The 114,483-nt window shown below is 49.3% G+C and overlaps 9 protein-coding genes, 3 long non-coding RNA genes and 2 pseudogenes across 46 annotated transcripts in view; 8 read left to right on the forward strand and 6 right to left on the reverse strand.

The window, feature by feature from the left end:
* Window positions 1–11,986, forward strand: part of LOC146404366 (zinc finger with KRAB and SCAN domains 1) — a 21,925-nt gene extending 9,939 nt beyond the window's left edge. The window contains exons 4-8 of one of the 4 annotated variants that reach the window (XM_085016614.1): window positions 1,651–1,742; window positions 2,017–2,143; window positions 4,682–4,795; window positions 9,210–9,329; window positions 9,912–11,986. In XM_085016614.1, coding sequence (XP_084872740.1) covers window positions 1,651–1,742; window positions 2,017–2,143; window positions 4,682–4,795; window positions 9,210–9,325 — 449 coding nt within the window. In that variant the 3' untranslated portion in view covers window positions 9,326–9,329; window positions 9,912–11,986. Of the gene's footprint in view, window positions 1–1,650; window positions 1,743–2,016; window positions 2,144–4,681 lie in introns of all 4 variants that reach the window. The other 3 variants (XM_085016615.1, XM_005661886.4, XM_013995409.3) reach the window with 3 other exon arrangements.
* A 5,332-nt stretch (window positions 11,987–17,318) lies between these two features.
* ZKSCAN1 (zinc finger with KRAB and SCAN domains 1) lies at window positions 17,319–28,597 on the forward strand. 8 transcript variants are annotated; one of them, XM_021086188.2, is made up of 5 exons: window positions 17,319–17,397; window positions 18,873–19,005; window positions 24,769–25,249; window positions 25,536–25,725; window positions 27,372–28,597. In XM_021086188.2, the coding sequence occupies exons 3-5, from the start codon at window positions 24,866–24,868 to the stop codon at window positions 28,205–28,207; spliced, it is 1,410 nt and encodes a 469-aa protein (XP_020941847.2). In that variant the 5' UTR covers window positions 17,319–17,397; window positions 18,873–19,005; window positions 24,769–24,865; the 3' UTR covers window positions 28,208–28,597. The 8 variants fall into 8 exon arrangements, with proteins under 8 accessions (XP_020941847.2, XP_020941849.2, XP_084872752.1 ...); XM_021086190.2 differs by having other exon boundaries at window positions 17,319–17,378; XM_085016624.1 differs by lacking the exon at window positions 17,319–17,397 and adding an exon at window positions 17,885–18,012.
* Window positions 28,598–35,913: 7,316 nt separating this feature from the next.
* LOC146404367 (uncharacterized) lies at window positions 35,914–44,445 on the forward strand. The gene is made up of 3 exons (XR_014840143.1): window positions 35,914–36,082; window positions 37,022–37,174; window positions 40,714–44,445. It is a non-coding gene; the product is annotated as an uncharacterized LOC146404367 (long non-coding RNA).
* On the reverse strand, window positions 41,133–51,470 carry ZNF3 (zinc finger protein 3). Of its 2 annotated transcripts, XM_085016623.1 has the most exons (7): window positions 51,367–51,470; window positions 50,022–50,149; window positions 47,375–47,490; window positions 46,428–46,674; window positions 46,195–46,286; window positions 45,794–45,920; window positions 41,133–43,349 (listed from the first exon to the last, which is right to left on the reverse strand). In XM_085016623.1, exons 4-7 carry the CDS (start codon window positions 46,582–46,584, stop codon window positions 42,280–42,282), a joined length of 1,446 nt encoding a protein of 481 aa, XP_084872749.1. In that variant the 5' UTR covers window positions 46,585–46,674; window positions 47,375–47,490; window positions 50,022–50,149; window positions 51,367–51,470; the 3' UTR covers window positions 41,133–42,279. The 2 variants fall into 2 exon arrangements, with proteins under 2 accessions (XP_084872749.1, XP_020941851.1); XM_021086192.2 differs by lacking the exon at window positions 46,428–46,674.
* A 5,785-nt stretch (window positions 51,471–57,255) lies between these two features.
* LOC110259870 (uncharacterized) lies at window positions 57,256–68,367 on the forward strand. 2 transcript variants are annotated; one of them, XR_014840140.1, is made up of 5 exons: window positions 57,256–57,406; window positions 57,540–57,723; window positions 66,487–67,082; window positions 68,037–68,123; window positions 68,219–68,367. It is a non-coding gene; the product is annotated as an uncharacterized LOC110259870 (long non-coding RNA). The 2 variants fall into 2 exon arrangements; XR_014840142.1 differs by lacking the exons at window positions 57,256–57,406; window positions 66,487–67,082 and having other exon boundaries at window positions 57,557–57,723; window positions 68,031–68,123.
* On the reverse strand, window positions 58,921–62,636 carry LOC146404368 (uncharacterized). The gene is made up of 2 exons (XR_014840144.1): window positions 62,158–62,636; window positions 58,921–61,653 (listed from the first exon to the last, which is right to left on the reverse strand). It is a non-coding gene; the product is annotated as an uncharacterized LOC146404368 (long non-coding RNA).
* A 2,915-nt stretch (window positions 68,368–71,282) lies between the features above and the next one.
* COPS6 (COP9 signalosome subunit 6) lies at window positions 71,283–74,130 on the forward strand (the record flags this gene model as incomplete). Its single annotated transcript, NM_001105299.1, is given in 10 exon segments — window positions 71,283–71,385; window positions 71,598–71,723; window positions 71,933–72,064; window positions 72,686–72,774; window positions 72,872–72,934; window positions 73,244–73,291; window positions 73,368–73,482; window positions 73,571–73,663; window positions 73,761–73,861; window positions 73,969–74,130. Coding segments are annotated over 10 exon segments (972 nt in total). The 3' UTR covers window positions 74,110–74,130.
* A 349-nt stretch (window positions 74,131–74,479) lies between these two features.
* MCM7 (minichromosome maintenance complex component 7) lies at window positions 74,480–82,070 on the reverse strand. Of its 3 annotated transcripts, none has more exons than XM_021086193.2 (15): window positions 81,943–82,070; window positions 80,698–80,777; window positions 80,233–80,397; window positions 79,821–79,945; window positions 79,566–79,746; window positions 79,134–79,271; window positions 78,692–78,841; window positions 78,377–78,491; window positions 78,157–78,288; window positions 77,898–77,981; window positions 77,240–77,633; window positions 76,868–76,951; window positions 75,907–76,075; window positions 75,040–75,149; window positions 74,480–74,849 (listed from the first exon to the last, which is right to left on the reverse strand). In XM_021086193.2, the coding sequence occupies exons 1-15, from the start codon at window positions 81,971–81,973 to the stop codon at window positions 74,648–74,650; spliced, it is 2,160 nt and encodes a 719-aa protein (XP_020941852.1). In that variant the 5' UTR covers window positions 81,974–82,070; the 3' UTR covers window positions 74,480–74,647. The 3 variants fall into 3 exon arrangements, with proteins under 3 accessions (XP_020941852.1, XP_020941853.1, XP_020941854.1); XM_021086194.2 differs by lacking the exon at window positions 81,943–82,070 and adding an exon at window positions 81,072–81,217; XM_021086195.2 differs by lacking the exon at window positions 81,943–82,070 and adding an exon at window positions 81,060–81,217.
* Window positions 82,071–82,317: 247 nt separating this feature from the next.
* On the forward strand, window positions 82,318–94,497 carry AP4M1 (adaptor related protein complex 4 subunit mu 1). Of its 15 annotated transcripts, none has more exons than XR_014840128.1 (19): window positions 82,318–82,448; window positions 82,548–82,636; window positions 83,043–83,149; window positions 83,229–83,330; window positions 83,458–83,568; window positions 83,657–83,737; window positions 83,945–84,007; window positions 84,105–84,171; window positions 84,276–84,329; window positions 84,456–84,562; window positions 84,664–84,758; window positions 85,062–85,106; window positions 85,327–85,377; window positions 85,533–85,644; window positions 85,815–86,070; window positions 88,588–88,734; window positions 88,861–89,794; window positions 90,517–90,654; window positions 90,949–94,497. XR_014840128.1 is itself a non-coding variant. In XM_085016622.1 (15 exons), the coding sequence occupies exons 5-15, from the start codon at window positions 83,485–83,487 to the stop codon at window positions 86,034–86,036; spliced, it is 981 nt and encodes a 326-aa protein (XP_084872748.1). In that variant the 5' UTR covers window positions 82,318–82,448; window positions 82,548–82,636; window positions 83,043–83,149; window positions 83,229–83,330; window positions 83,458–83,484; the 3' UTR covers window positions 86,037–86,252. The 15 variants fall into 15 exon arrangements, 3 of the variants coding, with proteins under 3 accessions (XP_084872748.1, XP_020941861.1, XP_084872747.1); XR_014840130.1 differs by having other exon boundaries at window positions 85,815–85,934; XR_014840124.1 differs by having other exon boundaries at window positions 83,229–83,325.
* Window positions 86,226–95,551, reverse strand: TAF6 (TATA-box binding protein associated factor 6). 6 transcript variants are annotated; one of them, XM_021086200.2, is made up of 15 exons: window positions 95,441–95,551; window positions 90,904–91,123; window positions 90,715–90,801; window positions 90,437–90,590; window positions 90,212–90,268; window positions 90,007–90,126; window positions 89,636–89,781; window positions 89,458–89,535; window positions 89,234–89,335; window positions 88,945–89,127; window positions 88,608–88,682; window positions 88,356–88,481; window positions 87,558–87,731; window positions 86,898–87,095; window positions 86,226–86,764 (listed from the first exon to the last, which is right to left on the reverse strand). In XM_021086200.2, the coding sequence occupies exons 2-15, from the start codon at window positions 91,057–91,059 to the stop codon at window positions 86,384–86,386; spliced, it is 2,037 nt and encodes a 678-aa protein (XP_020941859.1). In that variant the 5' UTR covers window positions 91,060–91,123; window positions 95,441–95,551; the 3' UTR covers window positions 86,226–86,383. The 6 variants fall into 6 exon arrangements, with proteins under 6 accessions (XP_020941859.1, XP_084872736.1, XP_020941858.1 ...); XM_085016610.1 differs by having other exon boundaries at window positions 90,904–91,119; window positions 95,409–95,551; XM_021086199.2 differs by having other exon boundaries at window positions 95,409–95,551.
* On the forward strand, window positions 95,546–102,041 carry CNPY4 (canopy FGF signaling regulator 4). 2 transcript variants are annotated; one of them, XR_014840136.1, is made up of 7 exons: window positions 95,546–95,794; window positions 97,764–97,890; window positions 97,989–98,085; window positions 98,326–98,448; window positions 98,923–99,040; window positions 99,133–100,585; window positions 100,906–102,041. XR_014840136.1 is itself a non-coding variant. In XM_021086210.2 (6 exons), the coding sequence occupies exons 1-6, from the start codon at window positions 95,680–95,682 to the stop codon at window positions 99,276–99,278; spliced, it is 726 nt and encodes a 241-aa protein (XP_020941869.1). In that variant the 5' UTR covers window positions 95,546–95,679; the 3' UTR covers window positions 99,279–102,041. The 2 variants fall into 2 exon arrangements, 1 of the variants encoding a protein (XP_020941869.1); XM_021086210.2 differs by having other exon boundaries at window positions 99,133–102,041.
* On the forward strand, window positions 100,491–102,041 carry MBLAC1 (metallo-beta-lactamase domain containing 1). Its single transcript, XM_021086207.2, has 2 exons — window positions 100,491–100,585; window positions 100,906–102,041. Exon 2 carries the CDS (start codon window positions 100,923–100,925, stop codon window positions 101,736–101,738), a length of 816 nt encoding a protein of 271 aa, XP_020941866.1. The 5' UTR covers window positions 100,491–100,585; window positions 100,906–100,922; the 3' UTR covers window positions 101,739–102,041.
* A 1,065-nt stretch (window positions 102,042–103,106) lies between these two features.
* On the reverse strand, window positions 103,107–103,687 carry LOC146404369 (NXPE family member 3-like; annotated as a pseudogene).
* Window positions 103,688–104,243: 556 nt separating this feature from the next.
* LOC146404370 (uncharacterized) lies at window positions 104,244–110,230 on the reverse strand (annotated as a pseudogene).
* Window positions 110,231–114,483: the final 4,253 nt, after the last annotated feature.

Raw genomic sequence — 114,483 nt, forward strand, 5'->3', positions numbered from 1 at the left:
ATAAAGGCACATTCCTTAACCATTGCGTTTATTTGTGATGACACTTAGGGTAGGAACATTAGAGCTTAAGGCAGCGTTCTGGAGGGTAGGCAGCATCCGCATGCTGGAGAAACCTCTGTAAACCAGCTCGCCATAATGTTGAATCCACCACTGCTGGAGTTCCCGCTGTGGCTCCGTGGTAAACGAATCCGACTAAGAACCATGAGGTTGCGGGTTCGATCCCTGGCCTTGCTCAGTGGGTTAAGGATTGGGCATTGCAGAGAGCTGTGGTGTAGGTCGCAGACACGACTTGGATCCCCCATTGTTGTGGCTGTGGCCTAGGTGTAGGCCGGCGGCTACAGCTCCGAGTTGATTCGACCCCTAGCCTGGGAATCTCCATATGCCACAGGAGCGGCCCTAGAAAAGGCAAAAAGACACAAAAAAATGAATCCACCACTGCCCACCAGCCCCAGTTGTCCTCCGAGGGCTTGTGAGCCCCCGCCACACTCCCCGGGGTGAAATCAGGAGATTGAAGAGGATGTTCCTGGTTTTAAGTGCCAGGTTAGGGCCTCAGGTTGTCAGAGTAACAGCCTTCGAGACCCTGGTGTGTAGTGGGGTCGTCACCCAGTAAACAGCTCTTCACGGAATCGGGGCACTCGCCCTCCTCTCAGTTTCTTCTCGGTGCTCTTCAGCTTCCAGGGTGTTTCCTGACTCTCAGGCGGTTCGCGTGCTCGGTGCTTGATCTGTGCACCTTTTGCTTTAGCTTACCTTTTTCCTGTAGGGTCTGGAATCGTTGCAAGATGTAGTCATTTCGTTTCAAATTCGTTTTTCTAGTATCTTTGCAGCATAGTAATGTCATCTGTTTACCAGTAACGCTTCCAAATGTAACATGACTTGGGAAGGGAAGGTTTTAATTTTGCAGCTCAAAATTTTTCCAGTTTTTCTTATACATTGCAGTTAGTGAGATCCTATCCTGTAGATGTCTTTTATTAGAGGAGTGTCAGCTCCTGCCTTTATACACTTGTGTCTCATTATCCTTCGAACCATGTACATATTTTATCAAAACACCTTTGCTACGTGAGGGAGAAACATAGAGGGACAAAACATGGCCAGAACTTACCCAGAAGCAAGAAGAGCCCCTTCTTGCCCTGTTTTTCAAGATATTACTACTAAAGATTTTTAAGACTGTTTCATTTTTCACAACTAAATAGGATTCTGATGTCCTGGTACACTGTTCCTTGGACTGGAGAAAATTAAATTATGACCCAGACTCAAATCATGGCCTGAATCTTACCCTAACCCTAACCCTAACCCTAAGCCCTCGTGTCTGTGGCTGAGAATAGGAAGCTGTAGTTCTGGCTCTGCCGTTCTTAACAATGTGACAGTAGGCAAGTCATTTACCCTCTTGGGGCCTCAGTTTCCCCTTCTTTTAAACCAGCTGTTTTTAAGAACCCTTTTATGACTCCTGGTTACTCCTGCTTAAGAACAGAAGTCTTGAGAAGATGCAGTTCGTGCTTTGTCTTTGCTGTAGTGTCTGTAGTTATCAGTTCTGTAGCTGAACATCAAACATCAGACATGCTGGTTCAGGAAAGAGGGTGCCCCTGGGCCCTTCTTTGAGGAGAGGCCCAGAGCAGAGCTGGCTTTACTCACAGCTCCTTTCTCCTCCCCCAGCTCTCCCTGCCACCCATGTTCCTGCCCCTCCTCAGGAGGGGAGTCCCAGAGACCAGGCGATGGCGTCTTCACTGCTCACGGCAGATTCCCAGGTGAGCTGTGGGCCCCTCCGCCCTCCTGAGGCCCTCGTGTCAGCCTCTCTTCCCGGAGCTTTTCCAGCAGCCGTGGCCCCGGACACTGGCTTTTCATGCCCCTGCCCACAGAGCAGCCCACTCCCCGCCCGCCCCCCAGAGCCTGGCATGGTCCCCTCTTCTTTACCAGCCTTCTGGAGGTTCGCAGTCACCTCCATCCCCGACTCCCCATTCGGGCAGTGGGACTGTCCCTGAGCCTGGGGGAACTGAGTGTGGGGCTCTCCTGTTATTTCAGGCAATGGTGAAGATCGAGGACATGGCCGTGTCCCTCATCCTGGAGGAGTGGGGATGTCAGAACCTGGCTCGGAGGAATCTCAGTAGGGACAGCAGGCAGGAGAACTATGGGAACGTGATTTCCCAGGGTAAGACTGATGCAGGATGATTGTCTGATGAGATTGTGTTGCCTCTTTTTCGGTTAGTTGAGGGATCTCTGCCCTCAGAGCCCACTGAGCCCCTTTCTCCAGACAGAGAATGAGAACAGTTGTGCTTATTTAACCCCGAAAGTCTGGCCCTGGGACTTCCTCATTCAGGGTGGATTTTTTACCTCTGGGTGGTTTTTGCTGTTTGAAAGCAGAAATACTCTTGGATTCTGAATCCCCACCTCTTTAACCACTCCATCGCCGGGACGCCTTCTGCTTCATTCCCTGTGGATTTAGGTGCTTCTGTTGTGGGGGCGGGTGTCTCTATGTCCCGGCGTAGAGGGCCAGGCGAGAGCCGATCATCGATGTGCTCCTAGCCTGGGACCCCATTCCCGAACCTACCAGGCATCTTTCCCTAGGCTTTCAGTCTTGCCTCCTGTGAGTGCTGCTTGGCACCAGCTTTGTCTGATGCCAGGAGCCTGCGCCGGTACCTCCCTTAGGGTCACGATTCCCAGGTTCCAAACCTCATGATCTTCCAGGAAGAGCTCTGGCTCCTGGGTGTGTAGTCAGAACAAAGACATTCTGAGAGGCACCAGCCAGATAAGGTGACACAGTTGACAGTCCCATCTGTCTCTCTTAGACCCCACCCCCTGGGAGACGTTAGTGCAGGAGGCTCTCCAGTCAGTCCTGACAAGGGAAGGCCGCTTCCTGAGACCTCTGCTGGGGGAGGGCGCAGGAGGGGGAACTGCAGAGAGGCTGTTACTCCAGAAACCTCGGGTTTGTTTGGACCCATAGGCAGAACTGGAGTTTGTGGTTTCTTACTAGTTACTCTTTGGATGAGGTGAAAATTAAGCCAAAATTCTGACCTGTGTTTGCGAGCCAGGTAGTACCCACCCCGCACTAGGTTAAAACAGAGCAGAACATTGGAAACAGCCAGGGAGCTTTGCAGATCGTCCAGGACCTCGGCTTGGAATCCAAAAGAAAGGGACTGATTCCCTCTTCCTTACCAAGGGGTCAGTATTTATGTGATTTCATCACTAAAGTCGGGGGGGTTAGCTGTTCCCCTCACTCAGTGGTTGCATATTTGGGATAGTGCAGACCTACTTGGGAAGGTTTCTGAAGGCCAAGTAAATGAAGACTAGATTGGGGATGATGTTTCTTCCATAGATATGTAAACATATATAAAATAGGGTATGTTACTAAACAGTCCTCAGTCTCTGCTTAAAAACTGACACACAAGGAGTTCCCGTCATGGCGCAGTGGTTAACGAATCCGACTAGGAACCATGAGGTTGCAGGTTCAATCCCTGGCCTTGCTCAGTGGGTTAAGGATCCAGCGTTGCCGTGAGCTGTGGTATAGGTTGCAGATGCGGCTCAGATCCTGAGTTGCTGTGGCTCTGGCGTAGGCTTGGCAGCTACAGCTCCGATTGGACCCCTAGCCTGGGAACCTCCATATGCCACGGGAGGGACCCAAGAAATGGCAAAAAGACAAAACCAAAAAAAAACTGGCACACAGAATATTGCAGTCCACAATAAAAAGAATATCCCAGTGTTTTTGTGTGCAGATTACCAAAGTGAGAGGATCAGCTCACATTTGTACAATTTTATTTTCTTCTGTTACCTCCTTCGTGTGCTGTCTCTGGAATTGTTAACATCTTCTTCTCTGTTCCCAGTAATACTCAGTCTTCTGTCAGTGAAGGATTTACGTACATGTACTAATGCCCCAACCAGCTTCTTCATCTCATCCCCGTGACCTGAGCACTGTCAGCTCTGTGCAGCTCTCGCTGGTGGAGAGAAGCTCTTCGCGGTGTCCGAAGGGCTGCCTGACCTTCCAGGTTCAGCACTCACTTTGCCCGTGAACTCTCGCCTTGTCAATAGATCTCACAGAACTGGCAGAGTGACTGCTTTCCCTTTATTAAGTCTTCCTTTCTTTCTGCTAATGCCACTTACCATTTTCTAGGAAAGACTTGTCCACTCTCTGTTGTTAACTATAAATACTTAGATTAGAACTGCAACGTAATTTTTTAGTTTTTTTTTCCAGCCACACTCGAGGCATTAGGGACGTTCCCAGGCTAGGATCAAACCTGAGCTGCAGCTGGGACCTACACCACAGCTGCAGCAACGCCAGACCCTTAACCCACTGCACGGCAGCGGGAACTCCTAGAACATGATTTTTTTTTTTTAATGTGTACTTATTTGCTTCAAATTAATTACCAAGTGATCAGATTATAGAACCATGGGTTGGGGCCTCTTGTGTTCCTTAGCAACTCATCCCTTCCCGTCCTGCCCGGCTCTGTCCCCTCGGCTCCCTCTCCTCCTCCCTGCACACTCCCTCTGTTCTCCTTTCCACTGTCACCTGCCCTCTCATTTCCCAGCTGTGCTCCCTGTTGTCCCTGTGCTTTTCCCCTTGTTTTTCTGCTGTCTTGTAGCCAGTTCACACTGTGAGGTCCTTCTGCATGCATGTAGGGAAACACCATCGCTTGGCGAGCTGAGATATTCGAAAGGGAAGGGTGCTATTTGTGTTTTCTATTTATCGTGTCAGGTGGTGAAAACAGGACTGAGAAGGAAGAGTCCACCTCAAAGGCCGAAAGTGCAGAAGACGCAGCATCCCATGGGGAGACGGCAGGAAAATTCCAGAAGGATTTCGGAGAAAAACGTGAGCAGCAGGGCAGGGTAGCTGAAAGGCAGCAGAGAAACGCTGAGGAGAAAACTGGCAAAGAAAAGAGAGATCTGGGGCCAGCTGCAGCCAAGGAGAAAAAGCCCAGCCCAGGCGAGAGAGGCCCGCGGGAGAAGGGTAAAGGGCTGGGAAGGAGCTTCAGCCTGAGCTCAAACTTTACCACCCCCGAAGAAGCCCCCACGGGCGCCAAGTCCCACAGATGCGATGAATGTGGTAAATGCTTCACACGGAGTTCAAGCCTTATTCGCCATAAAATAATCCACACTGGAGAGAAGCCCTATGAATGTAGCGAGTGCGGGAAAGCCTTCAGTCTCAACTCGAACCTTGTCCTGCATCAGCGAATCCACACGGGAGAGAAGCCTCATGAATGTAACGAGTGCGGCAAAGCCTTCAGTCACAGCTCCAATCTCATCCTGCATCAGCGAATCCACTCGGGGGAGAAGCCCTATGAATGTAACGAGTGCGGGAAGGCCTTCAGCCAGAGCTCAGACCTCACCAAGCATCAGAGAATCCACACCGGGGAGAAACCCTATGAATGTAGCGAATGTGGAAAAGCTTTCAACCGAAACTCCTACCTTATTTTGCATCGGAGGATCCACACCCGAGAAAAGCCGTACAAGTGCACCAAGTGCGGCAAGGCCTTCACCCGGAGCTCCACGCTCACTCTGCATCACAGAATCCACACGCGCGAGAGAGCCTCCGAGTACAGCCCGGCCTCCCTCGATGCTTTTGGAGCCTTCCTGAAGAGCTGTGTGTAAAGGAGCCCTTGTCCACAAGCCGTTTCCCCCTTTTGTTGCTAAAACTATTTCAGAGATGGGTGCCCACGGAGGAGGGAAAAAAAAAAAAAAACCAGCCTCAACAGGTTACAAAAACAAGAAAAATCACACTTAAGGATCCTTCCAGTTAGGTCAGCAGTGTTCTGCCTTTGCCTCGTCTGTGGGCAGGTGATTCTTCCTTCCCCTCAGCCCCTGCAGGGAGAAGCTGGTCATGTAAATAGCCCACGTGCTGTGTCCACGCAGGACAGACGCGCACCCGTGGGAAAACATCAGGCTTTCCAGGAACGAGGCTCCCTTGAGGGCGCTCTTGGCCAACCACGAAACACAATTGAGAGATTAAGATGGGCTCTGTCAAAATGAAACCCGCTCGCCTCACACAAGCCCTGCTTGGCCAGCCGTACCTTGCTGAACCTTACTTCTCAAAAAAGGCACAGTTCAAACAGAAACGACATTGGGACATGCTGCTCAAACTAGTTATATATATATATATGGTTATATATATATATATATATATGGTAAGTTATATACGGTCACTGGTAGCCTACCAAAGCTATAGAAATCTCGGACTCTGCTCATCAGTATCAAACCAAAGATTTCTATCTCTTCTCGAAAGAGAGGGTACGTGCACCAGTCTGCAGTTCCAAAGGAAGGCCACACATGTGGATGGTTCTGTCCTCACCCCTGAGAGAAATTCTACTGAAAGTGGCAACAGCAATTCAAAAACACGTCTCTCCCTTCCCTTGGTGAAACCCCGCAAGCACCATGGCACTCCTAGATGCATTTCTCCACAAGGTAGCACTTGATTGTGTACTGTCTCTTAATCCGTCACTGTTTCGTGTGTGAAAGTTGGCATCACTCCCCCAGAGATGCTTCTGTCGTCTGTCGTCACAGGATGTGTTTGGATCCCAACAGCGCTATAGCCAGTGCTGAACACATAGGAAGTGCTCCTTATGTCTCATGTCCAGCAGGACTTTGACCTTTATGACAAAGCCTGTGGGTCCCGGGTACCGAGATACGGGGACCTCGGCCCGCTTGGGGAGAGGACTTCCAGAGCCCAGGGCGTGCTCACGCTCCAGGGTCGGATGCTATTTCGGTCCTAAATATCAAAGAAAAAAGAAAAGGCGCTGGTAAGCCGCCTGCATGGACTCTCTCTAAACACAAACCAGAGAGTAAATACCATGGAATGTCAGAAACTGTGTCCGCATCCTCTTAAGAAAAACGGGGCGTTCTCGTGTGGTTCAGCGGCTTAAGGATCCAGCGCCGTCCCTGCGGCGGCCGGGGCGGGTTTGATCCCTAGCCCCGGAACGTCCGCATGCGGCGGGTGTGACCAAAAATAATAATAAAAAAAAATACGAACACTTAACCAAGGCCAGTGCTTGACGTCTTTCTGTGGCGAAGATCTTACAGAATTTCTTCAGTCAGCTTCTGAACAGTGATGCTTGGGCACTTTCTGAATCCACTTGTAACTGTAAATAAGAAAGTTCAGAAGGTGTGATTTTTGTTGTTTTTCCGAAGAAGGAACGTAGGAGGGAGCATTTTTTCCCCCCACACCTTCCAGAAACTTCGAAAACACATTTGACATCATTAGCTGGCAATTACTAAACGTGTCTGTTTCGCTGGAAATTCACCCACCTGCGGGGATGTGGTTGTATCACAGGCGCACACACCGCACAGTCTTCTCTGTTTCTCCTCGCTGAGGACTGAGGGGAGCTTATGAAACTCTGATCTTTCCCGTCACCTGTGCAGGAGGATGCGTCAGCTTCTGCATGGAAGCTCATGACACCATTTTCAGATACACATACAAGAGACCCAGGTATCGAGGCGGCATACGAAGCCGTCAGGGCCTCAGCTAGAGATGACTGCTCGTGAGAGCATGTGATTGCTTGCAACAGCCTTGCGGGAGCTTAGAAACAGGCCAACCAACCACACCCCTGAAGACTGTCCCCATAACTGGAGACACCCCCCCTCTTCCTCCCCCGCAAGGAGTTTGAGAGTTTTCTGTCAATAAAACTGGTCATTCGTCACTTCATGGGGAGCCGAGGAGGTGAGGGCCACTGTGGCCTCTTGCTCCCGTCCAGGCTGACATTCTGCACAGAACTAATTCTCCGGCCTCTCTCTATACCTGGGACCAACTTCAGCTTCCCTGTGGCTTCTAAGCCCTTGTATCAAGCACCGCCTGCGGGAACTTCGGGAAGTCAGCTGATGACAAGAGTATTTCTATCCAATTTAAGAAAAACAGGAGAGGTACTCCAGAAGAGCAAACCTAAGTAACTTTTATAGCAAAGTAAAAGTAGAGTAAATGCTTTGAGGGATTTTCTTCAAAGTAAGACACAGTGATGGTTGCGCAGAAAGCTGCTGGTGCTTTTGAGCGAAGACTTTTGCTTCCAGGAAACCACTAGAAGCAGTGAGGTGCTTAATTCCAGATGCTGATCAAAGCATCGACTGTTCGGAAGAGGGAAAACATTGGTTAGTTCCACATTGGCCTTTTTGAGCAGCAACTACATGCCAATATAATTCAGCCATCATTTTTGTTTTGGGGGTTTTTTTTTAATGGAAATGACGTAGAACCTGTGCCCCACATTTAATTCCCATTTTACTGCAACATCGTCCTGAGGCTGTGGCACGGCTCCTGGGGTTGCTTCAGATCCTCAGCAGAAGCAGCTTTTTGAAGGCATGTCTTCTGAAGAAAACAGGCTACCGCTGTTGTATTAAAACCATTTGCACCGCGTTCACGTCTTTTATCAGCTGCTCCGTGCACCGCGTGACTGGGTCATGGTCCAAAAGGTTTATAGCATCTAATTCATGTTCAGGAGAGTCATTCAGAAGTTCTTGACTGGCTGAAGTCTGTTTACAGTTTAAGTACTCTATAGTTAACTGTTGGCATGCTAATTGACCCCATAGACGTTTTTGAGAGGTTTTAAAAAATATACTTTAACCTTGCCAGGAAGAGAAGAAAAATTCTTCAAGCTGGTAGGGTATTTGTTCCTACTTCTTCCCATTAGGCAAAGCTAAATAAAGCCTAAGGCTATAGATGGATGAGGCATCTTGATTATGTAGGGCACTTAGCGTTTTCTTAAAGGCGTAAGAGTGAAACTGCTACATATGCACAGAGAGGTTGACACCTCTGATATGTGAGACAGCTCACATCTTACATACAGCAGAGAATTCATTCCAGGAAGGAGCCTCTTGAATGTGATACATACGGCAAAGCCTTTCATCCCATCTCAGCCCTGAGCAGCAGAAAGCTGACACTGTACATAAACGTTATGAATATTCTGTGTGAGGAGAACTTTTCTTGTATAGCACTCACTGCTTTGGGCAGAAAGTGAATTCCGTCAGTATGTTCCGATCATGTAATGAATTTCAGAAACACTGCAGAAGCTCAATCTTAACTCCAGAGGATCCATGGAAGACAAAAAAAAAAAAAAAAAAAAAAGTGGGGAAATGCTAAAGAAATAGCAAAATGTACAACTTCTTACAAAGATTGTCAACATTGGGTACTTCTATATATTTTGTACGACTGTACCGTCGGTGTCTGTGTTTTGTACCTCTAGCCCCTGTTATTCTGTATATTCCCTGTAAACAGATAATGTATTTTATTTTAATCTATTTGACAGAAGACATCACTCCAAGAGAGCAAAGATCTGGAGTGAGTCATGAAGTTGATGTGGTTATGGACGAAACGCCAGTTCACAGAACTGAGAAGGGAGAAGAGGAGAAGAAATCTTCATAGTTTGGTGCTTATCATGTCCAGAGAGGAGATGAGTAGATTCGTTAGGAGAGACAGGTTAATCGGGCACTAAAATGGAACAGTTCCTATAAACATTAGCGGCTTCCTGAGAGCTTTCTCCGCAAAGCCAGGAAGTTGACCTCCTAGCTGCCGGATCACCACGTCAGGCAATGAGAATGGGTTCTCTGAGCTCGTTGCGGGGGGAGTAAGGTCTGCTCCATGACCTGGGAGAAGGGAGTGTCCTGGGAAGGCCAGTGGGACCACTTAACCTTGACCGGATGCTCTAAACCGTAGTCCCGCTTCCCCCACTAACTCGTAAATCTTTGTGCTTCGAAAAATGGGGGTAGAAGAGCACCACGATGGGCTCTTTCCTGGAAAATAGGCACAGATGCATCCCATTCGTGGCATTGCAGGAAGGCTTAAGAAGCATTTTGAGATTCTCCTCTTGGCCGGCTCCTGTGTACCTCCCCTGCCCCCGCTTCCTTCCCCAGGCTTGTGATTAGGAGGAGAGAGGGCTTGTGAAGAGTCTTGGCTGTGAAAGAACTTTTTTCCTAATTTCTGTCCTCGAGTTAATCACCTTTTCTTGCAGGGTCTGGTCACCCTGATGTACTCATCTAAAGCGAGCCAGCCGGGTTCATCCTGCCATCTTCCCGGAAGAGTCCTTGTGCGAACTGGAGTCACAGTATTAAAACGTAGTCAAACAGCGACAGCAATACTGGCCAGAGGAGGCATCTTTTTGCGTGTTCTGCTCTGTGCAACTTCTCAGAAATATTTACACGGGGGCTGTGGTTCCCCAGCTGGGAAACCAGAGGAAGGTCTGCAGATCGCAAAGCGAAATAGAGAATCAGAGAAAAGGCAATTAAGTGGTATAAATAGATGTTTTCGTAGAAGTTAGAGTAGATTTTTATTTCAGCTACTACTGGAGAATATAATAAAGTTATTTGAAAAGGTTCCCTAACATTTAGGTTTCGTTTTTAGAGTGGACATACTACTGTACATTTAAAAGTAGTTACTTATTTTGCTATTCAAATTAATTTTTTATTATATCTCAAAGTGAAATTATCCGTTTCACTTTTCCAAGCTTTGTAGAACAAACTTGAAGTTACAGGGAGGTAAGCCATCTCCAATTCTGCAGGTCAAACAAACGTTTGGGAAATATTTTAAACATCTCATAATGCGGAGTGTCTTAACATGAGTTTCACGTTGTCTGGTTCTGTTTAATAGTAGATGCCATAAACCTCATGTCTCTCTCTTAAAAACAGTGGAAGGTAACAAGTGGAATTCGGTTGACTTCTAAACAGTGATCTGCTGTCATTTTAACAGGTTTCTTTTCATCTTTGAGATTCTCACCTCCTTTTACAAAAGAATCATGAGTCACTTCAGATTACACCATAATGAGGAATGTTCATCGGTCTTAAAATCGCATTTGCTCCCTTCAGCAAGGGCTCACTAGGCGGTCAGGCTGAGTGTTTTGAGATACGGAAAATAAGGTCTGTGAGTGATGGGAAGATGGTATGGAAACTGGGGATTTCGTTCTAGTTTCTGATTTGGGTTTCAAGTGTCTTTAGTCCAGGGTAAGGGACTGGGCAGCTGCCATGGCCCCAGGTCGCTATCAGTTAGTCTCCAGACAAGGTCAGGGAGGAGAGTGGGGAGGAGGGGTTTCAGGGCCGGCCTCCCAGCTCAGGAAGAGTCTGAGGCCTGGGGGGCGGGGAGCGTTGTCGGGAGCCACGGCCTGCCCACCCCCCACCCACACCCCAACCCTTTGCACCATTTACCAGTTGCAGGAAGGTTTCCGTCTGCCCAGGCAAGGACAAAGCATATTTGACTTGGAGGTGCTTCTGCTGGTTGCAGGGGTTCTTACTGTGAAAAGCCGTGTGAGGGGGGCTGGGTGGGAGGAGGCGGATGGTGATTGTGCGGGAAGATCTTGTACTAAAAATACATGAGCTTAGGGGCACAGGGTGGGATGTGCAAGCAAAATCTGCGGTTATTTTAAAATGAACATGTATTTTTATTAACTTTGAGTTAAATATAGATTATTACAACCAGGTCAACATGATAAGCCTAAATCTATATAGAGAGCTAACTCAGGCATTGTCTTGTTCATCTGTACACAGAATGAAACAGACCTTTTCCTGTTTTGTCAGGTCCTAGTTTCTTTTAGTTTAGAATAAATTAGACCAAAAGGAGAAACTTGTTTGTCTTTGTATACCTGCAGAAGTAAGTTATTGCTGTTAAAACCTGGCCTTTTCGTTTCTCTGGGTCTTTGAAGAGTCCAGCTGCTTGTCTCTGTTCAGTAAGTGATTTGTAAATTGCATCTGTTCATTTAAAAATCCTCATTAACATTTCTAGAAAGGCTTCTTTTAATAAATAATGGAGTCTTAGAGGAAAAGAGATATTCTTATTTTTTAAAGCTAGGAACCTCCTCCATTGAAAATAATAACTTGAACATTGATCGAAAGTTTCAATCACAAGCAATGGCAGCAAAGTAAAATTTATATGCATTTATAGTCGTCCATTTTAGGAGGCCGGTGGTGTCAGACAAAAAAAAAAAAAAAATGTTAGGGTAGTGAGGTCGGGGAAGGAAATTGGGATTTGTAATATTCTCTTTATGTTGTTTCTCTGCTGGGTCATGGTAAAACAATAAATTATCATCTCTAGGTGGCAGTAGTTGTGATGTTTGTTTTTTGTTGTCCTTTGTTGTGTAAAATTCATATTTTGGGTAAAAGTACAATTTCAAAGTCAAAACCTAGAACTGGGAGTTCCCACTGTGACTCAGCGGTAAGAACCCAACTAGTATCCATGAGGATTCGGGTTCAATCGCTGGCCTTGCTCAGTGGGTTAAGGATTAAGGATCGAGCATTGCCATAAACTGTGGTGTAGGTCGCAGGTGGGGTTCGAATCCCAAGTGGCTGCGGCTGTGGCATAGGCTGGTAGCTGCGACTCCAATTTGACCCCTAGCCTGGGAATTAGCATATGCCACGGATGTGGCCTTAACAAGCCAAAAAAAAAAAAAAAAGAAAGAAAAGAAAACAGGAGTTCCCCTCGTGGCGCAGTGGTTAACAAATCCGACTAGGAACCATGAGGTTGCGGGTTCAGTCCCTGCCCTTGCTCAGTGGGTTAATGATCCGGCGTTGCCGTGAGCTGTGGTGTAGGTTGCAGACGAGGCTCGGATCCCGCGTTGCTGTGGCTCTGGCATAGGCTGGTGGCTACAGCTCCCATTCGACCCCTAACCTGGGAACCTCCATGTGCCGCGGGAGGGAGTGGCCCAAGAAATAGCAAAAAGACAAAAAAGAAAACAAAACTAGAACTGTGATCCACAAACAGTCTTCACCCAGTGGCATGTTTTGCATAGTCTCACAAGAGCTTAGAGCTCTAGGCAGCTTCTTAGAGGACTACAGAATGAAAACACATGGAGTAAAGTTTCTTGTTAACGATTCCCCAGAATGTAATTTTCTCATAAGATGGAACCATTAAAATAACTTTGACCACTATGAAACTTAGGAAACTGAACATCCTAATGGTAGAAGCAGCAGGTAAAGCTGATGGTTGAGACCAAACCATGAGCTCTAACCCAATAATGTAATTGTGTAACCTACTGAAACAAATACATATGGAAAAAAATGTTTTTCTTTGTCTCATTTAAATAATTGGTTTTGGGGGGGGGAGTTCCCGTTGTGGCTCAGTGGAAACGCATCTGACTAGTATCCATGAGATCACAGGTTCAATCCCTGGCCCCTCTCAGTGGGTTAAGGATCCGGTGTTGGCGGTAAGCTGTGGTGTAGACCAGCAGCTACAGCTCTGATTGGACCCCTAGTGTGGAAACCTCCATGTGCCGTGGGTCCGGCCCTAAAAAGACAAAAAAGAACTGATTTTTTTCTCCCCCACCCTATTTAGAAACCAGAGGGAGGTGCCGAGTGTTCTGTTTTCCTCTGGCTTCAGTGGAATCTCCTTAAGGAGTACTCACCCCTGCCCTCCTGCTTTCCAGGGCTATGATGAGATAGACAAAAAAATTTTTAAAGTTCTTCCTGAGCTCAGTTATTCTGTATTCATCACCTGCATGACCCCACAACTGTTTATGAGCAGCCCAGCACGGCGGTTACACATGCAGGCATTGGAGCCAGTCTGCCCAAGATCAAGTCCTTCATCTACCACTTGCTGTACCTTAGTTTCCTCATTGGCAAAAATGGGCAGAGAGTAATTATAAGCATTAGGTGAGCCATGACTATGTGGAGGAGCTACAACATACATGTTCCAGAAATACTAGCTATGGAGTTCCCGTCGTGGCTCAGTGGTTAACGAATCCGACTAGGAACCATGAGGTTTTGAGTTCGATCCCTGGCCTCGCTCAGTGAGTTAAGGATCCGGCGTTGCCGTGAGCTGTGGTGTGGGTTGCAGACGCGGCTCAGATCTGGCGTGGCTGTGGCTCTGGTGTAGGTCGGCGGCTACAGCTCCGATTTGACCCCCAGCCTGAGAACCTCCATATGCCGCGGGAGCGGCCCTAGAAAAGGCAGAAAGACAAAACAGAAGAAAAAAACAAACAGAAAAACTAGCTATTCTTTCCTCCACTGGCCTCTCTTTCCTGAATATTCATTTACCCCTCACAAAATCTCCCTTTTTCAAATGGAACGTGCTGGCTGTGTTCTCCCTTCCCTGAGTCTCTAAAAGATGTAACCTTGAAATCAGGTCTTTGTGAAAATTGGGGCCCTGTGACAGTCCAAGGATTTCACATGGCTTCTGTGATTCTCTCCAACTGCCCCAGTCCCTAGTCAGTTCTTTCTCCTGCCCTAATCCTTTGGTTCTTGCAATTCAAAATCCTCTGAGGAACGGTATTTTCTCTGGAATGATGAAAATTGCTGCACAGGTTCAAGAGGACTTTATTTTATTTTATTTATTTATTTTCATTTTAGGACCACACCTGTGGCATACGGAAGTTCCCAGGCCAGAGGTCAAATTGGAGCTCCAACTGCAGGCCTGTGCCACAGCCACAGCAATACTGGATCCAAGCTGTATCTGCAACCCACACTGCAGCTTGCAGCAATGCCAGATCTTTAACCCACTGAGTAAGGCCAGGGATCAAACCCACATCTTCATGGATGCTCTCCCACTGAGCCACCACAGGAATTCCAACAGGCCTTTCTCGTCCCAAAATATGCATGTCCCTTTGCCAGTAGTCCCCACCGTGGCCTTCCAGTCCCATGTCTTCGGCACCACCTCCACTCCAGATGCCTGAACACAGGGAATGCTAGTCTGACTACCCTACCAGGGTTATCTGTCACCATGTGCCCTGCATTTAGTACTGGACTCCAAATTTTAAAGGAGAGACAGACCACTGGCAGAGTGGTAAAAGCAAAACCACCCTGTGCAATAAAGGGTTTCACTTGGTGAGGAAAAAACTCAGAAGAATTTGGCCTCTGCCCTTAAGTATCTAAGGCCTGTCATGGAGTTCCCTAGTCGCCTAGAAGTTAAGGATCTGGCCTCGTCACTGCTGTGGTGCAGGTTCGATCCCTGGCCTGGGAACTTCCACGTGCCGTGGGTGTGGGGGGAAAAAGAGGTACTGCAATGGATAAGGCAGATGAATAAAGCCAGCTCTGCTCAGCTGATACGCCAGACGTGTGACCGCCCTCTGCTGGCACGTTGTGGTAACTACACAACACATAAGAACCGGTCCCCGGTGCTTTGCGGAGCCCAACCAGGGGGAGTGGCCCTAGTGAGAGCCGCGGGGAGAGGAAAACTCGTTGCAGAGGGACAGGTCAGGTATGACACCCAGGGGCCCTGGGCAGGAAGGGATTGTGCCAGATGCCCTTCGTGATCTCCTTCTACTCAGACTATGCAATTTTTTTCTGGGTTCAGAATTTTTTCAGTATTTTTTTCTGAGTTCCACCAACAAGAAGGAGCAACCTGGCAACCACCTGCTCTTGTAAAAGTCTTGCCAGGAAAATTTACCTTCTCATGTTAAGAAGGCAAGTGGCCCTTTCCAGAGAGGGCAGGACGATAACAAAAAAAGGATCTGCGATAGGCAGAACTACATCTATTCCCTCGTGCTTGGAGGGAGTGAGTAGGGGAGGCTGGGGGCATTGCTGAGGTGAAAACCTAGGAGATCAGAAATAATATTGCAGACAAGAGTTTTGAAGATTAAAACGTCCTTACTTACTATTGGTATAGCTAATTACAAAGCTGGCTCACTCTCCTGTGATCCAAATCCTTTAATGTAGTCAGAGCAGGTTATCATTATGCTTACTTTCCAGATAATTAAGTTGCATATCTAAATCCCTCAAGGCTCATTAGCAACAGAACCCCAGCTCTAAGCGATGGGACTTATGTCATCACATTCATTCTCATTTTCTTCAGCTGAATGACTGTCTCTGCAGCTTTCCAGGAGGCTGCACATGTGGACTCCCTCTGGGAAGAAAAAAGGGATTTTTTTTTCAGAGCTGTAATGGGAGAGGAGCTTGCCATGTTCTAAGAGAAACCACGGTTTGGTCATCCTCTACTGGCCAAGCTTGGTGAGGGCAGCAAAAATAAGTGATGGGAGCCTGAGCAGGAAGATGCAGAAAGCAGCCATTTTAGAGAGAACAATGACCACCTTGCTGGAAGAGGAAGGAGACAGGACCTACAGTAACTGGCAGTTGATTTCCTCCTTGCTGATCTCTGCTACAAGGCCCAGGGGAGCCGGGGGGATCCCTTGTCCTTTTCAAACCAAATAATCAAGGCAGAAGAACTGAGCGGTGTAGAGAAAGTAAAGTGGGAGCGTACGGAGGTCCTTTAGATGAGGAACCATGAACCCTCAGAGGGTCATTTTATGTTTTACATTCCAAGATTCAGAAGTAACTTTCAGACAAGATCGTGGAACTGTTGCAGTTGATCTTCAAGACAATCGTATGGGGTAGTCTCCAAATATTTTGAAGCGCTGACAAGAACAACTACATGCATTTTCTGAGAGAAAAGAATCAATCAAGACTAGGATCAGGAGTTCCTGTCCTGGCTCAGTGGTCAATGAATCCAACTAATACCCGGGCGGACACAGGTTCAATCCCTGGCCTTGCTCAGTGGGTTAAGGATCTGGCCTTGCCATGAGCGGTGGTGTAGGTCGCAGATGCGGCTCAGATCCTGCATTGCCGTGGCTGTCCTGTAGGCCAGCAGTCGTGGCTGTGATTCAACCCCTAGCCTGGGAAGCTACATTTTCCACGGGTGTGGCCCTAAAAAGCCAAAATAAATACATAAATAAAATTAAAATTAAAAAGAACTTTCAGCAATCAGACCTCTCCCAAAGGAGAGAATTGTCCTCTAAACTAGGAGTTCCCTGCCACCAAAGCAGTTATAAGCAGAGGACTGTCCCAGAAAGGATGTTTGCAATGTTAGGAGACATCAGACTGTACACCGCCAAGATGACACATTCACCCGGTCACATTTATTGGTCTCGTCTGTATTACTGACTACGTCCATAATCGTTTGTTCACGTTATCTGCCAAGAACTCCGTGTATTTTTCATTTTCTCTTTGTGCCTTAACACAATGTGTGACACACTGTTGAACTGAAAGAATATGAGGTTCTTATAAGTCAAAACCATTCTGAAGAGGAAAGACAGGTGACACATCACAGTGGACCACCAGTCACACTAGCTTCGTGAGTTACGCGGAGGAGTCCATATCCATAAACGCGGACCAGGCTCTCATGCGGTGACCAGCCTGAGGGTCACAGGCAGACCAGCCTCTGCACCGAGCCCACACCTCTCCCTGGCCCAGAGCGTCGGCTGCGGGGTGCGAGAACGGCCCAAGCCGTCATCTGGTCGGCCCTTCCTTGGTTTAAAAAAAAAAAAAAGAGCAGGACAAGGTCCCCGCCTGTTCACGTTGCAGGGCGGGGCGCCTCCACTAGTCGGTGAAGAGCCTCAATCTCCCGCGTACCGGAGACACCGAGACGCGGAGTCGACTTCCCAAAAGTCTAGAGAGGACGCCGGGGCCTGCACAGCTTCCTGTGGGCGGGGTTATGACGCACTTCCGGTTGCGCCAGCCCCTGTGAGTAGCCAGGCGTCCCAGCCCGCGAGCGGTTCTGACTCACCGTGAGTGTCCTGGCCCAAGGTTCGCGTGGCGGGCGGAAGGGGGAGTTTCCGCGGAAAGGGTGCGGGCGGGAGGAGTAGCTTAGGCAGCTGTGGCCTCTGGAGACTCCACAGACCGGTCCTGGGAGGCCGGCGGGAGGAGCACCCCCGCCCTGCCCAGCTCCAGACGGCGGAGGCATTCCCTCCCTTGAAAGCATTTTCCTCCTCCGCAGGGTTTTAGCAAGTGAAAGTCGGTCTCTTTCGCTTTCCAGAGCCAAGCCGTCCGCCTGTCTGAACGGGGCTACCCTCTTTTTTCCTGGCTCTCTATAGGCGGTCTGAATTCAATGCTGATTGATAAGAATTCGCCTGAGGGGGTTGGGAACCTCTCGAGAGAAACAGCCTCAGAAGTCCTGGGTAGTGTCTGGTCCCAAGGAGGGAATAGTCCGTTGGGCTTTGTTCAGATCAGAAAGCACATAACAGGGATCTGCTCAAGTTTGGACACGCATTTTTAGAGAACTGTTTACTTATAGTTTGTCGAGACAAAGATGTTCTGGTGAGTGAGGTACTTCGGAATCTTGTTACTTAAGGCACCGTTGTGAAGAAAAAGTTAAGAAGCAAGACAGTTGTTTTCAGGTATTGGGAGGCTACTATGGAAAAAGTAAGTTTTGGTCTAGGATCGAACTAGAATCAGTGAAGAAGATAAAAAGTCATGCAGAATTTGGTGCGGTTTAAACAAAACCTTGTAGGGAGTTCCCGTCGTGGCCCAGCGGAAACAAATCTGATGAGCATCCCTGAGGACGAAGGTTCCATCCCTGGGCTGTCTCAGTAGGTTAAGGATCCGGTGTTGCAGTGAGCTTTGGTGTAGGTTACAGACACGGCTCGGATCTCACGGTGCACGTTGCTGTGGTTGTGGTCTAGGCCAACGGCTACAGCTCCAGTTCGACCAATTCGACCCCTAGCCTGGAACCTCCATATGCCAAGGGTGCGGTCCTAAAAAAAAAAGAAAGAAAGAAAGAAAATCTTGTAACAATTAGAATTTGTATCTCAAGAATGATTAAATTTGCCTGCGTAGGAGTTTTCCAGTACAGAATGAGTGTGATAAAAGCATACAAGCATTGGAGTTCCTGTTGTGGTGCAGCAAAAACAAATCTGACTAGTATCAATGAATGTGGGTTCAATCCCTGGCCTCACTCAGTGGTCAGGGATCTGGCGTTGCCACCTCAAGCTGTGGTGTAGGTCACAGATACGGCTCAGATCTGGCGTGGCTGAGGTGTAGACCAGCAGCTGAAGCTCCATTTCGACGTACTGGCTTTGGAACGTCCATATGCCATGGGTGTGACCCTAAAAAGCAAAAAAGTAAAAGAAAAATTGGGAAGCCAAGACCTGGAGGGCATCCCTAAAAGAGCCTTTAGACAAACTGAACATGAACAGATGTGGTCATGACCAGACACTGGCTTTGCTTGGGTGGGGAGGGGGAATAGAACATTATCAGATTCTTTTTTGTTTAATCTTTGCCAGTTTGATATGTGGAAGAGAGACAGACAGACGAGACAAGGAGATCCAAGAGGCAACAGGGGCCGAAATCTTTGAGGCCTGTTGGCCTTGTGATGATTTTGGCTTTTATTCTGTATGAGACAGGAAGCATTGGAAGGTGTGAGTAGAGGAATTATGTGATCTGACTTGTATTTAACAGGCAGCTCGATCAGCAGTGTTGGAGGCAGTGAGACATGGTTGAACTCTGTCTGTCTTCGATATAGAGCTAGTGAGATTTGCTCCTGAATTGTGTGTAGAATGAGAAGGAGTTAGGGTGACCAGGGTTTTATTTATCTGGAAAACCGAATGATGGGTTTGCCATTAATTGAGATGAGCAGCTTTGGGGGAAAGATGGGAAGTGCAGGCATGTTAAGCTTGAGAGGCCACTGGTCATGGTGGCAGCGTCAAGTGGGCAGTTGCTCATATGAGTCTGGAGTTCAGAAGAGAGGTTCAGGCTGGAGATAAGTTGGCGGTTTTGAGTATATAAATGGTAATTAAAGCCATGTGACTGGGTGAACGCTCCAAGGAGGGTGATGCCAGGAGGAAGAAAGGTCCAAGGGCCCAGCCCTCCATTTGTTTGTGGGCTTGCTGAGGCAGGAATTTGAATTGTGCTGGAGTGAATCACTGAGCTAGGAGCCAGCCCAGCCAGTTGCCCAGCAGCACCATCTAGAGAAACTTTCTTCTCTAATTGTGACTATATGTGTTTTGCAGAGACAATGGTGTGATGTAGTGGCCTCTGTGAGTGTGGACTCACCAGGTTCTGAGAAGGGATCCCATATGAATGTGATTTAGGACACTCCCTGTTTAATGCTGCCAGTGCTGCATTATGATTCCTAGTGTCTTGATGAGTTTCCCAGGTTGGGTCCCAGAAGTTGATCAGCCCAAACAAGTCTTTCCTGTTCTTGGGGTGCCCTCCTCTGGATAGAGTGGGAAATTCTGTAACCAGTTATATAAAAGTTACCCCAACACTTAGGAGGTCCACTTGTAAGGTTTTTGATTTTGGTTTTGGTTTTTTCACCACCTGGCAGCATATGGAGTTCCTGGGCCACGGATCAGATCCCATCCACCTACACTGCAGTTTCGGCAATGCCAGATCCTTTAACCCACTGTGCCAGGCCAGGAATCAAACCTGCATTCTGAAGCACTGCCATTGTGTCACAGCGGGATCTCCTGTAAGCATTTTTAAGGAATGCTGTCAGCACTGCTCCATCTGTATTTAGGTTATTTTAGCCTTTGGTACTAGTGCCTTTATTTTGAGAGACTAGATGGCAGTGTTTCTCCTTTGGCTCAATTTCAAGTAACCCTAAACATGAGAGCTTCAGCAGTGTGTTTGGTGCAGAAGGCAGCATAAAGGAGTGTTTGGTGCTGATTCTGTTTGGTACCTCATAGGATACTTCAGAATTGGTACTGCGGAGGGGAGTCCCAACTAGCATTCCTAGAGTTCTTGAAATAATCAGTAGCTGATAATTAGTGACTTTCTCATAAAAGCAAGGTTATGTATCGTGGTTTTATTCCTGGAACACCATTTCATATTTTTTTTTTTTTTTTGATTACCAGAATTGGTCTCAAAAATAAACAGTAACGGTCATGTAAATGTCCTCTGGTGGTTCAGTGGGTTAAGGATCCAACATTGTCACGGCTGTAGCTTGGGTCACTGCTGTAGTGTGGGTTTAATCCCTAGCCCAGGAACTTTCAAAAGCCTTTGGCAAGCCCCCCCCCCCGCCCCGCAAATACATGTTTAATATATATTTACTAAATATGTGAAACTAAACACCTGCTATTGAAGCTGTAATGTAATTGTACCTTTGTTGGAATGTTCTGCATGGGCTGAAATTGCTGCTTTTTTGGTTTCCTGGGGATTTTCGTGGGGAGGAGGGGAAATGCCTGGAGTTTGGGCATTAGAAGTAAAATCTATTTTGTTTGTTAAAAACTACTTAAGAGAGTTCCCGTTGTGGCTCAGTGGTAATGAAGCCAACCAGCATCTATGAGGATGTGTGTTCCATCTCTGGCCTAGCTCAGTGGGTTAAGGATTCAGCATTTCTGTGAGCTGTGGTGTAGGTTGCAGGTACGGCTAGGATCCTTTGTTGCTGTGGCTGTGGCATAAGCCAGCAGCTGCAGCTCTGATTCGACCCCTAGCCTGGGGACTTCCATATGCCGCAGGTGTGGCCTTAAAAAGCAAAAAAAAACCAACAAAGCAAAAACACAACTGCTTATGATCCCTTTAAAGATTTTATGATTTCCTGGTTATTAGAGTAATAATGCCCATTATAGGAGTTCCCTTTGTGGCGCTGCGGAAACAAATCCGACTAGGAACCATGAGGTTGTGGGTTTGATCCCTGGCCTCGTTCAGTGGGTGAAGGATCTGGCACTGCCGTGAGCTGTGGTATAGATTGCAGACGGGGCTCAGATCCTGCTTTGCTGTAGCTCTGATTTGACCCCTAGCCTGGGAATCTCCAGATGCAGCGGATGCGGCCCTAAAAAGCAAAATGATAATGATAATAATAATAATGCCTATTATAGAAAATCTAGGAATTCAAAATAAGAATTTAAGAAATTGAATTCATCCATGATTCTCTAGCCCAGAAATATCACTGTTAGTGTTTTCCCTTTTTCCTTACTTGTGATTGTGTGTTTATTAAGAGTGTGTGTGAGGGAGTTCCCATCGTGGCTCAGCGGTAATGAACCAGACTAGTATGCACGACGATACAGGTTCAATTCCTGGCCTCACTTAGCAGATCCAGGATTCAGCATTGCCATGAGCTGTGGTCTAAGTCGAAGAGGAGCCTTGGATCCCACATTGCTGCGACTGAGGCATAGGCCTGCAGCTTATAGCTCCAATTAGGCCTCTAGCCTGGGAACTTCCATATGCCGTGGGTGAGGCTCTAAAAAAAAAAAAGTGTGTGTGTGTGAGACTTGGTATTTCAGGTGCTGTGAAGACAGGTCCGTAGAGATGGTCATACATGTTAGAAATTAGCATACTCAGCTTTTTGAATGCCTTAGATTTAGATTATCTGCAACTCCTGTTCCCTCATCTCCAGCTTTCATAAGCCATTTATACATCCTTTTTATGGTCACTACCATTGTTAGCAGTATAATTTCATGTTATAAACACCCACGTAGATTTTTTTTGTTTTTTAGGGCCGCAGCTGCGGCTTATGGAAGTTCCCAGGCTAGGGGTCAAATTGGAGCAATAGCTGCGGGCCTGCACAACAGCCACAGCAATTCAGGATTCGAGCCACGTCAGCGACCTACACCACAGTTCACAGCAACGCCGGATCCTTAATCCACTAAATGAGGCCAGGGATGGAACCCGCATCCTCATGGATACTAGTCAGATTCGTTTCCACCGCACCACAACAGGAACTCGCCACGTAGATTTTTATATCTTTGGCTCTTTATTGAGACTGCTGGGTTTTCCTGCCCTAGACCGCTCAAATCCAGTACGGGGACACCTGAATGACAGGAAGGATGCTGCCTAGGGTTTGATAACATGCTCATCAGGAAGGCCAGTTACAATTAACAGTTAATTATGTTGTTTCCTTTCAGGATACATTTAATGAATGCCGGTAATGATAGGCTAATTCTCTTTGTTTACTCACTTCTTTTCCATCTCCCCACCAACCTGAAAGCTCTGTGAGGTGGGCGTGTGTCTGTCTTATGCCTCCCCACAGTCCTGGCATCCAGCCCATGGCAGGTGGTCAGCAAATGTTGAATGAATGGATTTTACTGTTTTGGCAGAAAAAAAAAAATGCCAAAGAAAGTAGCATGAAGAAAATGGAAGTAATTGTATTTGCTACAGATGTAACCAGTCTTCTAATGTATCAACTGACTGAAACATCTAGAATATTTAAAGTTTAAAAGAAAAAAACAGGAGTTCCCATCATGGCGCAGCAGAAACGAATCCGACTAGGAACCATGAGGTTTGGGGTTCCCCCTGGCCTCGCTCAGTGGGTTAAGGATCTGATGTTGCTGTGGCTGTGGTGTAGGCCAGCAGCTACAACTCTGATTGGACCCCTAGCCTGGGAACATCCCCATGCCACGGCTATACAAAAAAAAAAAATAAAAAGAAGAAAAAATAGTTTTAAACATTATTTGTATTGTCTACTGTGATTTAGCTTGTCCCTTCACTTTCTTTTCAGCAGTGTATATCTCATCAAAAGAAAGACCTGAGGGAGTTCCTTTTGTCTCTCAGTGGTTAACAAATCTGACTAGAAACCATGAGGTTTCGGGTTTGATCCCTGGCCTTGCTCAGTGGGTTAAGGACCCGGCGTTGCCGTGAGCTGTGGTGTAGGCTGCAGACGCAGCTCGGATCTGACGTTGCTGTGGCTATGGTGTAGGCCGGTGGCTATAGCTCCGATTCGACACCTAGCCTGGCAACCTCCATGTGCTGCCAGAGCAGCCCTAGAAAAGGCAAAAAGACAAAACAAAACAAAACAAAAAAGGAAAGAAAGACCTGAAAGAACGTAGGTTACTTTTAATCTAACCTCTGTCATTCCGCTTGCTTTTCTGTGAAAGCTAAACATAGAGGGCATTTTAAAACATGAGTATGCATGGGTCAAGTGAAGCTCAAATTACATCATTAATTATGTTTAACCATTAGTTTGTTTTTGTTTGTTTGTTTGTTTTTTGCTTTTTAGGACCCCACCTGCAGCATATGGAGGTTCTCAGGCTAGGGATCTAATCAGAGCTCTAGCTGCGGACCTACACCACAGCCGCAGCAACTCTGGATCCCGAACCGCGTCTGTGACCTATACCACAGCTCACAGCAGCATGCATCCTTAACCCATTGAGCGAGGCCAGGCATCAAACCCTGGACTTCACGGTTCCTGGTCGGATTCGCTTCAGCTGTGCCACAAAGGGAACTCCTGACTATTGAATTTTTAATGCTGAAGCTAAAAGTTATAGGTTTAGACAGACTCCATTTGGCCAGTAGGTGGCCTGTTGAAATCTCAGGAGTTGTAAGATTCTGAAACAGTTTTTTTGGAGCAAAGTTAATTTAAATTTTGTTTATTTATTTATTTTTAGCCAGGACCACAGACAGCATGTGGACGTTCCCAGGCCAAGGATCAAACCTGCGCCACAGCTGCAGCAATGCTGGATCCTCAACCTACTGTGCCATAAGAGAGAGAACTTCCTAAATTTAATTTTAAACTTATGCTGTAGTACATTTTTTTTAATCGCGGTATATTTAATTTACAATGTTATGTAAGATACAGGTGTACAACATGGTGATTTCCAATTTTTAAAGATTATACTCCATTTATAGTTATTACAAAATATTTTTTAGATTTCACATATAAGCGATAACATATACTATTTGTCTTTGACTTATTTCACTACACACAATACCCTCCAAGTCCATTTGCGTTGTTGCAGGTGGCAAAATTTTGTTCATTTTTATGGCTGAGTGGTGTGTGTGTGTGTCTGTGTATGCACGTGTGTACCACATCTTCCTTATCCATTCATTTGTTGACAGACACTTAAGTTGCTTCCACGTCTTAATTTATTTGCTTTTTAGGGCTGCCCCCACAGCATATGGAGGTTCCCAGGCTAGGGATCGAATTGGAGCTGTGCTGGTGGCCTACATCACAGCCACAGACGAGATCCAGATCCGAGCCTCATCTGCGACCTACACCACAGCTCATAGCAACGCCATATCCTTAACCCACTGAGTGAGGCTCGGGATCGAACCTGCATCCTTGTGGATACTAATCAGGTTTGTAACCTGCTGAGGCACAACAAGAACTCCCCAGAAAGATTTTGACAGTCATTGTTTTGTGGTTGCCATAAATTTCCATTCTTTTATGCTAAAGGTGTGGCTGTGAAGACCAGAAAGCATACTTTCTCTTCTAGTAATTTTATGGCAACTGTATTTTCATAGGTTTAACCTGAGGCCCTAGAGAACCAGAAACCCAGAGGAACCGATACTCCTGGCACACAGAGCCCCATATTTAGTGACACTGTTTTGGAGTACCTGAATGATGACCAAGGTCCTGGGCATGGCCACGGTCCTGGGCCCGAGGCCGCCACAGGAACAGGGGCCCGTGATTGTGAAAGTCGAGGAGGAAGAGAAAGGGAAGCGCTTGGAGATGTTCCGCCAGCGCTTCAGGCAGTTCGGGTACCATGACACACCTGGGCCCCGGGAGGCCCTCAGCCAGCTCCGGGTGCTCTGCTGTGAGTGGCTGAGGCCCGAGATCCACACCAAGGAGCAGATCCTGGAGCTGCTGGTGCTGGAGCAGTTCCTGACCATCCTGCCCCAGGAGCTCCAGGCCTGGGTGCAGGAGCACTGCCCAGAGAGTGCTGAAGAGGCCGTCACTCTCCTGGAAGATCTGGAGCGAGAACTGGATGAACCAGCACAGCAGGTAGGCGGGGGGGACCTCTATCCCGGGAGCTTGGGAGCGAAGTGTTCCAGGCAGGAGTGGGTGTGCCCGCACAGTCAGAACATCGAGCGGGCCTTCTGCTGAGTTAGACCAGCTTTCCTCCTCTTCTCCTGCTGGCCTTGATGGAACGGGGGAGTTACCCTTGGCAGTTGAGTGCAGTGATGTTTTTCTTTTCCTAGAGGTTCTCCGCCTTCCTCCTGAGATGTTCTTTCATTCTGGCTCTTAAAGTGAGCTGTGCACAGACCCAGCAATTCCTAATTGTCTCTAGGCCTCACCGCCTCCGCGTGAACAGAGCCAGTCGTGGGAGACGATGTCCTCAGGAACGACCAAGGAGTCCCTGAGCAGCCCGCAGCCCCAGGCTCTGGAGACCGGGCACCAGTACGAGTCTTGGGGGCCCCTCTACATCCAAGAGACTGGCGAGGAGCAGGGTTTCACGCCAGAGCTAAGAAAGATTCAAGGTAGGGACCATCTGTCAGGCCTCGCTCCGTGCCGCAGGTCTTCGTGGTTGAAGAAACACTCGTTCTGGTTCCTGACGGGTCTGGCTGATGAGGCAGAATGAGTTCCTTTGCTCCATCAGGTGTGCCTCTGTCCCACCGTGGGAACAGAGGACGCACTCAGGAAGGGAGAATTGAAGTAAATTTCATAAGGGGCCGCCACGGAGGTGAGGACAGGTTGAATGAACCAGTAAGAGGTGGTGCTGGTTCATTTGCTAGTGCTGTGGTGAACCTGTTGGAATCACTTTGGGGTTATGCAGACACCGTCCCTGATACATTTTCTCAGCCTTCTGCCTCATTAGGCTATTGCATATGCTTAACCTCTACTAAGTTACTTCCCATGCGTAGTTCACAGCAACCTGAAGGGAAGTCTGTATGTGTCGCCCAGTGATTGATTGCTCATCATGGAGATGGCAGGGGACTTTAGCTGCTATTCCCGTCACCGGCGGTCAGTGAGGAGGGGGTGAGCCTGGAAGCAGCTGATGGCACAGGAAGGAAGTGGGTGGTCTGGGTGGAGAGAGAATGAGTGACAAGGAGAAAGCAGCTCAGAGGACAGTACCTGGTTGATGGAGACATCTGGACTCGGAGGGATGACACGTCACAGAGGCAGCCCGTCTTTCAGTGTGAATTTCTCGTAACTCCCCTTTTTCTGTGTATGGAAGATTAGGTGGACTTTTAAGAAGTGTAACTGCCTAGTGAGATGCTCTAAAAAGGAGAAACTGCTTCAATCTGATTCAGCAGCTGCTTTGTAACTAAGAGAATGACTGGATGTAGCCAATGTAGGTTAAATGGTGAGAGTTAAACCCTCCTGAGAATTCAGTACTGTCGTTCAAATTAATAGGGGCCTGGGACTAGAATGATAATAAATAGACCAAATGTTCTCTTTTATTACTTCTATATTTTAACTTCTCTGCAAATATGGATTTTGTGAGTTTGCCTCTAGCCTCTTCTCCCTTAATTGTTCATTTTATTTTCTTTAATCAACTCTGACGCTTCCACGGTCTTTCTTTCTTTCTCTTTCTGCCTGAGCATAACCCATCCCCTTTGCTGCTGTCCCAGTGTGCGTGGTCTTGCATAATTGCCTCCTATATGTGACGTTCCCCAACAGAGAAAGCCATGTACTCCTCGTACCGTAATAGCTTCTGGTAGGGGCCTTGTGGGAAAGTTTGGCCTTGTAAATTAGATTTGATAATGACTTATCTGAACCGGTGTGATAGTGTGACTTCTTAGAGTGGTATTCGGTTATCCCTTAGAATTTATCAATGCCACCTGGTGATTCTGTGGTTTTTTGTTTGTTTTTTAGGGCCACACCCGAGGCATGTGGAGGTTCCCAGGCTAGGGGTCTAATCAGAGCTACATCTGCCAGCCTACACCACAGCTACAGCAATGCCAGATCTGAGCCACATCTGTGACCTACATCACAGCTTACGGCAACGCTGGATCCTTAACCCACTGAGCGAGGCCATGGATCAAACCCGTGACCTCATGGTTCCTAGTCAGATTCTTTTCCACTGGGCCACGATGTGAACTCCTGAGTCTGTTTTTTGTTTAACACTTTCTACTCAGAACAGGAAATAACTGACCTGTCTTTATTCTACTTATGGTTTCAGATCATAAATCGAACACCCAGCATGAGGAAACAACAGATAAGCAGGAAGGTTCTAAAGAATCTCATGCAGAAGAATTCAGAAGGGATACTGTTCCCATGATTATTGCCAGTAAATGTGAGGCCAGGTTAGAAAGGCAGAGAGTAAACCTTGAAAAGGAAAGAGGAACAAAAACCCCTCTCCAAGGCAAAGGTTCCCCCAAACGTAGGGAGTTAATTACTAAACCTGCCCCAGGAGAGAGACGTTACATATGTGCTGAGTGTGGGAAAGCCTTTAGTAATAGCTCCAATCTCACCAAACACCGGAGAACACACACTGGGGAGAAACCGTACGTGTGCACCAAGTGTGGGAAAGCTTTCAGCCACAGCTCAAACCTGACCCTTCACTACCGAACACACTTGGTGGACCGGCCCTACGACTGCAAGTGCGGAAAAGCCTTCGGTCAGAGCTCAGACCTCCTGAAACATCAGCGCATGCACACCGAAGAGGCCCCTTATCAGTGTAAAGATTGCGGAAAAGCCTTCAGCGGCAAAGGCAGCCTCATTCGACACTATCGAATACACACTGGAGAGAAGCCGTATCAGTGTAACGAGTGTGGGAAGAGCTTTAGTCAGCATGCAGGTCTGAGCTCCCACCAGAGACTCCACACGGGAGAGAAGCCATATAAATGTACGGAGTGTGGGAAAGCCTTCAACCACAGCTCAAATTTTAATAAACACCACAGAATCCACACTGGGGAAAAGCCCTACTGGTGTAGTAATTGTGGGAAGACCTTCTGTAGTAAGTCCAACCTCTCCAAACATCAGAGGGTCCACACGGCAGAGAGAGAAGGGCCTTAGCTGTCGAGTTGGCTTGCTTGGTGATTTGGGGTTTTTTACCTTTAAAACATGAATGCGAGGGAGAAAACTTAGTAATTGGAATGGAAACTCTGGAGTAGATTTTGTTTCACTCAACATCACAGGGTGCCAAGGAGTGAGCTCAGGCGGGCACATGGTGGGCTCCTCGCCCGCCAGCCCTCGAGGGCAGGATCCCCTCACCACACTTCATGTCCCGTAAACCCAGCCGGCATTGCCTCTTGTGTCATTCACCTGCTGTGTATCCAGTGTCATTAAGGAGGAAACATTAAAACCGTTTAGCTGTTTAACATGTATTCAAGAATTACGATTTGTAAAGAATTGAACTACATTGAACACAGTTTAATCTGATTTGAAATAAATCTATAACATCTCGTCATGCCTCAGGACTGTTATTATAAAAAATTGTGTCTTCTTTATCCAACACTAGTCTAGAACGAGAAAACTACTACTGGTTTTGCTTTTGGAATTTGGGGGGTAAATAGAACTTCGAGCCCTTGTGAAGGTGCGCCTCAAGAAACTGTGCAAGAGTGTGGAGAGTAGCTGCATCTTGGTCTCCGCCGTGCTTTTTTAGCTATATATATACCAAACACAGTTTTGTCATCATTGGAAACATTCTGTCAGCCTCATGTGCTTTTTGGTCGTGTGTACTCTGTCTCCCCCCAAGTCTGTGAAAATCGGACTCTCCTGAGAAGCTTTCTTCTAAATTCTGGAAGCCGTTACACACAATACAGTTACCTTCAATCCATCCTGTCTTTTCCCTCTCACTGCACACTCTGATTTAAGACACTTCTGTCTTACAGTGGTGTGTGGCCAGTTGGTCCTGTGTTACCTGGAAATGAAAAAACTTGGTTGTTTTCTCCCATCATCTGCTTACCTCTTTTTTTTTTTTTTTTTTTTTTTGTCTTTTTGCAATTTCTTGGGCCGCTCCCGCAGCACATGGCGGTTCCCAGGCTAGGGGTCAAATCGGAGCTGTAGCTGCCAGCCTACCCCAGAGCCACAGCAATGTGGAATCTGAGCCGCATGTGCGAACTACACCACAGCTTACAGTAATGCCAGGTCCCTAACCCTCTGAGCAAGGCCAGGGATCGAACCCGCAACCTCATGGTTCCTAGTCGAATTCATTAACCACTGAGCCATGACAGGAACTCCGCTTATCTCTTATTGTGAGTTTTCTGCCTCTTACTAGTTGTCACCAAAATATCACAAAAATATTTGTCTACTGCTGCAGTGGTGGTGATCAGGCAAACTGTGTTGATGTGCCAGGATTGGGGACAGCAAGGAAATGTCATGTCTAGTGCCAGTTCTGATTGCTAGAAACTGCCTTGTATGCTGTCTTGTGATCATATTAAACTACAGATAATGAGTCTGCACCGGCCAAATAGACTTGGTCAGGGGAGGTGGGGGTGGTCATTACTGAAAAGCAATCAACAGTGCTTAGAACCCAAAATGTTCTTTTTTTTTTTTTTTTTTTTTTTTTTTTTTGTCTTTTTTTGAGCCGCTCCCGCGGCACATGGAGGTTCCCAGGCTAGGGGTCTAATCGGAGCTGTAGCCACCAGCCTACGCCAGAGCCTCAGCAACGTGGGATCCAAGCCAAGTCTTCGACTCGCACCACAGCTCACGGCAACACCAGATCCTTAACCCACTGAGCAAGGCCAGGGATCAAAACCGCAACCTCATGGTTCCTCGTCGGATTCGTTAACCCCTGGCCACGACGGGAACTGCAGAACCCAAAACATTCTTTCTGTTCAGGTAGCTGCTGACAACCTGGCGGTCTTCTCCGGCACCTGAGACTGCATTTCATGTGAGCTGTCATCTTTGTATATTAACCGTTAGGATTTAGTGATCAGGCCACAGCTGGTCGTCTGTCGGACCTGCTGGAGCTGCGCCTAATGAGGGTAGGAGCCTGCTAAGCCCTTGGGCCTGCCTCGTCCCCCTCCTCTGGTGAGAAGGGAGTGGGGCCCGGGTCTGCACTTCCCCTAACACGTGGAGCTGCTTCTGATGGGCGGTGGGCGTTTCCCTGAAACACAGATTCACGTGCTTCATTTCAGCTCCCAGCAGACCATCCTGAGCTCAAGTCCCTCACATCTTCCTGTCTCCAGACTTTCAGCCTTATTTGTGCAGAGCCCTTGTCTGGACAAGTTTTTGCCACAGCCCCGGAGGCCACTTCTCCCACAGGCATGAACAGAGGAAGAGGCATCGGTTCAGCAAAGGTAGGAGACAAGGGGGTCTGAGCCTCCTGTTTACACACCCTGTGACCTCTGGATGGCTCCGGTTGCTCGAATGACCAAATTTGTATTTGATACAAATCACAGTGGTGCAGTGTATGTATCGGGGAAGGTGGGGACAGATTTTGAGAATGAGCGTTATTTTGAGAGGCACCTGCGTCGGGTGAGATCTCGGCATGGTCTCCAGGCAAAAAGAGGCTCCTGCATCAACCGGGAGGGAGATGCTTTTGTGAGGCCAGAGGGCTCTGGAGAATTGAGGGTTCCAGGCACACCCACACAAATGTCACATATCAGGATCTCAGTCATTCCCAATCAGGGCCCCAAATTTTGGCCTAAACAACAAGGCTTTTCATTCAGCCACGTGTACGGTCCCGCCACCTTTACGATGAAATCCTGCTCCTGATCCTCAGGCCAGTCACCTCGCACAGAAGGTGAGGTTCTGTTGAGACGCTGCCCTGGAGGACTTCCGGCTTTCAGAGCGTGCCCTGAATTGATAGCTGACTTGGGCCTATCATTTTCTTTCTTCTGACCTTGAGAGAGAGAAACTCTGCAGCCCTTAGAATTGCCACCATCCCAGCAGCGCTCAGGTTATAAACCTGCTGCATAAGCTACTGCTTCCCCTATGCCTGCACGTCACGTCTTGCCATGGGATGGATGCCGAGGCTCATCACCACCCTGCCCTTATCACCAGGCACGTGGGTTTTTGGTTGTTGTTTGTTTGTTTTTAACCGCCTGTTCCAGAATCCCAACCTGAGGGCTTGATTTCTAGAGCCACTTCCAGTACCAACTGTCATTGTGTATATTTTCCCTGAAGCAGAGCCTGGGACAAGGTTGTGGAGGCAGATCGTTTATTTAGGGGGGGTGATTAAAGGGAGCAGGGGTAAGGAAGCAGGGAGAGGAGAGAAGAGGAAAAGCCGTAACAGATGCATTATTGAGCAGGTTCCTTAGGCAACTAGTGCTCAGTTCTGCTGGGAACCCTCAGACATCAGGGACAACTAGGGAAGCTGGTACACCTGAGCTCTGCTCTGCCCACCTTATGTGGTTAGGAGGCCAGTGCCTCCAAGAGAGTGGTTGAGGTCCCCTGATGACTGGGAAGGACACTGTCTCCAAAGGGCTTTGAGGCTGGCTTGATCTGAAGACACTTGCGTCGCCTTATATATAACACACACACTTATACACACATACTACATACACATGTACACTGGACCCCTGGCTAGGGCTGCCAGATTTAGCAAATAAAAGCACATTTGGGGAGTTCCCATTGTGGGGCAGGGGAAATGAATCCGACTACTACCCATGAGGACGCAGGTTCGACCCCTGGCCTCACTCAGTGGGTCGTGGATCCAGTGTTGCTGTGAGCTGTGGTGTAGGTCACAGATGCAGCTTGGATCCCACGTTGCTGTGGCTGTGGTATAGGCTGGCAGCTACAGCTCCAATTTGAACCCTAGCCTGGGAACTTACATATGCCTCAGGTCCAGCCCTAAAAAGCAAAATAAATAAATAAATAAACAAACAAATAAATAAATAAATAAAATTTGAAAAGCACATTTGGATTCCAGGTAAACTATATATTTGGAACACATTTCTTATACTTAAAAAATTACTCAATGTTTATCTGAAGTTCAGCTGTAACTGGGCGTCTTATCTGGCAATCCTACCCCCAGTGTGTGTGAGGGAGCCGTGCCTCCACCTCTCTGTCTAACCGAATACAGGTGCCAAAAGTATAAAGAACTAAAGGAAAACTAGATAAATGACATCATCAGAGTGCTGCAAAGGACGCCATCAAGAAAGTGAAAAGACAACCCACAGAATGGTAGAAAATTTTTGCAAATCATGTATATAGGAAACGGCAATTTTATACTGAATATATTTTACAACTGAGTAATAAAAAGAAAACCAATTAAAAGATAGCCAAAGGATCTGAATAGACATTTCTCCAAAAAAAGATATAGAAATGGGAGTTCCCTTCATGGCGCAGCAGAAAAGGATCCGACTAGGAACCATGAGGTTTCGGGTTTGACCCCTGGCCTTGCACAGTGGGTTAAGGATCTGGTGTTGCCGTGAGCTGTGGTGTAGGTCGCAAGCTCAGCTTGGATCCTGAGTTGCTGTGGCTCTGGTGCAGGCTGGCAACTACAGCTCCCATTTGAACCTCCATATGCCGAGGGTGCGGTCCTAAAAAGACAAAAGACAAAAAAGAGAAAGAGACTAGTATTCAGCCATAAAAGAGGGGGGATATAGTACAGATTTATATTACAACATACATAGATGAAACGCGACATCATTGCACTAAGTGGAAGAAGGCAGACACAAGAGGCCACATATTGTATGATTATGGTTCCAGTTATGTGAAATGTCTGGAATAGGCAGACTTGTAGTTGTCTAGGGCTGGGGCGTGGGTGCAGCACGGGCGGGATGGGGAGTGACTGCCCAAGCCTATGGGGGTACTTTTTAAGGTGATGAAATGTTCTCTAGTTGTGATGGTTGTTTACACAACTGTGGATGCTGAAATCCACTGGATCACCCCCTAAATAAGTGAATCGCATGGTGTATGAATTAAATCTTAGTAAAGTTGTTTTTTAAAAAACACACCCACACTGAAGCAAACAAATACTTGGGGAGCACAAGGCGCTCAGAGCCTCTGCCAAGGAGGGGGTTCATGCTGAGGACACCCCATGGGTGCCCACAGGCCACTCCTTAGTAGGAGAAGCGGCACCGGGAGTCCGATGTGGCCCAATGTAAGAACATTCATACTAGCGGTGACCCTTGCATGTAGCAAGTGTAGGGAAACTTCCCATCAGAGTTTCAACAGGATTGACAGTGGAGGATTCTGGGTGAGAAAAGCCCTCCCATCTGATGCACTGACTGCGAAAGAAAGCAGCCCTCCCTAGACGGCGGTGCCTCATTCTTCCCAGAATGTGGCAAACACAGCCCTCTCCAGAGCCCTGTGCAGCTGCTCTTCCTTCTGCTTGGAATGCTCTTTCCCTGATGGGGACAGACTAGGGTTTTAGCAACCAGAGGAAGGAGGGGAGGGCACTGCAAACAGAGGGAACAGCATGAGCATAGGCAGGGCGTTGAGAGTAAGTGGCAGCTCATGAGAGATGCTGGTGGGTGCTCGGAAGGCTGGAGAGCCGAGGGGCTTTTAATGACAGGTCGTGGAGGAGGGGATGGACATCTGTGACAGGGCCGTGTGACAGTTCCTGAACAGTGTGTGACATGGAAAAAATGGGGCAGGGGCTACCTGGGGTGGGGAACCATGTGCAGCTGCTGGGATGTGGGGTTTCTATGATGTAACCAGAGCAGATAAATTTTACTAAGAAATTATATGTTTAATTCAGCATACAAGACAGGTAATGCAAACAGCTTTAAAAGCAAATGTTTTGTCATTTGTTACTCTTTATGATTCTAATGGTGCATCAGCTCCTTCCTACAGAAGAGACGATGTAAACTTTCTTTTCGTGGGAACTTCTCATCTGGTGTCTGCGGTGTGCTGAAGCAGACAGGGAGGGAGGGGCGATAGTCTTAGTGTTTCATGTCACAGGACAGCTTTGTCTTGACGAGGCCTGCCTGCCCCCTCCTCAAGTATCATACCACACAGAATGACACGAAGCCCCCAAGATCCTGTGTGGGGGTGGAGGTGGCACTGGCTGTAATGTCGAGATCATCTGGGGCAGGATCAAGGGAATATGTTGGAGTCTTGAGGGGAAGAGAAGTCACACACAGGTGATTAAAAGGAATGGCTGGGAGTTCCCTGGTGGTGCAGTGGGTTAAGGGTCCAGCATTGTCACTACTGTGGCTCAGGGTTCGATCCCTGGCCCGGGAACTTCCACAAGCTGTGGGCGAGGCCAAAGAATAAATAAAGAGGAATGGTTGATTGTATTTTACGATCTGTGTTCTCAATTCAGCTTTAATGCCATTTCCTCACTGAAGCCTTTTGTGACCACCACGTGCCTCATCCCTGCCCAGGCAGAACACAAGCTAGCTTTTTTTTTTTTCTTGGCAAGAAAACTTTTATTTTTTTAAATGATTTTTATTTTTTCCATTATACGTGTTTTACAGTGTTCTGTTGATTTTCTGCTGTACAGCATGGTGACCCAGTCACACATACGTGTACACATTCTTTTTCTCACCTTCTCATGGTCCATCATAAGTGACTAGGTATAGTTCCCAGTGCTGGATCTACAAGCCAGCTTTCTGTGACTTCTCCTATTTCATTTGTAGAGAGATGGTGCAGGGGTGTGATGAAGAGCCCAAGCTCTCGAGCCAGACCACTTGGGTTCGAGCCACTGCTCTAACTCTGTGTCACGGTTTTCTCGTCTCTACGGATGTGAATAGGCCTAAGAGCACACATGACTGTGTGAAGACAAGCTAATCTGTGTTGTGAAGGTAACACTGACTGTACAGAAGCCTCGCCCTGCTGATGTGAGCAGTCAGTAAAGACCAGCCATGGGGAGTTCCCTGGTGGTCTAGTGGTTAGGACTCAGTGCTTTCACGGCTGCAGCCCCGGTTCAGTCCCTGGGCTGGGAAATGAGACCCCGCATCAAGCCGCTGCATGCTGCAGCCAAAAAATTAAAAGTAATAAAGGCCAGCTAGCCTTATGGTTATGTGCATGCCCCACAGCACCCACTGAGCTGCTGGCCAAGAGCTTAAGAGGATCAGGGAGAGGAAGGGGCTGGACGAGGGGCTGGGGTCCCCCTGGTGTGTGGGGAGAGCGTGATGTGGGAGGTCACCCCAGCCCCGGCTCTGGGCTCCGCTGCCTGAGTCTCACGGCACCACTTATGGCGCCTGGAGATTTCCCCTCCTTCCTCCCTTTCCTCACTTCTTTCTGAAGAAAAGGGAAGAAAAGTGGGGACGATGATAGTACCTACCTCCCAGAATGGTTCTAAGGATTACACGAGTTAACACATAAAGCGATTGTGACAGTGCCTGACACATAGGAAGTGCTCAAGGGGTTTTATTTCTACTACGCTTCTCTTTGTCTTGATATATTTTTTCTGGTTATGAATGCAAGACTTATTTGTGGTTGAAAATGCAGGAAAATGCCCCACCACCGTGAGGGAGTCAGAGGTATGAATAAATAAAAGATGGAGGTGGGAGGAGATAAGCACAGGAAAGGAAGTGTGTTCAAGATCAGAAGCGGTTCAAGGAAATGAACGTGCTGGGGTGGAAGGTGGCATCCACCCCACCCTGGGAAGGCTCCACAGAAAAGGAGAGGCTTGTGTGCAAAGAGATTTTCAAGGATGAACAGGAGTTTGTTAGGTGGATGCAGAGCGGAGGCAATGAGCAGCATTTGCGCTGCTGGGACCGTGGTTCTGCGTCGGCCGGTGTGATGGACGTGGGAGGGGAGGAGGGGAGGCGTTGGGGTGAGAGGGGTGCTAGGAGGTGGGACAGAGCGGGCGGGGCAGGAAGTAAAAAGCCCTGTGTCATGAGGAAGAATCTGGACTCTGACCTAGGGGATAAGAGGCCACTGGGAGCCTTGCAGGTGCTCCCACCTAGTTAGCATTTAGGAGCGAGCGCTCAGGTGTCAGCGTGATGAAAGGAGCGGAGGAGACTCGGAGCGAAGAGGACTTCTGGAAGGCTGGTGCTGGAGCTGGGGAGCGAGTAGGCCAGTGCAGGAGTCCCAGGAATGGGCCAGGTAGGATGGGCTAGGAGACGGAGCGGAACAGTGCAGCCAGAACAACGCTCAGGTTTCAGGCTTGGCTGCCTGGGAAGCTGATGATGTCAGCAACCAAACTGGGAGATACACAAGGGACACCCTGCCTGCAGGGGAGGTTAGCAAGGATCCTGGGTCGTTCTCAGAGGAACCACTTTGGAGACCATATTTATCTGTGTATGTGGATAATAGTCCATGGGAATTTTGATTCATTTAAAAAAATCTTCAGTTCTTCATTGTTGGTTTATTTATTTATTTATTGTCTTTTTGTCTTTTCTAGGGCCGCTCCTGCGGCATATGGAGGTTCCCAGGCTAGGGGTCCAATCGGAGCTGTAGCCGCCGGCCTACGCCAGAGCCACAGCAACGCAGGATCCGAGCCACATCTGTGACCTACACCACAGCTCACGGCAAGGCCAGATCCTTAACCCACTGAGCAGGGCCAGGGATCAAACCCTGGACCTCATGGTTCCTGGTCAGATTCGTTAACCACTGAGCCACAACGGGAGCTCCCATTGTTGTTATGTTTAAAATAATGCGCTTGACTAGGCTTTATTTTTTGAAGTGGAAAAAACCTTCCACTCTACAACTTATGAAAAAGAAAAAAGAAACTATCTTTGGGAGCTTTTAAAAACAATCTTTTAATTAAAAAGAAACTAAGATGCTCTTCTCCACGGAGGGGGCTCACATTTCTGTCAGCTGAAATGTTCCGGTAAAACCAGGCTTTTCCTTTACTTGGAAACATATCCCATGGTATGTGACTCAGGTGAGTTGGAGCTCAAAGAACAGGCATGGCTTGATGAGCAGGAGGCATCAGGGATTAAGCTGCTTTTGCTAGAACTGAGGGCGTCCTTGGAAACGGTTGTACCGGTGAGAAGGCAGAAGCTCACAAGGAGGCCGAATTCAGCTCAACCTCATTTCCAGCAATCAGGATGCTCAGCACTGGAATCACCTGCTTTTGCCCGGGGCAACACGGCCCCTGGTGCCTGAAGATACCGCCACGGGAACTGCTGAGGTGCTTGCGCTGAGCAGGAGGTTGAAGATGGACCTTCTAGGACTGATTTTCCTTGGCTGGAGGTAAGGCGCTGGAGCAGGACGTGGGAACACTGTGCGAACACTGGCCGGCAAGAGGCAGGGTATCTGGGGCCTCGTTATCATCTTGCTATTTGATGTCACAAAGATTCTTCTCTCAAGCAAACCTTATGCAGGCTCCCAAACCTTTTCTTAGGCCCATCTCTGCGCTTCTTTGTAAAACCTAGTTTTATTTATTTTTTTGGCCAGACCTGTGGCATGCTGAAGTTCGAGGGCCAGGGACTGAACCACAGCCGTGACCCGAGCCACAGCTGTGACAATGCCAGATCCTTAACTCACTTTGCCACCAGGGAACGCCTGTAAAGTCTAGTTTCAGAAAGAGTCCCCCATCCTTCCTATCCAGTCCCCCTCAATATCTCATCAGAAACTTCATCCTGAAGCTCCCATTGTGGTGCAACGGGATCATCAGCATCTTCGAGTGCTGGCACACGGGTTCGATCCCCAGCCCGGCACAGTGGGTTAAGGATCCGGGGTTGCCACTGTGACTCAGATCCGATCCCTGGAGCTCCATATGCCAAAGGGCAGCCACAAAAAAAAAAAAAAAAAAAAAAAAAAAAAAAAAAAAAGCTCATCCTGCACGTCTCCCCACGGTGACCTCTGATCACCTGGCCGTGGCTTCAGCAAGAATCCTGCTAAGTCAGCTTAGCCAAAACCCCTTACCCCTGATGCTTCCCCTTGGGAAATTTCTATCCACTGACCCCCATCCTGCTCCCTAGCAGTAAGTTCCCATGAGACTGTGCTTGTATTCAAAACTGAACCCAGTTCTCTACTAGGGTCTCTCTTTCCCTATCACAGTAGTTCTGAATAAAACGTTTTTACCCCTCTATCAGCCCTCGCCGGTTTTTCAAACATTTGGTTTTCAAATGTGAAGAGCAGTAAGGGAAAAGGCAATACAGATTTTACGTAGAGACCAGCTCAAGAACAGCCCTGACTGTAATAGCAAAGGAGTTTGAATTTTATCCTTTAAGAAAGGAGAAGCCACTGAAAACTTTTTGATAAAGCAGTGACAAAGATGGGTGTATTGCAGAGTTCCCACTGTGGCTCAGCAGGTTACAAATCCAACTAGTAACCATGAGGTTGTGGGTTCGATCCCTGGCCTTGCTCAGTGGGCTAAGGATCTGGTGTTCCTGTGAGCTGTGGTGTAGGTCACAGATGCGGCTCAGATCCTGAGTTGCTGTGGCTGTGGTGTAGGCCAGCAGCTGCAGCTCTGATTCAACCCCAAGCCTGGGAACCTCCATATGCCGTGGGTGTGGCCATAAAAAGAAAAAAAAAGTAAATAAATAAATAAAGTAAAAATATAAGATGGGTGTATTGCTTTGGAGAGATTGAGAGAAAATAAAGACACTCATTCATCAGTAGAATACGTAAGCTGGGGAGAAGTGGAAGGACCTGAACTCTGGGCTTTGCAGCAACGGAAAAGAAGAGGAGGAACTAGGAAGGATGGTAGACTCGTAATTGGCAGGACAATTGCCTGGATGAGGTTTACTCTTCGCACCTGCCTCCTCACCTCCCGTCCAAGGCATCTAGTGGTCCTGCCTCCCAGCAGCCCAGGGGTCTTCCATACTCTGATGGCAGCGTCATAGCTCACTGGGCAAGAGCAATTGTTTCTCACCTTAAGATGGGGTTATACTGACACCTGCCTCGCACACAGGCTGCTGTGAGGAGTGAATGATTTCATGTATGAAACCACTTGGGAAAGAGCCACGAAGAGGATATGCCATGTGCCAAGTGCTGCCATCACCCTCACTTGAAAATCCCACCTCCTCCATGACCTCAGTTCTGAAACCTTCCCTTCTGACGAAAGTCTCTCCACCCCACGCTTACTGAACCTGCCCAGGACCTGACCCTGCTTAGATGCAGAATTAAAGATAATTGAGGGAGTTTCCTGGTTGCCTAGTGGTTAGAATTTGGTGCTTTCACTGCCGTGATCCGGGTTCAACCCCTGGTCTTGGAACTGAGATCTCAGAACTGAGAATCTCATATCAAGTTACTGCATGCCCCGTGGCCAAAAAGAAAAAAAAGAAAAAACTTAGGAGTTCCCATCGTGGCTCAGTGGTAATGAAGCGGACTGGTACCCATGAGGATGAGGGTTTGCTCCTTGCTCCTGCTCAGTGTGTTAAGGATCTGGCGTTGCTGTGAGTTGTGTGTAGGGTACAGGTGCGGCTTGGATCCCGAGTTGCTATGGCTGTGGTGTAGGCCAGCAGCTGTAGCTCTGATTCGACCCCTAGTCTGGGAAGCTCCATATGCGGCAGGTGCAGCCCTAAGGGAAAAAAAAAAGTATTTGGTTTGAGAGAAACCATTTGAAACTTCCACAGGGTCAAGTGTAAATGCCCCACAGTCGGCTAGAGACCAGAGACTGGAGCTTGGGAGAGATCAGTACACAGGCAAGTTTGAAACTTCCTTGAACAGAGGTAAACAGTTGAGGCCATGGAGTAAACGGGGTCCGGGGATAATGGCATAGAGACGCACTGATAGCATGACCGAACATTTAGCCTCAGGTAGGAACTGAGAAGAATCACTGAGAAAAAGGAACAGATAATCGGGAGATTTGAATGTTATAGCTGTTTCAAAGATATTTTAAAAACAAAACGTGTTTTTTATGCAATACCCTCACTCCATCTCAGGTCCCTGAGATCCTCTGAGGAGTTAACAGTCATGGTCCAACCTGTTTCTGGGGTCAGGGGTCTTTCCCAGAGCTTCACAACTGAACCTGCACACCTGAGTAGCCAGGCTCAGGCCTGCCCCAAACTGCCCTGCCTGGAACCCCCTCAACTTCAGCACACAGAATCTGTCTTCAAGTTTATCTCCTCCTAGTATTGTCTCTATTTCATTACTGTCTTTTCTTCTCAGGGTCAGTGTTTAGGCCCTACTCTCAGAAAATACTTTATAGGTCTGACTTGGGGCTCAGACACCTGCATTACTAACCAGCTGCTTAGCAGCCCTGCTATGGATAGTTCATGGGCTACCCTGGAAGAAACAAAGTCAATCTGCAAGCCTGTGGTGGGCATCAAAGAGCCAAAATGAGCTCATTATAGTTTTAAGAAATTAAAAACATACTAGGGAGGAGTTCCGGTCGTGGCTCAGTGGTTAACGAACCAAACTATATTCCATGACGAATTGGGTTTGATCCCTGACCTCGCTCAGGGGGTTAAAGATCTGGCGTTTCTGTGAGGTGTGGTGTAGGTCGAAGACGAGGCTCAGATCCCGCATTGCTGTGGTTGTGATGTAGGCCGGTGTCTACGGCTCCAATTTGGCCCCAAGCCTGGGAACCTGGGGATGTGCCCCCCCCCCAAAAAAAATACTAGGGAGTTCCCTGGCAGACTAGCAGTTAAGGATCTGGTGGTGTCACTGCCATGGCTTGGGTCACTCCTGGGCGCAGGTTCAATCCTTGGCCCCAGAACTTCTGCATGCTGTAAGGTGCAGCCAAAAAACAAAACAGTAACATATCAGGGTGGTCATCACAATATATGATCCAAAATTTCTGAGAGGCCAGATTCCAGATGTTTTCTCATCTCCTCCATCAGGCTTTCATCTCAACCTTCTCCATGAGAATAACCTCGAACACCAAAGCAAGAAAACTCAATGTGCCTGTTGGGTCTCAACATACACGTCCGCTCTGGTCATGGACCCCACACTCAGAAAGCACCTGTGAGCTGCTGGTATCAAGTCTGGCGCCACAGAGAAAGACGTGCAGCACATGAGATCCTGAAGGTGGGTACGAACTTGGGAGCAACTGTGTGACTGAGACAGTCAGTGGCTGTGTGCAGAGGAAATGATGGAGCTGAGGGGCAGAGGTTCCCTGTTGGAAAGAGAATCTTCAAACAGGGCCGGCTGGAGAAAGTTTTAAAGATTACTTTTTAAAGATTCTGTTCACAGCCACTGATGTTGTTTGTTTGAACTAAAATAAATTTGGCCCCTGCACAAAAACACACTCAATCTGTCCTTCTGGAAAACTATTCTGTTTAATAGTGTACTTCATGGATGCTACAGGATGAGCACGGTTGGGAATATGTCATGAGAGGTCATCTCTTCAGATGGAAAAACTCGGGGTGCTCCATCTCAGCCCAGCAAGGAGCCCTGAGCTTCCTCCTCTGGGCTCTGCTCTCTGCATTCATACTTGGCTGCCGAAGTCAGAGGTGGGGTCAAGAGAGGTCTGGCTGCGGGGCAGATGCCATAGGTTACAGTATCAGAGGGCAGGGCAAGCTGGCTGTGCGAGCTCTGTAACAGCATCCTTAGTAACTAGGGCTTTAGATGAAATCACCTTCCATCACAGGAGTCAGAGGAGGGAGAAGGAAAGAGGACAAAGGAACCAGAGGCCAGTGCTGAAAGCTTTTGATCCTTTCCCCCATGTCGGACTCACTGATCAGCTGGATTTCCCAATTAGTCCTATCAAATCAGGAAAGAGTGAGTTCACCCAACTCGTCGGACTGCTCTTGGAAACTTGGTCTCGCTGCTCCAAGAGCCCTGAAGGGTACAGTCACCAAGAAAACCTCTCTTAGGGTCTTTCCCCACACCCAACAAAATAACAAATGCCTCGGCAGCCAATAGCCATAATTAGTGGAGTCATGAAACAAAATAGCACATTCCTTATCAAACTTTATAGCTGGATTGGAAGCAGTGGCTTTGAAATGCAGCTTCCATTTCCCCTTCCTAGCAAAAACATGACCCAGAACATTCTTTCCACTTTCTTCTGTGCTGACTATACTGACTCCAACTAGAGGAATCCTTGGAATTTTATTCCTACTGTGCTTCCATCTCCACCTTGGAAAGAAAGGCTCCTCTGGTGTGAGAAAAAATGGTCTAGTGCAAACTCCCTTCCAAAGCGGAAGGAGACTGGTCCTCGAGCTCCCCACTACTCCCGGCAGTTAATCCGCCGCCTGCATCCTAATCTCTCAAGGCTGGTGTCATTGCTGGGGAAACTGACTAGGTTACTAATCACTGCACCAGGATGATCTGCCCAATCTGCCCCATTCTCTAAGGTCAAAGGTCTGAGTCGGAAGGGACACGCCTGAAGTTGTCCGTCCTATTATGGTAAGGCAGGAGCTCTTGAGACTCAGAGGAAGTGAGGAAGATAGATGTGTGGCTCTCTTTCAGGTAGACTCGCCGATATTTAATTCAGCAGTAACTCTGAGCGAACTTTTGCTCACTCCCATTACATTCAAAGGCTTCTCTCCAGTGTGAATTCGCTGGTGGCGAACAAGAGCTGAGCTGTACCTAAAGGCTTTCCCACACTCGCTACATTCATAGGGGTTCTCCCCTGTGTGGATTCTTTGATGCTGAATAAGGCCTGAACTATAGGTAAACTTCCCCCCGCATTCCATACATTCATAGGGCTTCTCTCCAGTGTGGATCCTCTGGTGCTGATAGAGGTGTGAGCTCTGGCTGAAGGCCTTCCCACACTCGTTACATTCATAGGGCTTCTCTCCAGTGTGGATCCTCTGGTGATGAATGAGGGTGGAGCTCCTGCTGAAGGCCTTCCCACATTCATTACAAGCATACGGTTTCTCTCCAGTGTGGATTCTCTGGTGATGAGTAAGGGTGGAGCTCCAGCTGAAGGTTTTCCCACACTCGTTACATTCATAGGGTTTCTCCCCGGTGTGGATCCTCCGATGGAGGATGAGAGCGGAGCTGCAGCTGAAGGTCTTCCCACAGTCATTACACTCGTAGGGCTTCTCTCCAGTGTGGATTCTCTGATGCTGAATAAGATGCGAGCTCTGGCTGAAGGCCTTCCCACACTCACTGCATTCGTAGGGCTTCTCCCCGGTGTGGATTCTCTGATGCTGAATTAAGTCCGAAGTTCGATTAAAGCTCTTGCTACATTCATCACACTTATGGGGTCTGTCTCCCCCAGGAAGTCTCTGATGGGAAACAAGAGTGGGACTCACAGTGAAGCTGCTCCCCAAGTCACTGCATTTCTCACTTCTCCCTCCCACGGGAGTCCGCTTTTCCTCAACGGTCACTTGACCAAAATCCTGTATCTTCCTATTCAGTCTCTCTCCAGAGGAGCTCCCTAGCTGCCTCTTCAGACGGACTTCTTGTTCATAGGCTTCTTCAAACTTAAGACCCTGAGAAATATCCTTTTGGAATCTTCCCAATAGCACCCCGTGTGGTCCTGAATCTTCAGAGATTTCTGGATCATGCTCAGTTCTGGTTTCACCATCTGGCACAATACAAGACACAAATGTCACCTGCTCCTTGTGGGAGAACAAATCAAAACCAGAGGCAAGATAATCACATAATGTTTACAGGCTGAGCACAGGCCTCTTATCCATGTGCAAAGAGGGCTGCCCAGGCTGCGTGTAGCTAAGGCAGAAGGAGAACCAGGCCAAGGAAACAGGGAAGGAGGAAGGCAGGCAGGAAAATCGAGAAAAGAGCTGGAAGTGTGGGAAGGTTGGATTTGTTAAGGAGAGGATGCAGCAGGCAGAGGCAGGGAACCAAAAACTAAAGAGGCAGGACGTGCTGTTGAATGAAGTGACAAAAGTCCTACAAGTTGGACTGAAGATGAAATCGGGGATGGCGAGAGAATGAGGGGAGAGCAGGTACAAGAGACTAAACAGATGGGTGTGGGGAGAAGCGGGAAGGGGATGAGACGCAGTAGCAGAGCAGGAAGGAGCGACAAGGGTAAAAGAACCATCATGGCTGTGGTCGTGTCACGTGTGCCACGTCCATGAACAGGGAGAAAGAGGTCAGTGCCCCTAGGCCTGGGCAGCTACACTAATACACAGGATACGTCAGCAATTCCTGTGTCTGACTTTGCTATTTCCGCCGCTCTGCGGTTTCTAAAGGGAACTTCAGGCACAGAGGACAAGTGGAGAGGGTCTAGACTGTGGGCATTTCTAGTCTGTCAATGTTTGAAGGAGTAAAGGGGAGTGAGTGGTAGGAACAGAAAGAGCTGCTGCTCCCTCATCTGAACAGGTACCTCTCAAGACCTCTCCTTAGTTCCCTTCAAACCCAGAACCCTCGGCTCTTCCTCTCACTCCAGCCCAGAGATTATGTCATAATTCAGAAATGGGAGACCTGGAGTTCCCACTGTCTCGCAGTGGAAACAAATCCAGTGGAGTTCCCGTTGTGGCGCAGTGATTAACGAATCCGACTAGGAACCACGAGGTTGCGGGTTTGGTCCCTGGCCTTGCTCAGTGGGTTAAGGATCCAGCATTGCTGTGAGCTGTGGTGTAGACTGCAGACGCAATTCGGATCCCGAGTTGCTGTGGCTCTGGCGTAGGCAGGTGGCTACAGCTCTAATTTGACCCCTAGCCTGGGAAACTCCACATGCTGCAGGAGCGACCCAAGAAATGGCAAAAAGACAAAAAAAAGAAAAAGAAAAAGTCAAGTCCTACTAGTATCCATGAGGTTGCGGTTCCATCCCTGGCCTTGTTCAATGGGTTAAGGAACCCACGTTGCCGTAAGCTGCAGTGTAGGTCACAAACGAGGCTCGGATTTGGTGTGGCCGTGGCTGTGGCATAGGCTGGCAGCTGTAGCTCCAATTCAACCCCTAGCCTGGGAACCTCCATATACCATGAGTGTGACCCTAAAAAAGCAAAGCAAAACAAAACAAAACCTATGAATCCTGCTAACGAAAAGACAGGGGATGAGATTTATCCTATTCATACCCAACAGTCCCGGAGCTCAATCCCTAACCCGGATCTGCGGAGCACAGAGCAGGGAGGAGGTACGGGGAGGTCTCAAATGGGAGTCAGGAAGACACCCTGGCCTTGCTCAGAAAAAGTCCTCACTGAAAGTAGGTGAGGGTAGAGGGATGACTGGTCCACTAACTGCTGCTTAACACAAGCTGAAATTTCCACAAGAACAGCAGTTATACTAGGTTTTCCACAAAGCAACAGGTCTCTAGAGAAAGTGCAACAGAGAAGGGGAGGAGACAGAGTTCCAGAATGTTCACATGGGCACAGAGCAGAACCTCACATGTTTAAGGATCCCAATATGCTAACCTTTTGGGAAAGTCTCTGGATTTTTTTTTTTTTTTTTTTTTTTTTTTTTGTCTTTTTGCCTTTTCTAGGGCTGCACCCGCGGCATATGGACGTTCCCAGGCTAGGGGTCTAATCGGAGCCATAGCCACCGGCCACAGCCACAGCAACGCTGGATCCGAGCCACATCTGTGACCTACACCATAGCTCATGGCAACGCCCAATGAGTGAGGCCAGGGATCGAACCCGCAACCTCATGGTTCCTAGTCGGATTCATTAACCACTGAGCCATGATGGGAACTTCAGGAAAGTCTCTGGATTATAATAAATGCTTAGTCCTAAGAAAAACACAGGGAAAAGTATCAGATTTAGAGCTAAAAGGCCAGGGCTCGAGTCCTGCCAGTCACTAGCATTTGCAAAGCATTTAAGACCCCTGACCTTGCTTTCCTCACCTATAAAAGGAGGATAATTCCAGCTGCCTCAATTGCTGCACAAATGTGAGGATTAACTGAGAGAATCTATGTCTACAAAATTCCTGTGCGAATGGGAGTTACTATCATTGTTGTGATAATTTGCTGACACTAAGACTTCAGCTGATGACTGTCAGTGACTCAATTGTCTTAGCAAACAAGGAAGCGAGGAAATGCCAAGGGAGCTTTCCTGAGGAAGGCCTGCTCCTTACCCAGCGAGAACACGTTCCCGTAATTCTCCAGCATCACATCCCTGTAGAGGTCCCTCTGAGCTGGCTCCAGACGCTTCCACTCCTTCCGGATGAAGTACACAGCCACATCCTCAAAGGTCACCAACTCCTGAAATGACACATTCTCGCATGCAGTTGCAGGGGGAGGGACGAGAGGGGCAGAGCCAAAAGCTAGTGCAAGGTGGGGGCGAATAACGCATGTTGGGGAGGCGGGAGAGGCGGTCAGGGGAGGAAGAGAGGTCCGAGACAGGAGGTGAAGGTCCGCTGTGCAGCAGGAAGGATGGAGGCCATCGGGGTTTAGGCACTCAACGGGATGTCGCTGCAGGAAGCATTTCTGAAAAATGGGCAGGGAAAGAAGAGGGATATGGAAATGCCCGGCTCACCTGGGCCTTGGCCTTAAGGAGCGCGGCTGCCAACATCTCATCCCCCAGGCTGTCCTTGTCAGAAAACGCGGGAACTTTTGAGGAAGGAAGAGCTGAGGACAACAAAAGGGTCTATGAGCGCATCCACCTGCTCTCTGGCCTCTCAACCTACAGACAATCACGGATCCCGGGACAAGCGAGCATCCCACCCTCTTAGATTTCTAAGTCCCCCTGCAGCTTTGAAAGATGCTTACCGCAGGCTGTCCGGCGTGGGCCTTCCCGCCGAGGAGAGGACCAGAGCCTGAGACTCGGCTCTCCCGTCTGCCCCCGGCCCCCTCCTTTCTCTCCACTCCCCCTACTCTCAAGGACACTTGTCCAGAACGACTGTGAGTGATTATGATTCTCGTCCATCCTTCCACGCTCAGCCAGCACGCAAGCTGTTCTGTCCACGTCCCCTCCATCATTCTCCACATGCCAATTCCGATCTCTCGGACAGACTTCCTGACCAGAGGAAAACTAGCTTCACCCCAGTCCTGAATGAAGACACAATGCCCAAACGCTTTCTTCTTCTCTAGCCCCAGATTAAATCTGCACCCTACTAATGGTTCCTGCTTCCATGCTTGATCATGTAGCTTTTCCTGTAATTCTTAAGTTAACATATTTATCCCTTAGAGACGCGGAACACCCAGAGATACTTGATTCGGGAGAATCACGTGGACCAAAATGTCTTTAAATGCTTTTTCCTGATACGCATGGGCACACTCCTTAGGACCAAAAACCGGCTCCAAGTCAGTAGCACAGTCTATGAAAGAAAAACACAACCACCTCCTGTACCTTCCTATCCCTTCTTCTACTCTTTTTCCTGGAACAAAATAATTCCCAAGAGCTCCCTGAGGCACAGGCTCCTAAAGGGCACATCCCAGGGCTCTGAAGTTGGCTGTTACAAAGTGCCTGGAGAACGAAACTTGGTGATGGTCACAGCTTTCTTAATGCTGCATGTGGAGTCCACGGGCCTCGAACACGTCTCAACTGTAAAACCTATCAAACTGTACTTAACTAATGGCTGCAGTCAGCCTTCCCCACTAGGCTGGGAGCTACTGAAAGGCAAGGACTACGTCCTACCCACGTCTGGATCCCAGCAGTTGCTGGGCACCTGGTAGGTGAGTGCTGAATCCGAGGATGAGCGAACCCTCTTCCTTACCACTCTCCAGCAGGGCCTGAGGTTCCTGAGATACACGATCCGCCTGAGTTTCCATGGGTAGGGCTAGAAGCTCGGATGTCTGGTCTCCTATGTGCAGAGTCAGCAGGAAGCAGGTTCTGAAGGAGAATGAGGAAGCAAAAGTTCAGGGTTCAAAGATAATTTTGAAAAACCCTCCTGAATATAGAAAGAGGGGAACTGGGATTTCAGTCCAGACCAGAACAGCCAGAAGAAATGCAGCCACCGTGATTAGTCTTTTAGATGCTGGTGAATAGACACACTCACTCCCTGTGAGGGCCACACAGAAGGGCCCAAGTTCCTGGACAGCATCTTACCTTAGGCGCCCTCCCTACACTGAGTGATGTGTCTTTCTCTTTTCCTTTTTTTTTTTTTTGTGCTTTTTAGGGCCATGCCTGAGGCATATGGACGTTCCCAGGCTAGTGGTTGAATCTGAGCTGCAGCTGCTGGCAATGCCAGATCCAAGCTGCATCTGCAACCTGTACCGTCGCTTGTGGCAACGCTGGATCCTAAGGGATCAAACCTGCGTCCTCATAGAAACTAGATGCGTTCGTTACCTCTGAGCCGCAATGGGAACTGTATTCAGTGATACTTCTAACAAGCAAAAACTGGGGAACAAGGGTCCCAAATGATGCCATTAATGGAACAAAATACTAAGCAATACTGCAATAAAAAATGTCAGAGTAAAGTAAAAAAGAATGTTACACATAGACTGTAAGTATCAATATCAACTTTTAAGAATACTTGAAATAGGAGTTCCCTAGTGGCCTAATCTGTCATTGCCACTGCTGTGGTGTGGGTTTGACCCCTGGCCTGGGAACTTCCACATGCCGCAGGTGCAGCCCTAAAAAAGAAAAAAAAAAAGAAAAAATGAAACGTAGGGGCAATCTTAGAGAAAAAGAGGCCATGAAATAGCACCCACATAACAGCTATCAGAGAAGGTTTCCATAAGTTCTCTGTCTCATTTTATTTATTTATTCATTCATTCATTTATTTTGGCCTCCCCAGTAACTCCCAGTCTAGGGGTCCAACCTGCACCACAGTAGGACCCAAGCCATAACTGTGACAATGTTGGATCCTTAACCCACTGAGCCACCAGAAAGCTCCTGTCTGTCTCATTTCAAAAAACTTGGGAGGAGTTCCAGTAGCGGGGCGGCAGAAATGAATCTGACCAGGATACATGAGGACTCAGGTTCGATCCCTGGTCTTGCTCAGTGGGTTAAGGATCCAGTGTTGCCATGGGCTGTGGTGTAGGTCACAGACGAGGCTCAGATCTGGTGTTGCTGTGGCTCCGATTAGACCCCTAGCCTGGGAACCTCCATATGCTGCAGGCACAGCCTTAAAAAGATTAAAAAAAAAAAAAAAAAAAATCAACTTGGGAAAACCATACCTATCTCAGAACTAGAGCAAACAGCTCAGATCTATTGAATTAAAATAAATTCTTCCTAAGATAGTTTTCTGCTTCTAGTCTCCATCAAAGGTGGGATATTACTAAGGAATCTGTGCCCTTTTTGTGGTCCTGTGCAGTCTCACTACAGGGTGTGAGTGTGTATGTTTATCAGGCTCTAAGAGACTAGTCCCAGTTGCTGTGTTTCCTCTCTGCAGCCTTCTCATTATCTCCCTTCTCTCAGAACAGACTTCTCTGGATCAGAATGAAGGCACTGAAGCAAGAGCAAATGCTTTTTTAAAAACATGAGATTGTTTATTTCTCTGTTTTTATCCCTATTAAGGTTCCCCGCTCCCCAGTTGCTACGACAATCAAAGGGGGTCTATTTTCTGTGGCCCTGGTAAGACATAACATTAGTACCTAGAATGAGGTTGCGATCTCAAGCACCAGGTTGTGTTTCACAGCTTAATGCTGTGGCAAGAATCAGCAGATAGAGAACAGGTGCAGCAGCCACCAGAGCATCCTTCCACTTTGACAAGAACACAAAGGCAACCCCTGGATTTTGTCTACCCCTTTCTCTTTATTCATCTGCTCATGTAACATTTATTGAATGCCAATTACACTGCAAGGCACTACTGGAAGAAGTAAAAAAAATCAGCAATGCAAAAGCCATTTGCTCCACCACTAAAGACGCTTGCATTCACATAAGACATAAGAAGGGGAGGGGCCCCAAGAGTCACTCAGAGCTCAGAGAATTCAGAAAAGCAATGAATCAGGCAAGAGCCAGGCCACCGACAATCACAGTGACACCTTCTTGCCTCCATCACTCTCTTGGCTAGGGGCCTTCAGCGCTTTCTCAGAGCCAGCCGTCTTTTCCTTCCTATCAACCAAGTGTACCATCTTCAGGGCTGTTTATAAGCAGAAACCCCCAACAAATCAGCTCTCCGTCCAACCTCTCCATAGAAAGGAAAGTCAGAGGCTTTGACTTCAGAGAAAAAAGCAGTGCTTCCTCCTCCCAGCTGGGTAAGCTGAAGCTGGAACGCAAAGGCATATTGTTGAGAACAAGTCCCCAGTGCCTGGATCAGTAAACAATGTTTCTCCCAGAAAGAAAAACCTCCACTGTGCCCCCACAGCATCAAGTCCAAGCAGGGCCCTTCCCCTGTGCCACTGCCAGCCCCACTCCTGGGAGACTTCCTGAGGACTAGAAAAGGTGACCTGGCAGTGACAAATCATGGAAAGCTTTACCTGCTGGATCTGTTCCTTCCTTCTTTGGAATTAGTCTCTGGAAGGCCAGAGTGGCAATTACTGGGAACTTGGCAGCCTCTGTTCAAGTCCCTGGGAACTGTGACTTAATTGATGCCAGTGCTGTATGACTAAGGGGAAAAAAAGAAAAAGGAATTTTAAATGTTTATGTCAGAGTTCCCTCATGGTGCAGTGGGTTAAGGATCTGGTGTTGTCACTGCTGTGGGTCTGGTTACATCTGTGGCAGGGGGTTTGATCCCGGGCCTGGGAACCTTTGTATACAGCGAGTACAGTCAAAGAAAAAAAGAAAAAGACCACGACTGGCATTTGTGTTGTGCCCTTAGAGCTGAAACAGAAGTCAGGGTTCTCTAGGTCAACCTCCCACCCAGTGCAAGAAACATCTTCCGAAGTTCCTAACGTTCTGTCAGCTAACTTGCTGGACACACATGGCTACTTCAGCGGGGAGTCTGTTCCACTGCTGCACAGGTTCGCCACTGGAGAAGTCTTGAGATGTCAAGCTAAAAATCTGTCCCCTGGATCTTCAACTCTTCAGAGGCCTCATGCCCTACGAAGCTTTAGTAATAGAATCTTCTCCTTCCATACCACTCTCCACCAAACACTTGAAATCAAGTGATGCCTGCACCCCACGAATTTCACTTCTCCGAGAAAAGCACCTTTAGTGCCAATAATTATCCCACAGATTGCAGGCTCATCATCGTGCTTTATCCACTCCTGGAGTTTACACATACCCTTCAGAACTTAAACAACGGGCTGTGTTCGATCCCACTTTGAAAAGCGAATCAAATCGGGGATCTAATACAACTGAAAAATGGGACACAGTGGTACCACTCCCCGAAAGAGACTCGACTGACTGTGCGCCTGGGAGATTATTCCGGAATCTGAGCAGTTCTAACTGCGCACTCTTCGTAGAACTCCTCGTTCTTTGATCTTCAGATCCAGCCGGAGTAAAAACAGACCCTCCCTGCTGCCGCGGGCGCAGAGAACTGTTAACATCAAATAAAAACGTCTCGGAGAACTACCAAGTTAGGGTCGCTGTCACGAGCTGTTTGAAGGAGCGGGACGCCTCTCCGGCCATACTGGAACTTTTTAAGGGCTCGAGCTGGGCGCTGTGCAACTCACAGAACCACAACAGCTGCTCCTTTCCTCCCCGATGCAGGGCGCGCTGGGGGGCGGGGTCCCTGGGGAAGCGAGTCCTGACTGGCGCCTCCCCGCACCCTGCTCCGGGCGGGCCTGGGGACCCCGCGGGCCGCAGCGGCACAGACACCACCCCTTTCCCGGCGACCTCTGCTTCCGTCCCACCGCGAGCCCCAGGGGCGGCCGGACTCACCCTGGGGGCAGGGACGGGAGATTTGGGGGGCTGGACACCGACCAGGCCCCGCTGGACCCTGTCACAGAGCCACACACCGGGGACAGAACAAAGAACGGAAGTTCCCTGCGTTTCGCTTCCGGGTCAGTCCGAGTCACCCCCCGCTACACACACACACATACACACAACGCTCCGGGTCCCCCACGTCCACTTGTTCTCTCTAGGAAAATGGGAGGTCTGCGTCTCTCTGTGGTTTGCTGACTGGGCTCCGGCCCCAGCGCGGATGCCATGCTCCGCGCCTGCTGCCCCCGCCCGCAGCGCCCCCTGCTGGCCGGGCGTGGCGGGGCGCCGCGCACCTGGTCCTCACGGCGCATGCTCGAGCGCGGCAGGCGGGGGAGCAGAAGGCGCGGTGTCTGGGGTAGAGGGTCGCTGCTGCGCTTCCACGAAGTGGAGTTTTAAGCCCTAAGGTCGCCTACAGACGGACGCTTGAAGGATTCAATGGAGAAAATGTATCTTCATCTGAAGTTTCCAAACAAATCAGGTTTTGTGTTTGTTTCATGTAAAATGCCTCCTTTAAATTACCAAAATCTTTTTTTTTTTTTTTTGCTATGTTTTGCTGGGTCCGCTGCACCCAAGCCTCGGCAATGACAATGCCAGATCCTTAAACTCCAAATTACCAAAATGTGAAGAAAACGTTCTGGCGCAGCAGAGAATGCATGTGAGGACAAAACCTGCTGGGAGCAGAAAAGATGTGGGGAAGTTATCCATCTAGATCCATCCGGATCCGAAGAAAACAGGTGAGGCCCCATCAATGTGGAGAAAGTATGAAATAGGTGAGATGCTTGAGGAAATGAAAAGCAAGCTTCTTGGTTCACTCACTTTTATGCCCTCACAAGAGGAATCCTTGAAGTGTCAGAAACATCCTTCAGATTATATACAAAAGGAAGTTTTGTGATCTGATTCCCTTATGGCCCTGCCTCGCATTTGATCACAGTTTTTCTGCTTCCAGTATTTATAGTGCATCCATTCAGTTCTGCAGTGCAACAGGCCTTACTCTCCAGTGATTTCAGTCTAAGGACAGGAAATATGTGCTGAGGAAAAGGGGACAAAGAGCAGGGCCCTGTCAGGAGGTGACAAGACTTTCCAGTAGCGATGCAGGCCAGTCAGGGGAAGATGGAGTGTTCTCTGCAGAGTCAGCAACCAGTGCAAAGGCCCTGAGGCATGAGAGAACAATTAACAGGTAACAAAACTGGAGGGTGGCCCAAGAGGTGTGGGTGTGTGACCCATTTCCAGTCCTTCTGGACCCCAGCGAGAATTTGAGCAAATGCTTGGAATGGCCAAGCCGCTCAGCAAACTCCACTCCCCCCCAGGAAGGCATTTTTCCTTTTTTTCTTCTCAATTCCTTATAATTCCACTTGTCCCTCCAGGACAAGAACAGAGATGAAGGAGGAGGCAGTGGCAGGAGAGGAGGGAAGGGTAGAAGCAGAGTGAGGCTCCTCAGAGTGGGTTTGTGTGTTTGGTAAATGTTCACCTAATGACAGTCCTCAGAAAACAGGTTAGATTCCCAGCGCCGTCAGTGCAATCAGCTCTAATACCCTGGGGCTGAGAAGTCAGTTTGCAGTTTACCATTAGTGTTTGCCCCAGAACCCAGCTGCCTGGTTAATTCCCAGCCAGTTCTCAAAAGCTGTGCCGTTAATGATTATTCATCTGAGTCCATGGCCTCCTCCTGCCATGAGTCACCCAGGGGCTGTCCAAGACAGCGCACTACCATGGGGAAGAAAACATTTGAACTTCCATATAGCTTTTATCTAAAAGAAAGAACAAAATAAAGTTTAAAAAAAACAAAAAGTAAGCCTTCGTAGGCACAGCCGCTCAGATTCCATTGGCTCTGAGTAGAAGGCTCCTAACCCAGCTGGAACCTGGGGGTCCCCACTAGCCCTGCCTTTGTCACGTCCCATGGCCAGGATCAATGAAATGACCAGTAAGAAGTGGATGCCCAGATGCAAAACTGATGAGTCAGTTTGTCCTAAAGTGACATGCACCTGTGGCTTTTCAACTAGATTAGAAAAAAGTTGTATCTGTTTTTCCAGAGAATTCCACAAGAATTCATCTCTGAAGCTATTTGAGCCTAGAATTTCTTTTGTTTTTGTTTTGTTTTGCTTTTTGTCTTTTTAGGGCCACACCTGCAGCATATGGAGGTTCCCAGGCTGGTACACCACAGCCACAGCAACGTCAGATCCGAACTGCGTCTGCAGCCTACACCACAGCTCACGGCAACGCCGGATCCTTAACCCACTGAGCAAGGCCAGGGATCAAACCTGAAACCTCATGGTTCCTAGTCGGATTCGTTAACCACTGAGCCACGACAGGAACTCCTAGAATTTCTTTATAGGAGGATTTTTTTGATTCCTGAAGACTTTGTATTTTTATTTCTTTTTGCTTCAGATTTGGGTTTCTTTTGTTTTGTTTTAGGGCCACATCTGAGGCATATAGAAGTTCCCAGGCTAGGGGTCGAATCAGAGCTTCAGCTGCTGGCCCACACCACAGCTCACAGCAACACCAGATCCTCGACCCACTGATGGAGGCCAGGGATTGAACCTGCAACCTCATGGTTCCTAGTTGGATTTGCTTCCACTCTGACTCCACCCCTAGCCTGGGAACCTCCATATGCTGTGGGTGTGGCCCTAAAAAAAAAAAAATACAAGAATGTCCTTGGAATTCCCATGTGGCTGAGCGGGTTAAATATCTGGCCTTGTCACTACAGTGGCTTGGGTCACTGTTGTGGCGTAGGTTTGATCCCTAGCCGGGGAACTTCCATGTGCCACAAACACAGCCAAAAACAAACAAAAAGAATGTCCTGGATAAAGCAGTAAAAATATTAATTTTATTTCTAAAATGGTAAGCCTTATCAAAGATCAGTAGAAGGGAGGTGGCCTTAGGTGGGTCTTCTTTCAGACTGCAGCCTGCAGACAAGGATGTGAGGAGCCCAGGGCAAGGGAGGGTTGAGATTTGGGGTGTTGTAAGGGGGAGAACACACACATCTTCCCAAAGAGTGTGGAGACAGCCAGTTCTGGGAGATTCAGTCCCACATCTGTTCACCTTTAAAACTGCTCTCCTGGGCAGTGTCCCTGTGGCCAGCGCACCCTCTTTCTCTGTCGCCTTCCCCACCTGGAGAAGATAGGCTTCTCACAAATCTTACAGTTTGGGGTGTCAGAACTTCTGGGGTACCAAACAAAAGGACTCATTGGAAATCTTGCTGCCAGTATTGAGTAGGTGAATAAATCCTTTGTGACTCAGGGGTTTCCCCTTGTGGCTCAGCAGTAATGAACCTGACTAGTATCCGTGAGGACACAGGTTTGATCCCTGGCCTTGCTCACTGGGTTAAGGATCCAGCTGTGGTGTAGGTCGCAGACCAGGCTTGGATCTGGTGGTGTTGTGGATGCGGTGTAGCCCAGCAGCTGCAGCTCCAATTCGACCCCTAGCCTGGGAATTTCCATATGCTGCATGTGTGGCCCTAAAAAAACAAGAAAGAAAAAGATTTCTCAACATTTACATTTAAGAAAACACATGTGGGAATAGATGTAATACTTCATTCCAGTAACAAGTAATGCCCATCGATTGAGAAAAACAAAGCAGTCTCCCCTATCTCACTGAGATAAATTCTAAAAAATAACTTTTTTCTTTTTTTTTTTTTTTTTTTTTTTTTATGGTCACACCTGCAGCCTATGGAAGTTCCTGGGCCAAGGACTGGATCCAAGCTGCAGCTGTGACCCACGCTGTAGTCAATGCTGGATCCTTAACCCACTGTGCTGGGCTGGCAATCAGACCTACACCTCTGCAGCAACCCACACCACTGCAATCAGATTCTTTTTTTTTTTTTTTCCTCTGATTTTTAGGGCACATCTGTGGCATATGGAGGTTCCCAGGCTAGAGGTCGAATTGGAGCTACAGCTGCCAGCCTACACCACAGCCACAGCAATGCCAGATCCAAGCCGAGTCGGCCACCTACACCACAGCTCATGGCAACTCCACATCCTTAACCCACTGTACGGAGCCAGGGATGAACCTGCATCCTCATGGATCGTAGCTGGGTTCATAACCTGCTGAGCCACAACAGGGACTTCCATGCAGTCAGCTTCTTAATGACACTTTGCCACAGTGGGAACTCCAAAAATAACATTTTATGTTTGTTAATCATAGGTGAGATTTGTTATACATTTCTGTTTTGATCCACTGTGAAGTACTACTTATAAGGATAACCCAATCCAGGAGAAATTTTTTGCATACTTAAAGCCTTATATTCATAGAAAACAAAGTTAATTAAATTTCAGTTTATATACAGTTGTTTCTGCAGAGAATGCTAAGTCAATCAGTTATCCATAAAGTCCCAATTTTGTTTCATCTACAGCCCTGCTTATCCTCCTCCTGGTTATTTTGAAGCAAATCCCAGACATAACATCATTTTTGTGTGTAAATATTTCTTTTCTCCCCACACTTTAAAAAAAAATTGAATAGTTGAGTTACAATATATTAGTTTTGGATGTGCAATATAGTAATTCAGTATTATTTAAATATTTCTTTTACAGAATAATTACAGTATAAATAAATGTCTGTGTGATAAGGACTCATGAAAAATGGAACTATGAAACCAAATCTCTGAAGGGCAAAATCGCCCCCCAGTTGGGAACCACTGGGTTAGGGTGAGAAGGTCTCTCCCTGAAATTGGTTAGGACGGCTACCCTCCCTCAGAAAACTGGTGAGGATGGGGAAGGGCCGTTGGGCTCTGGAAGTAGCAGCTGGAGCCGAGTACCAGCAACTACGCCCACCCTCCAAGCATGGCTTCGGGGCTAGCGCTGTGGCTGGTGGAGGTGTTGTGTCTCTTTTGGGAGAGATTCAACCAGGTTCCTTGGCTGCCTGACCTCAGGCTGCAGCCCCACCCCTAAGGGGACAACCCACAAGGAACCTGCCCCATCTTTGCTGCTCCAGGGCAGCCTGGCTCCCAGGATGTAGAAAAAAAATGCAGCCTATTTGTCTGAGAGCTGCCCTCACCAAGTGACACACTGCACGGAGAGAGCTGGCCTGCAAGAGCTGCTGGCCTGAGGCAGGACCCTCACCAGCTCCAAGGCCAGACTGGGAGCAAGGTCCTGCACGCCACTCTTGTGCCTGAGAACCACTGCCACCAGGCCAGTTTCTTCCCATCACCTGGCCCCTCCTGTCCAGCATCCCAATGGGGGACCCAGAGGGCTCAAGACAGGCATCTGAGTACACGGAATCCTGGACAGGAGGAGGGAGTGGGCTTGAAGCAATGGAGAGGGACAGACAGGGTGTCCAGATGTCCTTCTGTTCCAGCTCTGTGGGTGTGAGCATGCTTCGGGGATCCACCAGGACCCCAAACTGAGTTAGAACGGACACCCCCGTTCGTTTTTTAGTGGCCATTGTTAACGGATGCACGGTTCCATAATTCTCTTTCACCAAGTGCCCCAAGATTCTGTATGAGGATGGCATCCTCTGCACCCCTGGCATAAGAGGCCTCTTAATCCCAGTCTTCCGGTCAGAACTGCAGTGCTAGTGCCTGCGGATCAGCCTTGACACCGCGCAGCCCGTGGCAGCAGCACCTCCGGGGGGCTTCCCACCTGTAAGTGCTTCCCGCTCAGTAATTGGAGGTTCTTGGTGTCGGAGAGGTGTTAGCGCTTCAGTCCGGTGCTTCATCGCGTTTATAATCTAACCTCCGCAGACTAACTCCTGAGACGTGGGGGAAGAAGGGTGATGAAGGGCCACAGACAGCTCGCAGAACCCAAAGGCAGGCGCCCCCTCAGACCTGGGGCTCTGCGAAGTTTGGGGGAAACAGCCGCTCCCTAAGGGGTTGGACCAGCCCCCTCCGCTTACTGATGCGCATGCGCACGGGCCCCCAGGCGCCCTTTGGAGGCACAATTAGGGGCTCAGCCACACCTTCTCGTCTGTAATGAAGGCTTCGCTGGGGCCGGAGGAAGGGAAGAAATGCATTGTTTTATAGCCAGGAGTGGGTCCCCTTGGTGGCCACAGGGAAGGAAGGCCTCACCTGGTGGGTGCAAAGCTCTGGCCGGGCTGGCCGGGCTGGCCGGGGGAGTCAATGCGTTTGTCAGATGGTTATTTTCAGCTGTGGCCAAAAAAAAAAAGGGTTTTATGCAAATGAAGTTTTCAATTTTGGTAAATAGCCAAACTCCTGGCTGGCACATCCTGTGAACGGCTAATCTGTGCAGCAGTGGCTGAGCTGGAGCCCAGAGTCTGCTTCCTGTGGGTGGAGGGCATTGCCCACCTGCGCCCGCAGTCATCGCCTGCTCCTTCGAGCAGGTGTGCCTGTAGTCCTCGCTTCTGCAAGCTGTTCCGATGAAACTCCAGGTAAGATTCATCCTCAAACTACTGGAGTTCCCTGGTGGCTCTGCGGGTTAAGGATTTGACACGGTCACTGCAGCAGCTCGAGCTGTGTTGTGAGTTCCATCCCTGTCCGGGAATGTCCATGTGCTGTGGGCTCCGCAGAAACAAGCAAAACACTACAGGTGAGGAGATGGAGAGAGCTGTCTATACCCCGTGGGATTGGTAGAGATCAGGCAGTTGAAGTACAGCACACCAGAAAGCCTACATTTCGTGGGAAGCAAGAGGGCAGGGTGAGAGCGGAGGGGTCAGGGTTGTGGAGACCACACCTTCTGACCAGGTGCCCCAGCCTGGGTGCCTGGGATGAGTTACAGGTGAGCAGAGACATCCTCTGCCCTTGAGGTGGCCAGCAAGCTGAGTGGTTTTGGGGGTAGCATCTCCAGCAACAGGGAGGAGGAAGATGGTGTGGGAGATGTCACTGAGGTAAAAAGAAGAGCACCTGGCAACTGATGAAAGACACTGAGGACCAGAAGAGAGAGGTTTGTGTTTGGTTTTTTGTTTGTTTTTTGTTTTTTCACCGTCCCTGGAATCAGCGCAGAGTCTAGCAGTTCCTGGGACATCTGAATATACTCACTCTCCTTTTCCAGAATATATAACTCCAGGGGGGAGACATGCAGCAGGTTTATTTTTGTACCCCCACCAGAGCCTTAATCAATTAGAAAATCAGTGATGGTTTATTTCTAGATTAAATACTTCTGGTCATCTCCAGGCCTGGAGAGAGAGTGAAGGCCTTACCCCCTCTTGGCTTATCTTCCTGGATAAAGAGCTGAGGTGTGGGTGTGGGTTTGCTGTTTGCCACTGGAAAGTCGATAAAGAGACAAGTAGGAACAGAAAAGTTGCCTTAATCGGAGCATTGGCTGTCAAAAGAGAAGGCAGACTCTTGTCCCCAAACCAACCCCAGAGATTCTTTTCAGCCATGAACCGTCTTTAAAGGGAAAAGGGGGAAGTAGTCTCAGTTCATCATTGAGATAAGGGGTCAGATTCTGCTGGGTGCAGGCGTGTCACTTCCTCTTGTGATCTTTCTGTAGATCCCATCTTGATCCCATCTTGTGTGTTCGCCAGATTACTGAAGGGGAAGTTGGGGAAAGGATGTGGTCATCTGTTTATTACTTATTCTTCATTTTTTCTTTTTAGGGCCGCACCTGCGGCATATGGAAGTTCCCAGGCTAGGGGTTGAATCAGAGCTGCAGCTGCTGGCCTAGGCCACAACCATAGCAATGCCAGATCCAAGCCATATCTGTGACCCACACCACAGCTCATGACAATGCCAGATCCTTAACCTGTTGAGCGAGGCCAGGGATCGAACCTGCATCCTCATGGATTCTAGTTGGGTTCTCAACCCACTGAACCACAATGGAAACTCCTAGTCTTCCTTTGTATTTCTTTGATGTAAGGAAAGAACCAATGGATTAGGTGAAGCATTTTGTGATCAAAAGATTTGAAAGATGTGCTTGAGCTGGAGATTAGTTAAAATGTAGCTTTGCTAGAGATCTCTGGTAGGGCACAGGTTAAAGATCCAGTGCTGTCACTTCACCAGCTTGGGTCATTGCTGTGGCATAGGTTGGATCCCTGGCCCAGGAACTTCCACATGCCACGGATGTGGCCAAATATATATGTATACACACACGTATATAATATGTATGCACACACACATATATACATATATGTATAGCTATATATATATAGAGAGAGAGATATTATACTATGTATATATATACACACATACACACTTTTGCTGAAGTGGCAAAAGGGGCCCTCCTGCCAAGAGCTCTTTCCTGCAAAGAGTTCTTATATCCTTCCTCAGCTGGAGGATTAGCATGCTGCTAATCCTGCTGCTGGTGGTTGTAGCCCCTGGCAAACATGTTAGATTTCTTAGTCTTTGTTCCCATAAGGGAAGAGGTGTCTGAATTCAACTGATGCTTCTACACCTCTGTATGTAGCAGGAATCCATTGCTTATATGCTTGCACTTTTCCAGTCCCTTCAGTATTAGGAGGATTTTCCCATTCAGGGACTGGTGTATATAGAGGGTGACAGTGGGACACAGAGATCACCCCTCAAATTGCCTGCCTTTTGCCTCCTGGATGGTCAGTCAAAAACCATCAAGACTGCTAAGTGAGGAGTTCCCCATCGTGGCTCAGTGGTTAATGAATCCTATTAGGAACCATAAGGTTGCGGGTTCGATCCCTGGCGTCACTCAGTGGGTTATGGATCTGGCATTGCTGTGAGCTGTGGTGTAGATCGAAGACGGAGCTCAGATCTGGTGTGGCTGTGGCTGTGGCATAGGCTGGCAGCCACAGCTCTGATTGGACCCCTATCTTGGGAACGAGCTCCATATGCCGCGGATGCCAGCCCTAAAAAAATTTTAAAAAGACTGCTAAGTGAGAAAAGGAAATCACAGCTTTACTTAAAAACCAAGCTGCTTCACACACCATGCATGAAAATAAACTCAAAATGGCTTAAAGACTTAAACATAAGACAAGACACCATTAAACTCCTGGAAAAGAACAGAGGCAAAACATTCTCTGACATCAACCTTACACATGTTTTCTCACGTCAGTCTCCCAAAGCAACAGAAATAAAAGCAAAAATAAACCAATGGAACCTAATCAAACTGATAAACTTTTGCACAACAAAGGAAACCAAAAAAACCCCAAAAAGACAGCTTATAGAATGGGAGAAAATAATTTCAAATGATGTAACTGACAAGGGCTTAATCTCTAAAATATGTAAACAACTTATACAACTCATCAGCAAAAAAGCCAACAACCCAATGGAAAAATGGGCAAAAGACCTAAATAGGAAGAGATATATAGGAAGATATCCAAGGAAGATACACAGATGGCCATCAAGCACATGAAAAAATGCTCAACATCACTGATTATTAGAGAAATGCAAATCAAAACTACCATGAGATACCACCTCACACCAATCAGAATGGCCATCATTAATAAGTCTACAATTAACAAATGCTAGAGGGGTGTGGAGGAAAAGGAACCCTCCTTCACTGTTGGTGGGAATGTAAACTGGTACAACCACTGTGGAGAAGAGTATGAAGATAACTTAGAAAACTATACATAGAACTACCATATGACCCAGAAATCCCACTCCTGGGTGTATATCCAGACAAAACTTGCCTTGAAAAAAACACATGCACCTGCATGTTCATTACAGCTCTATTCACAATAGCCAAGACATGGAAACAACCAAATGTCCATTGACAGATGATTGAATTAGGAAGATGTGGTATATATACACAATGGAATACTATTCAGCTGTAAAAAGAACAAAATAATGCCATTTGCAGCAACATGGATGGAACTAGAGACTCTCATACTGAGTGAAGTAAGTCAGAAAGAGAAAGACAAACACCATATGATATCACTTATATCTGGAATCTAATATAAGGCACAAAAGAATCTTTCCACAGAAAAGAAAATCATGGACTTGTAGTATAGATTTGTAGTTGCCAAGGAGAAGGGGGAGGGAGTGGGATGGATTGGGAGCTTGGGATTAGTAGATGCAAACTATTGCCTTTGGAATGGACTAGCAACAAATCCTGCTGTGTAGCACTGAGAACTATGTCTAGTCACTTATGATGGAGCATGATAATGTGAGAAAAAAGAATGTATACATGTATGTGTAACTGGGTCACCATGCTGTACAGTAGGAAAAAAATGTATTGAGGAAATAAAAAAAAAAAATTAACAACAACAAACCAAGCTGCTGCCTATGCTCTCAGAGGCCACCTCTCAATGCAACAGCGCCATCTGCTGACACAGCCAGTAGGTGCATCTCCCACTGAGGAACTCCAGACACTAGAGGCTTTGTAACTCTCTAACCCGACACGCCCATTTTAGGGTGACTTTTTTTTATTTCTTGCTTTTTTAGGGCCACACCTGCAGCATATGGACATTCCCAGGCTAGGGGTTGAATCGGAGCTACAGCTGCCGGCCTACACCACAGCCACAGCAACGCCAGATCCTTAACCCAATGAGGGATGCCAGGAATTGAACTCACATCCTCATGGATCTTAGTTGGGTTCATTACCACTGATCCACGACAGGAACTCCCATTTTGGGGTGACTTAAGTCAAACCTGACAATTAACAAGATGGAAAGAGCTTAAAATGCCTCACTAATCAAATAGAAATTGTAGGAAGTGCTTCTTTGCCTGCCTGCTTGTAGCCTGTCTTAAAAAAATCTATTTCTGGAGTTCCCATCGTGGCGCAGTGGTTAACGAATCCGACTAGGAACCATGAGGTTGCGGGTTCGGTCCCTGCCCTTGCTCAGTGGGTTGGGGATCTGGCGTTGCCGTGAGCTGTGGTGTAGGTTGCAGACGCGGCTCGGATCCCGCGTTGCTGTGGCTCTGGTGTAGGCCGGTGGCTACAGCTCCGATTCAACCCCTAGCCTGGGAACCTCCATATGCTGCGGGAGCGGCCCAAGAAATAGCAACAACAACAAAAGACAAAAAGACAAAAGACCAAAAAAAAAAAAAATCTATTTCTTGCCTAAAAAACCAAGTTGTGTGTGTGTGTGTTTGTATTTATAATTTTATTGAAGTAGAGTTGGTTTACAATGTTATGTTAATTTCTACTGTACAGCAGTGATTCAGTTATACATTGTGTGTGTGTGTATATATATATATTCATTTCATACTCTTTTATCACAGGATATAGAGTATAGTTCCCTGTGCTATAAGTATAATCTTATTGTTTATCCATCCTATATATAATAGTTTGCATTTGCTAATCCCAAACCTCTACTCCATCCCTTTCCCACCCCTCTCCCCCTTGGCAACCATAAGTCTGTTCTCTATTTCGGTGAGTCTGTTTCTCTTGCATAGATATGGTCATTTGTGTTGTATTTTAGATTCCACATATAAATTATATCATATGGTATTTGTGTTTCTCTTTCTGACTTACTTAGTATGATCATCTCTAGGTCCATCCATGTTGCTGCCAATGACATTATTTCATCCTTTTTATGGCTGATTAATATTCCATTGTGTGTGTGTGTGTGTGTGTGTGTGTACACCACATCTTCTTTATTTATCTGTCAATGGACTTTTTTTTTTTTTTAGGACTACACCAGTGGCATATGGAAGTTCCAAGGCTAGGGGTGAAATCACAGCTGCAGCTGCTGGCCTACACCACAGCCACAACCATACCAGATCCAAGCCATGTCTGCAACCTTCACCACAGCTCATGGCAATGCTGGATCCCCAATCCACTGAGCAAGGCCAGGGATTGAGCCTGCATCCTCATGGATGCTAGTCAGATTCGTTTCCGATGTGCCGCAACAGGAACACCTGTCAATGGACATTTAAGTTGTTTCCTTATCTTCACTATTATAAATAGTGCTTCTATGAACATAGGGGTGCATATATTTTTTGGAAGTATAGTTTTGTCTGGGTATATGCCCAGAAATAGGATTGCTGGGTCATATGGAAACTCTATTTAATTTTTGAGGACTCTCCATACTGTTTTCAGTAGTGGCTGGACCAGTTTACATTTGTACAAACAGTGTTGAGGAGTCCCTTTTCACCACACCCTCTCCAGCATTTATTATTTGTAGATTTTTTTAGTGGTGGCCATCCTGACCAGTGTGAGGTGATACCTCATTGTCGTTCTGATTTGCATTTCTCTAGTAACTAGCAATGAGGAGCATCTTTCCATGTGCCTATTGGCCATCTATTTTGTCTTCTTTGGAGAAATGTCTATTTAGGTCTTTTTGCCCGTTTTTACTTTTGTTTTTGTGTGTGTGTGTGTGGTTATTGAGTTGTATGCGCTGTTTATGTATTTTGGAAATTAAGCCTTTGTTGGTTGCATGATTTGCAAATATTTTCTCCCAGCCCATAGGCTAGGCTATCTTTTCATTTTGTTTATGGTTTCCTTTGCTGTACCCAAGCTTTTAACTTTGATGAGGTCCCATTTGTGTGTTTTCTATTGCCTTGGGAGACAGACCCAAGAAAACATTGATATGGTTTATGTCAAAGACTGTTTTGCCTATATTCTCTTCTAGGAGTTTTATGGTGTCATGTCTTATATTTAAGTCAATCCATTTTGAGTGTGCTTTTGTGTATGGTTTGTGGCAGTGTTCTAACTTCATTGATTTACATGCAGCTGTGCAACTTTCCCACCACCACTTGCTGAAGAGACTGTCTTTTCCCTGTTGTATATTCTGGCCTCCTTTGTTGAAGTTTAATTGACCATAGGTGTGTGGGTTTATTTCTGGGCTCTCTACTCTGTTCCATTGATCCATATTCTGTTTCTGTGCCAATACCATGCTGTTTTTTTTGTTTTGTTTTGTTTTGTTTTTGTCTTTTTGCCTTTTCTAGGGCCACTCCTGCATATGGAGGTTCCCAGGCTAGGGGTCGAATTGGAGCTGTAGCCACTGGCCTATGCCAGAGCCACAGCAACTCGGGATCCAGAGCTGTGCCTGCGACCTACACCACAGCTCAGGGCAACGCCGGATTGTTAACCCACTGAGCAAGGCCAGGGATCAAACCTGCAACTTTGTGGTTCCTAGCCGGATTCATTAACCACTGTGCCACGACAGGAACTCCTACCATGCTGTTTTGATCACTGTAGCTTTGTAGTATTGACTGAGGTCTTGGAGGGTTATGTCTCCTGCTTTCTTCTTTTTCCTCAGGACTGCTTTGGTAATTCTGGGTCTTTTATGGTTCCATATCAATTTTAGGATTATTTGTTCTAGTTCTATGAAAAATGTCCTGGGTAATTTGATAGGGATCACATTAGATCTGTATATTGCTTTGGTACTATGGCTGTTTTAATGATATTAATTGTTCCAATCCAAGAGCATGAAATAGCTTTCCAAGAAATTGTATACTTAAAAGCACAGTCAGTAGTTCCCACTGTGGTGCAGTGGGTTGAGAATCCAACTGCAGTAGCTCAGGTTGCTGCAGAGATGCAGGTTTTATCCTGGCACAGTGCAGTGGGTTAAAGAAGCCAATGTTGCCACAGCTATGGTATAGGTCACAGCTGTGGCTTGGATTTAGTCCCTTGGATTTAGTCCTGTTCTGGGAACTTCCATATGCCGTGGATGAAGCCATTTAAAAAAAAAAAAAAACACCGTCAGGAGTTTCCATTGTGGCTCAGTGGCTTAAGAACCTGACTAGTATCCCTGAGGATGCAGGTTTGTCCCTGGCCTCGCTCAGTGGGCTAAAGATCTGGCATTGCTGTGAGCTGTGGCATAGATTGTGGATGTGGCTCAGATATGGTGTTGCTGTGGCTGTGGTGTAGGCTTGTGGCTATGCCTCCAGTTTGACTCCTAGCTTGGGAACCTCCATATGCTGCTGGTTGGGCCCTAAACAGAGACAAAAAACAAACAAACACACACACACACACACACCTCCATCAGCTTGGCCAAAAAAGTGTTTTATATGAAAAAGTGGCAGCTACCACCTGAAGCAGTCATGGACTGGTGAGGCCCTCAAGTCTCAGAGGTTCCCCTAAACGCTTGGTTCACAGATAGCTTAACCATGTGAACCCCGATGGCCTGATGGGACCACCGTGTGACTGCTGCTGTCCAGGGTCAGCTGTGTAAAACCGAAAGTGAACATCATTGCTCTGCTTAGTGGGCAGAAGTTAAGGCTGTTCTTGTCTTGAGTCTGGCCAGCACTCTACCCCCATTTGTTTTTTCATTTTTTTAAAGTTTTATTGAAGTATAGTGAATTTACAATGGTGTGATCATCTCTGCTGTGCATGGCCAGCACTCCCCTTTTTAGAGTTCACTGACTATAATCCTTGGCATAGTTCACTGACGTGGGCTGCTGGCCAATGTCCTGGCACCTTGGCTCACTTGGAAGATGACGGACGGATAGGGAAAATTAAAGACACACCCTTTGGGGCAGTGAACTGTAGAATCACTCCTTGGTTTTATCTGACACTGGGTCATTCACATGGATGTCCACAGCGGGGACCTGGTCTCTAAGACTCCCTGGCACCAAGCTGCTGATCAAGCCTGCACCACCCAGAAGCTCCCTCCTGTTCCTGGTAAAGTGACTCCGTCCACTCTTCAGCGCCCCCTAGGGGTTCTGCTGGTGCTGGTCCAGTCCCATCAGCTGACTCGGGCACATCATTATGGCCCTTGAAAGAAAGCTGTGTCATGTGTTAGGCTTTGCAGACCTTCTACAGTCTGACCTTGGTGCACCTTTTGTTACAAAGGCCACTCAACACAGGCCAACAGTCAAGGTGTCAGATGGACATTCCACGCTCCCTTCCACCCACAGCATCTGGGTACCAAGCCCTGGAACAGCCTCCTCCAAATCAGCTCTGCTCCCCTCACCTCCTCCTGTCCACATGCCTTAGTAAGGCAGCCTGGGCCCTGCATGCGGCTGCAGCTCTTGGGTAATGATCAGGATGAAAGTGATGGGGAGCTCTCTAGACTTATCTCAAAAATTAAGAATTCTGCCCTATTTGTTGGTGTGACACTTTTTGGGGGGGGGGCAAATAGGGCTGCACCTGAAGCATATGAAGTTTCTAGGCTAGGGGTATAATCAGAGCTACAGCTGCCAGCCTAGACCACAGTCACAGCAACACAGGATCCAAGCCACTTCTGTGACCTACATCACAACTCACAGCAACACCAGATCCTTAACCCACTGAGCAAGGCCAGGGATGGAACCCACATCCTCATGGATATTAGTCGGGTTCTTTACTGCTGAGCCATGGTGGGAACTCTTGGTATAACACTTCTTTTCTCTCCCAGCACAGTGGGTTAAAACATCTGATGTTGTTGCCACAGCTGCAACCTGTGCCTGACATTGGGTCATTCACGTGGATCGGCATAGGTCGCAGCTGCCACTTGGCCTAGGAACTTCTTTATGCTGGGGCTGTGGCCATTTAAAAAAAAAAAAAAAAAAGGGAGGTAGAGAGTTTACTGCAGAGGACAGTATGCCAGTGGGAACAGAGGGACAGAGGGGGTTTGAAGACGCTGCTAAAATACTGGATTTGAAGATGAGGAAGAGGTCAGCAACCAAGAAATGCAAGGAATGCCATTCTAGAAGCCGGAGAAGACATCAGAAAGGATTCTCCCCTGGAAGAAATGTGGCCCTACAGACACCTTGGTTTCAGACCAGTGGGAATGATTTCAGGCTCCTGACCTGCAGAACCGTAAGCCAATAAGCGTGGGATATTTTTAGCCATGAATTTATTTCAGCAACAGTAGGAAACGAAGACATGCACCCACGTGCAGGGTGTGTGGGGTCGTCTTAAGTTCTGTAAAAATGCCTTGTCACTCACACCGGACCCTTCTGAACAAAAGTTTTGGCAATAGGCGATCACTGGAGAAGAGGAGAGGTCACGGTGAGTGCCATGTGACATACCCATTTTTGCGGCCACAGACAGAGAATAACTCAGCACCTGGAGAGGGGACATCCCAGACCCAGGGAGGCTCAGGGAGGGGAGCGGCCCTTGGTGCTTGCTTTGTCATCTGGGTGCAGCACCGGGAGGCCCTCCTCAAGGTCTCCACGAGGTAAGCAGCAGTGTGGCCCCCGCAGGGCCTGCCCATCCTGAGCTGTTCGGCTGTGCCCGGGGCTGGCACCAGGATGGAAATGCAACATGCCCGCCCGCCTCCTGTCCTGTGTGTGCAGACACTTGGGCTCGCACTACCTTGGTTCATGCAAGTACCTGATAGACGCTCATGTGCTTCTCCTGAGGCCCAAACGCCCTGTTAAGTCTACCTTCAGAATGTACCCTGGTCGTGCCCCATCCAGGGCAGCTGGGTGAGGGGACCAGTGGGGACTAAAACCCAGCCTGAGCTCAAAAATGGACATCTTATTCCTTTGTCTTTTTTTTTTTTTTTTTTGAGACCTGTTAAGATTTGTTCTCTTGGCAACTTTCAAATATGCAGTGCAGTTTTATTAACTATAGTCCTTCCTTCCTTCTTTTCTTTCTTTTTTTCCTTCGTCCTTCCTTCCTTTCTCTTTCTTTCGCTTTCTTTTCTTCCTTCCTTCCTTTCTTTCTCTGTCTTTCCCTTTCTCTCTCTCTCTGTCTTTTTTGGCTGCCCGTGGCATATGGAGATCCCAGGCCAGAGATCAAATCTAAGCAGCTAGTGACCTAAGTCGCAGCTGCAGCAACTCAGGATCCTTAACCCTCTGTGCTGAGCCAGGGGTTGAACCTTGAGTCCAATCGTCTCCTGCCCCTGTTCAGGCTCCACTCAGACTGATAGCCTTTGTCCTAGTAATGGCCAAGGAGGCTTTCGGTGGTCCGAGCCTGTTTCCTCTCTGATCTCATTTCCTGTTCCTCCCTCAGCTCTAGCTATTGACTTTCTTCCTGGAACACACCCCGCAGTCTCCTGCTGGACGCGCTCCGCACCATTCCCTGGGCTTGGAATCCTCTTCCCCGGTAACCTCATGCCGTGCACCTTCACTGCCTCTGAGTCTTCCCCGCCTCTGATCCTTCTTCATACCTGGCTGTATGCTCTTGTCTGCTTCCTACAGCGGAAGTGTGAGCTCCATGAGGTCAGAACTATGTCTTGTTCAGTGATGTCTCCCCAGCACCTGGCATTGTACCTGCTGCATCATAGGCAATTGTAAATATCTGAAGTGAATGAATGATGGATGGATGGATAACCACTGACCTCAAAGAGGTACAATTCCTTGATGCCACAGACTCAAGGCAATCAGTGAGCCAGCCTGGGCTCTCTCCTGGCAGCCCATATTTCAGTCTTCAGTCTTCAGTATCTTCTCTTTGTTTCTTTTTTCTTTTCTTTTTTTTTGCCTTTTCTTGAGCCGCTCCCATGGCATATGGAGGTTCCCAGGCTAGAGGTCCAATCGGAGCTGTAGCCACCAGCCTACGCCAGAGCCACAGCAATGCGGGATCCGAGCCGTGTCTGAGAACTACACCACAGCTCACAGCAACGCCAGATCCTTAACCCACTGAGCAAGGCCAGGGACCGAACCCGCAACCTCATGGTTCCTAGTCGGATTCGTTAACCACTGCCCCACACGGGAACTCCTCTTTTTTCTTTTCTTATGGCCATGCCTGCAGCACATGGAAGTTCTTAGGCCAGGGACTGAATCTGAGCCACAGCTGTGACCTGCACTGCAGCTGCAGCAATGGCAGATCCTTTAACCCACTGCTCTGGGCCAGGATCGAACTCATGCCCCCGCATTGACCAGAGCCACTGCGGTCAGATTCTTAACCCACATTGGGAACTCCCTTTTCTTTCTTTTTAAATTGAAGTATAAGTGACCTATAGTATTATATTAGTTTCAGTTATCTGACATAATGATTCAATATTCATATATATTGCAAAACTGGTCCCCAGCATCAGTCTAGCTAACATCCACCCCATCCATAGTTACTTTTTCTTTTTTTTGTGATGAGAACTTTTAAGATGTACTCTTTCAGCAGCTCTCGTATGTGCAGTACAGTCCCCATGCAGTATCTTCTTTGCAGGTTCTCTGAGCAGACCCTCTGCTCTATGCCCCATCAGCCCAGTCACCTCCACCCTCTGGAAGGAAAATTGAACAAAACAACAGAGTGATGTATTGTGTTTAGTTTTGTTGGAAGGAAAAAAAAGAACAGTGGGATAGCTGCTTTAATTCCATCATTTCAACCGGAAGGTTTTGTTTTGTTGTTTTAGCCACGCCCATGGCATGCAGAGGTTCCTGGGCCAGGGATGGCCACAGCAGTGACAACCCTGGATCATCAGCTGCTAGGCCATCAGGGAACTCCCAACCTGAGGTTTTGGTGGTAGTTTTCATGCATGTATAAACCACTGATTCAATTTCAGCGTTATCTTTAAATTTCACAGTAACCACTGTTTTATGGGTTGTTATCTGAAAAATGTTTCAAAAGCGAAAGAATTCTTTAACAATTGAAACAGCAACACAGACGATCAACTTTAACACCAGCGTAATTCTTTTTTTAGCCTTCAAATCTGGCTGAGAAGCATTACACTCCTTAGCAGCTGCCTATTATTTAAAAGAGACACATATTTCTGACCTTATTTTTCCTAAGAGAAGTGAGCCGTGTATAGAGAAGTGAGGTTCTTCCATAACCCTCTCAGTTGCCTGGGAGTTTTTTCACTCATTGGGGATTAGAATGAGAGCTCCTCTTTCTTTATTCTTTCCTTTGTTTTTTGTGTTTGCTTGTTGCTTTGGAGAGGAACGCTTTCTTAACTTCCCTTTGGCCAGGAGATCTCCCTCCCTGCAGGATTTCTCAGGCCTTTACTTTGAGAGTTGCTGGTTGTTTAATTTCCCTTTATCCAGGCTCTTAAATGGAGAGATAGCTTAATTCGCACAAGTCACTATTATCACCAGAAAACATCTCTGGGCAGCAGAGTAGGCTCCGCAGGTAAAGGTACAGGTCTCTACCTGCTTTTTAGGAGCTAACACTTGGGTGTGGTACAGACACACCTAAAGAACCAGCCAAATTGTAGGGGCGACAAGACAGGGTAAAGGCAGTGTACACAACTTGCTCGGGTGTAGGGGTGGGGAGAGGGCTGGAGTGGGCTAGGTTTGCCGGAGGTGGTTTTTTGTTTTTTCTTTTTAGGGCCGCACCCTTGGCACATGGAAGTTCCCAAGCAAGGGGTCGAATCCGAGCTGCAGCTGCTGGCCTATGCCACAGCCAATGTCAGATCTGAGCCCAATCCGTGACCTCTGTTGCAGCTGTGGCAACGTTGGATCCTTAACCCACTGAGCAAGTCCAGGTATCGAACCCACATCCTCATTGATACTAGTTGGGTTCTTAACCTGCTGACCCACAACGGGAACTTCCAGAAGTGAGTTTTGAAAGACTAACGGAGACGGAGGGTAGAGGGAAGTTGGGAGGGGTTAGAAAATGCCAGGGATGTTCTCAAGTGCTGTAGGTAATGAGGTGGAAGGAGGAAAGAAAGGATGTGTAGACCAAGGCACTCAGTCAGGACCAGGCTCCACTGGCAAACCATTCATTCACTCAAAAATCATTTATGGAGTTCCCCTGTGGCTCAGCGGGATTTGAACTTTTGTGGCTCTGATTACAGCTGTGGCGTGAGTTCCGTCCCTGGTGCGAGTACTCCTGCATGCTGTGAATGCGGCCCGAAAAAGAAATCATTTAGGTGCCCATGTGTCAGGTACAGTTTTGATCACGTGTTACAGTGATAAAGGCGACAGAACGCCCTTCGGTGGGGATGAGTGAGGCGTGTGCAAGGAACAGACACGAGAGCCAATGTGGCTGAAGCACGGCGATCAAAGGGCAGAAAAGCAGAGGCCAGGGCTGGCTGGCGGGCAGGGGTCTGATCTTACAGGGTCTTGCAGGTGGTTAGGAGTGTGGCTTTTACTCTGAGGGCAACAACATGAAGTTTCATTCATGCTGCAGCAGCCTTACAAAGTAGGCAGTCTAATCCCAGTATACTTTAGGACGATCAGGGTGCGGTTAAGTAAGTTGTTCAAGGTCAGAGGCAGGCGAGAGGGGTACTAAGACCTGCCGGCTCTCCCCGCCCCAGGGCTGCCTGCGCGGGTCTGGGCAGGCGCGCGCCACGGCCGCACTGAGCATGCGCTGCTGCCTACGGAAGCCGGCAGGGAGGGGGCGGGGCCGACACTGGCGGGCGCGGGGGAAATGGCGGCGGCGGCTGCGGCGAACGGGACCGGAGGGAGCAGCGGGATGGAGGTGGATGCAGCAGGTAACCGACCGGGAGGGAGCGGCTTCTGGAGACGCCCTTGGGGCGCGTCAAGGCCTTCCTGGACTCCCGGGGAAGTCGGGAGGGCGGGTCAGCGGCGCGTTCCCTGGGATAACTTGCGGGAGGGATGTATGGCCCGGCTCTGCTGGCTTCCCCTCCCATCTCCCGGGGGGAACGTGGGACCCGGACTCTCACCCTCTCTTCCAACTGCTTAGTCGTCCCCAGCGTGATGGCCTCCGGAGTGACTGGCAGTGTTTCAGTCGCCCTTCACCCCCTCGTCATTCTCAACATCTCAGACCATTGGATTCGCATGCGCTCCCAGGAGGGGCGGCCTATGCAGGGTGAGTGTTCGGCGTAATTCTCTGGCCTTCTTTTCCTGGTCATCTCCCCCAAACGGTGGTCCTTCCCTTTCCTTTGCTGAAGCCAATTCTTCCGCCGCAAACCACCGTTTCCCTAGTACTGGGTTCACTTGACCTCAGACCCTCAGGCTATACTGATTTAACTAAGTTTCAGGATTCCTTACCCTCACCTCTTGTGTCCTCTCCTCCAGTGATTGGGGCTCTGATCGGGAAGCAGGAGGGCCGAAATATCGAGGTGATGAACTCCTTTGAGCTGCTGTCCCACACCGTGGAAGAGAAGATTATCATTGACAAGGAATATTATTACACCAAGGAGGAGCAGTGTGAGAGGGGAATAGAGGTGGGGGAGAGGAGTGGGAGTTAAAAAAAGAAAGAAAATCAGAATAGGGAAGGTGGAGAGGGTCGGGGGGAAAAAAATAAACAGGAGATGAGCAGAATGGAGGCCAAGTGACGAGAAGGTAGCTGTAGAGATCTTTAAAAAAGAACATATTTGGGAGTTCCCGTCGTGGCTCAGTGGTTAACGAATCCGACTAGGAACCATGAGATTGCGGGTTCGATCCCTGGCCTTGTTCAATGGGTTAAGGATCCAGTGTTGCCGTGAACAGTGGTGTAGGTCGCTGGTGCAGCTTGGATCCTGCATTGCTGTGGCTGTGGTGTAGGCCGGTGGACACAGCTCCAATTGGACCCCTAGCCTGGGAACCTCCATGTGCTGCGGGAGCGGCCCTAGAAATGGAAAAAAGACAAAAAAAAAAAAAAAAAAAAAAAAAGAACATATTTGGTTACTTCCCACAAAGTAAGGAGAAGATAGAAGAGATGACTTACTCTAAACTGAGCCGGGATGGGATGGGGAGAAGCTGGTTAAAATCCACCAGGAGCTTCAAATTAAAGAAGCGATGTTTTAAAAAAAAAAAAAATACTCTGTGCTCTGGCCCTTTCCTCCTCAGTTAAACAGGTGTTCAAGGAGCTGGAGTTTCTGGGTTGGTATACCACAGGGGGACCGCCTGACCCCTCTGATATCCACGTCCATAAGCAGGTATACACACTTCCGTTTGCACGATGGGGCGGAGGACAGAGGATGAGCGGGAGAAAAATGGGCCCTGGCACTCAGGTGCATCTGCCCCCTCTTCCAGGTGTGCGAGATAATTGAGAGCCCTTTGTTTCTTAAGTTGAACCCTATGACTAAGCACACAGATGTGAGTAATACTGAGCTCGTGGCTACTTTGTCCTGCTTGTCCATTGCTATGCCTACCCAGATTTTAATTCTCATCCTGTTTTTTACTGTATCGCCTCTGTTGAATTGACTCTCCCTTCTCTTTACCAGCTGAGACTTTGGGTGTCATTTAACCTCTAAACTGCATTTCCCCCATGTACTAAAACGGGATAATTCCTACTTGTAACTTGGGGAGATAGAAAAACGGAATGCGAAAGGGCCAAGCCTGGTTTGGGGCCCTTCAGGTACGTGTGCTGTTACTAAGAGCTCTTCGCCCATCTCCTCTTTACAGCTTCCGGTCAGCGTCTTTGAGTCTGTTATAGATATCATCAATGGAGAGGTAATGCCATACCCTTCAACTCTCAGACCCTGCTCCCGGTGTTTCCTGCTTTTGACTCTCTCTCTGTGCCCTGTAGGCCACGATGCTTTTTGCTGAGCTGACCTATACCCTGGCCACAGAGGAGGCTGAACGCATTGGTGTAGATCATGTGGCCCGAATGACAGCAACAGGCAGCGGAGAGAACTCCACTGGTAATGCAGGCTGGAGGGGTTTCCTTCGCAGCGGGGGGTGGGACGTGTTGGCCCCATGCCTTCTCAGCCTTGGCCTGACCCTGTGTAGTGGCGGAACACCTGATCGCGCAGCACAGCGCCATCAAGATGCTGCACAGCCGCGTCAAGCTCATCTTGGAGTATGTCAAGGCCTCTGAAGCAGGTAGGACAGGTGTCCCCCTGACACTTGAACCACTTTTTCTCTCCTTCCTGGGGAAGCAACAGTATCACATTAATGCAGCCCTTTGCTGTGCCTTTAGGAGAGGTCCCCTTTAACCATGAGATCCTGCGGGAGGCCTATGCTCTGTGTCACTGCCTCCCAGTGCTCAGCACTGATAAGTTCAAGACAGACTTTTATGATGTGAGTATAAAGCCCAGGATCAGGAGGGTGGGGCTCATGCCACCATTTCTGCATGCAGGACATTGGAGCCAGAGCCCCTGGGAAACTGGTTCTTTGTTTCCTTGCAGCAATGCAATGACGTGGGACTCATGGCCTACCTAGGCACCATCACCAAAACGTGCAATACCATGAACCAGTTCGTGAACAAGTTCAACGTCCTCTATGACCGACAAGGCATCGGCAGGCGGATGCGGGGGCTCTTCTTCTGACAAGAGGGTACTTGAAGGGGTGATGCACCAGGGTCGGACAACTGTCAAGGGGAGGGGTGCTCTACTCCCTTTAGAGAAACCGGTCACTAATAAAGGGGAGCAGCCCCTCAGCACCCCTTCTGGTGGCTCTGTCCTCTCTGTTAGGTACCACGCAGGTCTCTCATCTTGGATCTTGAGGCCTTGACCCTGCGGGCACCGTATTGCCAAGGGGTGGCTTCTCTCTTACTGCAGCCTTGTGTGCTCCCTACAGTGTGATACATGCCTGAACCCTAGGAGGCAGAGGTACTAGTGGCCATACCTTTTTTTGAGACTAAGTGGCTGGGTAAGACAACTATGAGTAAGGTGAATCTTGAAAACTTGCAAAATTCTGTTTTAACAGAAGGCAGCAAATCTACACACTTTATTAGCAAAAGGAATGAATACAACAAGTGCAGCTGGGCCTCTCCCCCACCCCCCAGGGCATCATTAGGCCTTTAAAGGAAGGGGGGTTAGCACGGTAAGCCCAGTAGACAGACCCCAGTGTCTCAAGAGGTCGGAATCAGACAAAAGTGATCCGGGTCCGGGCGGTATTGACCTGCCAGACGTTTAGCTCCTCATACTCATCTAGGGCTGCCTGGAACTGAGCAGGTGTGAAGCCCCGAGATATGCAGCGCTGCTCTGCCTCAGAAAATCGGACACTTCGGCCCTCTGAAACCAACTCACGGACAGTGGCAAATATCACATCTGCCGGTCTCTGAGTCCTGGAGGAAACAAGCATGGGTGTGTAAGGCCAGGGTGTAACCAGAACAGCCAGTATCTGAACAGCGGTGGTCAGTGTTAGGGGTCTAAAGACCTGAGACCAGCATCACAGACATGGGATGCAGAAGTCACAGGATAACTGTTCTACTCAAAGTCAAGGCAACTCCGGACATCCTGCACTAAGCCACTCACCTAGCTGTCTGGCCCTTGTCACCCAGAAGCGAGTCCTTGGACATCTCCATCAGCCTTATGGCTTCGTTCACGTCTTCCTTCTCCACAGTGTCCACCATCCGCAGACGCGCCTAAGGGGAAGGTAGGGAGAGATGGGAACGGAGGAGGTGATGGAACAAAGTCAGGGACACCCCACCCCCACTCCAGTTTTAAGATTGGCAACCCACATGTTCCCGCTCATAAATGCGTAGAGGCTCTGCCCCTCCCGCCAAACATCCGCAGTGTGGGGCCGGCACTGTCAGACCGAGACAAGTGCAATGCCCAGGGCAGCGTCCAGCAATTGCCCAAGTCTCCGCCTCTCAACACTGGCCAGTCCCGGTGTTCAGCTGTCCTGTGAGGGAGACCAGACCCTTCGGAACTCCACTGGGCTCCCCACCATGACAGATGGAGCTTGGGAGCTCAGCCAAGAAGGCGATGGGCAGAGGTTGCGCCCCTGGGGCTCGGGAAGTGCTAGCTCAGCAGTAGGTTAGGTTATCACACTACCTGCACGAACAGCACTTTGGAGCCCCCAGGACTAAGGTCCAAGGTGAGGGTGGGTTTCTAGCACAGGATCTAGGACACAGGGAGTGAAGTGAACCCCACCCGCCTCCTCGGTGAGGTCTGAGAAGCAGGGAGAAGGCCTTTCCCTCCAGGACGCTGTTCGTGCCCTGCTGGAGCAGCAAGTACCCACAGTGCGGTAGCACGGAGAGGACCACTATCTGCACTGTCAGCACTTTAGCCCCGGCAGGGCCTGGGAGGGAGGGAGGAGGCAGCGAGGGTGCGTTAAGGCAGGCTGCCCAGTAAGAGCCCAAACAGACCATCCTGCAGTGCAAGAGAGACGGCACTCACCAGCGCCGTGGACAGTCGCAGGATAGCCAGCAGGGTCCGGGCGGAAGTGTACGTGGCATCCTTACTAGCCCAGGCCTCTCGCCGCATCTCCACGTATGCGGCGGTGATGTAGTCAGCCAGGGACTCGGGCACGGTGGGCTGCTTCTCCCGGCACATGGCTATGTAACGCCTGTGGGAAAGGAGAGATGGCAGGGTGTGTTTTTTCCGTATTAAGTTTTACCTTTAAGAAAACTCTTGGGGGTAGATGTACTTATAAGTAGGAAAAACAAATTAATGTTGCTTGCTTAAAAATCACTCGTTTCTCCAAGTGTCACATTTCAAATTACTCCCAACTTAAAATTAGGCCCTGCCCCTTCTGCCAAACATCCGCAGTGTGGGGCTGGCACTGTCAGCCAGAGACAAAAGTCAGGAAGGGCCCAAAGGAAAATGGTTTTTGCGTAAGACAAATCCACCTGTCTTAAGAGATGATGAAGTCCTCTCCTTTAGCCATGTCACATGTTAACTTCAGGAAAATAGATAAAATACCTAGAGCTCTTGGGCAGACTCTGTGGAGAAAACAGTGCTATCAAGTATCCCAAGTTCCCACAGTGGTGCAGCAGGTGAAATGATCTGTTGTATCTGTGGAGACACAGGTCTGATTCCCAGCCCCTTGCGGTGTGTTGCCACAGCTGTGATGTAGGCCACAGCTGAGGCTTGGGATTTGGTCTCAGGCACTTCCATATGCTATGGGTGTGGCTCCCAAAAGAAAAATATCCATGCAGCAGGATCCAGCTTTGCCTAAAATCTGAACCCCTCTCAGCCCTGAGACAGGTAGGTGATGCAAGTGGTAGGAAAGGCAAGCTCTATGCGATGGTCTCCTGTGGCCAAGCAGGGGAACCCCAGGACAGAGAGAGATGCACACACTGCCACACACACACACAGCGAGTGGGGAATGACACAAGTCCTCACCCAGCTCTCCTACCTCATAAGCTTCATATCCAAAGGTTCAAACTGGGCAGGGGGCTGCCGGCTGTGCTGGTGCACGTAGGTGATGTGCTGGGCCAACCTGGAAGAGGGGAGGCAAGTATGAACACTTTTTTCGGTGATCCGCACTGTACCCCAAGTCTACATCTTGCTCTCTCAGCTCTGTGTGTCACAGCCCAGCAGAGACAAACTTTCTCAGAAAATGATCATCTGCATTTCAACCCTGACCCACCCTGAGAACTGGACCAGCCCCTTCTGCAAGAGGGAAATGCTCCAGTTTCCATGGGCTGACGAGGAGGTTTCCAATCCCCCGCCCCCAGAGGGTGTAACTGAGGGGTGGCTCCTTGGCTGTTGTGCTGCGAATATTCACCTCAAGTCATTGTCTCGGTCAGGCCGGTCCTGGATTAGCCAGAGGAGGTCAAATCGGGAGAGCAGAGCCGCAGGAAGCTGTATGTTCTGCTCCAGGCTCCGGCGAGGGTTGTAGCGTCCGTAGGCAGGGTTGGCAGCAGCCAGGATAGAGCAGCGGGCATTAAGTGTTGTGAGAATGCCTGCCTTGGCAATGGAGATGGTTTGCTGCTCCATGACCTCGTGGATGGCTGTGCGGTCAGCTTCCGCCATCTTGTCAAACTCATCAATGCAGCAGACGCCCTGGTCGGCCAGCACGAGGGCGCCACCCTCCAAGGTCAGCTCTCCACTCACGGAGTCTCTCAGCACGGCGGCCGTGAGCCCCACTCCCGAGGAACCTCGGCCTGTTGTGTACTGGCCTGAACAAAAGGGGCAGGAAGAGAGGAAGTTAGCAGCTGTGTTTAAGAAGAGGGCAAAGGAAAGAAGGAAGGGGGCCAGTGAGGCGAGGCCTGCCCCGACCGCTCCGCTGACCCAGCCAGGCCTGCCCGAGGCAGCTGCAGATCCGCGACGTGGTGGCGCTGATCACATCTCCACCCCCCAACCCCTCCCAGAAGAGCACAAACGCGGAACGAGGTGGTCCTACTCCTGTCCTCGGGCTTGCCTCCCAGGGTCTGAGAACTCACTGCGGGGGGCCAGGCGATCAATGTAAGACAGGAGCTGAGACTTGGCCACTCCAGGATCCCCCATCAGACAGATGTTGATGTTGCCTGGAGGAAGGAGGCCCCCGAGTGACTTTTCTTTCAATCCAAGTTGTCCGAAAACAACACTTTCAAGGTCTGCCCCCCATGCCCCCCGTGCCCGTGAAGCCGAGGCAGGCTTATTCTATGGCCTGTGGACGCTGGAAGGTCCTTACCCTTCTTCCTCCCAAATGCCTCCACTCACCCCTGATCTTCATGCCTCGAGGAGACTGGTCCACCCCTCCCACCAGCAGGAGCAGCAGTGCCTTCTTCACGTCTTCATGGCCGTATATTTCCGGGGCAATGGAGGCTGCCAGCTTTTCATAGAAATCCTCCTCTGTGGGAAAAAGAAGACTAAGTATTTTCTGGGAGAAAAAAACTGCTAGGGAGAAATTTGGATCCCAGTCTTTCCCCTGACCCCTCACCTGCGATTTGTCTCAGTTCTTCCCTGCTCAACTCTCCAGCCCCAGACTCATCATCCTCACTCTTACTCATCTTCACAATCCGATGGGCTTCCAGGTAAGTTTCTGAGAGTAAACCCTTGAGCAGGAAAACACCAGGGTATGAATGAAGCGCCTTTAACTTGCCCTTCCATGTGAGTCCCTGAGGAGTTCCTGACAGAACCCTCTGTTCTGCTTTGTTTGGTATTCTGTTGCTTGCTGTCACTCTTCTCTGTGGGGCTGTTAAAGAGTGAGGAGATGAGAAAAAGGGAACCACCACCTCATTTTCAACTTTCTCACCTGGACCACCTGTCGGAACCCGGTGCGCAGGATCGGCAAGAAGATACCGGTGACACTGACATGATCCCCAGGCTGGGCGATCCTCGTGTTCTCTCCTTCCACCAGCACTGTGATGCTGCGAGGGATGTTTCCCACGGGCACTTGGTCACTCTGGGGAAGAAGGGTCCATAAGGCCTGCCTTTCTCTCCTTATACACACTATGGCCACTTCTTGGTCTGCTTAGCCTCAAGCAAGCTGACAAGAGGAAAACTAGGCTTTTTTTTAAAACTCTTCCCAACTCAGAAAGTTCCAGTTAAACCCCGTCCTGCTCTCACTGACTTCTCTGCCTCAACTCTCCCTTTTTGTTCTACTTTCTTTCTTATGCTTCTGAATGACTACAGGAATCAAACGGACTCCCAAGCTCCCCCTTCCCTGAGCCCCAGACCACATCCCCCAAACTCACATGTTCTTGCATCTTCATCTCCTGGAATTTGATGAATTTGGAGCCACGTGTCTGAAGATACAGTCGCCCTCCTGAGCGGTTGGTCTGGCACTCCTGGCTTGGGCACATGATCAGAGGCATGAAAGTGGGAGACTGAATCTAGGATACAAAAAACAAAGCACCAGAGGAAATGAGAAAAAAAAGGGCTCCTTAGAGTTAGTCACCTAAATGACGTTTCTTCTCTGTGATAGAAAACATGGGATTGCTGAGTACACCAAGAACACAGAATGGATGGAAAGGCCATCCCATGCTGGAAGAAGAATGAAAACACACAGGTGTGTTTTACAATTAACAGATCAGTAATGACAACAGATAATCATCACAAAACAAATTAATTCATACAAAAACCGCTGACAAAAGTAAACACATTCCCATTCTTTGCTCTATACATACCGGCTGGTAGGTCTCTGCCCCACACTGGTCACAAGTGTAAGTGGCCACCACCATTCTGGGTTTGACTTCAGAAACACGAGTGACAATTCCACGCACAGTTACCAATTTCCCCACAGAGTCAGCCCGTACTTCACGGATCACACGAGGTTTGCTACTGCTCGGGCCTTGAAAATACAGCTCGCTAAAGGGGGAAGATAGTGATGAGCAAGGTGCTGGGGATCAAACCCCCACATACTTCCCCCTGAGCCCACTCACAATCTGCGCATCAGTTCAGGAGGGTACTGGTTTTGGGGGCTCCGGGCTGCCCCTGGGTCCCGGCTGCGCTGCTCCATCATCAGCCGGTGCTCAATGTAAACATCCAGAACATCTTTATTTACCACCTGAAAGGATAGGAAAATAAGAAAACTAAGTGGTAAGATAGGGAAAGGAAACAGCACAAAAGGCTCCAGGCAGCAATCACCACCCTTTTTGCCAGCTCAGAAAATACCTGAGTTCTCTTGTGGCACAATGGGTTAAGGATTCAGCGTTGCTGCTGCTGTGGCTCAGGTTGGATGCCTGGCATGGGAACTTCCACATGCTGTGTCAGGGCCTAACAACAGCAATAGAAGAAAATACCCGAGTAGCTTCTCAACAGAAACCTAAGTTTCTTGCTCTGCATTTTCCTCACCTCCCTCTCCTTGTACTGAGGCAGCAGCTCTTGCACAGCATCAGCGAAGAGCCTGGCATAGCGCTTGGTGTTCTCACAAATGGAGTCCACCAACTCAGGATCATCCTCAGTGACGTCGTCTAGGTCTATGTACATTGCCACTTGCTCCCGATGAGCCAATCGAACCTGGGGGTGGGGGGAGACGGCAACAGAGCCAAGTTCACAGGCAAGAACCCATCACTGTGGCTCAACACACAAGTTACCAAGCCTCCAAAGGACAGAAAGAGCACTGTGAGACAGAAAAAATACTCACCTCTCAGTTAACTCCTAAAAATACCTTAATTATTGTGAATATAGTACTGTTAACAGGTATGATGCTAAACTTGTCACTTAAAGAGAAAAACAGCCTTGCTAAAACAAGTCAGGCCACTTCTTAGTAGCTCCTTAAGCCACCATCCCATTTCTTCTACCTAACCTTAGACTTACCAACTGGTTCCCATACTTGAACTGCTTCTTGCCAAGTTCGTCATCTTGGTAAAACTCCTGTAGAAACTTCTTCACTTTTTCTACAAGGAAAGTGTAAAATCGTGACGATCAATCTTTCTTCAGATACCTTACTCCAAATTCCTCTGATTCACTTTCACTTAAAATGAGATCTCTGAACTAATTAGATAAATGAAGATTTATTTAAACAAACCTACAAACTCCTTTTCCAAGTCCGTTTTTATCTGGGGGAGCAGAGGGACCCCTGGCAGTTGCGAATATTACCCAACACCCACCCCCCAAGGGAATTCCACTCTCAGCCTTAGTTAGAAATCTCGGAACCCTTTTCCAAGGGCCTCCCACACCTGGCAACACACCCAGATCTCAAGACTCTCAGCTTTTCTTCCGCGCGAACGCTTCCCCTTTTCTTTCTGTCTCCTAAATCGCCGCTCTCACCGTGACCTCCGCCACCAGGCCCGTCCTCCGCCCCACCCCCTCTCCCGCCACTGCTTCCGCTCTTAGTAAACAAAGAAGCACATGGGCCCAGATGATGCCGCCGCCTCACAGCCCGGGATTCCTCCGCTCAGGGCGGGAGACCGTCCAGCGATTGGCCAGCTCCTCGAGGGCCACTCCGTCCCACCCCACCACTTCTTCCCTCGGTCTTCCTCTAAACTCCCCCATCCCAGGCACGCCCCCATCCTCAGTAGTTCTCTCCGCGGCCACCGCGCGGAAGGACACTGTTTACACACGACACCCTCCAGCGGTGTCGCGCAACTTCCGCTCGCCTTCACTTCCGCTTGGAGGTTAGCCTGACGCGACCAATCCCGGCGCGCAGCGGCTCAGGCCTGCCCGCCCCCGGGGCTTCGGCGCGTCGCGGGAGGACGCGGCTACTCTTGAGTGCCTAAGACCGTGGAAGGAAGCGGGCCCGCGGGTGCCAGACCCTGAACCTTACGGCCCCTGGAAGCCTTGGTCTAAGGCGCGACCGTTCCTTCTGGAGCCTCCAGCCAGGGTGTCCGCCCCCCACCCCACGATACCCACTCCTTTCCCGGACCCGGTTACCAGCTCTTCCCCGACCCTGGCGCCTCGTACGCCTCCCAGTTACCGTAGGCCTCAGCCCCGACGCTTCCCGACCCTACCGTTGACCTTGCGCTCCGGGCCAGGCCCCTCAGGAACCCAACCCACCACCAACAGGTGTTGGTCAGGAACCTTTCCGCGCAGGACGCCCCTCCCACGCTTGCAGACCCTCACCTTTCTCGAGAGCGTAGTCCTTAAGTGCCATTGCTGCCCAGGGCTGCGCGGCAGCAGTTGGCGGGCTCAGACCTCTCACTGCCTGGGCAGCAAAAACCGTCGGCGCCGCGGTCCGCAGCCGACCAACCGAAATTGGCGCGAAACGTCGCCCCCCATGTGACCAGCGCCGCTGTGTGCGGGCCAATCAGAGAGGAGGCCCTCCGCCCCGCCCACTCGCCACAGGCCCCAGCGTCAACCAATCACCGGGAGAACCTGGGGTGACTGACGGGGAAATGGCGCGGGTACTGAGAGGGAAAGGCTGAGCGAGGCGGGGCAGGGGCCAGGTTTCCCGCGGTCGGAGGAGAAGCCCTCTTAAAGGGCCAGCCCATTCCCGTCCTTTTGTTCCGGGGCCGCAGGGCGGGGCAGGCCCAACTTTTCGCTGCCTCCTGGTCTACCCTCCAGAACGGCCATGATTTCCCAGTTCTTCATTCTGTCCTCCAAGGGGGACCCGCTCATCTACAAGGACTGTATCCTTGGCTTGCGGGGCGGGGTTGGGGCTGGGTGGGACTGGTGCCTCCGAGCTAGCCAGTGTCGCTGGCTCCTTAGCTGTTCTTCTATCCCGTCAGTCCGCGGAGACAGCGGCGGCCGGGATGTGGCAGAGCTCTTCTACCGGAAGCTGACGGGACTGCCCGGAGACGAGTCTCCTGTTGTCATGGTAACCACTGGCGGGGGGTGGGGGGTGGTGGTGGAAGGGATGCGCTCAGCGCTCCGAGGCGGCGGGGGCTGGGGTGGGGAGGGCAGTGCGGGGATCTTCCCAGGGCTCTTTCCCTGAGAGCTTCTACTTGGGAAGTGCAGTAGTCCAAATGTTAATGGCAGTTTATTGAGCAGCAACCGTGTTCCAGGCACAGTTCCTTACACATCTCTGTCCTCAGCTACTCAGTTAGTTGGTACTGTTATTAATACCATTTACACAATAGGAAGCTGGGCTCTAGGGAGGTTTCATATGTGGCCCCAAATCACGTTGCTAGTAAGTAGGGGAATCCGGATACTAGCCTGTCTCACAGGCCAGGAATCATTACAACTCTCGTTTCCTAATGCTTTTCCCCCTGCCTCTACCTCAGCACCACGATGACCGTCATTTTATTCACATCAGACACAACGGCCTCTATTTGGTGGCCACGACTTCAGAGAACATTTCTCCCTTCAGCCTCCTAGAGCTGCTCTCCCGGTGAGGAGGACAGGGCTGGGCACGTGGGCGTGGGGGTGGGAGAGGAGGCCGATATGCACACTCCATTGTGTTTCTGCAGGCTAGCCACTCTCCTGGGAGATTACTGTGGCTCCCTGGGCGAGGGGACCATCTCCCGCAACGTGGCTCTGGTCTACGAACTCCTGGATGAAGTGCTGGTGAGGTCTGAGAACGTCCTTCCCTGTCCCCTATTCTCTGAAGATACATCCCGTGGTTGGGAGACCAAGTCCACTCATTTTCACCCCTTCGCCCCACTGACCACCCAAAAAATGTCCTTCCTCTGCCCGCAGGACTATGGCTACGTACAGACCACATCCATGGAGATGCTGAGGAACTTCATCCAGACGGAGGCCGTGGTCAGCAAGCCCTTCAGCCTCTTTGACCTCAGCAGTGTTGGCTTGGTCAGTCAAGGGACAGAGGAGGCCAGCATGGACGAGGGTTGGTGGGGAGTGTCGGACCTGAGGATTGATTGCTTTGGGTGCTTTCCAGTTTGGGGCCGAGACACAACAGAGCAAAGTGGCCCCCAGCAGTGCAGCCAGCCGCCCTGTCCTGTCCAGCCGCTCTGACCAGGTAAGGGTGGGGTTGACGGGTGCAGATCAGAGTCCCGGAGCCCAGCTTGTCTTTCCATCTCCTCTAGACATAGGTGATCTCGTCCCTTCCCTTTCCTGTGTCCCCATCCCAGAGCTCCAGCCTCTAGTGACCTGTCCTTTTTTGCCTGTCTGTGTTAGAATACTAGCCAGTCAATCGCCACCCACCAAATCCCCCTCTCTTACTCAGAGCCAAAAGAATGAAGTGTTCTTGGACGTGGTCGAGAGACTGTCCGTACTGATAGCCTCTAACGTAAGTGTAGGCCCCCAGCCCTGCTGCTGAGGACAGGTGGCGTTTGAGACATGTCGGGGAGGTCCCCTCTGCGCATGAACCTTCCTGGCGCTTTCAGGGCTCGCTGCTGAAGGTGGACGTGCAGGGAGAGATCCGACTCAAGAGCTTTCTGCCCAGCGGCTCCGGTGAGCAGCCTGCAGGCTGGACCAGGGTGGCGTTTGGGACTGGCTCCTTGGTGATGTGCGTGGTGTTCTTTGGCGGCTTTTTCTGATGTTCTTTTCTCTGACAGAGATGCGCATTGGCTTGACGGAAGAGTTTTGTGTGGGGAAGTCAGAACTGAGAGGTGAGGGTCTTTCCAAGGCAGTGGTCACTGCCACAGGTTTCATGGAGGCAAGTTAAGAGTCAGATCCCCTCCCTGCCCTTTTCCCTCAAAATATGGGTTAGGAGAGGAGTCTTTCTCTTTTTCCAGGTTATGGGCCAGGAATTCGGGTGGATGAGGTCTCATTTCACAGCTCAGTGCATCTGGATGAGTTTGAATCTCATCGAATCCTCCGCCTGCAGCCCCCTCAGGGTGAGGTCAGGATCGGGCCAGCCTAGCATGTTCCATCTCCCGAGGGGAAGGGAGGCAGTTCGAGTGGGAGGAGACCAAACTCGTCTCCGTTGCTCTCTGCTCTCAGCTGACGGTGATGCGCTACCAGCTCTCAGATGACCTCCCCTCCCCGCTCCCATTCCGGCTCTTTCCCTCTGTGCAGTGGGACCGAGGCTCTGGCAGGTGAGACCATTTCTCTTCTTTAGAACTTCCCTGGGGGCCCCAGTTAATATAATTGCACACATGTGTTTTATACACACATCTCAAGACTGATTACATAGGAGGGTGGTAGTCACAGGCTCCAAGTTGCAGAAGGCATACCCCCCCACAAGTGGCATGTCGTAGCTCACAGAGTTGGGTGGATTTCAGCCCTTCTCTCCTTCTTGGGGCACAGCTGACACAGCCACACCTGGCGGCCCTGCATGGGGGATGGTGCGATGCCAGCAGGCTAGGGCCTGAGTAACAGTATTGTTCCCTCTTACCCAGGCTCCAGGTTTATCTGAAGTTACGTTGTGACCTGCCCCCAAAGAGGTACGAGTCGGGGTAGCCAAGCCTGGTTTATCTCCATAAGCCAAGATACCTGCCATTTCCACCTTCAGGTGCAGGCACCAGCCTCAGAATCCAGTCTGGCGGCTCTAGAGTTTGGCAGGGGGTTGGGGTGGCACTTGTGCGGAACTCCAGTTGTGACATTAACGAAGTCAGACACGTCACTGCCTTCCCTGGGCTGACTCTGCCCCTTTCTCCCTTGCAGCCAGGCTCTCAACGTCAGGCTGCACCTTCCGCTGCCGCGAGGGGTGGTCAGGTGAGCGTGTGGGCATCATGAACCCTCACAGAGTGGCTTTACCTGCTTCGCTGGACAACAGGATGGCACTGGGGGAGGAGAGTGGGCTGGCACTGGCCTGCCCCACCCCAGGAGACCAGGGGCTGGTCTTAGCGCCTTTCCTCTCCGGCCTCCAGCCTCTCTCAGGAGCTGAGCAGCCCAGAGCAGAAGGCAGAACTGAGGGAGGGAGCCCTTCGCTGGGACCTGCCCCGGGTGCAGGGAGGCTCGCAGCTCTCAGGCCTCTTCCAGGTATCAGCCGCTGGTTTTCGGAGGCCCTCTCCTTCCACTTCCATTTCCAGCCCCTGGCGCTTGCCTCTGAGTGCGATGGGTCAGCGTGATTGGCTTCCTGGCCCCTCGGCTCCCCCGCCCTCCTTCCTCTCTGGGCCTTCAGCACCCTCCCCTACCTCTGCCCCTCACAGATGGATGTCCCGGGCATTCCTGGGCCTCCCGGCCCAGGGCCCTCCGGCGCGGCTCCTCTGGGGCTGGGCCCTGCCAGCCTCTCCTTCGAACTTCCCCGGCACACGTGCTCCGGCCTCCAGGTTCGCTTCCTCAGGCTGCCGTTCAGACCCTGCGGCAACGCCAACCCCCACAAGTGGGTGCGACACCTAAGCCACAGTGATGCCTACGTCATTCGGATCTGAGGCTCCCGAATAAGGACTCAGGCGGCAAGAGCGGGTCTGTGTAGCAGAAGGACGATGTTTTCTCCTCCAGTGTCCTGGCCTCTTGCTGTGGGTGTGGCTCGAAGAGTCCTGTGTCCTAGAGACTAAGGGAGCTCGGTGGGTTCAACCCTCCTGTGGGATCTGCCCTGGGAAGGACTGGGGGACCACAACTTAAAAATGAAACTTTTATTCTGAGGAGCTGGCTGTACAGTATCTAAAGAGAAGGTCACGCGGAGGAAGCTACGCCTTCCTTCCATCTAGCGTGCGCGAGCCTGTGTGTGTATGAGTGTGAGTCCGGGGCAGAGAAGGTGGGCAGGCCTGTGACAGCATCAAGGCGCAGGCTGAGGGGAGCCAGATCCGGGGGGCTGGGAGCCATTAGCCTTTGGAGTCCCCGGGGCGGGAGGGGGGCTCTCCCCCGCTTCGGGCTTCCCCCCACAGAGGGCGCTGCCCCCAAGCGGGGAGGGGGCGGAGGGCAGGGAAGGGGCTGGAGAAGGATGGGAGGTGGCGCCTCCCTTGCCCTCCCCTGTGGGGGGAAGAGAGACCACAATGTACTTCTGGACACTGCCGGGACCAGAGGGGGCAGTGCTGGGGGGCGCGGCCGTGGCGGTGGAAACCAGCTTGACGATGGGCTGCACGCTCGGGACGGTGGTGGTGACGGGCGAGGTTGTGGTAGAGCCTGAGCCGGGGGCCGAGGTGCTGAGGGACAGGACCTGGGCGGGAAGACAGGCAGTGCGTGTTCCCTCCCCACACCCCAGGCCTGGGAGATACTCCCCTCGCTCCAACCAAACAATCAGTGACACGGCGACACTGCCCACGGTCTCTGCTTCCCCATGCTCCGCTTACCTGCTGGGTGGATGAGGCGCTGGAGGACGATGACATTACAATAAACTTGGTTGGGGGAGGGGAAGGCTGAGGTGGGGCAGCAGCTCGTGCAGACACCAGTGTCTGGACAGGCAGTGCGATGGAGCCAGGGACCTTCAGCAAGCCAGGGGTCCGAGGGCCAGGCTGGGGGGCCTGTGAGAGGGTCAGCGTGGGCCGGGGCTATAACAAGAAGAAGCAGGAAGAGAATGTTGCCAAGAGTTCCCACTGTGGTGCCATACATTAAGACTCCAACTGCGTTGGCTCAGGTCCCCAGTTTGGTCCCCGGCCCAGCACAATGGGTTAAGGATCGGGCGTTGCTGCAGCTGTTGGCGAAGGTCACAGCTGCCACTGAGATTCCAGCCCTGCCTGGGAACTTCCATAAGAAAATGTCTCCATCTATGAAAAACATTCACCAGCTACAGAAAGAAGGGCTCCTTTTGCTCCTCAGTGGGTCTCACTGGGGTTCGGCCATTGTCAGCAAGGGGGCCTAGACTCCCCCAAGACTGCTGGCTCGGGGGCCCTGTGTCTTGTGCTAGTGAGCGTGTGCTTGTGTGTCTGTGCCAGGACGAGAACCACCCTGGGTTCTCCACTTCGCCTCACCCTCGTCTCCCCCTGCTCACCCCCGCCCCACACCGCACCGACCTGGGTGATGGTCAGGGTGGTCCTGTTGACCTGCTGAGCCTGCAGAGCAGCCTGGGCCCGGGCCTTGACCACATGGGAGCAGAGGAGGGGCCCGAGGGACCCAAATTCTGCCCGATAGGCATCTTGGTTGTCAGGTGGCGGGCGCAGCTTTGCCAGAACCGGGGCACAGTGTTTCTGCAGAAAGAAGGCAAAAAACAGCCAGGTAGAGGGAGGGCTGGGACTCAGAACCTTGACGGGGAAGGGGCGGCAAAGGAGGCCACCCACTGTTTCAGTGTGTTCCTGCTGGAGGCCAGTTGGCACTGGGGTATCAGTGTGTGTAGAGAACACGGGCGCCAGCTGGTGTGAGAGAAGAACATGCTGACTACACTGGTATCATCTAGGGCCCAGCTGGTCCACTGGGCGTAGGCCTTGTGCAGAATAGGCTAGGGCGACACAGAAGCATCAGGGGCCATGCAGTTTCCAAGTCACAGGCTGAGTCTTAAGACCTTATTTCTCTGCCTTTTTTTTTTTTTTTTCTTTTTCTTTTCACAGCTGCACCTGCAGCATATGGAAGTTCCTGGGCCAGGGGCTGAATCGGAGGAGACCTCGTATTTCTTTCTTGACTCCTCAGTGCCTCAGTCTTTCCATGTGTAAAACGATATGGGACTCGGAGGTGTGCTCTGAATGTATGAGGGAAGACTGGCAAAGGGAACAGAAGATGCTATATATACCCTTGCTAAACCCTGTTGTGTGTGTGGTGGGGGCGGAGGGGAGATTTGTGGGAAGAAGTGGGGGAGGGCAGGGGCGGGGCTTTGTCACCAGGAGGAGGCTCTGCACGTGGTCAGCCCCGATGCGGTCAATATTGCTCAGCACCGGGCCATCCAGGACCCCGCGGATCCGCTCCCCCTCCTGCTGTAGCCTTGGCAGAATTAGAGTCTTAATCACCTGTTGGAAAGAAAGGGGAGAAGCCAGGGCCCTGGGGTCACCACAGGGTTTCCTGGGTCCGGGGGTGGTGGCCCGCTATGACCTCCCAATCCCTCCCCTCCCCCAGTGCTCCCCCCAGCGTCTAACATCGTGTCCCAGCTCTGCCAGGCCTGCGATGGAGCCGTAGCGCGTTGTCCACGGGGTCTTCTCATCCACCCAGCTCTGTAAGGGGCCAGAAAATAAACCCAAATAAAGGGGCATGAAAAGCTAACTGGTAAGGACCCCAGTCTGTCATAAACACGCTTTCTTTGTAAATCATTAAGACACGACAGATGTGGCTCAGGTCCCAGTTCCTATCCCCCTGCCCGCTGCCCCTGGTTTTCCGTGTTGTTTACCGCAGCCGCACGGGTTTGGGTGAAGCTCTCGTCGTTCTGGTGACAACCCCCGGCAGTGACGTGAGAGGGCCCCTGCACCTCCAGCTCACCTTGGTGAAGGTCTTGGTGATTCGAGACTGGATGTTGTTCGTGGTTGTGCTGAAGTGCTTGCAGATCTGGGCCACCAGGCGGGCGGCAAAGTCCCGGAGCGCCCAGTGATTGTCCACGTCTGGCCGCAGGCACAGCTGTCTGCTCACGATGCAGGTCATCACAGCTGGGATCAACTCGTGCACCTAGGGGAGAAGCCTGGAGTCAGCCGGTGCTGACAAGTGGTCCCCTGTTGGTGGTGGCAGGGTCCCCAAGGACGGGGATGGTGGCAGGGCAGGCAGGTCCACTCACATATTTCTCTAGATACAGAGTGGGGTTGTCCATCAGCGCCTTCACCATGCGCATCAGGTAAATGAGCAGGGCCAGGTTGTTCTGCACGACATTCACGCGCACCTGGGGGGCGGGGCAGGGAGAAGGGATCGGGGATGGGACCCCTCACACGAGCTGCCTCTTCCACCGCCTCCCCCCGGAACCCCGGCGTAGGTCCTGCGTCCCCCTCCCCCGCGTCCTCTCACCCCTTCCGAGATGAAGGTGCTGAAGCGTGGGAGCATCTGGTAGAGCCCGGGGTCCGTGGCGATGCTCTGCAGAGCCTCCTGTGGCGGGGCGGGGGGGGGGGGGGGGCAAGTGAGGAGGCGTCTGTTGTCTCGGGGCCTCTAGTGGGGTGGGGGGGAGCCCAGGGCTGTGGGGCCTCACCGCTCTCTTGGCCTCACACGACCCCACACAGGCTTCTGTGATCTCTTTGTAGTACAGCTGCTGCTCCACAGACAGCTCGTGGATGCTTCGAGGCTTCAGGCGCAGAGGGGCCCCCTCCAGCAGGGGCGGCGCCTTCTTCTCTTTCCCTGTGTGAATCAGGTTTGGAAAAGAAAGCTCTAGAGGAGGCCGCAGCACCGCACCGCACAAACCCTGACCCAACCCTCCCTGCCCCAGGGAGACCTTTAGGCTTCCTGATCCTTCTTGGGGCTCCTGGCCTGAGGTCCTGCCCCTTGCCCTGACCTCACCCGCTTCACAAATGAGCATCTGGCTTTGGGGCAAGAGCAGGAGAGGCCTGGCCCAGCAGGACTGACCTTTGCCGTCAGCTGGAGTGGCCCCCTGACCTTTGCCTTTCAAGGGGCCGTCTTCCTCCTGGCCCGGCTTGGCTGACTTCAGGGGCTCTGTGGCCTCAGCCTTCTGCTGCTCTTTGGGAGCTGGCGGGAAAGCAATCAGGGCAGGAGACGTGAAGGGAGGAGGAGGGGGAATGGGGGCAGGGTGGGCACTGGGCATGGAGGTTACCTGGAGGGGGGTTCTCTGGTATAGCCGGCTGGCAGCCTTCGATGCTCAACCAATGAGCTGCAAGGAGGGAAGGCGTCGAGGTGACCGGGTGTGGACATCAGGAAGTGACTCCACCCTGACTCTCTCACAGTGAGGGCTCCTTCACTCCTGCGGTTCCTCGAACCCAGAAGCATCGCTCCTCCTTTCCCTCCTGCTAGGCCCCGGCCTCCCCTCCCCAGCTCCAACCTTTGAGGCAGACGTCCAGGGGCACCCTGGGCAGAGGCGTGTTGATGATGTCACTCAGATCAACCTCTTTCTCCTCGTAGAAGTAGAGCTCCCGGCCGCCGCCAGAGGCAAAGCGGAAAGGGATGAACTCCTGAGCGTGGAAGCCATACAGTGGCTACAATAGGAGAGAGAGAAACACTGGGATGAGAAAGGAGCCTGTGCAGGCGTGGCGGAAGCAGGTACAGTGTCCAAGAGGTCTCGGCACCCTGCCCCCTCTTAGTCCTGTGCGTCCCCATCACCTCCACGTTCTTTAGCTTCAGTGCATAGTCAATGTCACTGGTGGTGAGCTTCTGCCGCTTCCCCATGTGCATGAACTTCAAGGCATCCTGGGAATGGGAGGACAGACGTCAACCCGAGACCCTGGGGAAGAAGGTGGCCTGGGCAGCACCCTCCCTACAACGCAGGGCTGGGCAGCGGGGCCAGGGTACCTGTGCAATCTCCTTGATGCGGTAGCTGACCTCATCTGTCAGCAGCTGGCAGGTCTCCTCCTGAATCTGAGCGATGCCCATGGACTCGGCCACCACCTTCATGGACTCCGAGGGCAGCACGGTGTTGCTCAGCTTCAGCTTCTTCTCCTCGGCCATTCTGGAGCCCCTCTTCCCCTCCCCTGAAGGATGAGGCTCCAGGGAGGAGAGGTGGAGACCCTGGCTGGGGGGGTGGGGTGAGGAGGAAGCGTGAGCACGACACCCAAAGAAGAGGAGCTGTGTGGTCAGGAGAGGCCACAACAAAGGGAGGACAGTGGAGATGTTGGGAGGAAGAGGCTGGGGGGTGTCCTGTCCATCCCTATGGGAGTCAGTCGCGGCTCAACAGGAGGAGGGAGCACTCGGATGCAATCCGACAGTTTCCTGAGCTCTGATTCTAAGCCAGGTACCATACAAGTGAGATCTAGTAGGAGGAGGATCTCAGCTCTCAGTTTCCTTTTTTTTTGGCTGCACCTGAGGCATATGGAAGTTCCTGGGCCAGGGATCGAACCTGAGCCATGGCAGCAACCTGAGCAGCTGTGGTGGGATTCTTAACCTACTGTGCCATGGCAGGAACTCCAGCTCTCAGTTTAAACCCCAGCCCTAGCGCTTCCTAGCTATGTTACCTGGGCAAGTACTTAAACTTTCCCCGCTTTGGGCTCCTTCTCTGTAAAATGTGGAAAGTGTCTTTTTTCCCCCTAAGGTTGTTAATGTGCCTGCCTTCATCTTTCTTGCCCTTTCTTGCATCATTATTCATGCTTGACAAAGATACAGTATTGGTTCAGTACAACCCTCCCTCTGAGCCTATATGCCTATACAATTGAATGTGACGAGAAAATGCAGTCATTTCTCCCACCTTAAAAAAAACAAAACGGTGGTCCTTCCATATGGTGGAATATTATCCCATTTTAAAAAGGAAGGAGGGAGTTCCCCTCGTGGTTCAGTGATAGCGAGCCTGACTAGTATCCATGAGGACACGGGTTTGATCCCTGGCCCCACCCAGCGGGTTAAGGATCTGGCATTGCTGTGGCTGTGATATAGGCTGGCAGCTACAGCTGCAAAGTGAACCTCTAGCCTGGGAACTTCCATATGCTGCAGGTAAGGACCTAAAAATAAGTAAATAAATAAAAAGGAAGGAAATTCCTACACACACTGCAACACGAATAAAACTTGAGAACATCAGGCTCAGTGAGATAAGCCAGTCACAGCAGGATAACTACTATCTGATTCCAATTACATGAGGCTCATAGAGTCATCAAATTCAGAGATAGAAAGCAGAGGGGTGGCTGTCAGAAGCTGGGGAGGGGAGGAGGGGCAGTTACTGTTTAACAGGAACAGAGTTTCTCTTTTACAACATGAAAGGAGTCCTGGAGATGGATGGTGGGGAGGGTTGCACAACGATGTGAATGTACTTAATGCCACAGAACTTAAAAGTGATTCACTCAAAAATGGTTAAGAGGGGAGTTCCCGACGTGAAGCAGTGGGCTAAGGAGACTGCAGCTGCTTGGGTCGCTGCAGAGGCATAGATTCGATCCCTGGCCTGGCACAGTGGGTTAAAGGGTCCGGTGTTGCTGCAGCTGTGGCACAGGTCACAGCTGTGGCTCAGATTCAATCCCTGCCCAGAGAACTTCCATGTACCGTGGGCGTGGCCATAAAAAAAAAAAAAAGTTAAGATGGTAAGTTTTATATGTATTTCACAATTAAAAATTAAGGAAAAAACTTTTTATTCCACTTTTCTGCTAGTGATACTCTGGTTTTCTTTGGTTCCTTGCAACAAAACTCCCTGAAAGACTGTCTTATCTCTCTTTCTAATTCCTCTCCTTTTCTCTTGAACCTACTCCAAGCAGGCTTTTGACTCCTCTAGGTCCTTGAAAGCACTCATCAGGTCACCGTGGGAGTTCCCTGGTGGCTTAGTGGTTAAGGATATAGTATTGTCACTAGAACTTTCACATGCTGAGGCCACAGCCAAAAGAAAAGTCGCAGAGACTCCACACTGTCAAATCCAAAGTCCTCTCAAATTTCCCCATCTTATTCTACCTCTTAGTGGCACAGAGCATAGTTGCCTGCTTCCTTCTGAAAACACTGTCTTTACACCACTGCCACCCCACCTTCTCTTGGTTCTTCCTCCTACCTCATGGGCCACTCTCTCTCCCTTTCCTTTACTGGTTCTTCCTCTTCTTATCTGCTTGACGTTGGAGTCTGCTGGGCTCAGTCCTTGTATAGTTATGAGCTATACTTATTACCTTGGTGACCTCAACCACTCATAGCTTTCAGTATCATAGGCTGAGGATAGTAAAAAAAATTCTTTTGGCCTCACCCGCAGCATGTGGGAGTTCCCAGGGCAGGGACTGAACCCACACCATAGTAGTGACCCCAGCCACAGCAGTGACAACGTGGGACCTTAACCTGCTAAGCCATAAGAGAACTCAAAGAAGACAGCATATTTATATTCCCAGCCCAGAGTTTTCTTCCTAACTCCGGACTTCTATATCAAACTGTCTCCTTAAGGAGCTCCTGTTGTGGCTCAGCAGGTTAGGAACCCAACTAGTATTCATGAGGGTGTGGGATTGATCCCTGGCCCTGCTTAGGGGTTAAGGATCTGGCATTGCCATGAGCTGTGGTGTAGGTCACAGATGCGGCTTGGATCCCAAGCTGCTGTGGCACAGGCCGGCAGCTGTGGCTCTGAATGGACCTCTAGCCTGGGAACTTCCACATGCCGCAAGTGCAGCCCTAAAAACAAAACAAAACAACCACACACAAAAAAACCCACTAAAAACCTCTTCTAAAAATGAACTCCTGATCTCCCCATCTCCATCTCTTCCAGCCTCAGCTTTCCTCATCTTCACAGCAATGCCATTGGTCCAGGTGCTCATTCTTTATGTGAGTCCTCATATCAAATCCATCAGGTGATCCAGCCTGATCTCTCCATTCCCACTGCATGGCCAGGTCACTCTCATCTGTTTCCCAGGGAACTTCACTAGCCTCCTGACAAGGTCTTACTTCTTCCATTCTTACTCCCTCTATCTATGCCCAACATAGCAGCCAGAGTGATTCTGTAAAAATATAAGTCAGATTGGGTCATTTCTCTGCTCAAAACCCTATAATGGCTCCCAATGTGCCAGAGTAAATCCCAAATCCTCGTTACCATCTACAAGGTCCTTGGTGATCTGCTCTCCCCCCATCACATCTCTGACCTCCTTTCCTTCCTTCTTTCACACTGATCCAGCCCCACTGTCCTCCTTGCTGTGATGGCCTTTGCTCTGTTCCCTCTGCCTGGAATGCTCTTCCCCAGATGTCCCTGGCTGCTGATTTCTATCACCCTATTCACTACTGCACCCCACCTCCACTCTGCTTTAAAAAAATTCCCATGGAATTTAATATCTGCTAGTACACATTGTATTACTTCTTATGACTACATCTCCCTTTTCCTCACCGTGTCCACAGAGATGTTCGGTGTTATGTTCACTGATGTATTCTGAGACCCTAGAATGGTGCCTGAGACACACTAGATACTCAGTAATAAACATTTGTTGAATAAATGAATGAGTTGTAATACTTAAACATGTACGTGCTCAATAAATACTCGGTACCACTATTATCGAATCAACAAGACATAGGTCCAAGCTCGGAATCTACTTTTGTGGCCAAAAGGAAAGTGGCTCGCTTGAAGTTGGCATTAGGAAAGCTAATGTCAAAAGTGTTTAGGACTCACTGTTGGGTGTAGGTGGGGGGCAGGTGTGGGCCTACTGGAGGGGGCGGGAAGATGAAGGTGAAAGACAATTTAGTTCTCAAACTATCCCAAGTCTCCTCCCCCCTTTTATAAGCCTTATCTGCAGGGAACACACTTATTCAACACATACTCTGTGTCTGGAGCCGGGTATATAGGAGGCGATGGTGTCCCAGTTCCCTGGCGAACTCCCATTAATCCTGCAATACCCTGCGGTACCCTCTGCCAGTAAAGGCTCACAAAACACGCTACGGCCTTAAGAAACCTCAGGCCAGTGGAGTCGGCAGGAAGGCTTCACTGAGGGTTAACTTGACCTAGATCCATGTGGCAGTCTCCCCAACAGGGAAGCGGTTCGAAGGTCCCCGGGCAACGGGGACAGCGCGAAAGAAGGCGTAGAGAGCCCCCCTCATCCCCCCAACACCCCTCCAGTGCACACACACAGAGTCCCAAAGCGCAAGGACACACAACCAACCGTCCTCCTGCAGTCCCCACTCGGGCCCTTCAAAGGGCCTAATCCCGGGTACCACTCAGACCCGCCCCCGCCAGCCGAGCTCCCCGCGCAGGAAAAGCCTCTCACCGCCGCCAAAGCGCCGCTCACCCGGCGCTCGGCGCCATGTTGGCCCCGCCCCCTCCGGGCGCAGGTCCTGGCAGCGACCGAGAGCAGATTACGGCCCCTTCCCCAAGCGGAATAAGCCCTCTGGGCTCACGGCCTGAAACAATATAAAAATGGTGTCTCTGTGCCTACGTGTAAGGAGCACACCCTCTTGATGTAATTACTTCAGTTTATTCCTTCACTATCCGGCGGCCAGGACCTTCGGGAGGCGCCACAAAACCTAGGCGGGGAAGCCCGGAGCGCAACGAGGCCCCGCCCGCTATGGGGTCGGCACTGCGCGTGCGCCTCCTGCCTTGCGTTGGATTAATGCTGCAGCAGACACCTTCGGGATTTAAAGGGCCCGCTGCCTGTCCGGAGTTGCTTTGAAGGCAAGGGGGTAGTTGGTTGTGGACGACCCTTGATCATGGGACCTGTGCCGTTGGGAATGTTGCTTTTCATTTTGACTATGTACGGTGCTTGCGCTGGGACAATGAAGGAGGAAGACGATGACACAGAACGCTTGCCCAGCAAATGCGAAGGTATCTAAAGGGAGTAGCCCCTATTCGCATCTCTCTGCCCCACTTCCTTCGTCTGGGCCAGACCAAATGGACTATGATGGGTGGGTCACTCGACCTCCTTAAGGACCCGAGGGAGATGCTTGTGGAGCCTGATGGAATTCGAATGGGGTCAAGGGAAAGAATGCATAGCGCTACTCCCAAACTATGGTACTACAATTCCCATGAGAAATTCAGAGGGAGCCTGCTTGTTCTTGCTGGTTTGGGTCCCAATGGTTTGTGGGAATTGTAGTTCAGAGACTATCGGTCCAGGACCGCCCACTCTACTGAGCATCTTCAATGTGTGTCTGTATGAGTGTGTGTGTATGTGTTTTCCGTATGCCACCAGACCTAAATCTGGGGAGCGTGCAGGAATGGGGTGTCAGGCTCAATACCTTGTGGACATCCTCTGCTCCACCCTGGCAGAGACTGTCCCAAATTACAGGCCTCATGCTCTCCTGAGAGGATATAGGAGTGAGTAAATCAGCCCTTGAAGCTCATAAAAGAAAGAAGAGGCCACACAGCTGGGAGAGGTTCCCCATAATTGTAAGGCTTTGAAGAGGGTGTGCGCTGAATGGATTTTACAGTGAGCAACATCTTCTGTGGCTGCATCACTTTTGGGGCCCAGCTGGGAGAAGACATTTCAGATCTGGACCATCGAGTGCCCTGGTTTCTTAGTTTGTTGCCTTCCTGGCTTTAATTTCTTCCTGAATTCTTTTCCCCTTTGCCTCACTGCACACTGCACTTCAATATCAGTGTTCCTCACTACTTAGTCCTAATCTCTCCTCTCCTTTCATTTGTGTCTCCATTCATACCCTCTTACACCTGTCAGTTTTTCTAAACATAGTCTTAATTGTGGTCTTTGCTTTAACACCTCTTCAGGCCTCCTGCTGTGATTAGATTACAGCCAAAGTCTTGGCCATAACATCCAAGTCTCTTTGTTGTCTGGCCTCCATCTCTCTTACATTTCCACACCCCACCTCCCATCCCCAAAGTGCCCATGTTTCAGCCATCTTAAACTTCTCAGTGCAACTGAGACTGCCTCATCCTTTTGCACGTCTGTGCTTTGCACGTTTTTCTTTTTCTTTTTTTTTTCCTTAGCCTGGAATGATCCTCTTCCTTCTGAATTTCATTCTTTAAGACCCATTTTAAATGTCACCTCCTTTGGAAGCCTCCTTCCTTATTTGTCACCTCCCACTGAATTGGAGAGAAGGAGAATACCTGTGTTTCCCTGGTCCTAGGATAGTGCCATAGACATGCTTTAGACACCTGTGTCACCTGTCCATTTTTAGCTTGCCTGGCACATAGTGGGCCCCTCCCTTTCTTGGGGCCCACTGTGGGCCAGGTCACATGCTGGAAAGACTGGTGGAGGAGACACAATGCTCACCCTTAAGGAAACTGTGAGCTAGAAGGAAGTCATTGAATGAAGTTTGCATTTCCTAGTGAAATTAAGCTTCTTGGTCTTAACCCCCATTATAGGGTCCATCATTACACAATATTATCATCTTTTTAATCTGTCCCCAGTGACAATGGCAATATCCAGGGGATAGGGATTATGGATCTTATTGCTCTCTGTATTGCTGTTGTTCATCTAGGAGCTCAGTAAACAACTACAAAAAATAGCCAACTGTGGCTCAGTGGGTTAAGAATCCGGTGTTGTCAACTGCTGTGGCTTGGGTCACTGCTGTGGCATGGGTTCGATCCCTGGCTTCGGAACTTTTGCCAGGCACTATTCCAGGGGCTTTACGTAAATGGATTTAATCCTCACCAATTTAGAGGTAAAGAAGCTAAGGTACAGCAGGACTGTCACACAGCCAAATGGCTGAGTCAGGATTCCAACCTTGTCAGGCCGGCTCCAGGGTTTACACCTATAACCATCATGCTCTGCTGCCTTTGCTCATCTGCAAAATGAGTTGCTGGTATGTTTGTCTTTCACGTCCCCTTGGACATCTAGTGTGTAAACTGCTGAGCCTGGAGCTACAGGAAGAGCTGAGTCGCACTGGCCGATCTCGAGAGGTATTAGAGCTGGGGCAGGTGCTGGACACGGGCAAGAGGAAGAGACACATCCCTTATAGCGTTTCGTGAGTCCTTCTCGGTGTTCCTCCACCTTCCAATCCCCAAAGAAGCCCTGGGAACACTCGCAGCATCCAGGGAGTCTTTGTTTCCCCTCTTCCTACAGAGAGACAAGGCTGGAAGAGGCCTTGGAGAATTTATGTGAGCGGATCCTGGATTACAGTGTGCATGCTGAGCGCAAGGGCTCACTGAGATATGCCAAGGTCAGACTCTTCCCCTGGGCAGGAGCCCACTTTTCAGAAACTACAACCTGTATCCACTGTGGTCCTTGCGATGTCTGCCCATCTCCTCCTGGATCTGGAATATCCCCTCCCCATCGTAGACTCCCTCATCTCATCCCTATGGAACTCGCCTGAGTCTCCAAAAGTTGACAAAGCTGATATGGCAAAAAGGGGAGGAGGCAGGGTAGGGGCTAAGGACTGATCTCAGTTCCCATCTTTCAGGGGCAGAGTCAGACCATGGCGACGCTGAAAGGCCTGGTGCAGAAGGGGGTGAAGGTGGATCTGGGCATCCCTCTGGAGCTGTGGGACGAGCCCAGCGTGGAGGTCACATTCCTCAAGAAGCAGGTAGGATAGCATACTGTACTGCTCAGGAAGGTGAGAAGGGAACCTGGGAGAGGGGCTAGATCCTAGGGAGGTCCATCATTAAGCAGAGTGAGGACTCTGTCATCTATTGAAGTGGGCTGGGACTATATCAAGGAGTATAATGGAGGCTAATAATATATACTACCACTTGCTAAACACCAGCTGTGTGCCAGATTTGGGGTCATGTACTTTGCAGCTGCTGCCTCATTTTACCCTTAGAACAACCCATTTTACAGGAAAGGAACTGAGACTCAGAGTTTAATAACTTACTTGGCAGAGTAGGTGCTAGTAAGTATCCATTGAATGAATGAGGATCACACATCTGATAAGCCAAGTTTAACCTCGTGGCTCCCTGCCTCTCCAGAGCGGGTTGGGGAGTCAGGGAGTGAGGAGCAGAGAGGAGGGTCTGCAAAGCCCAGCAAAATAGACACCCTTCTGACCCTTCCACCTGACCAGTGTGAGACGATGCTGGAGGAGTTTGAAGATGTCGTGGGAGACTGGTATTTTCACCATCAGGAGCAGCCCCTACAGCGTTTTCTCTGTGAAGCTCATGTGCTCCCAGCTGCTGAAACTGGTAAGTGTGTGGGCTGGCCCCTTTCTTGCCAGGCCATAACCTCCCCTCTCGCCAGGCCCAATATCTAAATAGTTTTCTATTCTGCAACATAGCATGTCTACAGGAAACCTGGACTGGAAACGAGAAGATCGCAGATGGGCAAGAGAAGACAGCAGGAGAGGAGGAGCAAGATCAGGAGGAGGAAGAGGAGATGACTGACTCACCAGGCCACCCCAAGCATGACCCAGAGGATCTTTGAACCTTGCTTTTGAGCCCCAAGGAGGGACAGGGGTCATGGAGAGGAACCCTCTGAAGGCTGAGCTCTCCCTGCTCCACAGCTTTAAGAGTGTGTGTGTCCCCACCTTAGAGCTTATAGCTGTTCTCTCCCATCTGATCTCAGGCAGGATCCTGGTGGTGCAGTATGGCATGGTTTTGGGGAGAAAGGTGGCAGCAGCAGATGGAAACGAAGTCCCAAAAGATGAGTCTGCTACCTGCCATTTAGCCCCTTAATTGTCAGGTGTGTGTGGTAACAGAAGTGAGATATTTAAAATAGCTCTACTTTTCTCCAGCTTTCCTCTGGACCCAGAGGTTAGCAGGTCATAGAAGCTTTGAACCTTGGGAAACTCGCTTTTCCCCTTGAGGGCGCTTTTAGACTTTGAACGTCGTGGACATTTTTTTTTCCTCCTTGCTTTTTTTTAGGGCGTCGCGTGGGGCATATGGAAGTCCCCACTCCAATCCGAGCTGCAGCTGCTGGCCTATGCCACAGCCACAGCAACCCTGGAACAGAGCATTGTCTGCGAAGTATATCACAGCTCAAGGCAACGCCCCCCCCCCAACCCCCTCATTCTTAACCCACTGAGTGAGGCTAGGGATTGGACCTCCGCATCCTCATGGATACTAGTGGGATCTGTTACTGCTGAGCCACAATGGCAATGCTTTTGCTTTTTTTTTTTTTTTTTTTTTTTTTTTTTTAAGAGCCACCAGGCCAGGGGTCCAATTGAATGTCCTGGATATTCTCTACGATCTACATATACTGCCGGCGTCAAGGAGGCTACTGAATGAAAAGAGGACACTGGAAGGGGGTGGTGCAATTAGGTGAGGTGGACACTTGGTCTACACCGAGGGCCCATCATGTAATTTCAAAGGTGCCAAATTTTCTATACGGCTAGTAAACTTTTAAAAAAAATGTATCACCCGGGCCCCGCCCCAAATTTCAAACTGCCGTGCACATATCATAGCTGGACGATATGGCAGCGCCCAGGGCCGTTGGCTGCCGTCCTCTTAGAAGCAAACGGTGCTTTGTAATTCTACAGCGGGAAGGAGCTGGCAGGCGGTCCACCGCCCGAAACGACTTTCAGGTTGGGGGTTGGGGTGGAGGTCGGGGGGTGGCGGTGTTAATCCGTGCCGCCCGCTTCTGCGCATGCCTGAAAACGCGCCGGAATTAAATTCAGTGCGCGCCGCCGCCTGAGCCGCCATACTTCCGTTACGGGAGCTCGCAGAGGACAAGCTTCAGCACGCTTTTCCGGTGTCTCTTCTTCCTCGGTCTGAGGCAAGAGGAATAAAGAGGTGATAAAATTAGGTCCAAGATAGAGAGCAGCTCTGGTTAGAGTGAGAGAAATAACAAGGATATCCCCGGAGGGTGGTGGGTGGGAACCTAGAACGCGAGCCGGGAAGAGGCCTCAAACGCTGAGAGACCGGCAGATTCCTGCAGAAGTGAAGGTTGGGTGATACCATTTTCGCAAAGGGTTGAGGACTATTCGATCTTAAGGGTGCGAAGAGGGTGGCAAGGAACTGAGACTTGGAAGGTAGCACTTGACGGAGTCTGGGCGAGTGTGGGAATCGGAGGGGAGCACAGAGTCGCTTACAGTCCCACTTCCTTTCCCCAGCCCGCCCCTCTCCGTCCATGAGCGGTCTAGTGCGCACCGAGCCGCTGCGCGGAGACACCCCTCTGCTGGTGCCCGGTGACCCCTACTCCGTGGTGGTTCTGCTACAGGGCTACGCGGAGCCCGAGGGAGTCGGCGAGGCCTTACGTGCCGATGGCTCCGTGACCCTTGTCTTGCCTCAGGCCTGGGGTCCTGCCTCCAGCCACCGAGAGCCCTCGCCCGAGAGCCACGAGGTGAAGACCGCCCTGGAGGAGGCGGCCCGTGGCCCCATCCTCGTGGACACTGCGGGCCCGTGGGCTCGGGAGGCACTCTTGGGGGCTCTGGCGGGGCAGGGCCTATCCCCGGGTGATGTGACTCTTGTGGTGGGGACCCACGGGCATTCGGACCACATCGGGAATCTGGGGCTCTTTCCCCGGGCAGCTCTGCTGGTCTCGCACGACTTCTGCCTTCCCGGAGGCCTCTATCTCCCTCACGGGCTGGCTGAGGAGCGGCCTCTGCGGTTGGGGCCTGGACTCGAGGTGTGGGCTACGCCGGGCCATGGTGGCCAGCGGGACGTGAGCGTGGTGGTGGCTGGCACAACCCTGGGCACTGTAATGGTAGTGGGCGATGTGTTTGAACGTGATGGGGACGAGGACTCGTGGCAGGCGCTGAGTGAAGACCCCGTAGCCCAGAAGCGCAGCCGGAAGAGGATCTTAGGCACTGCCGATGTGATTGTGCCTGGTCATGGCGCTCCCTTTAGGGTGATCAGGGAAGCCTCGCCTTCAGAGACAGAGGGTCAGAGGAACAGCCAGCCAGAACTCGTGATTGGAGACAAGGAGCCCACGGTTCACCGATAAACTCGTCTTGACTCCTGTTCAGGACACCATACCCCCACCCCCAAGCCAAGGAACTGACATCCAGGACACAAGAGGACATGACAGGAGTCACGAGTAGTCCCTTCTAGCCCTTCCAGGAGGCCAGTTTTCCCAAGGACAGTGCTTTGGCCATTGCTGTCATGAATACCTGTTTCTGTGATCAAACTAGGACCAAAGACTGACTCCACTGTGTGCCACCTGTCACCTCTCAGGCTTCATTAGTAAAATGGGAGAATGTTCTTGGGAGAGTCTTCTGAAATAAAAGTAGGAAGATGCATTGAAAAATCATATTGCCCGAATGTAAATGTGAAGCATTCCTGGTGATAATCATGCGAGTGTAATCCAGCAGCTGCAGCAGGGGGACACTTTGGTGATAGATCACCTGTTTCTCAGAGAATGCAGGTTGCTGAGAGAAGGTGCAGGCAGAGCGGTAACATCTTAGTCATCTGACTTTAAGTTATTCATTCACTCATTCAGTGAATATTTGTTAACACACCCGCAGTGTCTCAAGCATGGCTGGAGGTCACAAGGATACAGCAGTGAGCAAGCTAAACACACTTCCTGTCCCTCTTGGAGATGACAGGAGAGACAGGTAAATAACCACAATAGTAGTAGTAGACCAAATAATTACCAGTTCTGGTTAGTGAAATGAAAAAAGCAGAGAGAGGAGTTCCTGTTGTGGTTCAATGGGTTAAGGACTCGATGTCTCTGTGAGGATGTGGCCTTGCTCAGTGGATTTTGGATTTGGTGTTGCCGTGACTGTGTCATGGTCCCCAGCTGCAGCTCCAATTCAACCCCTGGGCCAGGAACTTCCTATGCCAGAAGCATGGCTATAAAAAGAAAAAAAAAAAAAAAAAAAAAACTAGGGTGAAATGGGGATAGAATGCTGGAATGCTGGCTTGGGAGAGTGATCAGGAAAAGCCTCTAAGGCGGTGATGTTTAATCGGAGAACTGAATGAGAAAAAGCTAGTCACTTGAGAATTGGGAGAAAGGCATTCCAGATGCAGAAACAGCAGGTATAAAGCCCCTAAAGGCAGGACAGCTTGACCTGCTTAAGCAGCAAGAAGACCATGGAGTTGGACTGCAGAGCACCAGGGAAGAACAGCAATAAATGAGGCTGCAGAGTCATGCAGGGCATGGTGGGGAGTTTGGGTTTGTACTGAGATGGGAGGCTTTGGCTTTGGTTATACCGATTACATAAGATCAGGCTGATGACCTGGTCTCGTTTATGTTTTAAAATAATCACTCTTGTTCTGAGTAGAGAAAGGGCTGGAGTGGGGCAACAGTAGAATGGGCTGGACTAGGTAGGAAGCCATCGTAGTCTTCTAGAAGTTGATGGCACTTGCCCTTATCGCAGAAGCCTTCCTATGGCTGTGCTCCTCTTTACAACTGTGTCCCAGTGCCCAGGCCTTCCATCCACATGGCCCAGGGGGGGCAGAGGAGGCAAAGGAGGAAGTCTACCTTATTGCAGATGATGAACTTCCCTGGGTGGATGCTGTCAGGCGGGGCCAGACTGAGGGTCATTTCCTGGGTGTGCACAAAGGCCACACAGAGGTCAGCAAAGGCAGTTCAGTCGCTGCCGTACATGGACTTGTACCCGGTGTTGTCCAGTTTGATGACCACAAGAACGTGGTGCTCCCAAGTCAGCAGGGTAGCCACGGCTGCCCGGATCCCCACCGGTCCTTGCACAATGATGAACAGGGGGAAAGTGGTGAGGCGGGCACCCAGGCCAAGCACCACCATGGTGTGGGGGCCCCCAGCCAGGCCTCCCAGTTCTTGGGCCACCAAGTATAAAGAAGCCACTGATGAGTGGAGGGAGCTGGAACCAGCTGTGTGCGTGCCAGTGCAGCACTATGCCCCGAGTCGTGCCACCAGAGCCCCATCTGACATGTGGCCTGTAGATCCATAGGTTTCAGGGCTGTGCGGAGCATGAGAGAGGAGAGGATGGGTTATTTAGAGCTATGCATTCTCGAGTTGTACAGACAAAATTTCTAGTCTCAGCTGACTTTCCAGAACATAGGTTTTCTGCCCATGACTTAGGGCTGGTTACCCAGAGCAATACACTGCTTTGGCCACACTGATTGTCTCCAGAATGGACAGGTCACCTAAGCTAGTACAGTCTTGGTAATATTAGTTTTGTTTGTTTGTTTGTTTGTTTTCCTGGCATAGGGGAAAAAAAGTCTTGTTCGTTCCTGCAGGACTGACCTGGGAGGTTGGGTCACCTTGCCCCTTTGTTGGAAGAGCCCACTGCTGCTGGGGCCACCAAATGGGGACTGAGAATGAACCTGAGCAGCAGGGTCAGAAATGGGCAGTGAAGAGAAACAGACCATGTGTCAGGTATGTGAGCAGTAGAAGCCAGATCCACTGCCTAACTCCTCAGTCACCTGTGCTACTCAGCTCCTTTCCTGCCCAAGCTGCTTTGACTGTGTTTTGAGTCGTTTACAAGCTAAATCCCGAGTGGATACAAACACTGGTAGAAATGATCCCTTAGGGACAGGCAGTGAGGACGGCATGGGGAGAGGGCTAATAACAGAGGGAAAACAGTGCTTAAAATATTAGGCATTTGGGCCCAGAGTGATTGTACTCTTAGAAGTTTCTTTCCAACTTTTTTTTTTGGGGGGGGGGTGTACTTACAAGGAGATCAGCATTTTCTCAGTTTTTTAAAAAATAAGTTTTATTAGAGTATAGCTGACTTAGAAAGTTAGGTTAGTTTCAAACTTCTTTTTTTGTGAAAACTTGACTTATATGATCAGCTTCCTCTACTCACGAATCGCTGACAGACACTGGCTGCAGGATAACCTGAACTATCTTGCCCAGTTCTCTCCAAGAATAGCTCTCTGCTGCGGTTTGGCTGACTGCCTGCTGCCTTCCAGACACCCGCATCCTCCTTTCCTGCCCCCCCGCAGCCAGCCTCTCTTCCCCACCTCTCAAGTCACCCAGGCTCAGCTCTCTCATCTCCTGCAGAAAACCACCCCTGAATTTGCTAACCTTAATTTAGGCTCTAGTAATGCATTCTCTGTATTGTTCACTCAGCATTAGGTAACGTGTGTTGGTAATTATTTCCGGAAAGTCCTCTCCTCTCTGTGCCCCTTGAGAGCAGACGCTACAAGGCCACTTGAGGTCTAGGCTCAGAAATTGCACAGTATCACTTAGCTCACATCTGTTGGACATAGGGCCAGCCCAGTTTCAAGCGTGTGGAAATAGCCTCTCCATCTTTTTTTTTTTTGACTGCCCTGTGGTATATGGAGTTCCTAGGCCAGGGATTAGATTGGAGCTACAGTTGTAACCTAGCTGTAGCTGTGGCAACGCTTGATCTGTATACTTGTGATTTAGTACTTTTTTAGGTTTTTTTTGTTTGTTTTTTAGGCCTGCGCCCGAGACATATGGAGGTTCCCAGGCTAGGGGTCTAATTGGAGCTGTAGCCACCGGCCTACACCACAGCCACAGCAATGTCAGATCCCAGCCACATCTGCAACCTACACCACAGCTCACGGCAATGCAGGATCCTTAACCCACTGAGCGAGGCCAGAGAGTGAACCCGCAACCTCATGGTTCCTAGTCTGATTCATTAACCACTGAGCCACCGTGGGAACTCCTAAAATTTTTAAATTTTAGTCTGTACCCATGGCATGTGGAGGTTTCTGGGCCAGGCATTGAACCCACGACAAAGCAGTGACCCAAGCCATTGCAGTGACATGGCCAGATTCTTAATCCCCTGTGCTACAAGAGAACTCCAATCTATGCTTTTCTAAGTGCAGTCCTTTGTGCTGACTCCCATTCCCCAAAGCTGCTGTCAATCACATCACATCGTTCCCTCCTCATTTCCAGAAGGGGGCAGCACTTCACAGGGAAAGCAAGGACTGTTGTCCCTGCTATTTCTGCTTCAAGCCAGAAGCAGAAATCTCATCAGCATCTTCACCGAAGCTCACCTCCAGAAGAGGGGTGGTTCCTCCCCACCCCCACCAGACATTTTCTTTATATCCTTGCTGATTCTTCATCAGTTTCTATTCCGTACCCTGCTCAGACCAGCTCCCACCCTGACCACTCCACTGGATAGCATAGCTCATGAACGTCACAACTGCCAAATCCAGGGGACACTTAGTGCTTGTATTACTTGACCACCAGCAGCACTTGACATTCCTACTTGAAACTTGTATGCCCTCTTGGCTTTCTGGACTGCGCAGTGCTCTGTTCTCCACTTATCTCACCACATACTTTTTCTCAGTCTCCTTTGTGGGCTCCTGTTTCTCTTCATGCACCTTAAATAGTCTAAAAGTGATTTTAATTGGTTAAAAATTAAGTAATTACAAGAACACCTCAAATGTACAGGAATGGCACAGCAGGTGAAGGATCTAGCATTGCTGCAGCACAGGTTGCAACTGCAGTGCATGTTCAATCCCTGATCTGGGAACTTCCACAGGCCTCAGGTGCAGCCAAAACAAAACAAAACAAAACCCAAATAAAATAAAAGTTACAAAGAACAATAATGCAACAAATACCTATATACTCAGCACCCAGTTTAAGAAAAATACATTGTCATTACTTGGAATTCTCCTTTATATTTTTCTCTAATCCCATCCCTTTCCTGACCCCCTTTCCTATCTTGAAAGGAGTGTTTATCATTTTGTTGATTTTCTTTTTGGTAGTCTTACTATATATAGATTAACATTTACACAAGGGATGTTTTTAAACATTTTATAAATGAGATCGTATTGTAAGTATTATATATTTGCTTTTTTCACTCAATATCATTACCTTGAGAATTATTCATTTATAGCGAGTAGCTATGTTCATTCATTTTCACATATGTAGTATTTAATTTTATGAATGATGACATAGTGTTGGGAAAACTGGGTAAAAGAATTTCATTCATGCAAAAGAATGAAATCAGACCCTTATACTATACACAAAAATTAACTTGGAGCAGATTAAAGACTTAAATGTAAGAACTGTGACAACAGAATCCTAGAAGATGGGGAGCTTCTGTCGTGGCTCAGTGGTTAACAAACCCAACTAGTATCCATGAGGACGCGTGTTCGATCCCTGGCCTTGCTCAGTGGGTTAAGGATCCGGCGTTGCTGTGAGCTGTGTAGGTTGCAGATGCACCTTGGATCCCGTGTTGCTGTGGCTGTGGTGTAGGCTGGCAGCTGTGGCTCTGATTTGACCCCTAGCCTGGGAACCTCCATGTGCTTCAGGTGCAGCCCCGGAAAAAAAAAGACACCTAGAAGAAAACATAGGGAAAAAGCTCCTTGATATTGATCTTGGTTGTGACTTTTTTTTGTGGCAACAAGAGCAAAAACAAGTGGGACTGGGGAGTTCCTGTCGTGACTCAGTGGCAACAAGTCTGACCAGTATCCATGAGGATGCAGGTTCAATCCCTGGCCTTGCTCAGTGTGTTAGGGATCTGGCGTCGTGAGCTGTGGTGTAAGTCGAAGACGCATCTTGGACATGGTGTTTCTGTGGCTGTTGCGCAGGCCTGCGGCTATAGCTCCGATTTGACCCCTAGCATGGGAACCTCCATATGCCTCAGGGGCAGCCCTAAACAAACAAACAAACAAACAAAAAACGTAAGTGGGACTACCTCAAACTAAAAATCTTCACGACAAAGGAAACAACAAAATGAAAAGATTACCTGCAGAATGGGAGAAAATATTTGCAAACTATGTCTGATCATTGGTTAATTTCTAAAATATATAAGAAATTCATACAACTCAATAGCACAGAAGCAACCCAGTTTAAATATTGGCAAAAGACATGAATAGACATTTTTCCAAAGGAGACAAACACATGGCCAACAGGTTTAAGAAAATGTGCTTGGCATCACTAATTGTTATGGAAATGCAAATCAAAACCACAGTGAGATACCACTTCACACCTGTTAGGATGGCTAGAACTGAAAAGGTAACAGGTGTTGGTGAGATTATGGTAAAAAGGGAACTCTTGTGTACTGACTGTTAATGGGAAAGTAAATTGATACAGCCATTGTGGAAAACAGTATGGAATTTACTCAAAAAATAAAAATAGAATCACTGTATGATCCTGATCCCATTTCGGGGTATCCAACTGAAATGAATTCAATATGTCAAAGAGATACTGGCATTCCCATGTTCATTGTAGCATAATCCACGATAGCCAAGATATGGGAGCAACCTAAGAGCTCAATTATGGATGGATGGATGAAGAAAATGTGAGTGAAACATATGTATCTACATACAGAGAGGAGTATTATTCAGCCTTAAAGAAAAGGGCCATTTTTGACAACATGGTTGAAACTGAAGGACATTTTCTTTTCTTTTTTTGGTGTTTTTGTCTTTCCTAAGGCCACACCCATGGCATATGGAGGTTCCCAGTCTAGGGAAACACAGCCACAGCAACGCAGGATCTGAGCCATATCTGTGACCTACACCACTGCTCACAGCAACGCCGGATCCTTAACCCACTGAGCAAGGCCAGGGATCAAACCCGCAACCTCATGGTTACTAGTTGGATTCGTTAACCACTGAGCCACGACAGGAACTCCAGTAAAATGTATTCTTGTAAGCATCATAACCATACATTTTGATAGGTGATCACAAATGCAATCAAACATTTTCATGACCCTAAAAACTTCCCTGTGATCCTTTGTAGTCACCTCCCTATGACACCCGTTGATCTGTTTCCTTTTAAAATACCCTTTTTCCACCTAGAATGTCATAAAAAAATAGATCATAGAGTGTATAGCCTTCTGAATTTGGTTTCTTAGTATAATGTATTTAAGATCACTTAGCATAATGTATCTAAGACGTATCCATATTGTTAAACATGAAAGTAGTTTGTTCCTTGTTATTCCAGAGTAGTAGTACGTTGCAAGGATGTACCAGTTTGAGGTTGTTGTATTTGAAGGCTATTTGGGTTATTTCCGGTTTGGGGTAATTAAGAAAAATCTACCTTAAACATTCATGCATAGGTTTCTGTGTGTGAATGTAAGGTTTCATTTGTTTGGTATAAGTATCTAGGAGTGTGATTTCTGGGATGTATAGTATAAAATATTAGTTTTGTAAGAAACTGTCAAACTGTTTGCAGAATGCTGTACCATTTTGCATTCCCATCAGCAATATTTGAGAATTCCAGTTACTTCACATCCTCACCAGCACTGGTTTGTCAGAGAAAGTCATTTTGTCAGAATTCCCTGGTGGCTCAGCAGGTTAAGAATCCAGCATTGTCACTGCTGTGGCTGGGGTCACTGCTGTGGTACAGGTTCAATCCCTTGACAAAAAAAAAAGTCATTTTCCACCATTTTTGAAAGTTATTTTTGCTGGGTATAGAATTCTGGATTGGGTCCCCCCCCCGCCCAGTACTTCAAAGATGCCATTTTATTTTCCTCTAGCTTATAACATGATGAAGCTGGGTATAATTCTTATTTTTTTCTCTTTGTGTAAGATGCCATATTTTTTCTCTGGTTGCCTTGTATTTTTCTCTTTGTCTTTGGTTTTCATTGGTTTAAATATGACCTGTTTAGCTGTGTGTGTTTCCTTTTTAGAGTTTTCTGAGCTTCTTGGATCTGTGGGTTAATGTGTTTTTAGTTGTTTTTGAAAAAAATTAGGCATTGTCTCTTGAGGTATTTCTTCTGCACTATTCTTCTCCCTCTTCCCGTTCTGATATGCCAAATACCAGTATGTTAAGCCTTGGGATGTTAACCAACAGCTCTTGCATTCTCTGTTCTTTCTTTTTGTCCTCTTGTGTTTCACTTTTGGTGTTTTCTAATTAACTTGTTTTCAAATTCCATGGAAATACCCTGTGAAATCCACTGTGGTCCCTTGCTTCCTTCAGATTTTTATCCCAAGACCCAACTACTTTGTTGGAGTAGATCAGCTACACTTACACTTGGGTGATCCCAGCCCAGAGCAGGGGGAAGGGCGGCAGGTATGTGCCATTTACAGATCCTGTACACCCCAAGGGACCCTTGCCTTTCAGTCAGGACCCAAAATAGATCCCCAGTGTGGGCCATGGACCTGCTCTATCGGTGGTCTCCAGTCACAAGGATGGCCAGATAGCCTCCCAGGGCAGAGCTGTCCTGGGCAGGACCCCTCAGGTAGTAGATAGAGGTTTAGAGGCTCATTGAGGCCAAAAATTCCCTCCTCATCTCCCAAGGCTGGAGGCTAGTACAGAAAATGGGTCAGGTCCAAGAGCTCCTGGGGGAGAAAGTGCAAGAAGGAGGGAGATTCTGAGGACTTGAAGGCAGATTTAGAGGCAGCACAGGGTCCAGGGGGCTGAGGGATGGTGCTGTCAGGCCAGGACATCTTGAAATAGAGGGTCTGTGGGTAGTGAAAAAGGATTCTGTCAGTGGTTTGTGTTTCCCTCATTTTCTCATGGGAAGTTTTCCAGTCACCAACTAGGACCCAGGAGTCCTGTCCCACCTGTGCCAGTGTATCTCTCAATAGACCACCACATTTACTTGAAGGTAGCAGCTATTCTTTATGGAGGATAAATTTATGTCCATTGTTTTTTTCCAAATAAAAGAAAAAAAATAGCAATGGTATCACCTCTGCTTTCTTGCAAAAATAGCCTCCTGGCTTTCAAATACCTCCATCTCCCCTGCAGAAAACATTAACAGAAAGATAATGAGAAAAAGTCGTTTAGGGAAGTCAGGAAATACAGTTCTAAAAGTGTATAGATCAAAGAAGAAGTAAAAATGGATACAAGATATCATTTCTGACCACATAGTTACTTGTGGAATACAATTAAAACAGGACATAGAGGGAATTTTTTATCCTTAATACTTCTTTTTGAAGAGAAAAATTGCTGAAATGGATGGAGCTATAGATTTGTTCAAAAAGTTAGACAAAGAAGAAAAATCATCCAAAAAATGAAAGGATATCAGTAATAAATATATGGAGGTTCCCAGGCTAGGAATCAAATCACAGTTGTAGCTGCTGGCCTACATCACAGCCATAGCAATGCTGGATCCAAGCCAAGTCTGTGACCTACACCACAGCTCATGGCAACGCCAGATCCTTAACCCACTGAGCGAGGCCAGGGGTTGAACTGTGCTGTCCTCATGGATGCTAGTCAGATTTGTTTCCGCTGAGCCATGATGGGAACGCCCTGTGCTCTAAATCTTATTCTTTTATTCCGTTTACTTCGAATTAAATTGTTCTTTTTTTTCTCATTTCCTGAGATCTAATCTTAGATTATTGATTTTACGTCTTTCTTCTTTTCTAATAAATTCAATGCCATAGATCTTCTAAGCACTGCTTTTGCTCCATCCCACACTTTTGATAAGTTGTATTTTCATGTTCATTTAATTCAAAATATTTAAAAATTTCGGAGTTCCCATTGTGGCTCAGTGGTCAGTGAGCCTGACTGTCATCCATGAGGACGCAGGTTCGATCCCTGGCCTTGCTCAGTGGGTTAAGGATCCGGTGCTGCCATGAGCTGTGGTATAGGTTGCAGATGTGGCTTGGATCCAGCATTGTTGTGGCTGTGGTGTAGGCTAGCGGCTTCAGCTCTGATTGGACCCCTAGCCTGGAACCTCCATATGCCGCAGGTGCAGCCCTAAGAAAAAAAAAGACCAAAAACCCCTAACAAGAACAAAATGTTTAAAAATTTCTCTGGAGATTTCTTCTTTGATCCATATGTATTTAGAAGTGTGTTGTTCCATCGGCATGTACTTTGGGATTTTCTTGTTATCTTTCTGCTACGAACTTCTAGTTTAATTCCAGTGTGATCTAAGAGCAGAAATTGTATGATTTCTAGTCTTTAACATTTGTTTGGGTGTGTTTTGTGGCCCAGAATGTCTGTCTTGGTGCATGTTCCATGTAGCTTGGGAAAAATGTGTATTCTACATTTGTTGCCTGAAGTGGTCTCTTGATGTGAATTATACTCATTTGTTGAGTTCAAGTATGTCCTTACCGACTTTCTGTTGTTTCTGAAAGTGGGGGGTATTGACATCTCCAGCTATGACAGTGGATTGTCTATTTCTCCTTAGAGGTCCATCACTTGTTACCTTGCGTGGTTTCACGCTCTGTTATTAGGGGCATATATGTTGGACATTTTTATTTCTTCTTAGAGAATTGCTCCCTTTGTCATTACGTAGTGGCCTTCTTTATCTCTGATTACTTTCCTTACTTTGCAGTCTTCTTTGTCTGAAATTAATGTAGCTGTTTTTGCTTTCTTTTCGTTAGTGTCAGCATAGTCTATTTTTCTCCATCCATTTGCTTTCAATTTGTATGTCTTTATCTTTAAAGTGAGTTTCTTGTAGGCAACCTATGGGTATAGGTAGGCAGTGTTTTTTTGTTTGTTTGTTTTTGTTTTTTGGCCATGCCCGTGACACGAGGAGGTTCCTGGGCTAGGGACTGAACCTGTGCCGCAGCAGTGACCTCAGCCACAACAGTTATAATGCTGCATCCTCAACCCAATGAAGCACCATGGGTAATTTTTTTTGATCCACTTTGACAATCTTAGTCCTTTGTTATATTATTAGTAGTAGTATTTTCTTTTTACGGCTGCACCTGAGGCATACGGCAGTTCCCAGGAGCTGCACCTGAGGCCTACACCATGCTCTCGGCCACACGAGATGTGACCTGCATCTGTGACCTCCACTGCAGCTTGTGGCAACGCTGGGTCCTTAACCCACTGAGCAAGGCCGAGGATCGAACCCACTTCCTTACAGAGACAACAGTGTGTCCTTAACCGGCTGAGGCGAGATGGGAGTCCCTATTTTTATTTAATTTTATTATTATTGTTTTGGCCGGACCCTCAGCATGTGGAACAACAGTTGCAGCCTGCCCCACAGCTATAGCAACGCTGTGTCCTTAACCTTGAGCCACAAGGGAACTGCCAATCTTTGTCTTTTAATTGGTGCACTTAGACCATTGGCATTCAGTGTGGTTATCGATACAGTTAGAGTGATACGTATAGTATTCTCTGCTGTTTTTGTTTCCCTTGTTCTTTGTTCCTATTTTTGCCTTGCACTTTTTCTGCCTTTTGTGATCCTAAGGAAGCATTTTTCATGAATGCAACACATGTTCTAGAAACATGATGGTTATTGACTTTATTTATTCTAGGGACAGGCGAGGTGGGAACTGACGTTTATTAGCACTTCTGTGGGCTGGCTAGATAGCTACATCTATGCTTATTCCCTTTATTTGTTTGATTCATTCGATGAATGGATATGTGGCATTTTAGAGAGAAAGAGACTGAGCTCAAAGGGTTTAAAATGTGTTGCTTCAGACCAGTGTAGCATATGGCTTTTCCATGGCTTAAATCTAAGTCTTTCTGACTCCAAAGCCACCTAGTTTCTTTCAACTGAAAATGTCATTATTATTATTTTTTTTTTTTTGCTTTTTAGGGCCGCACCTGTGGCATATGGAAGTTCCCTCTAGGGGGTGAGTTGGAGTGTAGCCTCCGGCCTACAGCACAGCCACAGCAATATGGGATCCAAGCAATGCCTGCAACCTACACCACAGGTCACGGCAATGCTAGATTCTTAACCCACTGAGCAAGGCCAGGGATTGAATCCGCATCCTCATGGCTACTAGTTGGGTTTGTTACTGCTGAGCCACAATGGGAACTGCCCGTGAAAAATGTCATCTTTTTCAGAGATTGTTTTGGGATGAGAAAATCAGGAGTTTGACTTGTAGAACGTAAGAACTCTTAGTTTTGTCACGTTTTCAGTTAGGCCCTAAGAAAAACTTCAAAGCTCCCCAAAGCAAGGTCTCACTAAGCAGCTCGTCTGAGGAAAAAGAAGGTAGAATAGCGCCTGAGGGGCTGACTCCACCAGCTCCTTGTGGGGCCTGTCCCGTGGTGGGGAAAGAGGGGCCTGAACCCCAGGAGGCACGGCCTCTGGGGGCTGGAAGTGTCCCCTCTGACGATGAAGCCTCCAGGGACCTGGACCTGGAGCAGCTCATGGAGGATGTTGGAAAAGAGCCGGAGCCGAGGGAGGAGCTGCAGCACAGAGACGCCGCAGGGGAGCTGTCATGGCCTTCTTTGAGGAATAGCGGTGTGCTCGCACCTCCTCCCTGTGCTCTCACCCCTTCCCCGGAAGCAGGAGGGCCGGCTCTCCCAGGGTCCCCGAGAACCTGAGAAGTGTTGGGGTTGTTCGTTCACAATGAGGTTAAATGGCGAAAGGCAGAGTTGTCCAGTTGATGTGTTAATAAACCAGGTGCCTGGAGTTCCCGTCGTGGCTCAGTGGTTAACGAATCCGACTAGGAACCATGAGGTTGCGGGTTCGATCCCTGGCCTTGCTCAGTGGGTTAAGGACCTGGCTGTGAGCTGTGGTATAGGTCGCAGAAGTGGCTCGGATCCTGAGTTGCTGTGGCTGTGGTGTAGGCCGGTGGCTAAGCTCTGATTCGACCCTTGGCCTGGGAACCTCCATATGCCAAGGGAGCGGCCCTAGAAATGGCAAAAAGACCAATAACATAAAATAAACCAGGTTACTAGTTGATGTATATAATGTGTATATATATATATATATATATATATATGCAATGCATGATATATACATGATAGATACAATTATATACATAATAAGCCTGGATTAGTGGGTTGGGTTCACCTCTAACCACATGCTTTCTCTTGGCTTCTTCCCGTCCTCCTCCGTGTCACTGTAGCCCACCTCGCTTTCTAATGGGAGGCCTGTCAGTATGGGGACCTGGGAAGGTGATGACACCCGAGTCCCGGGAGAAGGACATTGAGAGGGCGGCTCTGGGGTCCCATCCTGGCTCAGCCACTTACTAGCTGCGTGGCC

Source organism: Sus scrofa, chromosome 3 (genome assembly GCF_054392235.1).
Source record: "Sus scrofa isolate SSC_HxYL_T2T_F1_AM1 chromosome 3, Sscrofa_HxYL_maternal_Yorkshire_Landrace_v2.0, whole genome shotgun sequence".
Classification (NCBI taxonomy): domain Eukaryota; kingdom Metazoa; phylum Chordata; class Mammalia; order Artiodactyla; family Suidae; genus Sus; species Sus scrofa.

Excerpts from the sequence above, each read along its gene's own strand:
- AP4M1 (XM_085016621.1), top strand. The coding sequence starts at position 82,391 with ATGATTTCCCAGTTCTTCATTCTGTCCTCCAAGGGGGACCCGCTCATC. Across the intron at positions 83,569-83,656 it reads ACCTCAGCAGTGTTGGCTTG|TTTGGGGCCGAGACACAACA; the intron begins GTCAGTCAAGGG and ends GGTGCTTTCCAG. Across the intron at positions 84,172-84,275 it reads CTTTCTGCCCAGCGGCTCCG|AGATGCGCATTGGCTTGACG; the intron begins GTGAGCAGCCTG and ends TTTCTCTGACAG.
- TAF6 (XM_021086196.2), bottom strand. Across the intron at positions 90,269-90,436 it reads CCTGGACGTCTGCCTCAAAG|CTCATTGGTTGAGCATCGAA; the intron begins GTTGGAGCTGGG and ends CCCTCCTTGCAG. Across the intron at positions 89,336-89,457 it reads GCACCTTCATCTCGGAAGGG|GTGCGCGTGAATGTCGTGCA; the intron begins GTGAGAGGACGC and ends CCCGCCCCCCAG.
- CNPY4 (XM_021086210.2), top strand. The coding sequence starts at position 95,680 with ATGGGACCTGTGCCGTTGGGAATGTTGCTTTTCATTTTGACTATGTAC. Across the intron at positions 98,086-98,325 it reads GCTCACTGAGATATGCCAAG|GGGCAGAGTCAGACCATGGC; the intron begins GTCAGACTCTTC and ends CCCATCTTTCAG. Across the intron at positions 98,449-98,922 it reads TCACATTCCTCAAGAAGCAG|TGTGAGACGATGCTGGAGGA; the intron begins GTAGGATAGCAT and ends CCACCTGACCAG.
- MBLAC1 (XM_021086207.2), top strand. The coding sequence starts at position 100,923 with ATGAGCGGTCTAGTGCGCACCGAGCCGCTGCGCGGAGACACCCCTCTG.
- ZKSCAN1 (XM_021086188.2), top strand. The coding sequence starts at position 24,866 with ATGATGACCAAGGTCCTGGGCATGGCCACGGTCCTGGGCCCGAGGCCG. Across the intron at positions 25,250-25,535 it reads TGGATGAACCAGCACAGCAG|GCCTCACCGCCTCCGCGTGA; the intron begins GTAGGCGGGGGG and ends AATTGTCTCTAG. Across the intron at positions 25,726-27,371 it reads AGAGCTAAGAAAGATTCAAG|ATCATAAATCGAACACCCAG; the intron begins GTAGGGACCATC and ends TTATGGTTTCAG.
- ZNF3 (XM_085016623.1), bottom strand. The coding sequence starts at position 46,584 with ATGGACGAGAATCATAATCACTCACAGTCGTTCTGGACAAGTGTCCTT. Across the intron at positions 46,287-46,427 it reads CCCACGCCGGACAGCCTGCG|CTCTTCCTTCCTCAAAAGTT; the intron begins GTAAGCATCTTT and ends TGTTGTCCTCAG. Across the intron at positions 43,350-45,793 it reads CGGGAACGTGTTCTCGCTGG|ATGGTGAAACCAGAACTGAG; the intron begins GTAAGGAGCAGG and ends GTATTGTGCCAG.
- MCM7 (XM_021086193.2), bottom strand. The coding sequence starts at position 81,973 with ATGGCACTTAAGGACTACGCTCTCGAGAAAG. Across the intron at positions 78,289-78,376 it reads AGAACTGAGACAAATCGCAG|AGGAGGATTTCTATGAAAAG; the intron begins GTGAGGGGTCAG and ends TTTTTCCCACAG. Across the intron at positions 77,982-78,156 it reads TCGAGGCATGAAGATCAGGG|GCAACATCAACATCTGTCTG; the intron begins GTGAGTGGAGGC and ends TCCTTCCTCCAG.